Consider the following 120,207-nt stretch of genomic DNA (forward strand, 5'->3'; position numbering starts at 1 on the left):
AGGACAAGCCTGCAATCGATGGTCCAATTCATTTCAAAAATCTTCAGTGGGGTTGAGCTCAGGGCTCTGTGCAGGCCACTGGAGTTCCTACACACCAAAATCATCATACCATGTCTTTATGGACCTTGCTTTGTGCACAGGGCCATAGTCATGCTGGAACAGGAAAGGGTCTTCCCGAAACTATTCTCAGAAAGCCAGAAAATATATTTGTCATAAATATGTCTACATATGTTGTTGCATTAACATTACTCTTCAATGAAACTAAGGGGAGTCCAAACCCTGAAAAACAGCCCCAGACCATTATCCCTCCTCCACCAAACTTTACTGTTGGCACTAAGCATTCCTGTAGGTAGTCTTCTCCTGGCATCCACCAGCCCAAATTAATCCATCAGACTTCCAGATAGTGAAACATAATTCATCACTCCAGAGAACACGTTTCCACTGCTCCAGAGTCCAGTGGCAGCGTGCTTTATGACACTGCAGCCAACGCTTGGCATTGCGCCTATTGATGTAAGGCTTGTGTGCAGCTGCTCAGCCATCATAACCCATTTCATGAAGCTCACGATGCCCAGTTTTTGTGCTGATGTTGCTTCCACAGGCAGTTTGGAACTCTGTAGTGAGTTACGCAACAGAGGACAAGCAATTTTTACGTGTTAGGTGCTTCAGCAGTCGGCGGCCCTGCTCTGTGAGTTTGCGTGGTCTACTGCTCACGGCTGAGCTGGTGTTGGCCCTAGATGCTTCCATTTCATAATAATAATGCTCACAGTTGACAGAGCAGATCTAGCAGGACATAAATTTCACAAACTGGCAAAGGTGGCTCGCATCCTATAACAGTGGCATGTTTAAAGTAATTGAGCTCTTTGGTATGACTCATTTTACTGTCTTTGCCTGTGGAGATGTTTGGACATATAGTGTACGTGCAAGCACTTTATACGTATACATATATATATATATATACACGTATAAAGTGCTTGCACGTACACTATATATATATATATATATGTAGACCCTTAGAAGTGATTTAGTGGTTCCTGTGTGGCTGTATCTGTTTACTTTTTCTTTCTCTTATTTACACTATATTATGATGTAGCTATAACTTTAACCTGCTTAAGTGTCGTCTTTTTTTTATGGTTGATGTCTGCTGAAGTCTTGAACTAATGTTGGTTGTATATTTGTGAGTGTCTCATTTTTCAGTTATATATACACCATACACATTTGGTGCTCAGTGGCTTTTCAGCTTTTATCTACAAACTTCTTGGGAAACCAAATAAATGCTGTTTTGAAACAAAACTAAGTAAATCTTTACACATGCTTAATGCAGCATGCTGATGAATAGACCCTCTCCACACACCATGACTTCATTCCAAAGCAATCTACTAAGCAGGTGCTGACTGCAACATCATCAGCCACTTCACTGATCTGCCCCCCCTTCCACCACCTGCCCCCAGGGTAAAACTGACTCTCTGGCTATCTAACCATTTCACTCTCTCTGCAGTCTCTCGCTCTTTTTCTTCCCCGCATTGACTTTGTGTCTGCCGTGAGAGGTCGACGTAATTGAGGGCTCTCTCTGTGTGAAACAAAACCATCGTGCTCCACTTTTGGGAGGCGACATGGGACGGAGAAGACGAGGACAAGAGACGGAGTGAGTCAGCCATGAAACAAACCGGATATGAACTTCCAAAATAAAGAAAATGAAAGATCGCTCTGGGAAATGGTGTCTGAAAAGGGACCAAAAATGGACCTTTCTTCAAGATTGAGGAATACACTTAAAGACATGGCAGATAAAACCTTATACGGCTTGTTTTCTCAACCAAGCTTTTATTAGCATCTAAAATGTGCATCTAAATGAAGATACAATTTTAAATGCATGCCTAGCTTGTTGAAGTTATTCCATGACAGCCGTGGTTTGACATGTGAATAGAAACCAGCTATCAGCCATGCCACTGCTGGGCCCAAACACAACTCAACTTTGTGACATGTTGTGGCAGTTAACATACACCCTCAAGCTGCCACAACAAAGAACGATGGCAGATATCACTTTGATGGGCAACATACATAATTATATCTTCAGACATCCTCAGACTGATGCTGCCAAATCCAAATGATCATCGTGCCATTCAACGATCAAACACACGATGAGTCAGAATTTTAGTCTTACCATTATTTACAGAGGCCTACCTGAAATCTGTGGTGACAATTTTCATACAAGAATGAGCTCCATGCCATGAAAAAGGCTTTAATCAGTGAAACTAAACACTTATATAGGGCTTTAACTAGGAACTTCTGGACACTTTTCAGTCCATTTTATTTTCTCAGCTATGTACGATGGTATTTCAGCTCAATCCATGAACTATTTTTATGCCTGAATTCTGGACAGAGAAAGCAAGACTCCTATTCTTTGGTAAAAACATCTCTGGCACCCACGCAGGACCTGGAATCCATGAATGTGTTCCGACTTACAGTCATTAGTCGGTAAGCCAACTGTTTGGTGTTTGCATCAAAGGAGAACTATCGTGTAATTTGACTGGCTATGAAAAATGACCTTCAGCAACATGACATTAGGTTAAGTTCAGAGATTTTCAGCAAGATGCTTCACAGTAATGTTGATTTTTAGAAATCTAATCTTTTTAGAAGAGGTTAAGTAAAACACAGTTCACCCTCAAGGCAAACAACACCAATAGAAGTAATATTTCCTCTCATCTCCTGCCTGTCAGCGATGAGCCTAACACCTCCCTGTACCCAGAAACTGTTACTGCACACTGAGTCATCTCTTTCTCTCAAAAACAACAGATGACACTGGCGGGCTATTAGAACACTCTGCAAAAGTACAGCGTGATGTTTTCAAACACGGGGGCAGCTAAGAATGACGGGTCGGAATGTCTTGTTCTAAGGCACAAGTTCGTGAGATCTGGAGGTCTATGAGATGACCATCTCCAAAGACAGAGGTGTGACTAAGATCTTTTGGACCACTGAAGTTGCATGATGCTTCTGTTGGTTTAGAGAGTGAGTTTGCTACAGATGAGTGGCACAGCCTTCTCCAGGTAAGCACCAGTTCTTGTTTTACTGATGTGAGCATCATCCAGACCCAGGAAATAAATAAAATTCTCAGTTTTAGTCCCTTGACTAATTTCCAGCAGTCACAAAAAACCAGCATGGGCATTTTAGTCAATGAGACAACAAAGCCAAACAGACAACACACGCTTGCATTCAACTAAAATGAAAAGAACTCCCAACACACTCTATCGCAGTGCTTCACTAGATATCTAACTATTCAGCATATTGTAGTTTAACTCCACGCATTCATTTTGAAGTCGGAAGGATGGAGTGTTTTAGTCTAGAATGCTTTTTGAAATCATTATTACCCATGAGATATGGGTGTAAAATTGAACATGTGAATATATAGATAATAGGTTAATAATATACCTCAAACATTAGTTTACACTCTTAAAAATAAAGGTTTCAAATTAGTTCTTGGCTTGGATGTATAGCTAGAGCTGGTACAGCACCTTTAGATTATGTAGAGGTTCTTTAAACTTTCTTCCTGCTCACACATCTCGTTTACAACAATGGTTTGTTACAAGGAAAACTGATTTTTTCTTACTGTTTTGAAATAAAAGGCCTGGATGTAGTATGTGAGCGCCCATTTTGGTTCACCATAGCCAAAACACTTACATATATTCACCTATTGAGCCTACAGCAGTTTAGCCCTGCCCATTCACTCTGAAATTAGAAGCAACGTTTCGGCCCAGTCTGCTTTTTGAATGAGGCCCACCACAGGACAATCATTTACAAATATCAGCCTAAAAGGCACAGTAAGACAAACAGCCTGTTTAATTATGAGGGATAAAGCAAGGATGAGAAATGGTCATGTAAAAGTGAAACTATGGCTGTTTTTGATAAATAAAACCACACAAACATTATATGTGGACCTCAGGAGAAATAAATAAAATACAAGAAAAATGTAGGTTGTGGGCGCTGTGGGCGCTACAGGCCCCAGTGCAATTGCCCTGCATGCGCTGCCAGCAGCCGTGCCACTGTCTGAAACAGATTTGAGGTCCTTGACGGTGCAGAGCCCATTATTCAGTTTCTAGTAATTTTGTCAGTCCAGTTGCAGTGCCATATGGCCCTGGTTCTGTGTTCCAGAGACCTGTTCCCTTCCTCTGTGGAACCAGAGTGGAGCAGGACCCAGTGGGGGCTGGGGACTCCAGCCACACACCGGAGGTCATTTCAGGGCAGGGTCCACATCGTACAAAACAAAAGGCCGGCTGGCCAGACAAACGTGCAAAGACACACACTGAGAGAAGACAAAAGCTTCCCAGTGATTTGTTATTGCCTGGCACAAGAGCAATAACTTCTCTGTGACAGAACAGAAGTGGGGGCGTCACGCCCAAGTGTAAAATCTGATGTGGGGATGATTTTCAGGGGAGGGGAAAGGGTGGGAGTATGAGGGAGCAGGCTGCACACCTGCTTGGAAACATCAATAAAGCCACACCATTTGACCTCCATTAGCCGCAGTCATTGTCTCAACACTGTGCATGTATGCAGTCACACTATAAAAACTCCTCCATGGCTCAGCACCACAATGAGTTCAATTAATTGGGAAACAGTGGTAACCTGATATCATGGTTGAGGCAAAGACATCAGCATGCTTTCAGGACCGCAAACCTTTCTAAATTATTTAGTGATAGACTTTAGAACTAAGCCAGAACCAGGAAGACCTACAGAGCACTGCCATCTAGTGGATTTAGCAGAACACAAAAGGAAAGCTGTGATTTAGAAAATACTACAACAGCATCACAATTTGGTAAACTGAGGAAAATTCTTTTGCACACTTGAAATAGCATTTATTTGTTAAACATCTATGACAATATAATGCATTTCAAGAACACCATTTCTGTGCAAACAATGTTCCAAAGCAATATTAACCTGCAGACTGAAAATTGAATAGCTAGTGAAGTCGCCCTTTGAAAGCAAGCCAGCCTTACAACCTGCTGAAAAAAACAACTTGACCAGCTCAAGCTGGTTCAGCTGGTAGACCACTTTATGTGGTTGACCAGCATAAGTTATGCTTTTGTTACAGTTTGATGGTTCAGCTGTTCAACCAGCTTGACCTGTTTTATCAAACAGCGTGACCAGCATGACCTGCTTGATCAAGCTGGTCAACCAGCATGACCATAACCAAGTTGGACCAGCATGACCAAGCTAGTTGACCAGGATCACTAGTATCACCAAGCTGGCTGATCAGCATAAACAGCTTGACCAAGCAGACCAGCTGAACCATAAAATCAAACCAAAACATACCCTATGCTAGCTCTGGGTATGTTTTCATCTAGTCCAGCTCAATGTCCAGCTTGTTAACCACCTTGACCACTGAAAACCAGATTAGACCATCTGAAACCAGGTCCTGGGCAAAAGCTGGTCTTGCTGTATTTTTCAGCAGGAAGATTGTGATGCAAAACAGCTAGCTAGTTTCACTAGGCTGAAATATAGAACATCATGGAAACGAAGAAACCATCTGAAGAGTGAATTCAGACGTCTTAGAAGTTGGACCATTTGATTATAGATGATTAGCATGCTGCAGTTACTTCAGTAGGAGAAAGTGTGTGAGGATCAAAGTGGATAGCAGTTGCTGTAAATCTTTTTCCAGACTGGTGCAGTACGTCAGTTTATCAGCTATTCAGTGAACCATATAGGAGTCAGTCAATTTTATCCATCATCACTCCATTTCACAGGATGGAAAGTATTTGGACAGCTAGCTCAGTTCTGTCAAAATCAACTATTTGGAACATTGCTAAGTTTCAACTGTGAGCTTGGACCAGAGCGATGGGATGTAAAAAAATGTGGAATAAAAGGATTTTTACATTTCATCGCTCTGGTCCAAGCGATCCAGAACATGTTACTTCACTTGTGATACATGGCTGCCAGTAGAACTGACTCTCTCGTTCTTACTGATGATGTGACTGCTGACGGCAGCATCAGAGCGAAGTCTGAACTGTACAAAAACATCTTACTAAAACCAAATGCTTCAAAATTCATTGGACGGTGCTCTCACCTTGCAGCAGGACAGTGACCCAGAACAAATTACTAGAAACTGTGAGGTGTTTGTTTGGGCCAAAAAGTGTAATAATCTTGACTGGCCAAGTCAATCACATAATCTAAACCCACTGAGCATGCATTTCACTTACTGAAGATGAGACTGAAGGCAAAAGCCCAGAAAAACAAGCAGGCACTGAAACAGGCTGCATTACAGAGCGTGAAGAACATCACCAAAAAAGATACCCAACACCTGGATATGTCTGAGAATTTGTACTTAACATGACAATTTTACTTAAGATTATGCTAATTTGTCCATGTTTATTTCCAAGTAATGCTAATTTAGTCTCCTGAAATGGGGGAAGTATGCACAAAATAAGCACCCAGTAATCTCAAATTAAAGCTACACTTTAACGTCACAGTAATCATTCTATTGTGTGAAAAAAAGAAAGTCTCTCCAAACTTGAAATATTTCTTGCAATGAATGTTCTGGAGAGCAGAGCCAAAACAACAAAACCCTCACTGTCCAATTACTTACACACCGCACTATGACATTATTCCAAGCCCCGAAGCTGCTCCACACAAGCATTCATGCAGCCCAACTCTCAGTGATCCAGACTACCTACACGTAACATATTGTTTCCATTTTTTTGTCTCCTCTATAAGTGGACCTCTGACAGATTGGGGTCAGCGCTATACACTGGGTAGGGAGAGAGATGGCAGGCTGGTCTAGGTGAAGATATAACCAGGTAAGACAAAGTCACATCCCCATGCTCTTACTCCTTACAAATGGCCCAGAGGTATTTCCTCTCACGTACAAGCCTCTCTGGCTACTCCTCTACTGCTGTCATGGCAACGGCACGGCCTGTCCTCAGGTTGCGATGGTGTCCGTCTAATCAAAATGGCCATTAAGTTGTAATAGCTCCTGGTGGTGAACGTTTACAGCAATCCTAGACATGCCCATTACGTTAGACAGCAACAGGATTTAGTACAAGCTCTTTCTCGCAACACCACACGCGCATGCAACCATTTGAACGTCAGTCAAACAATTTGTTCTCTTTGTTGGGCCTCTAGAAAACATCAACAGATGAAAATGCAAAAAATACCCAAAAAATGTTCATTTAACTGATCATTGACCCCTCAAAACCAGATTTACATATCAGAATATATTTTCATATGTAATGTATGAGATTGATCTAAAAATATAGTGTCCATTTTTCATGTGCATGGCCCACTGAAAGTTTGGGGACACCCCAAAAAAAGTTTGAATGCCCCTGGTCAAATGATGTCTTGCTGATTTTCTACAGTAAAATGCACCCTCTATAGAAGTGGACATCAACCCTGCTGCTGGAGATCTACCTTCCTGCGCAGTCAAGTTCCAACTGCAATCTGCCACACCTGCTCCAGCTCATTAACTTCACCAGAAATTCATAACTTCAGAACATCATTGGTGACTATGTTAGATACCTCTAACATAACCTCTGCAGGAAAATAGATCTCTGCAGGAAGACTGTTGATGACCACTGCTCTAAAGGGAACAAACTCGTATGGCACTCTTCTACAAATTTTAGAACACAGTTTCAATTTATTTGCTGAGTTTAACATATTAAAAAAAAACATAAAATATAAAATGTGCCATGCCTTTTGCACAGGCCTCATTTTTTATTTTTTTCAATATGTTAAATTCAGCAAATAAACAGTAACTGTGCATTAAATGTGCAGAAGAGAGGATGTCTTCACTTATTTTCACTTAGAAAAACAATAAAACATGTAATTTGACCAGAGGCACCCAAACTTTTGTACATGACTGTATATATTGCAACTTCCAGATTCATGTTCATCAAAGCGTCTGCCTTGGGAAGAGCAGATTTAGTTTTCTTTTCCAAGCTGTTGTTAAAATAAGATTTTTAAATTCTTTTAGGTTTAAAAACTGAAAGTAGAGACGGCTTCAGATTTTGCGCACCTTTTAAATGAGTAAATTGAAGAGTGCTTTTTAGCTTTCCAGGTAATATGTTATGTCACTGCGCACAAACAAAGAAAACATGCTAATTTATAAAAAAAAATAGAAAAACATAGAAACAGGGCGTCCATCAAAAACGGTGAATCACACCGCATCTCTCTGGTGTAGACAGCTTCATTGTTTATAATGGGAGCATTTTGGTTTTGTCATCATCACTCGCTCGTGTCGCGGTAGGTGTTTTTGACAGGAAGTACACATTATTATATCCATTTAAGGTCAAATGATCCTGACCTCACAGTGCGTAGTGTGTATATTTCTAATGCTGGTGCTAAGACAACACATATATAAAGAAATTACACATATGTTTTGAATTTGCGGCAATACATGTGCATGTACATTACTGGTCAAAAGTAAATCATATTAATTCATGTCATAATTAATGTCATATTAATTGTTATTTTATTTAACAGTAACATATACTATAAGCTATTTAAAGATGTTTTATTTAATGTTTACGTATTTTCTTTCGGGGGGGCAGCAAGAACTTATAAGTTATCTGCTTCAATATTAATGAAGTTATTTTATTATTAACATCATTATTATAACATCATTCTCAATGTTATACAGCTTTATCAGTTATTAGGAATAATCTACAGCTCTGTTCATCATTCTGGAGTGGACACATCTACAATACCTTCATTTTTTACAACTTGCTAATTAGTGGAAATCTATAATTTGTGGAAATTCATATCAGAATAATTTTATATGTTGTCACTGTCCAAAGAAACATCTATCTTCAAAATAGCAAGAAGGCAAAAACATTATTTATTCATCATTAAAGTTTTCACACAATGTGAAAGACAGCCGCCGTGTTCTAGTGATGTAGAAAAATAAATTGAGATACATGTTTTACTTTTTTCTGGACAGTGACAATATGTGTATAATTGCAACAAAATTAATTGTAAATGGATCCCTCCAGTCACAAATGTAACTTGCCTTTACAGTGTTTGCAAGAATTTGCAATTTTGCAGTCACTGCATTATTACTGCATTTAAAGTCATATCAAGCAGAAATAATGCAATTACTAGTAAAAACTCCAAGACTTTGGAAGTGTGAGGGTTGCATTTGCGTGAGTTTGTAATTGCAAATTACTTGACTAACAAAAACAAACTTTTGAATGATGCATCCAGACTCATGAACAGTATATATCTTTCTTTGGCATGTGCAGTGCCAAATAAACTTGTTTTGGTTTGGTGCCATTCAGAATGAATAGGTTTTTAGAAACTTACCACTGAAGCCGCTGGCATCCTCAAAATCTAAAAGCGCCATCCTGAGTGGAGAGAAGGAGCTATTGAAGGTGGCATCTGTGTGGATGAGGTCAGTGCCTCCTGGGTTTGCATAGACGTTCAGCTGGAGAAGTGCTTTAATAAGATGGAGCAACATCTTTCTCTTCTCTGTGTTCTCTGTGGAGATCCCCTCTGCCCTCTTCTCTTCACTTCAGTGGAAGCAGACAAGGCTTCCAAACAACAAGAGGCATGTGAGGCCAGGTCCAGTTAATAAATGCTAGCAAGTCTTTGACAGTGTCTAGGAAAGAGTTACATGTGCTTGTCCTGAAGTGTTCTCCCATATGATGGTCTCCCAAATGAATAAAAACGCTTCAGCAAAACTCACTGCTTCAGACCTTGGAGAATGAACCTTTGAAATGACCTTACTCCCCTTTGTGTTCTCTCTCTCTCTGTATCTCTCTCTCTCTCTCTCTCTCTCTCTGTATCTCTCTCTCTCTCTCTCTCTCTCTCTCTGTCTCTCTCTCTCTCTCTCTTTCTCTCCCTTCTGTTACATAAGGAGTCCCCAGAGGTGGAGAAGCATCACCACCATTAAATATGACTTACTGCTATTCCCAAGGGACCTTCAAGGAACATTCGCCATGACTCTTTTGCATCGCACTCATCTTCACCTTCATATGAAATAAACATACACTTAACTGAATCTCTTCTGACTTAAAAAGTTCGATATCTCAGCAAACCAAGATGTGAGAAGACAGTCAAAGTCCAAGCCAGAGCTGAGGCTTCTTACTCAGTAACTAAAATCCCCACATCCTACCATCTGGTAGAGGAGTGGAACATCTGACCAGCTTAAACAAAAAGAGGGGAAGAGGGATCTGTGATGGGAACATGAATCTCTACAACAAAAGCACTTCTTTTGTCCCGATGATGAGGTGCCTTCTCACAGCTGAGGTGTGGCTTTGTTTCTTGCAATGTCTTTTGTTTGTCATGGTCGGCCCTGAGGCTCAAGAAGCAATAAACAAGAACGGATTTATTGATTTCTTTATAAAATGAGTGGAACTCAGTGGTGCCTCAACTAAAACAGTTTTCATCTCCAGAAAATGCCTCTCTCAACATCAGATCTTGCTTTAAACATCGGCTTCAGCCTAGTGGTTTGTCTGCACGGTGACAGAAAGTGATTGAGCAAATGTTGGCTCAGGCATTCAGGCACCAAGTGAGCAAGACTTGATTGAGATGTTTTAGGAAAGAAACAGATCTGCAACTTGGAACAGTCTAACAGTGTTTTCTCACATTGTGCGACACAGAAGACAAACTACTACTAGAAGACATGGTCACTCTACTCAATCACTCCTAATGTGAAATATCATTTACCATACATCACTTTATTAATCATGTACATTAACATATAAACTCTTAAAAGAAAAAAAAATATATATATATATATATATATATATATATATATATATATATCGCCACAGTCAAAACAAAGCCCTGTATCTCCATTTTTTGTTTTTTGAATTTGTAACCGACAGCTGCTCTTTACAATGTGTTAAAATTTCAAGGACCAATAGAAATGACTTGGTCCATTTGTTTCCATTCAAAGTTCAACTTTTGCTTCTCCTCTAAAAAGACCATTTTGGAGATACATTGTTTTGTCACAGCAGTGATGAAACAAAGGTTCCAAAAAGAGCTTTTCTACTGTTAATAATAATAATAGAAGAACACTTTTTGGTGCTATATAGAACCCTTTTCAAAAGGTTCTATGTAGGACCATATACAACATATTTTCCATCAATATCAAGAACTATATTGGCAGAAAAAAAATCTTATAAAGACATCATGACTTCACATCCAAAAATATTAAATAGCACGATACAGGTACCTCTTAGATACAATTTAGTGGTTAAAAGATTCTATTCTCCTTTTATAGTTAAATAATGTTTTATTGTGTTGTGATGAGGAAAGAGATCTGTCTGAGTACTGAGCACCACACGCTTTGAACTAAAACAGGAACTTCTGCATTAAAAATGTGAATGATGTGTATACTCACATCAGTGAATGGGGGGCACAAATGGGTGCATCTTGTTCTATGAGCTGAAAGGATCCTAGAATCCTGGGTGGAGGAGCATAATAAAATCTCTAATATGAGAAAGATTGTCAAATAATATTTTATGAATACATCAATATGCTTACTGGGAACTGTAGCTGAAAGTAAACCATGGTATTAAAAGAAGGAATGTCTAAAATATTCTTTAAATTTTAGTAAATATCCTTACAGTGGTATGATCCAGACCGTAATAGAAGGCTTCTTGTGTATAAGCACCAGGATCTAAATGAGAATTGTTCTTTCATCCATTTCCTGAGACTGTAAGTAGTGTATTTGTTCATTGTGGATGCTGATCACACTAAAAAGAACACAGGAGCTTACCTGGAGAAAAAGAACGTATATCTGTGTTGAACCCACTCTTTGAATCCACACGAGCATCATGCAACATTATGAGTTTACTTTTGAATATGTTTAACTTTATTTCAGATAAAAAATAAAGAACATAAAAAGTAACTCATTCACATCCTTGCATATAAAATAATATGGTGCAGGTGATGGACCCCAAGTAAAATGTTGCTTAGGGCCTCCAAATGTTCCGAACGGCTCTGCCTAAAGAGCATTTTAATGAATAGTTATTTTTTAAAAAAATCATTTGTAAATGAGATGTGTGAGTTTAAGGTTAAAGAACCTTTCTTTAACATTTAAAGAACCTCCACATAATGTGAAAGCTCTACACCAATTAAAGGTTTTTCCTAGAACCAAATGTCCACGCCAAGAACCATTAAGGAACACAGGATTTTTCACATCATCCACTAAACTATTAATAATTAGAAATAAAAAAGTTTGGCACTTGGCATTAACTCCTTAAAGTTCTGTTTGTAGGCTCACATTTCAGTTTCTCACTCTCACAACAGCATAATTTACATATTAGTTTCTTAGTACTTTCTGAATAACAAGTCTTAAGATTAATATCTCAATAATAGCCTAGAGTTCAAGGGGTTAATGAACTCTGCTTATTTCATGACAGAAATCAAAAGAATAAATGTTAAAGCAGAATGATAAAGGAGAAGAATAAGAAACAGAAAAAAAATAAAAAGATGAGTTACATATTTTAAAGTGTGCCTGTAATAATACACACACTGACAGACAAGCAGGCCTGGATCACCACGTTATAGGATGCTGGGCACAAATATTTGGTGGGACTCATTCTGGCTAAATTAAAAACCGAAACTGTCAAGCATCCTAAACTAAAGCCTGCTTCCACAGTTGGTGTGGAATTTTTTTATCATTTATATCTTACCTTTGAGAAAGATCACTGCTGACAAAAATGCAGTAACTTTTATTCAACTTAGCCTGACATGTCTATTTGTGTTTAGCTTTGAAAGTGGGCATCCTCTACTCTCTTGAAGTTTCAGGTCTTGCTTTTACAAGACTTACACTGTCGTGGGGTATGTTTTCTGCTTGGACTACTTTTTAAAGCAATTACAGTTGTGGGAAAAGGTTTGAAAATGAAAACGAATCGTTTTGTGAATGTATATTGATCCTAGCTCTGAATAGCTGGCAATTTGTTGTTTCTGAAAGCAGCAGAGCAGCAAGAAAGTAAACACAGCTGCACACAGTGACCCCAGCAGCGATGCTGAAACATACTTCACACAAGGGCACAAACGCTTCAACAGGGTTTCATAACACAACACAAGCGCAAGCTGCATACTGAGCGTTACAGCAGTGGGCGCTACAACAACAGCCAAGCCTGACCAAGCTGTCTTGTACCGCCAACGTACTTTCTCAACTGCCATAGCAGGTAAAGCAACTCACTCTCCTCAACTTGTTTACATTTATCTGTTGAGGCTGTTGGAATAAGAGTAGACCCCTATCTGATTTGTCCTCTGTCACCCCCTTCAGTACTGAGTGTTTTAACTGCCAAAGTAACATAAGAAGATACAGTGAGTTTGTACAGAAGGACCGAGCGTCTGCAATGCACTGACCGAGTGCTGACATTTGCATTCGCGTACTTGCGTTGAGTATGTTTCTGGCCTTATTGTGTATTTGTATGGAACTTGCAGATATTAGGGTAACAACACAATGTCTCTGTTTTATAACTAGTCAAGCCTTTTCTTGTCAGTGTGGTGAGTTGGGGCACTAATGTTTCTCAAGTTTTAAGATTTGGTGGTTGAGTTGGTGGTGTTTGGTGTGCTGGGAGTAGTGAGGCCTCTAACATCTAGCTAGCCTAATCTCTGTGCAAATGAAATATCAATATTAGTACATCAAATTGCCAATTAAAATGGTAAAAGCAATTTTGAATTTTAATTTTGAGTCTAAAATTGCATGTGCAAAATGTAAATGTAAACATACAAATACACTGCCATTTCACATGTTTTCATTTTGCCACTGATACGCTTTTAAATGGGACACAATGGGTCATAAAACAATAACAAGTAATCACATTTTCTTTGATTTCGTTATAAACAGTAATCAACAATGCTTCCATTCCCAGCTGGATATTTCAGCCATAATCTAGAATATAGAGGTTAAATAAAAGGTAGACAAACGTTAATAATTTACAATTCTTTAACAAACTATGGAAGACACTTTCCGTATAACTTACAAAAAAGTTCACTCACAATCCACACAAGTAATATAAAAACAAATAATACAGAAATATATGAATTACATATATTTATAACAGGTTGGAAGCTGAAGAAGACAAGAAGGCAGGATGTAAGTGCGAGCCAGCAGTTTTATTATTGTCCATGGAGAAAGCAGCAAAAAAGGATGAGAAACAAAAGAAAAGCAAAGAGAGGAAAGTACTAAAGAACTGAAAAAGAAACACCAAGAGGAAAGAGCATAGAACAAAATAGCAAGAAACCGACCAAACCAAGGGGAATAAATAGACAAAGAACACATGAGAAACACCTGGAGCTAACAAGAGGATGGGGCTACAGACAACAGACAGGTGGGACAGATGACCAGGGGGCAGGACCAGGAAGGAAACACAGACCAAAACAACAGCAAAAGCACATGGCAAGACACACTAGGGAAGATAAACAAAGGCAGACACAGACGGAAACAAGGAAAGACAAAGACAGGGCAAGACAGGATGTTACAATATTATTAAATTGAAATATGGAGTTAGGTAAAACCTCATTAACATTTCATTTATTTTTTGTCTCCCCAGAAGGGAACCTAAAAGATCCCAGTCATACTCACTGTCTCTAGTGCACACAATGTACTGTGTGACAATGCACACTGCAGAGCGTGCAAGCAAATATGACTTTTTTGACCAAAATCTTTCTTCATAAGATGAACCGATTTTTAAACTACAGAAGAGGGAGAGTTACATTGTAAGAAAATGCCACAGTGAAGCAGGACCAGCCATTCCCCAAAATGTTCCTGGGATGTGGAACAGGAGTGGATTAAAATTTAATTTGTCTCGCGAAAGAGTCCTTCGGATCCTTCTTCGGAGAGAGCTGTTCTGAAGGAACCAGGATTCATTGATTTTCACAGGAGCCCCTCAACCACTAGAAGCAATACAGTCCCAAAGCATCAGTGATCCACTACTATATTTGACATGAGCTTTTCATCATATGTAGTCCCTTTTTTGTCAAACTTGATAGCATATATGACCAAAAAGTTACATTTTTGTCTCATTAGATCACACCTCACGATTCCATTGGCTGTCCACATGCTGCATTTTGTGGCTTGCTCTTAGGAAAGGCTGTTTTGTGGAACTCTTTCAGAAAGGCTTCTGGTCATGGAGGTGGTGTCAGAGAGTGGATTTTGAAACGTGAAAACCCCAAAATTCAGCTAAACTGTGCTGTTCTTGAACTGTGACCTTTGGGTTCCTCTTTGCCTCCTGGCTGTACTCAGGGGCAAAGTGCTCATGTGTCCTCTACCTGGCAGATTCATGATGTTCAAAAACTTTTTGTTAAATTATTGTCCTGATGGTGTTCCACAGTGATTTCAACTGCTATTTATGTTTTTATAACCATTTCTTAATCTGTGCAGGTCCACAACCGTCTATCTAATTGGAAGGGACAGCTCCTTAGTTGGGCCATGTTGATGGATGACAAATGAATTTTATATGTGTGTAGCCCACTTTTGTACCTCAGGGAAACAGGGAATTGTCATATACAACAGTTCCTAGAGAATAGGAGCAATATAAAGAAAGTTTTTTCCCCTAATGATGCAAATTTGTCTGGTTTTATTAAAAATATTCTTTAGGGGTGGCAATAATTTTGCCCCATATGTTTATGAAAGAATACACAAGTCTTAACGTAAATGTACAATCTTGTAGGAGTGATTTGTATTAGATAATATCAGTGATGATAATGACGGTAAGCAATTTATATAAACATTTTTGGATAACAATTGAATCATAATATGTGTTGTTTAATCTATATGATTATTTTGGCCCAGTTTCTTTAGGGTTGCTGATAATTCTAGAGTTGACTGCACATGTAACGCGTGTCCAATACACAGCTGCTATGCACACATGTAATTTTTTAACTTTTTTAATATAATATACTGCAGGAAAGCACAGATGAGCCTGAAAGAAGCCATAAAGGTTGTGGGAATTAGTACCTCAGATAACGGTAATTTAGTTCTTCTGACAGAGGATCTGGAGGAGCTTAGTGTCCCCCTGGGCTCTAGCCTGGAGAGGCTGACCAGCTGCTACAAAAACTGCCAACAGACCTGTCAGTAAGTAGAAAGGGCTGTAAGGTTATTGTACTGAAAAGGCCTAATTCTGAAATGTAAATTTATTGTAAACTGCTCATGTTGAGCATTCTTTTTTTAATGCTTTACCAGCTTCTAACCAATCTTACACTTGTTCTTCCAACATTAAGATGTTACTGTTTCCTTTATTTTATATCCATGTTAAACAATTAAGAATTTTAAATATTTTGCTAAAAATAAATTAGTAAATGATGATTAATGAATATGAATTAAACATTTTAGACTAAAAGATAAAAAAAAAACAGTCAGAAAAGAATATCAATGTGAAAAGAGAAGATAAGAGTACTTTTTTACAGTATTTAAGGATTTTCAGTAGGGTCAGTTTTTATATACACTCATTATGGACATGAATGTAATGGCAGTTTGGGCTTTCAATGATTTATTTGAACTGTTCTTTTTCTAGGGCACAATGATTGTACAAAATGCACCTTTAATAGGAAAAAACTTACAAAGAAATTTGTGCCCACCTTTTAATTTTTTGGTTTTCTGAATACATAGAATACCTTTAGAATACATATTGTAAAGTATATGGGGAAACAAACTGCTGTAATGTTTATATATTAATGCTGTTCCTGGCATTTGCTGGTTGGCAGTTTTTGGTAATGTAATATTTCTGATGATGTGTTTCATGAAAAATTCAATTATACAAATTACACAAAAATGAACTCAGAATTCTCAACATTAGTTTGTCTCTTCGCCTGATTCAATCCACTGCTGCTCCCATAATCCCACCGCTGTGCAAAATCTTAAAATACTTGTCAGCCATAAAACATTGTTTATAATGATTTACCTTGACATTAAGTTTTTTTTTTTACCTTAGAACATTAGAAAAAAAATATTAGATAATAACAATTACGGAATAAAAAATAAACATAAGTACAGTAAAAGTAAGAAATATCGCTATTACTGTCTTGATTAGATAAACAGAGGTTTGGTTCCTGATTCTCAGTGCACTCCATTGCATGGATTTGTTAAATTTCTTCAGCAGCACCTGGTTTATTTTAGTGAATGTATGATTGTAAATAATGGATCTCCTCAAGGAGAGCACTGTAAATGATTAAGCTACCATACTGACATACATCAAATCACAATGTATTATTATTTGTTTATTTGTATTTATTTAAATGTCAATGTTGTTGCTATTTTTCAGGTGACTAAGTCTTCTGCACTGTGTATATAAAGTCGTATGCCAAAGTTTGGGCGCCCCTGGTCAAATGACATTTTTGTTGCTTTTCTAAGTGACAATAAGTTACACATTCTCTACTGAGAACACACTTCTGCACATTTTTATGCACAATTACTGTTAATTTGCTAAATTTAACATATTGTAAAAATGTTGCCTGTGCAAAAGTTGTGGCAATTTTATATTGTATATTTAATTTTTTTCCAATATGTTAAACTTACAAAATCAACAGAACATGTAAATTGGCCAGTGGTGTTCAGATTTTGTATATATATTTTGCTTGTTGGACGGTCATCACCGTTGGCTGTGCTGGTACATAAGGTGAGATTAGTTTCACTGAGTTTGTACTTTTTATGTATGTAGTTGTAATTATAAGTAGATAGAATTAGAAATCTTTGGGTGTTTATAAGTGATTGTGCTCCATATTGGAACTGTCCATGATCTTATACTAAAAGGCCTCTTTTCCACTGCAGTTTCAAACAGTTCTAAGCACAGAGGGTAATCATTCCAGTGGCTTTTCCAAACAGACATGGTTTGACACGGAACGCTTAAAAACCAGACTCGTGTTTTTTTTTCTAGTACGGTTAGCTTACTGTGCTCGGGGCCACAGAACAGAGAACTTGTAGAGAGGAGAATTACCACTCTGTAATGTCTTCTAGGTTTCACAAACACTAGAGGGCGCTCCCGAGCGAGTCCAAAATGAGACATAGCTTATTAATGCTTACATATTTTTAATATAAAATAATACATTCATTTCCTGAACACAGAACAGCATAAAGCATTTTAACACGACTGTTATATTTTTGAGCACTTTTGAACTCAAGTTATAGGAGTTTAAAATGACGCCTCCTATATGTTCATGACGTAGTGCTTCAACTGTGCTGAACTGACTGGCCGCCACCACAATCCACCTGTAAGTGTAAGATCCAGTACTTTGAAATTGGCATAAACTGTTTATATATGTGAATGACACTAACAGTCCCACTAACCTCATACTTCCCTCTTCATCCTTCACTGTTAACCTGTACACGCCTAAATGAGGAGCACCAACACTGCACTTGACAGTGAGACGTGAGGAAGGTGTTACTGACAAGCTTCCACAAGGATTGGTAACATAGAATTATTAGCTAAAGCTAAACTCTCCATGTCGGTGGAGTCCAGTGACCATGAGAGAACGTATTGTTAGTTTGGTGTATGTTGTTAGTTTCTGTTGCTCTTTTCTCACCTCTGTTTTGGTAATATACGTTATGCAGAGAAACAGTCTTCATTGTCTGTGATTATCTATTTTCCTTCTTCAGTGAAAGCTTATCACCCATTTAAGGATCCAGATTTTCCATATTTTTGTTTATGCAAATGTCATGAACACCACATTTTATGTCTCTCTTTCTTTCTAACTACAAACATCTCCAAGAAGGAGTAAATGTGTAGAAACTGCTGTATGTAGGTCTGTGTGTTGAGCTCAGGGCTCTGTGCAGGTCACTGGAGGTCCTCCACACTGAACTTTTCATACCATGTCTTTATGGACCTCCCTTGGTGCACATGGATACAGTCATGCTGGAACAGGAAAGGGTCTTCCCCAAACTGTTGCCACAAAGTTGGAAGCATACGATAGTCTGAAATGTCTTTCTGTGCTGTAGCATTAACATTACACTTCACTGGAACTAAGAGGCCCAGACCCTGAAAACAGCCCCAGACCATTATCCCTCCTCCACCAAACTTTACTGTTTCTAGGCAGAAATTCCATGAACTGACTTGAGCCAATGGTGGCATCCTATGACAGTGCCAAAGTCATTGAGCTCTTCAGTATGACCCACTCTCCTGCCAGTGCTTGACTATGGAGATTACATTCCTATGTGCTTGATTTTAAACACCTGTTGGCCAGCAGTAGGTGTGGCTGAAATACCAGAATTCAGTCATTAGGAGAGGCGTCCACATACTCTTGGCCAAAAAGTGTAAATAAGCAAATGAGTAAATAACAAAACTAGGTATAGAACACTTTACCTTTGGGCCTATGTTGGCAATTAGCACAACAAAGTCCTTAGGCAGTGTTATCTCAATATGAGCCAGTCCAATGAAAGTAAAAAAGTACAAAAAATACAAAGTAAGAGACAAATAACCAATGATTCAGGTTGCATCATCATCCTTGTCATCCTCATCTTTAACAGCTTGCTAATGTTTATGTGTAATATAAAGAATAAGAAGGGATTCCATACCTTTTTAAATTTAGTCTGGCTTTAACATACATGTTACTTTTTCCATCAACATGCAAAAGGACATATTCTTTACCCACTGCATGATGGAGAGCCTTTCTGTCCTTTTCTAAAATAGAGCTATCGGGCATTTCATCTGCAGAACATTCGAACATGTATCACATTACATTGAACATTTACTGCATATATCAGGAATACTTCCAGTTAAATTAATTCAGTTTTAATGGAGTATGTTCTCATAATCCAGTTGTGTTGTAATAGCTTTAGCTAGCTATTGATGATTTGTGTCTGAGCATCTATACATACATTCTTCCAGGCCGCTAATGAAATGTCAACTTGTAGATCTTTTTTCCAAAGTGTTGCCTCTTTTTAGGACCATGGACAGCACCACTCTCTCCTGTTTACAGCATTCTGCTGATAACAGCTTTTAACAGTAGGTGGCACTATAACATAACAACAAAAACAATTACATTCAGTGACGATCAGGAAAAAATGCACTGTTTTCTTTATATTTTGCCTTGATGCAGAACTTGAAATGCAGTGCCATATTCATTACTTTCACTGCTACTTTATAATGTTATGTACATCACGTCTTTAAGTACACTTCCTTGTTTCGACACTGTTTGTCCATTTTATTAGCTGCACAAATGCACCACATTTTCACCTCTCTCTTTATATCTACATCTGTCTTCAGGAAGGAGAAAATTAGTAGAAACTGCTGTAGGTAAGTTGTTATGCGCGGGATGTATTGTCTGACAACTGTCTCTGACAGCCAGCCTAGTCAAGCCCCTCCCCTTTTACTTTAAATAAGCTGCAACTAGGGCTGCAACAACTAATGGACATTATTGATAACACTGATGAAAAATAGTTGGTAACAAATCATCAGTTAGTTCACTCATTTAAAAAACGTTTTTTTCAAGGGTTCTTTAGTAAAGACAGTGGTTCTATATGGAACTATAAACACTCAAAGAACCTTCTGCATGCTTAAATGGTCCTTCACATCGTAAAATGGTTTTTCAGATTGATGCAGAATGTGTTGCATACGGTTCTGTATGGCACCAAAAAGGTATTTCAAATATATAAAAATATATGCCCATTTATTTATTCATTTATTATTCATAAGGATATGGACAGAGGTTAGAATGGTACATTTTAAAACATTAACAGTGTATACATACTAAGGGGAAACTGATTATAAATTCTTTCAAGTTTTTGTGCTAAAGCCTGCTTCTCTGATGCTAGTTGTCCTCTAAACTTACTGAAAGTTTTCTGGTGTCAGGAGACTCTAAAATTGATTTTATAAGTGCATGTATAACGGGATACATAAGACCTATATTATGCTCTATGTGGCCAAAAGTGTGTGGACACCCCTTTTAAATGTTGGGATCAGGTGTTTTAACCACAATCATTGCTAATAGGTGTATAAAATCAAAAATGGAGGCATGCAAGTGCTGAAGCATGTAAAAATTGTTCCAAACTGCCCATGGAAACAATCTCAGAAGAAGAACTTGCGTTAGGAGTTGGCCAAGCAGTTGCACACAGGACTAAGATCACTATGCGCAAAGCCACATATCGGCTAAAGTGGTGTCAAGCATGCCACCTCTGGGCCCTGGAGCAGTGGAAACACATTCTCTGTAGTGATGATTCATGCTTCTATCTGGCAGTCTGATGGACAAATCTGAATTTGGTGGATGCCAGGAGAAACACCATCTACCAGAATGCATAGTGCCAAGAGTAAAAGTGACAGTAAAAAAAGGAAATGTTAATAATAATGCAGCATATAAAGACATTTTTGACAATTACATGTTTCCAACTTTGTGTCAGCAATTTGGGGAAGGCCCTTTCCTGTTCCAGCATAACCAACAAGCTCATATAGCTGTGATGGTCAGGTGATTTTTGGTCATATAGTGTTTACAGCACTGTATACACATAACTCATTATGTTATATAGACAGACAACAAAGCGAATCTCTCTCTCTCTCTCTCTCTCTCTCTCTGTCTCTGTCTCTCTCTCTCTCTCTCTCTGTCAGCTGCAGGTGTTCTGGCAATGTGTGTGTGCAAGGCCTAGATGAAGTCATGATCTATTCAAGATAAATAACAGTTGATTTTAATTGAATGACATTGAATATGATGTTTCAAATTTCATCAAATTATAATTTTAATTCTCCTTTAACTAAGAAAAGAAATACAAAAAAACACCGCTAGGTGGCGATAAAGACTCATAGCCCAGAGGAGGACTCAGGCAAAGCGCACCTGTAATTGATACATCAAGTTTCATTGCTAGCGTAAAAAAGAATGTATGTATTTTGGAGTAAATTATACAGGACATGATATTTTCTGGAGCTCTCCTATATTAGATAAAGTAGCAAAACACAAAAGCTTAGTTGCTGAACTAAAACAGGGTTCATATTTGAGTCTGTGCTAAAAAAGTTGCTGTGTTGGAATATGCCAGCCCTGCAGTTTGGGGAAGCTCTTCTGCTCTGGATCGAGCAATCAAAGATGAATAATTCAAACTGGCCAAGGGCGCCACATTTCCTTATCACTGAGGGACAGAAATGTCTGGAAGAAAATGTAAAAACCTACTCCAGCTTGATCACATCATAAAAAGTGGTAGTGGTTAAAATTAAACCAGTTAAATTGACCATGGCAAGTAGTCTGTGATGGTCTGGTCCTCCTTAAAGGAAAATTACACTGTTTTTTTAATATCTCCATTATTAAATGGTTAAGGTGCAAAATCATTTAGAGTGGTCTGATGCAAAATGCTCTGTTGCTGGACCAAAACTTGCTAAGTCAGAACTGTTCACAGTGGTGTTAGGAACCAGATGTCTGTAGAGTTTAATCCCTCTAAAAGACACTTTCTCCCTCACAGAAAGTTATTAGCTGAAGAGGTTATGAATACATTAGCTGATGTCTCAGACATTGTTTCACAAGAAGATTTTGCATGATTTTGCTTTTTAAAAACTATAGCAGAGAGGTACAGGTTGGGTGTTCTAAAACACCCAAAGTAGAACCCAAAGAAAACTTTTCTTTTCTGGATTTACCACTATTTCATCATTATCAGCATTACATACAAACACCTAGGCTATAACGCTTTGAAAAATAAATAAAATGGCAGTATTTTTGCTGCGGCTATATTGTGAGTTGGTTCCCCGATTTCTGTCACCACCATTGTAAAGAAATTTGAGCTGGTTAATTTCTCTACAATCAAAATTTCAAGAATGAACATTCTAAACATGCAGAATGACTTTGTTTATGTCTCTTGAATGTTGGAGAGGTGTATTATACCTGTGTGTGATTTTTGGGATTCACCATAATGTTTTCTGCTGTTCTATAAATATTGCTCTCCACTGGTGTTGGTCTCATCAGCTCCAAAATTAGACCAATTTTGACTTTAATTGCAAAAAACCCCAAACAGACACTGAACAGACCCCCAAAACTGTGGCCCATGAAAAATTCATACAATTCATCTTACAAGTTAATTATTGAGTTTCAACTTATCTCTCTTAGTCATTCTAAAGTCACCATGAATATGCATTACTGCTGAGTAGACTCTATGCAGACACTGTGGACAATCTCTGTTCATCTTCCAGGATGTAATTTATAAGAGCACTGTCCAATTTCAAGTGAGAGTGTAATTTTTTAAAAATATTTATTTTTATTTATTTTTTAAACCATTCAAAGGCATGAAGAGACACCATCACTTAACTGGAAAGTTGGAATATCAGCATGAATTTATATTCAATGTTGGTCTATGAAGAGATACACATCACATTTCATGACAGTGCAGAAATAAGTAATGAGCAGCTCTAAAGGTGAGGTCATGTAGCTCGGTGAATATGCTCCATGTAACACGCTGCAAGAATTCAATTACATCTCACAAGCTGAACTGAGAGCTTTTAACATTTATGAAGCAGGCAGGTGGCCCAAGTTGCATTACATGTTAACAACTTGGCTGTACAATGTGTTCAATGATGTGTAAAGTTGTTGGTTAGAAAATAGATTCAGAGAGTGAGAAAATGAGAATACAAAGTGTTGAATGCAGTATTCTAATAGGCCTCTGCAAAGCTAGGCAGGTCAGAATGGCTGCTGCTTCATAAAGTTAAGCAGAATGACACTTTTGCTTTAGTTAGACTTTTTGCTCCTTTTCGTTTGGGTCTCTTTAAGAACAAATGTACTCTCAGACATGTAGTCTATCAACTGACCATTGCTAATGCCCCAACTTCTGATTGGCTGTGCGTTTCTATAGCAACAGGGTAGGCAGAAAGGGTTGAAATAAGCCATGACTGGGGTCACTGTGTGCTTTAGTCCTGCACTCATTAGTCTGTCACACATCAACTAATATCATTAAGGTAATATCACACACTGACTCATGTTACCGTACATGCTAAGAGAGCTCCTAATTGAACGAGTCGACTTGATGGAAGATTAGTTTCACTGGCGGTATTAGCAGTTTTCACATCATGAGAGCATGAAATTAGATTATTTTGCAACACACAGATCACTACGGACTCATTATGTTCAAAAGAAATATCGGGGATCACCCCAAAAACAAAACTAAAACTTGTTTTTTGATGAACTGTGTGGATCCAGACTCTGAAGAATACACCATATTATGGGTATCATTTTCCCCCATACATTAAAAAAATTATATTTATTAACGTAATTCAATTATAGCACACATTTCCATTCAATCAAACAGAGTCAGTACACAAGGACTTTGTTACCTCAACATAAAATTCAACGGTTGATGGAACAAAATTGAAATATTTCAGTCCGATTTATTTCATTTTGGTATTCTGTTTGGCTCAACATGAACCGTTTTCATGTATTGAAATGCACTTTCACGCATTTTTCTTCATTTACATAAAAAATACTTAAATACAACACGATTAATGTATTTAATGTCAACATATTTCCAGTTTGTAAGTCCAACAACCCTGTTGGTTCATTTTTGAATGTATCATGGCAAACCAAAATTTCCTGACTTTTTTAAATGGAAGAGTTTGATGTAGTATGTAAACTTTGTTGGAGTTTCAAAACATACCATTCACTCTCCAGTTCACAGTTCATATACAGAAACCAAGCTACAAAAACATCCTGTTTATGTCACAAAACAGCATTTCAGTATATCTGCCTATTCAGCCTACAGTAGTTAATCCTCACCCACTCACACTGAAGTTATAAAGTGCGTCACTTTTTGAACAGCGCAATACAGGTCAGCCAATCAGATTAGAGATCATTACATATATCAGCTTAAAGATACAGTAACAAAAACGGCTTGTTTAATTGTGAGGAATAAAGAGAAGGTCGAATGTAACCCGTGTGTGGTATTCGGGGGTCCCGTGTTGTGTGGCTTCTCCAGCGAATCCTGGAAGGATCCAGAGATCCAAGAAGTTAATTATGAGGTCCTGGTTCATCTCAGACCCCTTTGTACTTCACGCCTTGAATCTAACCATAAATTATGACCGGTTTTGGTGCTTAAAACAACACAAGTCGATCTCAGGGAAAAATAAATTATATGCCAAAGAAGGGGAGGATATGGGCTCTTTAAGATCAACTGTGGAGAAATCCAATCACTCCACCCAAACAATGATTTTTTGATGAACTGGTGGCACTTTGAGGCTTCTTTCTCTGTAGAAAGAAAAATGAAAATTGATCTTGGAGGGAATAAACAACTCAAAATAAACAAAAAAAACTCATTTTTCATGTAAGAGTGTGTTGTGGGGGGGCAAATAGACAAAAAACCCGTTAAACACAGATTTTCTCTGAGCCTCGTGAGTAGTTCACCTGTAGTAAGAGATGGGCGTGGCCTTCCGCTCTCTGAGAGAGAGAGAGAGAGAGAGATAGGAGGTTCGCAGAGGAAGATGCTGGAACAGCAGCTACGGCTGTGAGTGAAAGCCCACGGCGACGCTACTCAGGAAGATGTAGAAGAGAAGTAACTGACTGTTCTTCTGCGTCTTAAAAGCAGGTCTCGTGCAGCCGCCGTCCTGACAGACAAGAGGAAAACTGTCCGTGTCCGGTCTTCGTCGCTGACTACGGCAGGTGAAAACGGCGGGAAAGCTGAGGAGAAGCGCTGCCGACCCCGAGCATTCACTCCCCCCTCTGAATGAATTTTCCCGCGGGCTGTCTGTTCATGTGGGGCAATGGAGAAGGTGGTGTCCTGGAGACTCGGAGCCCTGCTGTCTCTGACTCTGCTGTGGGTTTTCCCAGGTAAGTCGAAGCTGCAGTTAAAGCCTCCGTTCAGGGCTTGGAGACTCTCCAACTCTGCTGGCTCGTTTCCTCGCTGTTGTCTTGACTAGTCTGGGAGGAAAGTTTAGAAATGTTGGCCCCCAGAGGGACTAAAGCTGCTCACTGGTTTGTTTTACTCTCACAAGGAAGGTTCACCAGAATTATGACTTGTAAAAGTAGGTTTGCTGCTCAACAGCTGAACATTCTGAAGAATATCTGTGATTTCTGAGGAAATATGGCGGTGAATTTAGAAGAGAAGCAGTAATTCAAGTAAACAGCTGCAGAATGTTTCTCTCGTGTTACATTCCTACTCGGCTTACTTCTACTTCAGTCAGCTCAGTAATACCATGAAGACTTAACAAGCAGACCTATTGTAATGTAGTCTGTTGGTGTTTGGTGGTTGAATGTGCTGTTTGAGACTCATATGATCTCGTGAAAAAACTGCTTCACTCATTCGAGACCCACTGACGTGTTTCTGTAGGCTTAATAAGCTCACTAGAGGTTACACTAGAAGGACAACCCCCCCAAAATTAGTTTTATGTCATTTAAATAATGTCATTTAAATAAACACTTTTTAATAGGGATACACTGATATGGGAATGTTGGGCCAAAGCCAATATTCAGTATTTTTCATGTGCATATTTGCTGATGCTGATACATAAACGTGTATACAGTGTAGAAACTAGGGGTACATCTACCTGGATTAGCATTACACAGAAATGTATTTCTGTAAAGTTGCAAGAACAATAACTTGAGTGAAATGTTGACATTTTAGCACAGAAGCACAGTGTAACAAGTACCTGCCAATACTGATAATATACAGATATCATTGTGCATCCCATGACTTTTATCACTGTTTTAATTCAAAGAAACAAAAATGCTAATATGCAAATTTTGAATATAGTAGGCGGCAGTTAGCATAACACCAAGAAATCTTCTGATTTTCTTTCCTATTTAGGGTGAAATATTCCTTGAACTAGGCTAATTCAAAAATAAAGTCAATTAGCTGTTATAGATTGTATTATAAAAAAACAGGATGTGGAAAATGTACTGCTAAACGACTGTAGTGTATAACTGTGACTCCATTCTCTTCACCCAATACGGTGACACATTTCCCTGTGCTACATCATTTCTATTTTGTTTTTGTCTTGACAATGTCCTATTTTTCTTTTTATTTAAGGAGGTTATGCTGTTTTATGTGCTGTCCAAAAGGAGTGAAAGAGACAACCGAGTCTAGATGACTGATTTCTAGTGCCAGTGTGAGCACTGTCCAGATTAATCTCTAGCACGGCTGAAGTCAAAGGAGGTTATAATCCCAGGAATTGCCTTGACATTTTTACATGCAATGGCAAGGTACAAATTCACTCTCAGACCAGGCTGACGAGATTAAACTGTGAGTCATGTGCTGCAGTGTTTTCTTTGGTCTTTAGGTGCTGAAGGACGAGAGAATGAGATGTGTTATATGTGCTGTTTGCAGGGGGAGATCCCAGACGAGGGATTATGGGACATTTCCCTGTTCCTGCTGGGGATCTCCCTTCCTACCTGCTGAATTTGTGAGGCCAGTCTTATCTGCTGTGGTGTACGACTCCGTGTGGTTGTCTCTGTAGTGGGCAGATGAACGGACACTACAGAGAATCCAGTATTACCATGGAGCAGGCGTGGATAGAAAGAAGCTGATTTTTATAAAAGCATAATGAAATTATTTAAATTGATGCATTGATTCAACAAGAGTGAAAAGGTCATTGCAATGTTGGTGGATTGTATTTAAATGATGTATTATAATAGGATAAATTCAAATCTGTATGTAAAGGATATAGTTTCATCTTACTGTAGTGCCAATGTTTAGAATGTCTGCATAATTCAATTGTTGAGATGTAAACAAAGTTATTCAGAGCGGTTTGATGTGAAATGATTCATGGTAAAGAACATGCTGGGCCAGATTCATAAAATGCAGAGGCAGATTTACACTGACATTAAGAGCAAATAAGGTAGCACATTTGCTCATTCATAAGCGAGGATTACCGATGTGTGATTGCATGATGTGAGACGTGGCCATGCATTTTCTTTATTCAAATGTGCTGGTAGTGATTCATAGCACAACACAATTGCGCAAAAATAACCTAAATCACTTTGGCGGTAAGTTTCCTGGTAAGAAGACACTGTGGCTTAAATTGTATTTTCTACAGTGTTTACAAACATATGCATGTAAGTAATCAACAAATTATGTATGTTCAACCCACTCAGCTGATTAACCAATATATTTAAAAGACACGATTTGGTCTGTTTGGACTGAGCAGCGTGGCAAACCTTCTAACTGCTTGCTTGAGTGGGATTTCAGACTGGCAGATTTAGCTGCCGCTGTACTTAAAACAGCCTCTTCTTCCTGCATCAAGTTCTGTGTTTGGCGAATACCCCTCCTGTGTGGAAAGGAGGTTCAGCTTTGAATCCAAATAATTGAAGAGGAATTTGATTCTAACTATGTTCAAATTGATTTTATTGCAAGTAGTTGTAGTTTGAATCCAATTTTTCAATTTACAATGGATTTTACAGTGGAATTCAGTTTACACATATGAAAATGACTGAAATGAAATGATTTAATAGTAAAAATTCATTTCTTAGAAGTAAAAACTGAATTTTTACTACTCTATATTTAACATTTACTTGCAGAATTTTAATTCTCAAATGTTCAGATATTACTGGGTAATATAACTATATACATTATATTAATGAATGATGTCACCATATAATACAATATGCGTTTCTGAGCATATCTTGGATATTATCAGTACTTGTAGGGATTGTAGGGACTGTCCCCCTCCAAGTCCCCCTTTTCATGGGAAATCATGATATAAAGGTGCTGCAAAAGGTCCTTGCATGATGCTATAGAATAACCATTTTTGGTTTCCTTAAAAAAACGTTCAAAAGATGGTTCTTTAGAGAAGTATTTTTGTACAGAAGATCTCCATAATGAACAATTGTGACTCATTGTTTTTGTCTAGAACGGTGCATTCCAGCAAAGCATGCTGAAGTCTTTGTTTACAACAAGACAGTTTCTGAACTTGGCACTGTAGCGTAAGTGGCATGTACTCTGTTGTGCTGAATATTTTCAGAGGCCTACCATAAGGCACCACCCCTTAACCCAAGCTATAATTGAAATAATCTCTTAGGAGAGTCCTGCCTAAGTACTGTTTAAAGTCTTCAATTCTGACACGACATGAGCGCCATGATTTACAGATTTATATCTTCCAGACATTTAAATATGCCACCGTTCGCTCAACACAGCTGCTGAATTAGCACTGTTATTCTCAAGTTTATGAGATACCGCACAGTGTGGAAAGCAATTATTGCAAGCAATTATGTCATTCAGTAGAGTGACGTTAATTGTCGTTACATTAATTGCTTTCTGAACACCACCTTGGTTTGGTTCTTTTGTAAGGGCTGCGTATTACTCATATCAGGTTGCTGATGCTTAGCTTCTTTCAGTGATTTCATAGAAAGAATTGTATTTCTGTTATAATGCTGTTTGGAGCAGTGTGGATAGCAAGGGAATTTACTGACACTCTTGGCAGGTCTAGTGTACAAATCTGTCATTTCAATGACCCGAGTCAGCAGGAATAGCTTACAGTAAGCAGGGCTGCTGCCTCTAATGTAACCAGTGTGTTTCACGTCAGTTTATCCTTTTTGTGCATTAACTTTTTGACGCTAAAGTGAAACATCACACACTGTAGAAACAAACATCGGGTATATAAATGATATCAGAAACAGTTGTGGTCAGCACCACTTGCCTGGCCTACTCAGCTCATGTAGGTTAAAGTGTCATTTGTTGTTTATGCTGATGTAGGACCAGCTTGGGTCAAAATCATAGGGTACACAAACCAACCCGACATTATCCAGAAAACACATCACAACCAAACATTACGATGGTGTGTAATGTCTGTTTTGTGATTTCTGGGAAATTGTTGCCCCCAACATGCCTCTTGAGACTGCACACAGTGTTATGGTTTTATTTTATGTTTTCTCCAATATAAACTATGTCGAAACTGAGATTTAAAGCTGATTATTTGGCAAAAACATTATCAATTAAATACCAATGCATATACCAATAGTAGGTTAGTATTATATTTACAGGTTAAACATTTTTTGTAAATCTATGCTATTTAAAGTGTGCTTCTCTAACTGAAATTATGTTTCTGAAGTATAAAAATTAAAACATTTCTGAAATATTTACATTCTTCAAATATGTGTATATTAAAATTAGTTGAAGATTACAAATAAATAGTATATTTCAAACAAAAATGATCTTTTCCTCCCTTAAAACTAAAATATTATCAATCCTTAAATATAAAGATTAAAACAGTAAGTGTCTTTGATAATATACAGATATATAAGCAACATTTAAACTGATTAGGCACACTCATCAGTGATTATAGACTACTTTGTGAGTATAGGGAAAAATTTTCTTCACACAAGTACTACTTTAAGAGCATTTAAGTATCAGTTAGTTCACTAAAACAGTTAAAAATACTATTGTATATGTCTATTAGGCAGATGTTAGTGAAGTAAAGTCTGCTCAGTAATATGTAACAAGGCTGTAGGTGCATGGCCTGTCACTGAAAGCCAGTGTCCTCAACCGCAAAGAAGTGCTGATCATCCACCGTTAGCATTAGCTTTTGCCAATGAAACTTAAGCCTTTTCGGTTTGTCTTTGAGAAGCTCTTCGCGTTTCTTAAAGTGTCAAACTAATTTTCTTGTAATTCTGAAGAAAGAATTTTCTGGGAAGAAAAATCTTGCTAAGTTACCTTGTAAAAATGGTGAAGGCACCTATTAGTAGTATATAGTATTAGAGTTGGCAAAAAGTTTGGAAAATGCAAAATATACTTTTGTACAAAACAAAATGACTAAATGGGTCTGATATGATGGCTTATGCACAAATATATTGTTTTTCTATGCTAATAATATATGTTTCACTGACACAGCCACTGAGTACAAATGTTATTTGAAAGTGTCATTATAATCTTTCACAAGTGGGAGCATCACAAGCCATGAGTGGTAGTGCCTGTGTTTAAATGTTCATAAGGCATTGCAGTGTTGTCACAGTGAATTTTATTTTGTTCTGATTGGCACCAGTATATGCATCTGCGGCAGGTGTGCACAACTCCAGTCCTGGAGGGCCAGTGTCCAGTACAGTTTAGTACTTTCCCCAACCAAAGTATTTTGGTTGGATCAAGAACCAGATATCCAGGTATTTGAGAGAACACGGGTCCGTAGGAACTAAAACTGTCCTACACCCTTAGGCAAGTGTTGGGAACTGGCAGTGGGTCACAATGTGAAGGTAACTGGTTTAAAAAAGAAAAGAATGAGTTTGTTGAGTCTTGGGCTTCATTAAAGAAGGCTTTAGCTCCAGTCTTTCAGTAGATCCAGTGATCTTTGATGACTGACCGTATTGTAAAAACTATTTAATTACAAAAATACCAGAACTGTCTTTTAAAATTTCTTCAAAACATTTATTATGTTTGGTCTTTTGAAGGCCTGTTGGACCCAGAGACATAATTCACATATTTCACTCAAATCTACCATTCTGGCTCATATTTGGGTCAGAGTTGAACAAATGTAGCCAGCCAGCGGCGGTCAGTTTGACCTGACAATTCCACTTTATTCTCTGACATGGGATTGCAACAATCCTCCATGTTGTTAATCATCCCGTTCAGTATTCCTGTTTAGCGTAGCTTTAATAAAGTTTGCATTTTCATCTCATGTGAACAAACAGCTGTAACAGTTTCCAGGATCTCACATGTTATTTATGAAATCAGTATGTTCCTGGAGCTTAGAAATAGATTATAGATTAACTGTTTAGGCCCTGACTCTCTATACATTGACAGTAATGTATGTAAACCATTAAAATTTAAATAGGCCTGTAATGGTATTAGGCTAAAGGTTAATTACGTTGCTGCATACCTGCAGTGGTTTGACTCATTGCCTATTCAGTGATTTTTCATTAGCTTGGTGTTATTGCTGAAGTCTTTGTTTGGTCCACCATGCCCGAAAAAGGCACATCATTGTTAATTGTTTTCTCCAAATAGCCTTGTGCTTTTAATCCACTTGACAGAAATGTGGGGAATGCGGCTAAATCTTGGGGATAAACACAATACTGTTTACACAACATTCACGGTTACGCTGATATTTTCCTACCTACATTTGTGTAATTAGGTACTCAGATTCATTTTGTTCTTTCAGAGCATTGTACTGCCTAGTGCTGTCGAGTTTTTCTGTGAAGACAGGCAGGGAGAAGCTGATGGTTGATGATCGGTGCCTGTAATTGTGGACGGATCACTGGCTCTTCACAGCAGAGATCATTATAAAGGCTGCTGCTCAGCTACTAGCAGCAATTAGGTTTGCCCCCTGCACAGCACTGAAAATTACACACCAGAAAAAAATCCATGTTTCAATTCATTAGGTTTGCTGTTTTCCCGCTGGAGTCGATCTTTGACTTTCTGTTACATCGCTGGTTCGTGTTTCTTATTGAATCTCATAGTGTGGTTAATAATTAGCATGTTTTGTTTAGCCAAAAGGAATCTTACAACAAAGACAACTTTAAGAATTCTGCACAAAATATGGGTACATATTCATTCTCACAAGATGAAATCACTTCCATAATTAGAAGCCTTCTTTTTCCTTATTTTTTGAATGTCATTAAAACAGCATTAAGGTTCAAGAAAACAAGACAGACAGAAAAGCTTCTATTTAGGACCATCATAATGCATAGTTTTGTATCTTTTTCTCTGTGATGATTTAGATACAATAAAAGAGGATGGATTGTTTACTCTTTTATTTATTTATCTATTTATTTATTTGCAGTGCTCCAGATTAAGTGCTGCTGATCTGCTGAGTGGTACTTACACTTTCCTGAAACATTCAGTTGTTAACATTAGGCCTGTGCCCAGTGACAGATAATTGAGTTGCTGTGTTAACAGCCTCCAGTGGTGGTGATGTGATATACTACATTATTAGCACATTTATTGTGCCAAACACATAGGCATGTTCGAGAAACACAGCTGCGCTGGTTAGGCAGGCTCTGCGCTACAGGCAGATATCATGCCTGTATAAAAAGTCTATGGTACAGAGAACATTTTAGGACATCACACCACAGCATCAGGTTTCAGACTGAAAAACGACTTTGGTCTCAGCTCTTGTACATCATGCGAGATGGGCTGTTTCTAACGACTCAGACAGTAAAGTTTGTGTGACATTGGCAATTCCTTTTTTTCCTCCTACATAAATTGCAGTTTCATGGCCAAATTATAGGTGGCATTACACAACAACAACAACGTTTACTGAACTGCACTTAATTATGTTCATTTATTTAACAAAGATTAAGACTCAACTCATGCGCTATCACTGTATTTCCTTCTGCGTCCACTTCAGCGTGAGGGATCACTGGAAAATTGACAGTAAAGCAAAGGAAAAGAGAATAAACCCCAATCCTGGTTTAACCATGTACTGTGGTTATTTTCCACATGGTTACCCAAAGAAGATGACTCTGGTATAGTTAACAGAAAATTCAAGAATTGCAGTTCTCCTGTCACTATTAATTACATTAGTACTTTATTTCAATGTACTTTATTGGACTAAAATGTATATTAGGGCTGTAAAAGTAATAGTTGCTTGTGTGATTTATGTTGCTATGTTAGATTCTTCTATTCTAGCCCAATTGTACATAAACAGCTTTAAAATGTTTTTTTAAAGCCCTTGGCCAGACTGCGCTGGGCTGTGAGACCTGTGGATTAATTAATGAGCAGCAAACTAACAAAAGCATTAGCAAAGTGGAAAGCTCCATTTCCCTCAAGAGCATCCGCTGTATCTGCACCAGCTGCATGAATGAGAATGAGACACTAGAATCTGAGGGGTTATGATATTTGTGATATACCCTCATAGGTTTAAACATGCAGCTATTGTTTTCCTCATTGGATGTCAGTGATGACTGTTAGAAAATGAATCTGTGCTGATTTGTTAAATTAATCATTTGTACTCATTATGATCCTTTAAGTAGTTGAGAATAACATTAAAATCCCACAAACCAAGGCTTATTATTGATTAACTACAGGGACTTGTGAACTGGCTGAGCTATTCTTAGGTTATAGAAGATTGTAAAAAACTTTGGGGTTAACTGAGTAATCAGGACTACATTGCAGGAAGTTCAGTATCTGAACCAGTGATGTTTTTTTGCATGTGCTAAAACCCTGAGTAATTTAAGGCCAAAGTTACAACAGAGACCTTGTTATTTAGCATGCTCTAATCAGTGAGAGGAAGCCCAGACACAGTAGTTACCTAGCACACATGCACACGCTTATGCACACACCCACCCACAGGTGCTGCCACATCTGCAGCCCTGAAGCCCCCATCTCTCTACTGCCTGCTGCGAGTAATGATGTAGTCAGGGCAAAGGTCTCACTCAGAAAGAGCTCCTCTGTGCGTATGAACAGTGGTTTTGTTAGATACATGTTAGGAGTCATAATGTAATAATTTGATTTGCAACAAAAACAGCATCAGTGTGCATAGTCAGACTTCCCCCTACAGCTCTGTACACGTTTACGACTTAAAAAATAGAGAAATGAGACACATACATTTTCCTGGTCTCTGTCCTCAGAGCTCCCTGCTGTGTACACCACAAGGGTGATGGATTTCAAAGATGGCTCGCTGTCATTTTGCGAGGCGTGGGCAAGGACAGTGCTGATTTACAGCAGGTGAGACTGGGAAAAGTGGCCATGATAATGAGACTCTCACCAGCTAAATGAGGCCACAGCTCCTCCGGGCTCAATGCTGTGGTGTGTGATGGGGGTTGCAGATTACATATTCCTTCGGCTGACCATAAAGAGCATGTTTGTAGAACAGAAGGCAGAACCTTACTATGGAGACTGTAATGCTTAGGTTCTTAACTCAGTCCTCGGGGGTCTTCATCCAGCCTGCAATTTTTGTTCTACACCTGTGCCATGTAATCCACGGCTAAAGAAGGGTAATTGCCTGGCTTAAATTAGGGATACACAATATCTCACTAATTATTGGTCCCAAAATATAATCACAGCCAATAATTAGTTCATTAGTTTAGATCATTTAGCACACATGTATTCCCTACTGTCACTAGTGCAGAGCATTTCCTTCTATTTCACCTGCTCAGATTTATAGCATAATGGAAAACACTGTTATCCCACGCACTGAACATTGGAGGTTCAGTTCCTGTTCAAGGAGGAATGCCGCTGTTATACTAATAAGAGAAAGATTCCTACCATAAGTGCCTCTGGTCAAGACAGTCTGCTAAATAATATAAATATATATAAAATTAAACAATGTCCCAACTTAAGAGTTAGTGATAAACCTAGTGATGAACCAAAATGAAAATCTTTGGCTAAAACCCAGAGTCAGGACACACTGGGCCAAAAAAAAAAAATCTGGAATAAATTTTCAGAGAATGGTTAGTCATGCAAGATAATACATTCTTTTATTATTTTATTTTGTAGTTATACTTCGGCGCATGTTACATTTTTTCATCATTTTAAAAACCGTGGCTACAGATGGCATCGGTACGCTAGCTTGGATGGACTTTTCCGCTTTCCTTTTTTTTAATCGAGTGGGATGTTATGATATCAAACCTGTACTGGGAAGTTCTTGATTGTACCTTCTCTTGATGCCTGGCATAAACTGTGACTACAAATCTGTTGTCTAGTGTCCCTTGTAGAAACCGGGTGCTGGTTTCACACAGCCAACATTTTAGCTGTTTATCTTCTGCTGTACAAACTGTTTTAACATGTCCATGTTCGCTTGCACAGGAAAGTGAAGAGAACAAACAGTGTTTTAATTACTGTTTCTCATTTTCATTACCATAAAACAATGAAGTAATTTGAAAATTAGAATCCCTCGTTTTAACCAGTCTTAAGCTCACTGTACTTCATAGATGGGTTATAGTGTGCACTTGTTTTAAAATGCAAGGAGAAAAAAAATTAAATTCTCATCAAGATTGGTTTTGGCCACAAAAAGGTGTTTGTTACTGGTTGCTGTGGTGGCGTAGAAATTCGTCCCTGCAATGTATCAGGAGCTGAAATAAATCACAGTTGTGAACTGGCTGAGGACTAGGTTGCAGAACAGGACCTGGGCACTAGGTTGAGCGCCTGCCGTAATGAATCAATTGAATTGTCAAAACAGTGCAGATTTATTGATCACTCAGGATCAATAACAAAGTGTTTAATGAAGCATCAGAAAAAGACTAGTTGTAAATGTGTCAGGAAGTACATTACTTGACAAAGGCTGAATTAATTTGGGGGCTGTAATTGATTCAGCTGATTTTCTAGTTTTGAAATGTTGCTTTAAACCCTTAAACTGCAAGGGCTTGGCTTTGGGCCCACACTTCAGTTTCTCTTATACTCTTATAACCACTCAACTTCCATATTAGCTTTATAATAGTTAGTAAATAAGTTATACTAGTTAGTGAATAGTAAATATTAAGACTAATTAACCTGTAATTTAAGGGTTATTATTTCAATGTGTTATTAACATTAAGATCTGTTTTCATGGAACAGAGCATCGTTCTAGGTTTTTACATGGTATTTTACATGGCCTACTTCCCAGTGATGTTCCATTTATTTCCAATCTGACTAATCAGTGATTTGAACAGTATATTTCTTATTTTTACTTAGAGATGTTCACAAGGGTGGCAAGGGCTTGGCTCTGCTCTGATGGACGGTAATCTGTGTTACTCTGGATGCGTCTACTGACCAGGTGGAGTCCGTGACCTGGATTTAGATGTGTCAGACCTGGTCGAGTAAGGCTAATAAAGTCTAAAGAAGCCGATCCGGCCAGGCACCTAGGGACACACCGGGAGCAGCTTTTGGGCCTGCCAGATTAACACGCATGTTTGTTGTTAAGCTTCTGTCCGCCTTACTCTCTGCTCCGCTACACCTGCTGAGGTACAGCAGCAGCCATCGTAAACGTGAGACACTGTTCTGGCCAGCGTATCCAGTGGCCTTATTAAATCTTTCACCCCTCCCTCCATCCTTCCCTAGCTGACCCTCTTCAGTGCAGCTGCTCATCATCATCATTATCCTTCGTCTCATTTGCTCCATGTCGCAGACCTCTTACGAGAGCTTGTCACATCAGAATCTTGAGCTCAGGCCCTTATCTTTAAATGAATTTTTATTATACTGTCGCCCTAAGCAGTAGCACCAATTACTTTGATGTTCCTGAGGTTGAGAGATGGCAATGTAAATGATAACATCACCACTGGAGGAGGCAAGGCAGTGGTGCAGTGCCCATCACCTGCAAATGTAATTAAATGGAATAATCAACCATGATGGAATTGACCTCAGAGTCACTCTGCGTGGTACAAAACAACTTCCCCTAGTTAGTCATCAATAACAGCGATAGTCTCAGCCTTTTTAAAAAAAGTATTGCTTATAATTCAGTTTCGTAAGCAAAAGTAGTTTACTCCCCTTATCATATTGTCAAACATTATGCTGTTTATTTATATATTTGTATTTATATTTTTATAATATAAATACAAATAAAAACTGTTAATAGAAAGTGACGTTAGCAAAGCTGTTTCTTTCCCAGACAGAGAGTTAGCAAGACTTTGACTCCAAAATAGTTTCATTTGATGTGGAGTTGAAAGCTAGAAATGTATTCTGGCAGCCCAACTTGTTACCTTTCCTGTTACTATTTCAGGTTGCGATTTTGCCCACTTCACTTGCTAAATTGATCCAGTCCCAGTTCCATGCGCTGTGCCTGCATCTGTGAAACCTGCCTGGAGCTGATAAGCATAGTGTGCTGCTCTGTGGAGGGTCAGGCTGCTCCACATTTTCATTTGGGAATCTTGCTGCATACATTAGGCTCAGCCCTGTCCTGACCTTGATATTTTGTTCGGATGGACTTGAAGGTCATGTAGGCCATTATTGGATTAAATAGTGAATTTGCAGTTCTGTAGCGCTGGTGTCCTGTTTACTTCTGTACTTGGGGAAATTATTTTTGGTTTTATAAAAAAAACAAGTGTTTTGGGGTTTAGCACAGGTTAACTGTATTTAAAATATGAACTGTGTTTCAGGATTTGTGTTAAGGCAACTAGGAAAATGAATATGCTAGCCATCATGAGTTATTTTACTGGAGCTTCTAAATTCATTTGTATCCTGAAGTTGTTTTTTTCTCTTTGCTCATTCCATAAAGACTTCCATTTCTGCTCCTGCCAAAATAGTATTTGTATATTCTGTATAATTACCCATTTAATGGAGGATTAGAGGATCTGAGGCATCCCTGAATCTGTGCTCATTTCAGGATTGAATGGTTTAGTACTTTAAACAGACTGGAATGGATGACAACATGTGGAATAAATCCAGCTATAAAAAATAGATTTTTTTAACATTTCCTCGGTTTCTCTGAAGCCATGCGTGAATATAACTGTCTGTTAAAGTCAGTGGCATTTAGAGACCGCAGTGCCCTTCTCTGTGGTTCTGTGAGCTTCATCCAAGGACTTTGCATTAGCATTAACTTTCTTGCAATGAATAGGAAAGTGTTTTAGGGTGCATGCATTATTTCTGAGGAGCAGCCCATTCCAATTCAGCAGAAGAGACCAATCAGGTGTAAGAGTGTGTCAGCAGAACCGTGGCACATCCATGACCTCGACGAGTTCGTTCATTCACAGTGCATGAGGACAAAAGCAAATAGCTGTACTCTCTGAAGTACTCTGTGAAACTTCCCAAACCAGGATACAGTGTCTTACACTGTAGTGAGTTTACCTGAGGTTATTAAAGTTATGTAGGACCTTCGAGGTGACTGTGTTATGGCGCTCTTAATGCTGTACTGCTTTGGGGACCTCAGGGTAAATACAAGCTGCTGATGTAGAACAAAAGATGAGAATTTGATCTGGAATAATATACCAATTCCTGATCCATTAAAATGTGCTTGGATCAGCTCTGACATTGATCATTGGTATTGGACTGGGACAGCTCTATTTTAGATATAAGTAAAAAACTAAACCACATGTTGTCTGGCTCATTTTGGGAATCAGATGGGCAAAATCTCCCGAGCAGTTTCGTTGTTTTCTGTCTTAGTAGTCACTTCCCACAGATGATTATAAGAGGGTAAAAGGCTGTAAAAATTCCAATTCCAGTACAAATAAAAATGAATGTTCAAAACAGTGCATCAATTTTAAATGTTTATATGTACACACACACACTTACACACTTCACATGAGCAGCACTGGAGTGATGTAATTATGTTGTCTGTTGACTGGAACACAGAGTTTGATGCCAAGCAATTGCTTCTCTGCACTGGGCTCAAACTGTACTCACATGAATTACAACAACATAACAATTCAGCTAAATGTTAAATTACAAAACATATACATGCACAGCTCAAAAACAACTCTGCCCCAAACCACTACCCTCTAAAAATACTTCCGACATGATTATTGTTCTTATTTTCAGTGCTGTGTGTAAAATGTATGAAGCAGTAATGGCTACTGTCACAACAAACCTGCATCACCATAAGGAGCTTTCGATTTATTTGTTTTTGGAGGCCTACACACACACACACACACACACACACCCACACATTATGCTTATCCTCCTGGGTGTTCCATATAAAAAATAAAAATACATTTATTCCTTTTTGTAATCTTTGTAGAAAAAGCTGTTCAGGGAATGCTGACTGTCTTCAGTGCACAAAAAATGAGCTTGCAGTTCTGATGTGAGTAGCTATTGGAATTTAATTAAGCCCTTTGTATCACTTCCACTGGTCTCTTTTTCCATCTTTTGTACAAACTGTGGAACATGGATTTTGTAAGACACGCAAGACATTTTAACACATAAAATATTAAAAATTTAAATTGCACCATCATTGGAAATTGAATTGAATCTTTAGCTCAGAATCAAAAATCACACTGAACCTGACATTATTGCACACATATCTTACACAGGCTCTTACGTACATCATCCTGGATCATTTTTCTTAATTCCGTTTCAGAGGGAAGAGAGACGATGCACACTAGGTCCCCTGTAAAATCATTCTCCTGAAAGATTAAAGCAGTCAGATCAGCATCCTCCTGAAAGATGCACGGCAGGACCATTCAAATTTCTGAAAGCATCCTCAGTGTGACAGTTCAGCTTAGTTGGGAGGCAGAATTCTGAACTACATGCTGGTCTGAGATGCAGCAGATGTCTGCAAACTTACATTTTTAATCAGCATGATTTTCAGTTACAATGGTTGTAATAAAAATGATTCGAAAGCGTTATGCTATGTGAAAAAGTAATCAGAACAAAGTGGCTAAGTACAGTTTTGTGTTTATTTCCATTCAGTAGAAGCCGGTGGGGAACCCTCTGTATTGCCTACAATGCTGTGCATGTGAAAAGAGGTCCATACTTTGTCAAGGTGAGATATACATAGAAATGAAACGTTTAGCTCTTTGTAAGAGCTGGCATTTTCTTCTGAAATATGCTTTTCATAAACTGAAAGAGCGCTGAAGGATTTAGAACAAGCCAGTGCAAGGAATGAATAATTGAAGAGAGCATATTGCTTTGTCAGATGAATAGAGACATGTGACTGTATGAGAAACACTGCTGTGGAGAGTGATATGCAAACGGTTTCTGAGAAATTGAAATTCTTTTATTTGCTTTTCTCAGGTGGCATGTTTGTAGAAATAAGACGTTGGATCTTAGGGAGCCTCCTTGTAGCAAGTGTTTTCCTCCAGGCAAGGCTGAACTAACCTATCCATCATAGGTGGTGCAACCAATTCCCATTAACCTCAGTGGAGCTGGCTAAACTGACAGACTTGCTTTACAGGCACCATGACTCACTAACAGACTGTTTATTTATCTGACAAATATCAGGCTGCATTTCTTCTTTTCCTCATTCTTTCATACATCCTCCTCTTCATATATCTCGCAAGTCATGACGGTTTAGATGATATTAACAATGTGTATTTTGTTGTGATAATCCGAGTTTCATAATTGGATGGATGGTTAAGTCAGTATTGGCCAATGATTAAACTGGCAAAACCCTCTTTGCATCAACTCTCTCAGCATCTCTGCATTAACTAAACAATCTCAATACCCAATTCAGCTGTATTTGCAGCAAAGAGTTGCAGATTAAGAGGTATTTCTGGTATGGCTCGGACTCTGCCTGTCCCCAGCTCTTTCCCCTGAAAGACAGCTTGGGCTGATAATAAGATTAAAGCATGAGGAGACAGCTTAGTGAACCTGGCCTGAGAAACATCGTCCAATCCCTTTTTTAAAGTGCCACAGTGTATGGAAAGCGTCCAGAGATTTAAAGGACCCAGTGTATGGAAAGGGTCCAGAGATCAGTAGTGACACGTAGCCCCCACTTCACAAAGACACACATGCACATACTTCTACGCACACATTGGCTGTATTCTTACTGGGGCTTTCACACATCATCATTCATACTGACAGAAGGACCTCTACCTTCTGCTAGTATCAAAGTTCAGCATCCACAGTTTGGTTAAGTCTTCTGCTATGTATCCTATGTAGTTTCTGTTAAACTTTTACATATGCCCTGTAGGGCTGCAGCAAATGATTGTTTCAGTAGATTAGATTTTCAAAAGATATTTTCCAAGCGAAAAAAATCCTTCACGTCCCTGGCCAAGTCTGTTTATTCGTATTTTCTTTTCATATGTAGTATTAGAGACGAGCGATATGACAAAGATATTATCACAAAACATAAAGACATTTTCACTATCAGAAAAGCAAAAGAAAAATGATACTTTGAGTGAATGTTATGAATAAGAGGCCTTGTTTGATGGTTCAGTGAGTACAGCAGTGTTGCTTGAATTTTACTGCGCCTTTTCAAGACCATAGGAGAAAGTAGGGACATGGACCACATATTTTACTAGTAATAACTTTCTAGTTTATACCTAATCCAGGGTAAAATTGCATACGGCTGCAGTAACCATGCTTTTAAGGAAACCTCGTACAGTACTGTGCAGAAGTAAGAGAACATCCTTTACTTGTTTAATTTTCAGTCAAAGCGGCCATTAAGTGCAGTTTACATATTTTTCAGTGTCAAGACAAAAAAGCAGAACATTTATATTTAACAGCCTCAATAATTACTTATAATATGATTTTTTTTAGTATTTAATGTCCAACTTTATTACTGCTTCCGTTCTTTTTGGGAGACTTGCTTTCAGTTCTTTAGAGAAATCTGCAGGGGTATTTTTCATATATCTAAAGTTCAGCCTTAGAAGTTGGTTGCATTTTATGCTTCTCACAATCCAAGTAATCCCAAACACATTCAGTGATATTGATGCCTGATGTTTTGAGAACACCAGCAGCTTCTTTGTTTGATTTGCAAATTTTTATCAGTTTCCTTTTCTCAGTAGCAGCATATTTTTTAGACCTTTATTTTATTGCATTTTCAGTGTTTAACATTATATGTTGTATATTTAACACACGTGTGTGTGTGTGTGTGTGTGTGTGTATACAAACTGCAACAATAACTGCACATTACTCATCATACTCCTTACATATAGTCAAAAAAAATAAAAAAAGGAATAGATAGCTCCCTATTTGCCTTAAACCTCTGTATGTTTTTCTCTATTTCTGATTGTACTTAGCGATTTTTCCCATATCCTAAAGGACATCCTTTCATATGCTGCAAATTTTGCCAGTCCACTGAGCCATTCCTGTACAGAGGGTGCCAATAATTACTTCCACCCCTAAGCTTGTTGTCCTGTCATGATACTATTATGAATACAATCAGTTATGGACTTATGACAGTGAGCTAAGACTGCAGCGTCTCCAAGAATGTAAAGTCTGGGACAAAATGAACATGAATTTTTGTTATTTCCCATATATGCTCATATATTCTCAACCAGAATTGCTGGACTTCAGAATAGGACCACAGAGCATGTACAAAACAACCTTCCCCATCTTAACACCACTAACATTCTGATGATTTAAGGCCAAGCTTATATAATCTGCAAGATATCTCAGACAGCCCTTCTGCCTGTTGCTGACTATTTTGACCTCGCCCAAAAATTCCCTTTAGCAAATGTTTTAATTGCAAATATCTTCAAGACTGTGATCTGGGCAAACTAAATTCCTGCACCAGTTGGTCGAAAGATGTCTTAGATATCACAATCAATCCACTCTTTCTATATAATAGGAGATTTTGCAATACATAGCTTTGGATTTAGCCAAATGCTAGGAGATCTATTCAGAAAAGCACCACATTGTTTAAAACATATCAGAGGGACCTCGAGTGTAAGTGATGGTAGTAAATAATGAATTTTTGATATGCGATTCATTTTAAGAATACCAACCTTCCTCCAAATTATGATTATTCCTTTTGACCTTATGTTTAATAAATGAAGGGCAGTCTCTGACTTTTGCGGAGCACTGTTAATCCCATTTACAAAGGTCCTGTAAAGAGCCATCAGAGAGTGGCATCTAAGTGTCATCTAATCCCCAACCTAAAGGGGGGAGCTTTTGTCAAGCTTTTTGTAATTTTTTTTTTACATTTTTGACATAACCATTATCAAATGTTTTGGGCACCACTTTTTGGTGATTTTTATGTGAAAATAAGTTAACACATGCTTTACAGAGAACACACTCCTGCACATTTTAATGTAAATTAAATTAAATGTAAATACATTTGTTAAATTGAACTGCTGTTTGTCTGCTGAATTTGACAAGAAAAGTAAATATGGTCTATACAAAAGTTCTAAAACATTTTATATTGTATATTTCCTCGTATATTTTTCATTTATATTTTTTCAAGATGATAATCTCAGCAAATAAATAAAATGCACAAACTTGCCATATTCAAATGTGTTCTTTGTAGAGGATGTGTTAACTGATTTCCGCTTAGAAAATCTACAAAATATGTAATTTGAGGTATTCAAACTTTTGCATATGACTGTGTCTTGGCAATAGTGCAATAACAAATACATAGTAAAGGCACAGATATTAGAACATTGACATTTAATCTAACTTCTTTTATATATCATGAAAGGATTTGAACTGGTGACCCTGTGCTTATGGATTTGAGAGGCTTTATCATGGCACCTGTCGAAGCTTAATCGGGTCGGGTAAGAATTCTTTATTGTTCTCATTGGGATACTAGTAACCTTCTTTATTTCAAAGAAGTGTCCAGGAACTACTCAGGTAGACTGGTGCTGGCTCAGCCTTTCTTCTGACAGATTAAACAAAGATAAGAATTGACACTGTCTTGCTGAGTTTTTGTAAATGCAGATATATTCATTTTAATTTGCACGTTCTGCTCTCCTGCCAGTGCTGAACAGCAGATGCAAAGATCAGTGTGATATGTGGTCAAGAACATGTATAAATATAATGTAGGAGATAAGCATAGTGATGAACCCAAACAAATTATGGATTAGATTATTGTGACCTGCATAATTTTGCAATATCAGTATTGAATTAACCATCCAGCTGTGAACAGAGCTCTTGATTTAAACCCCCTATGTTGTGATGCCCCCCCCACACACACACACACATAGTCTCGCTGTCACACAAAGAGGATTAAATATAGGATCCTTATAATCACACCCAAAGCCAGCGATGCCGTCTGCTTCCACAGACCATCACTGTAAGAACACTGTAATTACACCGCTATAATACTCACCAACTCAGGTGCCGGTCCCTACAGATTGGTAAAAGCCAGTTGGTCTGCTGACTGTCAGATCAGATTCTGTTGTCTGAAAGTTTCATGCTCCGCTGTGGGACACAGAATGCAGAATTGTGACTGGCTAGTCCACACATCTGGCCATGCCTTTTCAAAGGGATCTTGTTTTGGTCTGTTACAAGTTTAACAAGTTTATCATTATGTTGTGTAATATGTAATGCTAACAGAAAAAAACAATCTGTTTTGAGCAGAACCAAACTTTTAATGTTTACATACTGTTCCTACACTGCTGAGAACAAAATTAAAAATCAACGAGAACAGTTGGTTTTACTTAGGCTGTATGTAATTTATTAGGGTAGGTTTGAAAAAATATAAACAAGCAGGACTGTGGAATTTTACAGTTTTTGAATCAGTCATTTGCTCCACAGTGTAACTTACAGATAGACCACAGGATGGTGTGATAGCATGGATAATGAGTGCAACAAACAACAGACCTGGTTTAATGCACAGGGATGTTGGCCCACTCTTGTTTGCAGAATTCCTTAAATTCAGCCACACTGGAGGCTTTTGAGCATGAACTGCCCATTTAAGGTCCTTCTACAGCGTCTCAATGAGGTTAAAGTCAGAACTTTGACTAGTCCACTCCAAAGCCTTCAATATGTTTTTGCTTGACTAGCGGTGAACTTGTTCCATGGTTCCATCGATTGTGGCAGGTCACCACCATGTTTGACTGTTGGTGTGACGTTCTCATTGTGGAATGTTATGTAAGCTTTACGCCAGATGTAATGGGACCCCTGTCTGCCAAAAAGTTCCACTTTCGCCTCATCAGTCCACAGAGCACTATTCATGTAGGCTTTTGGCAAATGTGAGACGAGCATTTATGTTCCTCCTGGTTAGCATTGGTTTTTGCCATGTAGCACTTCCGTAGATACCATTTTTCCCAGTCTCCTTACGTAAGGTGAGTGAGGGCTGCAGTGTCTTAGGCGATTCTTTTGTGACTTCCTCGGTGAGTTGCTGTGCTCTTGGAGGAATCTTGGTTTCCTAGGCTACTTCTAGGAAGATTAACTGTTGTTCCAAGTTTTCTCCATTTGGAGATAATGGCTGGTACCCTGGTTCACTGAACCAAGAGCCTTAGAAATGGCTTTGTAACCCTTTCCAAGCGGATATAGTACTTTCTTTCTTATGTCTTCTAGAATTTCTTTTGATTGCAGGATGGTGTGCTGCTTGTTGAGACCTTTTAGCCTACTTCACATTGTTGGAAACATTCTAAGGGGGCAGTTACTTTTTCACACACAGCCAGTTGGTGTTGGATAACTTTTTCTTTCAATGAAATAAATGATTGTTTAAAACTGTATTGTGTTGTCTCAGGTTGTATTTGTGTTATATTAAATTTAGTTTGAAGCAATCAGGTGAGACAAACAGGCAAAAATAGGAGGAATCAGGAGGGGGCAAACACTTTTTCACGGCACTGTACATGCAAGAAATGATGCTTATCCAAAGACAACTGAAAGTTTGGAAGTAAGACATAAATAATGAGCTATTTTAAATCCTTGTAAAATTGTGGGCAACACAGAATGAAAAAATAACACTAATAACCTGTAATAGAGATTTCAAATAAACGCTGGTGTTCCAGTTAAGAACCATGATATTCTCTGTTTTGATTTGTGTCTCTGTTTCTGTCTTACATCAACAACAGCTTATCATTTGTTTTAAATCTATTGATTCAGTAATGATTTCACAACACACAATCAAATCAAGGCTGGGTTTATAAGGCTGCAGATCATTTCCTCTGAATTTTTGGTACATACATCAACTACAACTGCAAACAATCTGTAATAGCACTGTTATCTTTACTGATTCGTCTTCTGTGTAGTATGAAATGTAAGATTTCTTTTCAGTAGTTTAATTACTGGTTGTAAACGCATTCTGAGAGCAATGTGATAACCAGTGTTATAGTGTCAGGCCCATCTCATTTCCGTTTGATTCATGCTGACCTGCAAAGCTGTTGCTGTGACAAGATTAGACCTCTTTCTGTGAGCCAGACACAGCTACTCGTGTTAATCCTGGTTCGTATTTCCAGGACGTGATTCATAGAAAATCTAGAGAATGCAAATAAGATTTAGTCATAAGTCGGTTTATTTCATAGAACTATACATGAGATTCAAGTAGCATGTATTTGTTTGATCTGTGAACCAAAACATGAACTATATTGTGGAAATCTTTTTACATGAGCCCTTCAGCCTAAGACGAGCACTTAAGCTGTGCTTTTTTAGGCTGTGTTTAGATTGAGTTTGTTTGCTTTTTAGAGTTTCCTGTTTTTTAGAGTTCAGCTGATCTTTTTCTGTATCATCATTTGAAGTGAAAAGTAAAACTGATGTAGACTTACTGACGTGATTTACAGGACATAATAATCATTGTTTAGTTTGGACTGACTGAGGCTGAAAGAAGTTATGGGGAATTATGCTAGACATTCAATTTTTCCAAAAACGTATTATTCCCATGTACATATGGACAAAAGTATTGGGACACCTATACATGACACCTTACACTATAACAGTTATAACAGCTTCCACTTTTTTGGGAAGACTTTCTACAAGATTTTGCTGCGTGTCTGTGGGAATTTTTGCCCATTCATCCAGAAGAGCATTTGTGAGGTCAGACACTGATGTTAGACGAGAGGGCCTGGCTTGCAGTCTCTGTTCTAGTTAATCCTAAAGGTGTTTGACGGGGTTGAGGTCAGGGCTCTGTGAGGGCCAGTCAAGTTCTTCCACACCAAACTCACTCAACCATGACTTTATGGACATTGCTTCGTGCACTGGGACACAGCCATGCTATAACAGAAAAGGGTCTTCCCCATGCTGTTTCCACAAAGTTGGAAGCGTACAATTGTCCAAAATGTCTTGGTCTGCTGAAGCGTTAAGATTTCCCTTCACTGGAACTAAGGGGTCTGTGTTTACTTAGTAGTCAAACCCTGGTTGTATTGTTGAATAAATACATTACACTGTTGTGCACTGTTGTGTGTGTTGTACACTCACATAAATGTCTACAGTTCCACAGAATCATGTGTGAAGTTCAGCAAAACGACATGTTCTTTACCAGAGTGACAGTATAAGCAAACACACACGCTAACAATTAGCAACATAGCTAACATATTTTATTTGTTATGTAGGAGCATCAAGTTAGATATTAGAACTATTTTGTTTTCATACAACAACTGTGGAAAATGACTGTGGTTAGTTTAATTATAATAATTGCGTTTATGTGGTTATGTAATAATTATGACAGACCTATCTCCATCTGCATTTTCCCTCTTTCTGTCAAATGACGTAAACAGGAAGTGCAACTGTCATCAAGCCACTGATTGATAAAAGATTTGTTGCCAGTTTTTAATTATCAACATTATGAATAATGTCAGTTACTTGTTGCAGCTTTACCAAATATCTGGGTGATTGATGATAACCTGTGTTTTATTAGGCCCTAATTATTATATATAATGAATGCTGCATAAGACTGATCGCCAGAGGCTGACAAGGAGTGTTAAATGCAAGGTACCGTATTGCTTCTAAAATGTGTACAAGGGCTGGGCAATAAGACAGTATTGATCATTATTGCAGTGAATTACATCACAGTATGTCACAGTATTATCGCCGTTGGAACAAAACCTCAAACCTCCAAACAGCAACTTTACAGAAAAAGGAAAAAAAACTTAAATTTCTTAAATTTTAGTGGAAGTTAATGTGAAAAGATTTTATTTCAGGTCATTGAGCATTTCTTTTGGTCCATTCATCATGAAGTTTTTGCACAATGTGTCCAGCTAGCATTTTTTAATTATGTGAAAAAAACATTTTGAGGTTTTATTCCAACAGCGATGATATGCCTTTCTGTATGTATCTGGATATTGTCAGTACTTAAAGAACATTGAACAACTGCTTGCTTGTTTGATTGGATTTAATCCAAGGCAGCGTGACAAACATTGAATAAAAATAATTTGTACCAGTTGTTTCTGGTAGTATTTTTAAATGTGGCACTATTGATCATTTTTATTTGTTTCAACGTATCAGTTGTCAGAAAAAATAAATACTGTGATATATCATGCATCGTGAAATTTTCTTTAAATATTTATTTTTGGATGTATCGCCCACCACTTATGAGTACCCCACTACAGTTTATTGTAGTCTGTGGTTGCGAGAATCAGAAATCTATGTTGCATAGAACTATAGTTGGAGGAGACATGATGATGATGATAGAGAGGTCAACTCAGGAGGTTTATCATCCTCATCTGAGTGGACGTGTCAGGACAGTGGCCTGCTGGGGCAGACAGCAAGCCTCAGATGGGGTCCATATTCATATAATGTGACTTAGGTCTCCCCCTCTGGAATGCTGGGACGAGACAGTCCACATCTTTTGTGTGCTGGCTTTGAGTTCTTTGGCCCCGGCCTGGCAGAAGCACACAGCACCTGAGTTCTCTGGCAGAGGCCCACTCTGTCCCACAGCTGCGCGGAGCGTTCTCAGGGATTTCATCACATGCCCGGCCACTCTCGAACATGAACTTTGTCTGCTGAGAAATAAACTCAGGCTGCCAATAACTGTTAGATGTCAAATTTCTCCAGATGTCAATTTCTCTGTGTTGTTTTCCAGATAATTCTTATCAACAAATGTCCGTCTACCATATGGTTGCACCTTCTTCTGTTCCAGTTCCCATTCTTAGAAAAAAAGGTACTGAACTGTCACTGGGGCAGTACGCCTGTTGTCACTGGTTTGGTACCCTCAACGGTACATCTCAATACCTTTAGTCAGGGAACATAATTGTACCATAATCCATTGAAATTATATTTAAGTTGTATTGACTCCACACACCCCGTCTCGTCTCCAGGCTTTTTATTTTATTATTCTGTTTTAAAACATCAGGTTAAAAAAAGGTACAAATATGTACTTTTCACCTGGGAAAAACTTATGTAGGTACACAATTGGACCTTAAAACCACTGCTGTTCCTTTGAGGGAACATTTACATTGTTTGCACCTTGATGAACAAACATGTACCAGCACAGAACCTTTATTTCTGACAGTGTACCTTACCATGTGGTATTTGTGTTGCAGTCGTGTTGTTTGATTCTTTGTGCATTTAACTTGACAGATGGCATCAGTACTGATGCAAACAAATATAAATGGTGTAAAAGAAATGATTGATGGAATTTGACTGATTGAGTGTTGAGGAATGCAGTGCTGTAATCCAATCAATAAAAAATCTCACAGAGAAACTGTACAGTGCAAAGGGCTTACTTTTCCATCATCCACAGTATGAAGGACTTGTCACTCAGTATCCTTATTTAATGGTGAGATTCCACATTTTCATGTTTATTTGGAAAACTATTTATTTGAATGAAATTCTGTGCTTGTGCTTTGTACTTGTTTGTACCCAAAAGCCTTCTTTTAATAGATTTGTCACTGCAATATCTGAAGATATTTTGAATGGACTTACAGTAAATAGTGAAGAATGTCCTAGTTAACCTCCCAGCTAAACTTAGGAGGTTATGATGGTATTCGCTACAAGGTTGCCATAGCAGCTCTCTCTCTCTCATCTCCCTGGAAATGACAGAGCCCAGAGATGAAAAGGCTGTCCTTGCATTCCCACTGCTGACTTCTAAACATTTACCCCAAAGCCAAAGATGGCTGGAGGGTCTGGAGAGGAATGCTTGGGCCATTTTAAGGCCAGAGTATTTTTTCTCAATCTGCTCCAGATAGAACTGCCTGGAGCTGGCATCAGATTGGTTGGATATTATGAGACGATAAGAGGCTGCTAGGTGCTTGTGGTGGTTTGAGGTCCATCTCTGCAGGAGTCAATTATGAACTTTTTCACCCTTGTGAATGTCATTCGTGCTGGGTCATAGTCCCAGAAACTAATTCATACAAGCAATTTGAGCAAATCGCAAGCAAAATGGACCTTAGCAGAAACTTTCCTCCTGATTTACATACACCAAGAAGATTTTTGTGGAATGTGCATATTAAAAAATACCCACAACTTGTAAATTGAGCATGTAAGTATGGTTCTTTACACTTAGCATATCATTACCATAATACAAACCCATGAATTACAAAATACTGTCATTTAAGGAAGGCATCAGACTTGCTGACAAGGCATTATAACTCAGAGGACAATTAATCATTTGAAACCTCTTTTACAATGTGATATGTCTCCTATGCTCTGTAAAAAAGAGTTGGTGTTTTAACTTACAGACTGCTGCTTTAAAAATAATCAAATAATGCATTAATAGAATGTAAGACACAGATTATTGTTCTGTTAACCTACTAATTGAGGTTCAACGGTCTCAAAATTTGAAGGCAGCCAGTTTACTTACTTTTAGAAAATAAAACCAATTTTTCAAGTGCAAAAGAGGAATCTTCAACAAATCAAATGATGAATTCATTTTATTGTGCCATTTTAGGGCTATAAATAAACATGGCAATTAAAATGTATTGGTTGTGTATGTAAGGTAGAAACAAAAAGAATTTTCAGATGTATGCTCACCTGCTTTATTAGCAACTTTGAATACTGGACAGGATCCCTTTTTGCTCTCAGAAAAGCCTGAATTATTTGTGGCATGGATTCAATAAGGTGCTGGAAACATTCGTTACAGATTCTAGTTCATGTTGACATGATGTAGATTTTCCAGCTGCACATTCATGTTTTGAATCTCACATTCTACCACATCCCAAATCATCATTAAATTCAGATCTGGTTACTTGAGAGGCCATTGAAGTACACTGAACTTACTGTTGTGTCCATAGAATCAGTTTAAGATTGCTGCTTTGTGACAAGGCGCATTATCATGCTAGAAGTATTTGAAAATGGGTAAATTACAATCATATAGGGATGCACATATGCTAAACTATACTCAGATAGGCCAAGAGAGAAAATGCCCAGAAAGAATTCCCCACATTGTGATACAACCACCAGCAGCTTAAATTGTTGACAGGTACGTTTGGTCTATTTATTTGTGCTGTTTATGCCAAAGCCTGACCCCACTATCGTTCTTTTGAAACAGAAATTGAGATTCATTAGACTGATTTTTTTCCAGTCTTTAACTATCCAGTTTCAGTGAGCTTGTGCCCACTGTAGCCTCAGATTGCTGTTCTTTGCTGACAGGAATGGAGCCTGATGTGGTTTTTGCTATTGTAGCCCATCCACCTCAAAGTTTTGAGATGTGCATTCGAAGATGCTTTTCTGTTCACCCCTGTTGTAAAGAGTGGGAATTCATGTTACTGTGTCCTTCCTGTCAGCTTGAACAAGTCTGGCCATTCTCCCCTGACCTCTTTTGTCAACAGGGCATTTCTGACCACAGAACTGCCACCCACTGGATGTTTTTTAGTTTTTTGCATCAATCTGTGTAAACTCAAGAGACTGCTGCGCATGCAAATGCATTGCTGTTAATTGAATGTCCACATTGCGGATTGACAACAGTCAAAGCAGAATGGCACAGTGAGGTGGAAAGGGACCCTCTGGAACCCTCTGGGTTTGACAGATCCTCTTCCATGGCAATGTGCAGGAAATCTCAACTTATGTTTCAGTTTTCCACAATGAACAGAAGACATTTTGATTTCTTTTAGAATGACCATGCTTCACAAGTGGTCAGAAGCAGGTGTATGTTTTGTTCATATTTATGAATAGGGATGGGTATCGAGAACTGGTGCTAAATTGGTACCAGTTTCTGACTGGTCAGTACCGAAATATTGACCATCAAGTTTTTTTCCTTCTCCCAAACTCCACCAGAGCCTGTTTAAGGGGAGTCTGGCCTTTTCCTGTTTCTTCCATTATATCAGAAACATGACTGCAAAATGCCAGAGGGAGTCCTCAATAAATGGGGGGTGAATTTAGTAGTGAAAAGTAGTTTTACTTGCTCAAGTCCTTCCTTTAAGTTTAGAAAATGGAATGATATTTTTCACTAAAAAAGCAAATTTACCTGTACATTTTTTTTTTCTACAGCAAAAGGGTTTTTGAGCTGTAGAATGCAAGCATTACTGCTACTGAGTGCTGATTTGTTGGCAAGCGGAGCAGCTCATTGCCTGTTTGCACTTACTGACGTCATGAATGTACATGAGGTGCCGTTAAAAAGTCCTATAACTGGAGTTCTCAAGATTAAAAACATAACAGCGGTGTTAAAATGCTTTATGCTAGTCTGTGGAATGCTGTTCAGGAAATGAATGCATTCATTTATATGAAAGCATTTATAAACTATGATTTTACTCAAATGTTCCATCTTCATGCATTTATTCTGGACTCTCTCAGGAGCACCCTCTAGCTTTTGACAAACCTGGAAGACATTACAGAGTTCTCTGACTTCACCACCCCACTCAGGTATTCAGGCTCTTCACCCCAAGACCTTATGAAAGCGAAACTAAGACAGCCAAAATTAAACATTTATTTTCTTTTCTGACTGAACTACTTACAACATGGTGTGGCTATGCCACAATATGTAAAGCAGTAGCTGCGTGTAAAGGGAGTAACACCAGCAACCTCAGGAACCAGTGACAAGTATAACATTCTGTAAATCTGAAGCAGTGCAGCGTATTCACTTTAGCAAAGCGGCTGCTGCACCGTCTTCAGTGGAGCCTTGCGGCGTTGTGACAAATTGTGCTACCAGTGACTAATAAAATACTACCTACAATTTGCAAATTGATTGCATTACCTGAGATGAAATAGGAACATATCTCACCTGAATTTTAGAGTCACAACTGTCTTTTCCATGCACTGCCCAGAAACGTGTTCTTTTGGTGCTGCTGTTGCAAGATCAGACAAGCTTTACAAAATGTTGGCAAATCTGTCATTCAATCTAATTAGAAACTGCAGCACACAACTCAGTTTTTGTCAAAATACCTTAAAAAGTGCACTTTAATAATTTAAGTAATATGTTGTATGAATGTGAAAGGTCACACTGTTGGGAAATGTCAAAATGCTTTGGGCTATATAAATTAAATAAATAAATCTAATTATTTTAGTATAATTTAATTGAAGTTAGTGTTGACAATATATTTACTATTAAAACAGCATTCCTAAAGATAAAAATAGTAGTCTTGTATAGCTCCTGTATTTTACTACCTATAGGAAGACAAGAACCAAGGCTAATTTCTTGGAACAAAATTCCTTTCTGAAAATGAGGCAGTTTGAATTCAGTAATAGGTCTGCTGTGAGGCAGGAGTGATGAGAACGCATTTCATTTGATGTTTGTTCAGATTACTAGCAGAATTATATTGACCTTGTTTTAGGCTGTCTGGAACCTTTAGTTGTACATGACCAAGTGCCTGAGCAAAAATCAAAATGGCAAAGGAGCAGTGCTTGAGCAACTACCTAATTAAGTTAATTAAGTAGTTAAGTCATTTCAGCATTTAGTCTGTGTCTTTCCCCTGTCCTTCTCGTGTGCTGTGATAAGCATTCAACCCATGACGTTTTCGCCTGCTTACTTACCTGCTGGGCCAGCTTTCCTTGCACAGCACTTTCATCCAGGGTTGGGCTTAATCTGCATCTGGAACACTACTCCTTAGTCATGGAAGTATCAGAATTTTCCTCCACCTCCTGAGACACTCTTCCATTTACAGGCAGTGCTGTAGGCCTGGGCGATAGGGTGAAGTAATCAGATATCATCAATGATTGACAGGTAACTTGTTCCAAAAGAGATAATAGCCATGTTGGTAGAGAGAACTAGAAAAGACTAATTTAATTTAAAAAACACTGTTAAATAATATGCAATAATACATACATAAAATGTTTTATTTACTTTTACTTTTAAAATAATGTATTGGTATGGTTTCCCACAGGGCAACAATGTAATATGTAGGAGCTCTCTCAGCTTTTAGCAGTTCATCGAAATCAGCATGTCCTATGAGTTTAAAAGGCATCCATTTCACACCAAAACCAAGAGCTGAGTCATATGCTACCAATAATATAATGTATACACATATTAAGATGTTTACATGAAATCATTTCTGCATAACTGATACTAACTTTAAACCTTAGAGGCTCTTTTCACATTTCATTATTCTTTTGTTCTACGTTATTCGTCTTAGGTAATGTTAATGTTAGCTCACTTCAGCACATTAGCAAAAGTTTAAATTAATTAAACTAAAATTAAAGTTTAAAATGATCAAATTGTAGAATTGGAAAATGCTGCAGATCTTAAGACTGCCAAAGAAGTTGAAATACTTGCTAAAATATTTAGAGATGGCCCAAATGAAAGTATGTGAACAGCACATACTGCTGTGGGGGATTCTTCTTTAGAATGCTTTGCTAGTAGCCCCCCTCATCAGATTTACACAACTCATGACATATTTATCATTAAAATGGCGAATTTCGACATAACGTGTGTGTGTGGAAGCATATTAATGTCAAAATTAAAGTAAAAATGTAATATGTAAAATGGCAGTGTATTTGTATGTTTACATTTAAATATGCTGTTCATATATACAATGTTGAGCTCAAAATTAAAATTGAAATTCAGTATTTCGATTTTAATTCGCTATTTGGTGCACTAGACATTTCATTTACATAAAGTGCTTTCTGAGTAGCTTTATTTATATTAAAATGTATTACCAGATCAGCATATTTAATTATGTCAAAATGATGATAATTAAAAAGTAATTTATGCATTTTCACTCTCTAATAATGTTTTTGAAATTGCATTATCAAAGAGAACTTCAAGCTAGAAAGAAGGCAAAATTCTAATGTAAATGGGAAGCAGCGCTTCTCCTCTTTGCAATTACATATTCTCATGTACTGGGCTGATTCTGTGTCAAAATGGCTTTTAAAATAATTTGACCAGATTGCATTTTCATTTTCATGATCTTCCCAACGTGTCAGTCATCCCATCAGGGCGGGGCCAACAGTACACTCAGCAGAAAAGCCTTTATCTAAAAACATGGCTTTCTTTAGAAGATGGAGCGATGCAGAGCAATAAATTCATTTGTGATGATTACTTTGAATTCATACACAACCCACAAAGAATCTTTAATAGAACATGAGACAGATGTTTCTGTTTTAATCAGCTGGTTAAAATTATTGTTCTCTTTGATAAAGCAATTTCAAAAACATGATTAGAGAGTGAAAATGCTTATAAGATAAATTACATTTTAATTATCATTTGTTACAGTTCTTGCATAATCACATTAAGCACAAATATACAGTTCTGGAAATACATTTTAATTTAAATAAAGCTACTCATATAGCATCTAAATCTATTTGTAAATGAAATGTCATGTATTAGTATACCAAAATTTGAATACTCCTTTAGAGCTCAACATTGCATATCTGAGCAGGAATTTTAAATGCAAACACAAATACATTGCCATTTTACATATTACATATTTTCATTTTAATTTTGATACTGATATGCTTCCATGCTACGTGTGTATGGGCACAAGAAAGAGAAATAGAAAAAGAAAAAGAAATATATAGTACTTCACTGCAGTCATCAAGCCTTTGGTCAAGTCGTTTTGCTGCCAGATTCCTCTCTTCAGCTTCACTTAGCCTCCACCTCTGCAAAGGAGGTAGTTAATATCCGTCTTTCCTTATCTGAAAGCTTAAGGCTACATGTGCAGTCCCACTTCCTCTTCATTGCTTTTCAGTAACCATCCCCCTTTTCACACTGGACTCTTTGTACCTGTGTAAACGACTTCACCAGTTTGCTGTTGGAGCACAAATCTTTGGTCAGAGATGATGGACAGAATCATATTTATCACTCTCTTAATGATGGTTTGATGATTTTGAGGTCAAAGTTATCAGCTGTAAGGAAGAAACATGTTTCTTCTTCCACACTGGAAGAAATGGCTTCTCTTTTTTCTCCAGGATCATTCGCTATACATAATTCAAGCCCAGACCATCTGCCTGTTGCATGGATTAATATTTCCTGCACAGATTTTGTAGGAGGAGATTGTGTCCATATGCCAGGGGCAGTGGAGAGAGTGGCTTTGTGAAACCGTATCATTTTCCTCCCTAATACTTGCATGGCAGAGATTGAGAACCTCTCAGAGCTGTCATATTCCGCATGATTGATACGCTGTCTCCTGTAGGCATGCTCCTATGGATTTATGGCGCTCCCCCTGAACACCACGCTAATCAAAATAGAGCGTTAAGGCTAAGCAAGACGAGGGAGCCATATAAGAATGATCCCCCTGCAGTCATGGTTGTTAAAAACAAACAAGACTATTATGAAGTTCTCCAAAGCTACCGTGTATTTCATACTTTTGTCAGCAACTGTTTTCAACTAAGTATTGATGGCTTGCCTTTATTAACATTTAGGTGAAGCATCTATCCTTGCGCAGTCTCTGAGAGGATGGTTGATGGAGGTCGAGATCAATATCGCTGAAGGCACATTGATTTAAGGCCAGATTCGTCAGTGATCTGTTTTTTTACGTCCCCTGTAACGTCACAGTGTGCAGACGCAATATTCCACTATAGCACTACAAGATACGTATTTTTATTAGTAGTGGTGTGTGTATGTACATGCTTCTCTGTGTTCATGTATGGATTTGTGGCGGCAGTGGGCCGTAGTCTCAGAAAGAGAGACAGAGGTGACAGTCCGTGCGCATTTGTGCATGAAGAATCAATCTAAACACCATCAAAACTTAAGAGGGGATTTAGAGGCCCTGTGATGAGATAGCACACTCGAAATTGCTTAAAATAGCTGTGGAGATTAAGCTAATGTAATCCCATTTAAAGGAGCCTCCTTCAAATGTTTATTATTGATGCACCATCTGGGAGAAAGCTCCTCAAACACCATTGTCCAGAAACAAACTAAACACTCTATGCCGCTCTATAGCCACGCTCTGACCGGCCGCTTTCCCTGACCAGCTCCGGCTGTATTCCTTCAGTGGCCCCACTCGTTCCTCAGCTCTATCGCTCCCCGAGAGCTAAGAGACGTGCAGCAGAAAGCCCTGCGATAATTAAACTCAGCGTTCTCCCAACAATGGAGGCCACTGAGTCTGAAATGAGGTAGGAAGTCGTCGGTCATGCCCGGCAGGCCCCTGACGGCCCTCCTCTGTAAAGTGCTTTCTGATGTGCGGCTGCTGCTTTCGCTCACTCGAGATTAGCAGTTATTTTAAGGCCTGGCTCAGAGCAAGGCCGATTGTCTGCACGGAGGCTTTATCTCTAGGACCCTTGTGAGCTGAAGACAAGCGAGCTAGGAGATTATTTTAGAAGACAGTGGGTCTCTGGTTAATGAGAGTGGACTCCTGTTGATTCTCAGGTCTCAGAGTTTTTTTCTTCTCAGGGCTTTCAACCAGACATTCAGTAAAAGCCTCTTGGATCCCTCAAGCACCTGGGATGGAATTTCCAATCAGTATCTTTGTAAGTGTTCATAGTTGAACCATTGCATGCTAGTCCTGAAATATAGTAAGGACAGTGGGAAGCTTAGGGGCAAACGTAGTTGTTGGAAACTCTTAACAACCTTATAATGATAAACAAGCTGAATACAGAATCCACAATTAAATATTAACACACAATATTATGAAGTACCTATACTGAATAAAGGTTAGGAAGGGTGTCTTGAAAACATTTTGGTCGCATTAAAAATAAGTGAAACAAATATAGGCCGATAGGGGGCGGCACGGTGGCGTAGTGGGTAGCGCTGTCGCCTCACAGCAAGAATGGCCTGGGTTTGATTCCCGGCCAGGTGACCAGGGTCATTTCTGTGTGGAGTTTACATGTTCTCCCCGTGTCTGCGTGGGTTTCCTCCGGGTACTCCGGTTTCCTCCCACAGTCCAAAGACATGCAGTCAGGCCGATTGGACGTGCTAAAATTGCCCCTAGGTGTGATGTGAGTGTGACTGTGTATGTCTGTCTGTCTGCCCTGCAATGGACTGGCGACCTGTCCAGGGTGTATCCTGCCTTCCGCCCAATGACAGCTGGGATAGGCTCCAGCACCCCACTGTGACCCAGAAGGATAAGCGGTTTAGATGATGTATGTATGTATGTATAGGCCAATAGGTATTTTGTTTATAATGACTACGGCTGCATGATATATACATTATATTTTTGCTACATGTTGCAGTTGGATGATATAAGGGCATGTTCACACTTGCGAAAGTGAAAGTAAACTATTGTTAGCTTGGCGCTGCATGGGTAAAAAGGCTACTTAAAAGAATTTTAATTTTAATTTATACATGAAACAGTAAAATAAGATGTTAATAGTTTATGACAAAAAGATGAACAAAGTCCAACAAATAAGGGAGTGTTTTATTTATGTTAGTGTCTTAGTTAAAATGCCCATTTTTAGATGATAAAAATAAAATAATAAATGAGGAAACTCTTTCTGTGCGTTGTCTTGAGAGTGCTGGTTTCTTTCTTTTCTCTTTTCTTACTCTCCTTATATGCTCATTCTCAGCTCTCTCTCACAGCTGATGGCCGATTTAACACGCTCAATCCAAATAGCACTGACAGGAGCAGGCTAGAGCCAACAGTGCAGGGCACGCTGCACAAACTACGGGCAACAGTAGGCCACCGACATTCACCGACGGCCAGCAGTCAGCTTGGTGTGTCAGGGCCCTTACAGTGATTTTACTCCAGTTCACATTGTGGGAAAACCCCACTTATTGCCTTAGAGCAGCATTTCTTAATCCTGCTCCTAGTGACCCACAGCACTGCACAGTTTCAGCTGTTCCCCAGCCGACCACAGCAAATCCAGCTCTGGAAGGACTTGAAACCATGCAGTGCTGTGTGTCACCAGGAGCAAGATTATTAACATTCTTTTAAAATGTGACAAGAAAAAGATAAAATAAGATATACATAAAATCTGCAAGCTCAGTTAAGCCGGAGTACAGACTAGATTTGAAAGTTCAGCAAATGTATATCTCAAAAAGCCTAGTCAGCTGTAACATTTTCTGTGCATAACTTATGTTTACGTATTTTGGTTCAACGTCAGAAATGTCAGTATGAATGCTAAGTGAACCAAAGCTAAAATTCATTAATGTATCATTTTCTGATTTGGCCCAGACCAAGAGCACCAAACTGCAGATGTAAATGCACCCTAAAACAGATAGCAGTGGCTGTATGATTCAGATTGACACTACGGTATGGATACTACAGTGAAGTTTTAGACCTACTTTTGAGTTTGCTAGAAGTTTCATGGTCATAAAAAAGGTCCATTTACACAGGAAAATGTTGTTAAGTTGTTCAGCTTATTTACCAGGTTTACTGGCTCTTCTGGAAAAAAACACCTTAATGGGGCTTGGTCATTTGTCAATATGTTGCTGCCCTCACTAGGCTGCCAGCTATAAGTGCAGCACTTGACATCTCTCAGACTTTGAGAATTCCTTTTTTAATTGCAGCAATATTTTGTAGTAATAATATTCGTCAGCGATTTTATTATTGTAATTAATATCTTTATTCAACTCCTTAAATGGCCAGGGCCCCTTGACAGGCTCAAAGGTTTATTACACACTTCTGTAACCTAATGATAACTCAACCAGTTTGTATTGAAGTCCCTGTAATTACTGAGTAAGAAGCCTGGGATTTTAAGGGGGTAATTTAATCCATTTCTGTGCCATGTCTGTAGTAGTTGCATCTTTGATAATTTGAAGTCCAAGATAAGACATTTTGAGAAGAAAGAATGGCTAAATAGTAGTATTTGACAAAATTGACCAGCTCAGCACTAGCCAAAAGTGTCTTGTCTGGTCAGCCTTATGCCAGTCGTGAAAATTAGGCTGAGTAAGTGTGCTAAAATCTTTTAATGTGTCAGACACCTTGAATCCTCCCATGTGTTTTTTGGCTTCTTTGATTAGACACGGGCGTCCGTGACACACTCCACACCTTCCGACTCCTCTCCACGTCTGCCGGCAGCGGCACAGATGGAGCTGGAGCCAGGGATTAGGGAAGATTTTCCTTGATTTAATAAAGTGCTACGATGACACAATGATGCTGCGGGGAGATAAACCTGGACGCAGAGTCGAGAGACAAGCTTCAAACCTCGGCAAGGAGCCATGCAGGCTTGCAGTGCTCTGAACAGCTCCAGGCAACACAGTCCCACAGCTGCAGCTTCACCAACGCATGCCCTACTTTCTACCCCCAAACCAGCCCCCAAGCAAAGATCAGATGCAGGGCAAAATTGTGGTCTTAGATTAAGATTAAGACAAAGCGCAAAACAAATCCCAGCCAAAAGAAAACAGATCCAATAATTTGTTTAGTAGTATCATGATTGACATCAACCTTTAAGCCAACAAAAGGTCACTGATGTATGGGCAAGTGTAAAATGTCCATATTGTTTGTGTTTGGGTTTTGCCATTACAGGAACTGTAATCAAGTGTGGAATGCAATGTAGTACTATGTGAGAGCTGTTATTTTTGTGGTGCTCAAATTGATGCCTCTACAGATGATTCTGCAGTATGAAATTTATTGCAAGATGACCTTCTGTCATACTGGATCTGGAGTCAATAAAAACTTAAATGAAAAAAATATACTTTCTCAAAAAACAACTTTTTTTAGACTTACTAATACTTAAAACACTGATGAATAAGGTGGCTGTGTTTCCTGTGTACTTTACATGAGACAGTTCTTGCAGAACGCTAAATCTTTATCAAGTTTGTCCCATCAGTGTTGTGATTTTTAAAGTGGGCAAAGATTTTCACTTTGAAAGATACAGATATCTTCACATTTTTCCTGCTGATCTGCCTTCTTAACTGTGAGTTTATTTTATTTTTATTTTCACTTCACAGTTAGCTAACTTTTATTCACCCCACACTCGTTGCAGTTTGATTTGCGGGGAGTTATGAAGCAGTGACATTCTGGTAAATCAAAGTGGTAACAGATTTAATGCGGAGAAATCCATTTAGAGCGTCTGTACATTTGATAAAAACATCAATACTTGGCGCCAGTTTATTGCTAACGTCATGCCCCACCGCCCACCGTGTGATTCACTCAAAAACTCCCAGTCTTTTCTAAATGTCTAGCCACTTTATTCCTATTCTTGTATTTGGTTGGTTTACATTTAGATCCTTTAATAAGAGTGATTTAAACCTTTCCCTGCATTGAGAATGTGAATGAAGGCAATCCAGCTGTGGAGACAGTCATCAAAGCGCCCACGTGTTACATCATCTTTAAGTCCAATGTACTTGATTCACGTGAGGCTTGAGAATGGCTTGAAAGATTGAGCCAGGGGATTGTTTAGGGATTAGAGGGATGGACATAGCAGATTCACGGCCAAAATGAAAGAGAGAGAGACAGTGTGGGGTCACAGGCTCTCATGGGCAGTAAGAAAGCAAAGTCGGCGGAACTTTAAGCTTAAAACAAGATGCCATCGTCCTGACATCACTCCTCGGCGCTAATGCTCCCAGCTGAATTCGGTTTAATTCCAAAAGTGAAGGGACGTTGCTGTGTAGTTCAGTTCAGCAGAGATCCACCACTGCTTCTGCCTGCCTGTCTGTGTGGACCCACCGCCAAGCTGGCTGATCTGGACAATAACGGCTGCTGGGATCAGTTGATCCATCTTCAACTGACCAGCACAGGAGACTATATGCCCTGTAAGTGAGCTTTGCCATCCCTTTTTTCACATTTCTAGTCAGTATTAAGGTTTACAGCAAAGAAGTTTCTGCTGTTCTGACAGTTTCTTTGCTCTCTTCTTTTAAGTTTCTTGCTGCTTCTTCCTGTTTCCCTGTGATTTTTCTCTCAGCTCTGAAGATTAATACTGTGAAACTTCAGATTGAAAGCAGGTTTATCATTTATAAAAAAGGAATCTGGGTTTTGGTTTGCCTGTGTAAATTATTTATTGCACTGTACTTGAGAAGAATGTTTTCCTCAGAAAAGTGCTGGGTAGAACCCACAGTGGAGCGCTCGTCAGTTTTTTTCCTCCTTTCTTTCCTGGTGACATATGAGGCAATCCTTAAACCATAAGCTTAAATCATTTTCTGGGAAGTGGAGACTGAATTTACCAAATCATAAAAAGCTCTGCTGCAGTGTCACTTCATCCATCACACTCCTTCATATTTCATCGTTCATGTTATGTTCTGTACAGTATTATTGAATACGATTTGTTTGACATTGTCCTCTGATTAATGTTTCAGTGTCTGGTCTTGCTCTGTTGGACCTGAACCTTTTTTCGTTTTTTAATCTCCGTGCTGAGTGCACTAATGCATAGGTTGGAGCCTGAAGCCTTGTTGCTCATCATATATGTCCTTCTCACAAGAGGCACCTATAAACATGCTCTGAATCACCTCCATTGCAGGTGATTTGCAGAAAGTCGAGATGCCAAGAAAAGACATGGAAGTAATCAAGGGCCAAATGGTGGTTCTGGAGGCCTGGTACACCCCTACATCCGTCATAGAGAAGAATACAGTCATTTGGAACTTCATGGCCAGCGACTCCAAACAAGTGAGTGTCATGTAAAAGAGTTCTTCATATATAATTAGTTCTTCACAAATTAACACTATTTCCAAATTCCTCAAATGTAATTGATCAGCCAAGAGCTTGCTGTCTAGGGCTTGCTTTCTCAGTTTTGCACCAGAGCTAAAGTTTGTGACACTGTGTTGACACTGTTATCTATCAAAAAGGACAAAAGAACAGACAAATTACAGGCTTTAAGGTGGCTGCTACCACTGCTTTAAGCTATGTGACATACTTTTGGCATGTTTTGTCATCAGTATGCCATACATTGTCAGAAACCACATAAAAAGTCTCTTTGAGATTATTTAACAACTTGCAGTTTAATCATTTAGACAGTTTGCAGAGTGGCAGTTTGAACGAAGAAAACTTCAGAAATTAAACACGTCTCAGCTGATCAGGCAAAAGTAAAACAGAAAATATGACTTTTGGTTGAAGCATTGCTCCAATGTTCAGTAGCAAATCATTCCCTTAGCAGCACAGAGGCAAAAGATGCTTAGTTTTTAGCCTGATTTGGCTGGCCTCTACACTGGAGTACAAATTATGAATGGGAACAGTCTGTTCTTTTACATGTTACATGAAGGGCTAACAAGCAAGCTTCTTTTACATGTAATCCTTGTTATGGTCAGTCACTTTCTGTATTCCATACAATGTTAAAATAGCATCTAATGCTTAAAGGGCAAACGGTGCTGCTGAAAATGTAAGTGATGAGCTGGATAATTGGGCAAGAAACAAATTATGTCCTGCCGTTAACACCAAAGGCTTCTGATTGATCTTACAACGGCAGTAGATGCATCGTGAAGCTGGGTTAACGCTAGGTTTTTGGTATATACGTAACCATTAGATCTCTGCTGCATGTTATACATACATGTGTTAGCATGCACTTGTAATCTTTGTGGTGATTATGATAATCTGAGTAGTTTCACTTGTCACTGCTTTCAAGATTATCTCAAATAAAGGGAAAATCAGCCTAAAACTCTAACTAGACCATCTGTAGCCTACATGCATCTGGGGATTATCGTTACGATGAAGATTTGCCTGTCATTAAGTCTGTTTACCAGTATTTGTAGGAACTGTTTGTCATTCCCTTTAATGATTTGAAGGGATTGCATTCATCGGTCATTAGTGCTTAAAAATGTAATTCTACACTCAAAAAATGCTGGGTTGAAAACAACCTTGTCTGGATAGTTTTAGCAAACACAATACTATTAGACAGAACACACACTGGGTTAATCTAACCCAGCTAGATGGGTTGATCATTTGACCCAGCAGGCTGAGTTGACCATTCAGGCCATAATTGGGTTCATATTGATTAAAATGCTGGGTTAATTGTTCCCCATAACTGTATTATTATAATTTAATGCCTACTTACAGCACATTGTGTCTAATTCTGGTACAAATATTATTTAAATAAGCAGTTTATGTTTAGGCTAACACAAATAACTATAGACACACCCACTTGTGCAATAACAAAACCATATAATTTATAAAATTGTATGTTTAAATTCATCTCAGGATGCAGAAATATGGCCTTGACAGCTCAGCCTGTCAAGAAAAAAAAGAAGGGAGAAAGTTATAGTTAATGAAATAATGGAAGCCATGTTTGGACTATTGCATTACTATAGCTTACAACATAACAGGTTCAAAGAGTATCCAAGAATTTAAAAGTCACATTGTTAATTGTTATTACATGGTAAATATGGTATCTTGACAAATACAGCACAGTCTTAGTGGGGTCAGACAGGCCCTGTTAAACCTGGCAGGATAACTCTGGATTTTTACCAGCTATGCAAAACTGGTTTGGGGCTGGACATTAAAACAAAGCATGCACACAGCTAGAGCTTAGAACTGAACTGAAAATGTAGCATTAATTAACCTTTTAACTAAAAACTTAGCAGGGTTTTAGTTTTGTTTGTGCTTGCTATTTTGAGCTAATGTCACTAAGCTCAGTGTAAAAACTAGCATGGGTGGCACTATGTGGCAGTATGTCAATCTTAAAGCTGCACTGTGTGAGACAGAAGTAGCATTACGTAGTCAGGAGGAAAAAAACAAGCTAAAATATGGTGTGTGTGCTGCTGCAAGTCACTCTGTAAAGCCTGAAATAATATATAATCATTTGAAAGTCAGAGGTGTTGAATCGGATTTTGCAGGAATTTTTCGGACCATGTCATACATCTTTATGTATTAACGTCACACAGGCTCAAAAACAAGGTTCGACTTGATGTATAGCTCTGAAATGCAAAATCAGCGTTATACTGATATATGATGACAATGGTAGATAATTTACTTACATCCTTCACCAAGGGGAGGGTATGGTCAGAACAAAATCAAAAACCATGCCTGGCCACTTCATTTCTCTTATTTCAAAAAACATGATTGCAAAGCACTAGAGGGTGCTCGCGAGCAGGTCCTCAATAAATGGGGTGAACGGAGCTGAACAGCTAAAAACAAAAAATAAACATTCTCCTAGCCATTTATATGTGAACTTTCTTTTCATTTTGGAAAGTAGAAGGATATATTCCATTACAAAATCAAAGACTTACCAGCATCTTTGCTTTTTTGGACACAAAACAGGTTATAAGTAGTAGAATGCTGGCATTACTGCAATTGCTACATTATTGAGTGCTGATCATGGGCGAGCTGATTAGCTCATGGGCTGGGTAAAGAAGTTTGCACTCACTGAGCTTTTAACCCAGTAGCTGGCCTACACAAAACTACCAGCACCATGGAACCCAGCACAATGATCCAATAGGATCAACCCAGTGTTTGCGTGGAAAAAATAACCCAGCATTTTTTAGAGTGTAGGAAATTATGCTTGTTAAATAAACGGTTTAAGAACTGCAGTATTACCTTCAGATCACATTTGAGCCAACTTTGGAGTGCATTTTGTTTTGCTGTTGCACACTTCATGCTAGCATGGTGATTTCGAGTTGAGAGTTGGTCAGTAGCCCAACCTAACCAGCCATGAGTGAAATATAGGGTAGTTGAAACATTAAAATGCAGTTCCCTGCCCAGTGGCTAACGACTGATGATGCCATGATTATGTGGTGTGGTGGAGCAGATCATCTCCTACACCTCAGGCCAGATCGGGATGGGGAGTCCTGAGTTCAGGAAGCGTGTCGGATTTGCCATGTCCATGCCCTCCTCCAATCTGTCCATCTACATCAACAACACGCAGGAGTCAGACTCAGGCCGCTACCTCTGTAACGTCATCATTCCCGGAGCTCCAGGCTTGTCTGGGGAGCTGACACTCAATGTGAAGGGTATGTACACTGTGCCACAGAACAGGATAGCAGATTAGTATTGACCGATTTACTGTTTGCAGGTTTATAATATGGCCTAACTGATATATTGTATCTGTCGTATATAAAAACTAGGGATGCACCAATATGGGAATCGTGGACTGATGCACAATCCACAAACATTTCTAAAATGTAGAAATTAGGGCTTCATCTACCTGGATTAACATCATACAGAAATGTAAAATTTATTTCTGCAGGGTCACATATGCAATAAAATGAACAAAATACAGACATTTTAGTGCAGTAACTCTGTGTCACATCAACATTCTTCCCTTCCAGAGAACAATAAATAGCTCATCAGATATCGATTTGGAATTTATCAGCGTCAAATCCTATTAGTAAAGCATTGATAATATCAGGGAATAGCAACATTTTATTATGTCATAAAAATGTTAGGATAGAAAGCGATGTTTTTGTGCGACTACAGTTCATTTTTAAGTTGCTTTTGTTAAGTAGAACAGACAGTGTATTTTAAAAAGCCCATATCATTGAAAACTGAATTTTCCTCACTTTTTTGCAATTAACTCCTTAAACTCCCAGGCTAAATACATACTAAGGTTTATTATTCAGTACTACAGGGACTTCAGTGCACACTGGGTAAGCTATTCTTAGGTTCTAGAAGTGTGTAATAGAACTTTAGGGGTTAAAGAGTTTGGTGTAGTGTCTAAACACTGCTGAAGCTTCAAAATGTACCGTTCACTCCCCAGTTCATACAGTCCATATCTGGAAACTAAGCATCATATGGACACTAATCAACCTTGTTTTTCTCTCATTGAAAAAACACATTTACACATATCCACACATTCAGCCTACAGCATTTAGTCACACCCATTCATGTTGAAGTTATGAGGAGTGTTTCAGCCTGTACTGCTTTTTAAGTAAGACACAATGAAGGGCAGCCAATCAGAACAGAGCTCATTTACATATATATGTCTTAAGCACACAGGCTGTTTAATTCTAAGGGGTAAAGAGAGTTTGGAAAATGGTTATGTAAAAATTAGTCATGACCGTTTTGTTACATAAACCCCACACAAATATAATCAGGGTAAAAAGATAAAATGCAAGACCATTGAAGAATATGGGCCCTGTAAATTTGCTTTTTTGTGAATTTATGTGTATTTATAAGACTAATATATAAGTAGTTTTGTGTTTTATATGTTGAAGTTTCTGCTGTTTATTTATTGAAAGTTTTCGGCTGAGAATTGACAATCATATCAGTTAGTAAAGCACTAGTTAAGTAAAACTATAGCAGCCTGTTTAATTCTGGACCATGTTAACAGCTGACATTATTTTAAAATTTTTATCTTCTTAGAACTGAGCTTGGCGTTATTGGTCAGGTCCTGGTTTATAAATATTGCTTCTCTTCCTATGAAGTTTAATACTGATAGTAATAATAAGGCTTACACTTCTATAAAATATCATACTTGCTAGTTTGTAGATCAACAATATGCTAAATAAGCTCATAATGATTTCACTGCAGAAATGGACACTCTGGCTTCTCTCTACTTTTTCAGTTCCTCCCTCCACCCCAGTGTGCTCTATGACTGGAGACCCTGTGCTGAGGGGGAATGTGACGCTCAGCTGCAAGTCCAGCCACGGCAAACCTGTCCCTCAGTACAAATGGACCAAAGCTGCTCCTCTCTCAGAGGTCTTCTTCTCTCCAATGCAGAGTGAGTCTGCTTTATCTGTCATTCCTCCCTCTCTCTCTCTCTCTCTCTCTCTCTCTCTCTTCTCTCTCTCTCTCTCTGTCTACCACTCTATCACCATCCTTTTACCTGCTATCTCTACCCACATTACATTATACCATACTGCATCATATTCATTTTATTAATATACATTGTCATCTCAGTACTTTGGTTCAAAATAGCTTAATGCATCCAAATCTATCTAAATGAGAACAGCTACTGCAGATTAGCTAAAAACAGAGAACTGTATACTAACTGCAGTGGTTTACAGCTAATAATGATTTATACTTAATCAAGAAATCTCTCTAGCCTCTAAAAGAGATTATGAACTAAATATAAACAAGAAACTGTTCTTTTCACTTCCATTTAAAGCAGGAGAATAGGTACCTTTTTATCAGCCACATATAGGGTTACTATACTCTTTCCGATAGACTTGCTCCCCACGGCTACTCATTAATTTTCTGAGATTGGGTAGATCCTGAAGATATAATAAGGTGCTATCTTCATTTTTCTCTTTCTGATTGTTTCGCTGGTCTGTTGTGCACTCATTCCTGTCTTTTCTGGCCTGAAGAGAAATGGAAAGTGTTTTTTTTAATCAGTGTGAGAGCTCTTCAGTCCTGTTTTGTACAGTGGAGTTTTGCTTTGGGAGTTGAAATTGCCATGAGAAGGGCATGTTTTTTGCTTGTGCCCAGGATTAAGATGTTTTCTGAATTCGACTCTCAGCACATCCAAATTAAGTCCTATTGCAACACATAATCCACATGTCACCAAAAGAGAAAATGTGCATTAATATCGGCAGCATTTTCTGCCTTTATGTTTGGTGTAAGTTTTTCAAAATTTACATGTCAGCTTATAATCAGCGCAAGTCTTCGGTAAAAAAATAAACGTCAGTGCCAGCTGTTCACAAAAGCTGGCTTATGCTTATCAACCATGTGGTGAAATTTCCCCCCTGATCCCAGGCACGTGGGATTCATATTAAACTTGCATCCTTTTGAACTGAAGTCCGAAGGAAAAAGGACCCGACACACACACGTTTAGGTGTCCTTCTTATGAGTAATGTGTTGGTGTTCTTCTTCTCATCTCTCTATTCCTACCCTTTCTCTTTCTATCTTGTCACTCTTTCCATCTGCTTCTTTCTTTCCTTCTCTCTCTCTCTGTTGCCCTCTCTCTCTCTAACACACCTTCTCTGCCGCTTGTCTTCGTTCTCTCACTTTCTCTCTCCCGCTGTCAGTCATTCACATTCACACATGCTTGCACCAACACTCTCATCACTGTTTCTCTCCACTGCTCTACCAGAGTGGAGGTCGTGTCCTCAGCCTGTGCTTGTGCTGGGTTACCTGGGTAAGGACTCTGGCCGTGCTCCCCAACCCCAGTCCCTGTCCAGCGTTTAGCCTAGTGGAAAACTCTCTAGGTTCCGCTTGAGCTAGAAATTAGATAGATATGTTAGTTTTCTCTGTAATTGCTTAACTCGGTATTAAAGGCTTAAAATCTCCCTTCTAGTACCCAGGCATTTCTCCAAATAACAATATTTAAAGGAATGTTTCAGCGGTTTTCAACCTAATTTCTATCTGCCACATTTGTATCGTACTGTTGTTTACCACGGACAGCAACTTTGGATGTGTTTCCCTGTACTTGGAAAAGAACAGAGAAACATGTCCAAAGTTACCATCCATGGTAATCAACAGTATGAAGAAATGATAGTAAAGAAAAAGGAGAGAAAATCTGTACCCTCAAAAACACTTATAATTAAAGTCAGTGGGAAGCTGCTGAATTCTGTGAATAAACACTGACGTATGATGACACATACTTGAAACTACAACCTATACACTCATAAAACAACAGTAGTACAGTACAACAGTACAGGTCTTACAGTGGGACAGACATGAGTGTCTTAAATGTCTTGCAAAACTCGTTTGAAGTTTAATGCAACTTTTAAACACTGCGGCAAAACAGAAAAGGGTAGTCATTTTTCATTTTTCATTTTTCTGGTTTCCGTTTTCTGGCCATTCGCCTTCTCATGAAGTTGCACATTATTATGAAGTGTTACGTGTTCGTGTAATGACAGGAGCGGCTGGCACGTGTTTGCTTGGAAGGCAAAAAGCCATTGAATTTGCTTAACGTGTCACTTTTATTTATCGGATTATGATGTGTTACAGTAATGCAGTCATTTCTGCTAGTGCCCCTGTAGGCCTGTTATGTTAGTGCCAAGCTTGTGGTGACATATATTCACATTCACCATTAGAAACTTGTAACAGATGTTTAAGTAACATATTTTGCATTATATGTTGCAGTTACAGGGGCTCCATCGGTAAAGACTTGGATTTAAAATCTGGTTTAACACGACAGTATAGTTACCCCCTGCCTGTGCCTAAAGAATTCATGTGTATGTTTTGCATAAACATTTTCTCATGGAATTCAGCCTCCCTCCCATTGGCTTCTATTTGTGTCTTATGAAACCGGGAAATGCAACAAAATTATTGTTTGTGGTAATGAACTATACAAAAGAGCAGATTGAGTTTAGTCTGAAAACGTTTGAATAGTCCTTTAAAGTGAAAAATCAAATTCATACAAGTGACATTTCATGTTTAAAGTTTTCATTTTGCACTGTTGCTATGAAGCTAATGTCGCTAATAAGTAATGGAAGCCTACAGCCACAGGTACAGCATCATCCAAACTACATCATCACAAACTTGACTTTGCGTATTAAGTTCTTAAATAATCTTAAATAAAGACATTTGCTTATGTCGTTACTTACGTGAGTGCAGTTTTGTCCCTTTTCATATCTTTCATTACCTGTTAGCTACATTAGCCTTGTAGCTCCAGTGCAAAACTAAAGAAACAAACCAAACCAAACATGCATTGGTTAACCAACTATTTGGGGTAAGAGGAAGCTGTGTACTTTTGATTTTTCACAAAACTGTTCCTTTAAGCAGGGCGGCACGGTGACATGGTGAGCCCAAATAAGACAAAACAATGAACTGGCCTAACATGTAATATAATGGAGCTTGGCTAGTCCAGTAGTGGTTCTGATTTGTCACTTCTGTGCGTAGAGATTCATTTTCCACTGTTAGCTCCTTGAGAGTGTGTCAGAGGGACAAAATGTAGTCAAGCTTATATTGTAGCTTTTGCACAGATAAAAAAAAATATGTCTTGATTTGTAGATTGTAGATTCAGATTTGTAGAGGGTGTTTTTTCCCCGCATCAATAGTTTGGCCTCCACTACATTTACAACGCAGCACTGTGTAAAATGTTTGAATAGCATTTAAAGGCTTTTCATCCACTGATCTGGCATCTGGTAATTCCATGCTCATGTTTATTTAAAGGCTGTTCTGGAGTTTAATGTGTTATTTGTTGTGTTATGGAGTATTCTGCAGCATGGATTTTATATCAGTTTCTTGTTCTCGTTCATCAGTGTTCTCTCTCTACAATATCCAGAATGCATTACACAAATATGTCCTACAACTATTGGGAATCTGTGTGGTGTCAACCAATCCTGACCGCTATCCTCGGCTCGGATCTATCGGCTAATTAATATAACCAAGCTAGCATTGGTGTGACTCTTGCCTCAGTCATTGAACAAAATCACAAAAAATGTAAATCTATCTTTATTTAGCAAATATGGATGAGAGAGACAAGGTTTTACCCATTCAGCCACCGAAAAAAGGGCCAAAATGATGTACGGTATTTAGTTAGCCAGGTAAGCTGCCTTACCCTAACAGCTAGCTGTTAGCTGGTTGTCCTCTACATCTGACAAATCATTTGAGCAATACACTGGAGCAATCCGGTAATGTTAGCTATCTAGCTTTCTTTTGCATTTACCAGATCAAGAAAAACAACAACAAAAAAAAAACATTTTGAACAGCCCGCCCCAAAAAAACACCCACCAAAGCAGCTGTGGCCTTCAAATGTTCCTCCCACCTTTGTGATACATCATGAGGAGGCCGTTTTTCTAGTCTTTAAACCAGAAAATCTAGACTCCTATGGCAGCACTGTATGAGATGAGTAGGCATGTGTACCTCAGATGCAGTGATGGTGTTAAAATGTTCATTTTGGCCAGAATATCCATTTAAGGCAAGCAGTCAGGCCTCAGCTGTGAGCCATTTTTGCATGTGAACTAACTTGGCAAACTACGTTGTTTGTCTTGATTTTTAAAAAGGTTAAAGTAGGTGAATCTGCCAAGTGTTTAAACTGTTGGTTACAAACATGAGCCTAACACGTCCAAGTTCAGGGTCTTTCCAGCTGCTTTGCTGTTTAAAGCTTAGATTGTAATAATGGAGCTATTATGAGTGGCTGATGCTCGTAGAGTGTCGAGAGTTAAATCTCAGGCTCTTTGAACATTCCGTTCCCTGTGACCCGCTGGGCCAGTCCGTGAGGGCCATAACTTATGGTAGCAGATGGCATGCAGTAAGTGCAATCCCAGAGCAATCCCTGTTTGCCCAGTAATAACAGCAAAACTGCTACTGTAGATTGTATTTTTAATTTTAATGCATGTCTTTTCATCTTCTTAGACTTATTGGTGCTATGACCCAGCAAACATATGTGGAATGATGTGTCAACATGTTGTACCTGGAATGTGTTGCGTATGTTCCACATGTGCTGTGGTTCCCTGTAGTTCCTGAAAGAGATCTTTTATTTTTTCAGTGGAAGAATTTTCAAAGGATCCTTTTGACTGGAATGAATGTCAAGATCTTGAGAGATCGCAAAGTTTCATATTAGTTATTAATATTACCATTAATGACTTACAGCTTGTAAGGATTTGCAGCAAGGTCATTGGTAACAGAAAGATGAATTGTGATGTCTGGCTTTCAGATGAGAGGCAAGGCACCCTCAGGTTGAGCAACCTGACCAAAAACATGTCCGGCAAATACGTCTGCAGGGCGAGCAACACGGCCGGGAGTGATAGCTGCCACATCAACTTGGAGGTTTCTACTCGTAAGTACCGCTTGCAGGCATGACGCAGCATCTCCTGTGTGTTAATGTGCTGGCTGGCACATCTCTGCTGTAACTGAAGTGAATTTTGTTTGAACTTCGCTGCAGCCAACAACGCCTGGCTGATAGCAGGAGCCACAGTGGGCTCAGTGGTGGGACTGCTGGCTCTTGTGCTGTTCCTGATTTTCGTCCTGAGGAGGAGCCGTGACACAGAGGAGGAAATGGCCAATGATATCAAGTGAGCCCCAAGCTTCTCCTTTCACTGCATGTATCTGTTTAAGTGACATGTAGGGTTCAAAGGATAGACATTATGAAATTAACTGCTTTTGGATGTCTGATGCTTTTAACAAATTTACACTTAAATATAGTCAGTCATTCAAGACATGTAAGAATCAATGTAAGAAATTTCTTGGCACTGAAGCTAGAATGCTAATATGGCTAATAGGTAATGGTAGCTTTTAGTGAATTAGCATCATGCAAAGTGCAGGCCTAAATCATCACACACTTACCTCCAACTCGCATCTCAAACAGACTTTATGTGGATTCTGACATTATATGACATTTTTATAATTAACATGGACAAAAGTGTATCACATAGCTAAAAACAGCCTTAAAACTTAAATAGCACAAAAATAGCAGCCTTAAAACTTGAATTTTGTCCATACTTGTATACATTTTGATGAGCTATTCCTTTGAAAAAAATACTTTTGCACTGGCGTCAGTGTGTATGTGATATAATTTATTTCTCGCAGAGAAAAAGAAGGAGACTTGTCTGGTGTTGAAGTGTTCCCTCTTAATTTATTCGGCAACTACACCATTGTCCACTACATACCTTAGATTACATGTTTGGATATTAGCAGGTGTTAAAGAGCAATAGTGGCAACCTTTTCACACATTGCCTTTCTCCACTTTCCTTCAAGGTTCTGGGTTAATGGCTGCTGGTTACTAGAACAAAACTGACACCTAACCAGTCTTAGCAAGTTAGCAACTGTTACCATACTGATATCAGTATTAATTATATCAAAAAAAGAAGCTGCTGGTGTTCACAGAACAATGAACCGACCACTCCAGAGTCCAGACTTTGACATCACTGAATGTGTTTGGGATTACTTGAATTGTGAGAAGCAGAAAATGCAACCCAGTTTTTTAGTTTCTTTGGAGGTGTGGAGAAAAAAATGCATTTTATTTTTAAAAACTGAAAGCAAGTCTCCTGAAAAGAATGGAAGCTGTCAGAAAGGCAAATGGGCACATTAAATACTGAACAGTTTAATATAATGTTTCATTGTTGAAGTAATTTTCTGTTAAATATATGTTTTCTGCTTTTTTCCTGATACGGAAACATGAATAACTTGTAGTTAATGGTCATTTAGACGTGAAATTAAATAAATCAATAATGGTCTCTGACTTGTGCACAATACTGTACCTTAAATCTAACCTTATCTCAAAACTCTGTTCATAAATGATCTGAGAAACACAATACCATATATCCAGTTTTCTTTGGCTGGCTCTTTAATGCTTGCTATAAGGTCCGCTGTGTGCTGCCTCACTATATCAGTATTTGGCTTCTATTTGCTCTCTTCTAACCGATGGTCTCATTGCAGGGAGGATGCTCAGGCTCCTAAAAGGGTCTCTTGGGCTAAGAGCACTACTGGATCTGACATCATCTCCAAGAATGGAACTCTGTCTTCTATAGCAACCAGCCCTCCGCCACGCGACCCTCACCACACGCCTAACAACCACTACTCGTACCCGCCTGGAGCCTGCAACACTGCCTCTGTCCTCACAGCGTCCGGCAGCACAACCGCCTACCGCCTGCGTCCAGGAGATCCCAACCCACTCCACGGGCTGCCAGGATACAACGGCAACAGAACACCCACCCACACCCTGCATTACCACCATCAACACCACCACCAAGCTCATCCACACACACGGCCCCCCAGCTCTGACAGCAGCTCCACACACAGGACTGAAGGAGCTCAGCCACAGGCCCCCCGTCCTGCTCCCACACCCATCAACTCTGCCACACTGTCCCGCATGGGGGCCGTCCCTGTCCTCGTGCCCAGCCAGAACCAAGCCGGCTCACTCGTGTAGCTCAGGCAACTCTGACAACAGTGTGACTCAACCGCAGCAGATACGCTCATTGATGCTCAGTGACTCTGCAAGTGACGTCTAAGAGATGAACTGCAGGAAGCAAAGAGTTGGGCCTCTTCTCACATCAAACAGATGGCTAAAACTTACTTAAGTTGGTGCATAGATCAAGAGTTACTTTTTATATTGAAGATTTAAGACAAAATAGAGTTATGTAGCAGTTTGTTTTATAAAGTATATTGTATGGGTGTTTTTTTATTTATAATTTGTGTAATCAGCAGGCCAAGATGCCTAAAACACATGTTGAATTAGATCTTTACAATTTGAAACTATGACTTTCAACAAAAGTGTTTTTTTTCATTTAGTTGGGGAATTTGACACATGTAACCATCCATTTGATTCCATGGATTCCATTTCTGTTTTGTTAGCATTCAGAACATTTTCTCTTCAGAGAATGAAGAAAGTGAAGAAAGTCTTTTACTGATATTTGAACAGACACTGAAGTTGATGGTTTACTGGATTCAGTTACAGGTCTTGTTTGAGTGATTTGATCAGAGTAAACAATGCTGTATTAAGTGTGTTCTGTAACTTTAAATGTTACATTGTGCCTCCTTTTTTCTCAGGAGTTTCTACCTTTGGCAACTATTCTCTGAACCAACCTTGGACAGATTTTTCAGTCTGAACAGTAGTTTTCCTCTGAAAAGTGTTAGTTTGGTAGAAGTTATTTTTTACAGTTATGGGAAATACAGACCACATATGATACAATGCTTTATCCACTTTGAGAATGTAAAAGAATACCCTCCCACGATTGTGGTCATTTCATTTCAAAGGACCAAAAAATTTTTCAAATTTTCATCATGTTCTGTGGAAAGAGACTGTCAGTCAACGATGGCTATGTTCATGTTTACCTAGGCTGTTAGAAGATCTAGCCTTGTAGTGGTCAGTGCTTTAATTCTATTAAGCTTTGTGCAGGTAGTTTGGATTTGAGGTTTGCTCTTACCATAAAGAATGTTGTTGTGAAGTGAGTAACACAATAAGTAAATAAGTAACACAATCTCTTTTCATTTCTTAGACTTTTTTCCAGCAGACACGTTCATGCATTTCTGATTTGCAACTGAATCCTTTTATCCTCTAGCCTTTATTTCCTATTTGTCCACGTGGTGGGGGCAAGGTGACGAGAGAAATGTCTGCCTGTTTAATGACAGGGAAAAAGAATGCCCAAATCTCTGATGTTCATTTTAATTACAGGACATTACTCTGCTTGTTCAATAAATGCAACAATTAAGCTTGTTGGTTTTTGTTGATTTTTCGATATGCAGTTCAGCTCTGATGAAAAACTGATGTAAAGATTTGCACTTGTTCTACTGTATTTGTTCTATATTCCCACACATAAAAGATATTACCTGAAAGTGGTCTGAAGAGCTTCACAGAGTTCACCACTGCTCTTATTTGTATTTACATGTGGCCACACCTGCCTGCCTAACCACCGAGCACCACCTGGGGAGTGTTGCGTCCACTGTTAATCAGCGCCACCCAGTCAGGAGCAGGACGCTATCTCTGTAAACGGAAAGGAAACGAAAGCTCCATGTAAGAAACATAAAGCAACATGGTTCACAGTCAGGCTGTGCTCATTTCTTGGATCTTTCTCCTGTGCTTTGGTAAGTAAGAATTATTTTCCCATCTACTCAGTGCCTGAAAACATAACGGGAGAAACTGAACCTAACCTGTTACAAGCGCATCTGTTTGGAAAACTGTAAATTCTATAAGATTTTATTCTTGAAAGTTGCTCCGCAGTACTTTTGTGTCCTTTTCACAAAGATCAGAGCATAACAACTCCATGTTCTATAGTTTCTCCTTTAAACACCCTCATTGGAATAATAAGGCTGAAAATGGTTCCTGATATACTTCCTGGTATAACGCTAGATGACTGTTATCTTCATTAAGAGCCCTGACTGGCATGAACATTTTGTCACCATGATTTTGAGTTATAAATTCTGATAATATTGGCCTAATTCTGATCATTATGTGGTCAACAATCAAACAAAGTGCAATAGATTTTGTTAAGCCGTTCTTTAATGACTCGCATGATTGAATTCTCAGCTGTTACATTTCTTAAACTCAAATAAACAACAGAAGCTCTCAAAGTCTTAAACCCTTTAAATACTGTAGCACAGGTGGTGGAGATTCCCATAATTTTTTTAATTAGCTTTTATGTTTCTTACTTTTTCATTATTTTTTTCCACATAAACTTTATTGTGTTATCCTCATGCTAAAGGTTTGCATTTTATATGCTTTTTGTTATATTAATCATTTTCTGTTTAAGTGTAGATCTCCTATTTAATATAAATTAAAAACAAATGACTAAATCAGTGCTGTTATCATAGATTATATTAATTTTCCTCTATATTAATATACCCGTGGAACCTTGATGTCAACTGTTCATTATCTACCATCCAGTCTGTCTGGGAGTGCTTTTCAGCCTACTGTACTCACTGAATCTCGTTTGTGTTTAAATGAAAAACACGGTGAGTGCAGCACCAAGTCTGATAGCGGATTACTGTGAACATGAAAAAGTCTGAGAATCAAGTGGAAACTCAGGAATGAGTGCGTATTAGGACCTATGATGCACAATTACAAAGGAAAAAGCCGCCAATAAGCCCACCTAAATGTAAGTAAATGTATTTACGTATATATTGTAGACTTTTTATTTTTTAGTGATATAAAAACTAAATTCAATCGTTTTTAGCTTAATCAAGCAACTTTTATATCATTTATTTAACAATGTAATAAAAAAAAGAACAGAAGGGATAGAAAATCTGCACTTTGTAGCTTTTAAGCCCACTGAAATTCCTAATAAGTCCACCCACTGTTTTATGTCAGAATATTTATTAATATGTTTTGTAATTTTAAAAACAGAAAGACTCTTTTAGGAAGATTAATAACAAATATTTAAACCAGGAACCATTTATAATAGAACAATTCAACTAATTATGATTCATGAGTTTGGGTTGTTCCCTCTGAATAATCATTTCTATTTGACTAAGATTCTGTTGGTCTGCTAATTGTAATTTTGTATTAATTATACATATTTGCTCATGTGTTCACATGTTTATTTGTACAAAACTCCAGATATTTGTCTATATACATATTCAGGTCATGTGGAAAAAAAAGTGTGAGAGTGAGATGCTGTCATGCTAAACTGTAAAAAAATAATAAAAACATATGCAGATTTCTGTTCATGGATTTCAGATTTTATATTTCACCCCAGCTCATACTGTATCCCCTGTGTTTTTATAGAGGTCAGGCTTCCATTCAGAATCTGTTAACAGAAATGAGTTTGTGGGCTTATTAGTGTCTGCAGGGCAAATAAAAATTAAAGCATTTTCAGTAATTACACACAAAAATGAAAACATTCAGAAATGCCTACATTAAGAATAAAATAACACCAATTTCCCTGAACAACTCATCAGCATGTCCACCATGTAAATAATTGTGAATATTATATAAATATACACAAAACTGTTCATTGTAATTGATGTATGGGCCGTTCTACTGAATGGCTTCGATTTGGTTAGAAAAATGTTAAAAATGTTTTCTATTCCCTTTAAAATTCATTTAACTTTGTGTTGCAGACTAACTGAAGTTTAGAAATTCACTCAGCGTACAGTGAAATCTATTTTGTTCTGTATTTTGTTCATCAGAAACAACACAAAATCAGTATAAAAAAATCTTGCTTTTTTCGTTTTGTTGACTGAGCAATAAAGAATATTTTCTGCTATTGTTGAGGTCTGTTTTAGTCACATTTTTATCATCTTCTCAATGTCTACTTATCTAACATAAATATTGATCTGGATTTACTTTGTTCGATGTCAAATGTTAAAGTCCTCTACATATATTCATGTAGTCTGTTGTACACTTGGGCATATTTGCGTCTCTCTGAATGCCTTTTTCAGTAAAGAATGTAAAATTATGGCATACAGTGTACAGTATATAATGCATCATGTTTATAAAAGAAATCATGAATTGACAACTCAATTGTCAATAATAAACAGATAAAATCCAAGTTATTACAATCCAAGCTAATTTAGCTAATCATCTCTAAATGTGTATAGAGCATAAGACTTATTTTTTCTGTGAAAAAACAAAACAGAAATTATGAACAATTCATTTCTTTTTTTTTCAGACCTCAAATCTTAAATTTTGTAAAAGTATTAAAGTGTTTCAATAGTGCCCTTTTTTTGCAAAAATGTATGTTATTCTGAATTTGTAACACTTCTGTTTTTAAAATGTTAAAAGATTCTACTTAATTCACCATGAGGTCAAGATAAAATAGCAGGTTTATTATTTCTTCCTGGTCACATATTTAATCACATGCTGATTCAGCCAGAGAGATTATTTGTGTGTGATTTGATAGTGGAACAGAACTGAGGAGAGCACATGTAGTTTTTAATTTTTTAGTTTTTTTAGAGATTGGAGCAACACATTTTCACTTAATTGTAAGAAATTGAAATGACACATTAGAGAAAATTAATAAATGAAGCCAAAAAATTAAGTGTTTAATTTTTAATGTAATTTTATGCTGGAGGACATGCAATGATCAATATAGAATGGCATATTTATCAATTAATTATTTAACATTGTTTAGTTGTGTTGCTAAGTGATAAACGTGACGTATGTAATGTTTTTTACATTTCATGTAGAGACCATTCTACTGAAAATCAGAATTCAAACTTTGACCTGGACTTTAGGCTGAAATCCTTTTGCTTATTAAATTATGTTTATTTTATTAAAATAAATGATTGAACATTCACAACACTACAGACACTTTATCAAATGTTTCAGTAGTGATTTGTTGTGATAGTGACCATTTTAGCTCATTTTGAGCAGAACTGAAAAATGCTAGCCAGTACATGACCAGCAAACATAGCTTTGAACAGTTGTTCACACGTAAATGAATAATATTCTTCATTAAAAAACAACAAAAACAAATGGTTTAACTGCAGAAAATATGTGTTTCAGTAGTGACAGTTCTTAATGTCACACACCGAATTTCAGACTTTGGCACACATTTACTTCAAAACAGTGAGATCTAACTGCTCACCATGTGGCCATGAGGGACACAGATGCAGTCTCACTTCCTGCTCTAAAGATCACGGGTGTGGCTAAAATACGGCTCCGCCTATGGACTAAAACTGTATTTCGGTACGGACGTGAAAATGTTTTTATTCAAAAATTACACTTATAAAATCTAAATCATCAAATCTTAAAAAATAAAAACAATTGGACAAAAAAAAAATACAAAAATGTAAGTATTTTTTTCTGAAGTTGAAATTTAGTAGACAGCCTCATCCCAATAGAAAGAACCCTATAAATGATGATTTTATATATATTTCACTTATTACTATCTCAATTAATGCTTTAGGTGTAAATAGATCGTTCTTGTAAATGTCTAAGGTCTGAATATTCAGTTTTTCTTTTAGATTGTTTTTACTGTGGGACTGCATTGAACTAATTATTTTAGTTTTTTTTTTAACATTTGTTCATTAGAGAGAGACAGTATTTTGAACCACCTCTGTAGAATGACCCACATAATGATTCAGTAAATATAGAGCTGAAACCACTGATGGTTTTTGAGTATTTATTTTTAGTAAAGGCCCGAACTGCTGTTGGTCACGTGACATCTGACTTCAGCCGCTAGTTCAGGGATGCCGTCTTTATGAACGGAAAGTGACGTATTTAAATCTTGTTCACGTTTTCGCTGTGATTAGACAAACGAGATTTTTCAAACAGGCTTACAAAAACAAGAACACTGCAGTTCCTCATCAAGTCCTTTAGGCTGGACACAGTCACAGATACATGTAATTAATGTACAGTAAATTCATGTTGCCTCACACTGTAATGACCTTTTATTATTAGACTTCGTAAGTTGGCCATCTTTGACGAATATTTAGGCCAGGTGGGTTAGACATTATCACATTTTGAGGTAGGTCCACTGTATTTCTACACTGCTGATGCCTGAGCTGACTGTGCTTCTACACTGTTGATGTCTGAGCTGACTGTATTTTTATCTGGGAAGTCATTTTTGCAAGATAATTGGGCGTCTTTGCCCTGAGAATTGCAGTAAGTGGTGGTTTTACCTGACTCGATCATGTGATTTATCACATGACATGCATGAGTCTATAAAACCACCATGTTGTATTTCGCTTTCTTGTAGGAATGTTTGTCCTGTTACTCTGTATTGTTTCTTTTTCAGGATGTCAATTAAATTCTTTTATTTTAGTTTGTTTTATTACTGTGCAGACCCCGAACAAAAATCTGTTTTATTTTCTATGGCCCAAGCACCAAAAATAGCTACTGTTTGGACAGTTTTTTCTTAAATGTCTTGAGTTCACTCCGGGTTATTAGAGCTCGACACCAACGGCGCCATTTTAGTTTAACGACACAGATTAATATGACTCGGCACTGATTTCCAATGACCTTGTTTTGTTATCTCAACTTCAGGAAGTTTTGATTGAGCAGGAATGTAAGGCTCACCAAACAAAAGAAGCAAAGTTGGTACAGCTTTGCTCCAGAAGAGTACTTGCTAGAACTGAATATTTATTTTAGTGCTAACCAAATGTCCGTCATTACAATTGGTTATTTACAGAAGCTGAGTAAACAAGAAAAAGCTAGTGGAAAATGGTGCCAGTATTTTTTGTTTGTTGTAGAAGCAAAAAGTTCTGCAATTGTTAATTATTTCCAATTAAAGTGAAAGTGGTCTTGGGTGATATATGGGCTTATTAGGGACTTTTCCCCTTAACTGCTTAGTCACATCCCTGAATTGTCCCCCTGCTCAGGTGAAGCGTGGTCATGGGAGGCAGTTGTGGTGAAGAGCTCCGTGTTCGCCCGCTCTGGAGCCTCTGCTGAGCTCTCCTGCAGCTACAGCACACATGCGTCTCAGGGATTTACTCTGGAGTGGCGCTACGCTGCCCCCGGAACTCCTGCCATCCAGGCACAGAGGGTGAGTGCCGAGGATCTGGGCCTCGTTGCATAAAAAACATCCCCAAGGGACACTTGGGGTTGGTTTCTTGGTCAAGCCTAGATCTGGGCTACAATTTCCGTTCAATAGAGAATCTCCAGCCAGAATTCTGTGTAATATGAGATTAGGCTTAATCCCTGTCCACGACACCAACCCTTAAAGTTATGTGTTCTCTTTATGCCTGTTTGTGCTTTATTAAAATCCTAAAAACAATTAGGATTTTTGCACCGGATGATGATGATGAACGCACCGTCTACCCTGAGGAATTAAAGAATTAAAATGAAAATATTACTTGTGTGTTTTTTAGTTTTGTTTATCGCATCTTAACTGCAATCACACATCTTGTAGCCCGCAAGCCAGCTGTCTCCATAGTAACAATCAAATTTTTATTAATCAGAAACCATTTTGTGCTGTATATATTTAATTCCCTTAGGAGTATACCCTTAGGTTGGGGAAATTTAGCTCTTAAACATGGGTAGTTTAATGCAACCAGCACTGGTCTCTACTGCTCACAAACGGCTGTGGAGGTTCTAGGCTAATGGTAAAACAATAACACCTTGTTATGGCTGATACTGAAACAGATAATAACTGATTAAATTACTTTTGTGCTCTTTAAAACAAGTTCACACTATAATCCATATATAAAGAAGACTTTCTGCAATTTGAGAAAAATTGAGCCAAAAACTAGGTCATAATTTTAATATCTTAACATCTCATAAGGCAAAAGTTTATGAGAAGTAGTTATCTCAGTTGTGAAACTGTGAAATTGTATGTTGAGAAATACTTATCATTGAGAAAGTTTCTTATTATGAGGTATTAAGCCACAATTATGAGGTACTTACTAATTATTGAGATACAAGATATAAAGGTATAAGATATAAAGTTATATAGAGATATAAAGTCAATGAGATAGTAAGTCTGTTATGTCAGTTGTATCAGTTACAACACAGTACAGTGTCATACTTTTCTATTTCTTAAATTAATCAAATATAAAGTAATTGTGTTTTATCATTTGCAGAAAAATGTTGTACTCCCCCCCCCCAAGTGGCAGAGACATTTGAGAAATTTGGTGCCTCCTGCTGATGCTTGCTGCCTCATATTCTTTTGATCACTAGAATGATGAGTTTTTAAATGACTAACTAGATTAATATTACTGAAACTCTTGTAGCTCGCTGTACTTTGGCTGAACATTTGCTGCAACCTTGTCATCTGCTGAAACTGAAAAATTCACATAAGAGCATAACTTTACATATACATCGTTATACCTTCAAATGATTAATAATAATTTCCTATTTTCAGTGAATAATATATTGGCCACCAATATGTCGTGCACCCTGTTTTGCACTGAATTAAAAGGCTTTTTTGTGTAGGTGATGTACTACAATGGGCATCTGTACTGGGTGAACTCTTGGGAGGGGAGAGTGGCTTTAGTGCAGAACCCACCGGTGTCGGGTGTTGCCTCTATGAAGATCCTCAGTGTCCAGCCCTCCGACGCTGGCCTTTACATCTGTGATGTCACCAATCCAAAGGACTGGTCTGGCAGTGGACAGGGTCTGATTAACCTGACTGTGCTAGGTATTGGAAAATCAATGAGAATCTCCACTAACACATTATAATACTGGAAACTGATGTTGTGGCCCAGCAATAGGGAACATTCTTTTTAGTCAGTCTTACCACTCAATACTAATTCCAGTGTTTCTAATGCAGTCAATGGGTATTTGTGCAGAAGCCCAGTATGTGGATCAATTAAGTGGTAATCAATAGAGTATTGATTAAACGTCCCTCTTTACACAGTTGGATGATGTGGACTTAATATAACATCATGGTGTGGCACCAGTATTGGGCATGCTGATAGGATTACTGATGCTGCTATTGATGTTGGAGCGTCTTTAATTTCAAGCATATACTTTTACTATTTATACGCACTTCCTCCTTCAGTGCCTCCATCTGTGCCTGTGTGTCAGCTGAGCGGCAGCACCTACGTGGGGAATGATGTCACTCTTACGTGTGCGAGCTCCCATGGCGTTCCTACACCCATCTACTCCTGGAGCCGAGAGAAGAATGCAGCCCCTCTGCCCCCCAACAGCATGGTGGAAGGTATATAATGAGTGCTGCTTCCTTTAAGACAAGCTTTTCTTGGAGGCCTTCAGGTGATTAATACTGTGACACATAAACACTGTGCAGCTGAGCCCAACCCTCAAGCTTATCTAAAACACCTGAAACCAATGCATGTTTGCCGAACAAACATGAAACAGCTCTGCTGATATCCAAGACCTGATATTTCAAAGTCCTCAAGGTTTGCCTCAGACCTACAGGGTTCTTTTTGAATCTCTTGTTGAATTGAAATTCAATATACTGTTTTGTGATCAAGAAAAAATCAGAATAGAATAGAAATAGACAAAGGTATGGACATAATTCAGGCTTCAAAGTGGCTGCTGTTAGATATGCAGGGTGCTTTTATATATTTATATATATATTTTTTTATAGATAACAGTATGTCAAACAGTGCTAGAAACCACGTGCTAGTTTGTTTGAGATTAATCAACAATTTGATGTGGTCAGCGTGTCATGATTTTGGCATGCAGCTTACATAATGCTAATTGGTGTTATTTTTAGCTTTAGTACTTGATCGATACATTAGCCTCATAACTCCAGTGCAAAATTAAAGACGTAAACTCCTGACAACAAACAGTCTGAATGCCTACATTTAAGCAAATTAGACAATTCTGAAAAATTGTCACTTTAACTGACTTGCTGATTTGTTAGATCATCTGCTGAAGGAATACATACATACTGTCTTCCAGATCAGCGTACTGGTTCTCTTATGCTGACTAACCTGTCTGCTGCCTTTGCTGGGACATACACTTGCAGAGCATCAAATGATTTGGGCGAAGCAGGGTGCAGCATATCTGTGAAAGTGGCACGTGAGTTTGATATAATAACCTAAATTAAGTAAAGCACTATTCGATCTGGATTCGTTTTACCAGAGGTTGTGTAATGTGATTGCATGTAATATATTTTTTGCATGTAATATATATTTTTTTATACAGATGGTGGCACTGCAGCAGTGGTTGGTGGGGTGCTGATGGGCATTTTCCTCTTCGCCCTGCTGATCGCAGCAGTGGTGGCCTACCTCGTCTGCTACAGGAAGAGAGCTCACCAACGCACTGACAAGAATGAGATGAGGTAGATATAGACGTTCAGGTGTTAATGAACAGAACTGGTCTCTTCAGTATCTCATTTCGATTTTCTTTCCTCAGAGGGATGAATGTAGATCCTGCAGAGTGGCGGAAGTCGTCAAAGGGCCCACTGCTTTCTGGTCATTCTGACGATCACCCTTCACTCAGAGTCTCTCACTTCAGCCCACTGGTGTAAGACCACCCCTTCCCTTCATGACTAAATGATTCATTCATCAGTAAACTGTTTACTTTAGCTAACAGGATATTGGACAAGAGATTTTTTTGTCATGACATTTTTTGTAAATTTGTTTGTTGTACATTTGTTGTAACTGTACATTTTCTAAAAATATAAACAACCATAATTTCTTTTGTTTGTATCTGAGGTGTGTAAAACTGCTAAATAATTAGTCCAGTGGTGTTTAACAGTGGTCGACTCTTAAATAGAACAGGAGTAATGTAAAGTAAAAAATATTCAGTATTAGTTTCATTCAGTGTACCAAATCACATAAATGACTTTCTGATCTTCATGGCATCACATTTTGCCTGCAAAGAAAAAAATTATGAAGGCTTCTTCAGCAGTATGTCTTTTTCAAGTATGTTACTGTACTTGTTTTCTACCTAATATCCTGAATGATAAACAAACAAAAATGGTACATTTTTGTGCTTTATTTTCAAAGTTGTGTTTAATTATGAAATGCATGATAGGAGACTTGAATGACTTTTTTGACTTTCTTCCGTATGCACTATTGTACTTTTACTTTTCCAAAAATAAATATGTAACCTGCCCAATAACCCCATACACACAAAATATTTCGTCGATGGAAATTTGGTGGTGGTTCTTGGAAATCAAAGCTGTAGTAACACTGAAGAAACAGAGCTGGTGAACAATCCAACTTTGTTTTGTTGAAACTCAACAGGTCCAAAGCTGAGTTTAAGATTATTAGCTAGAGGGTACATAAAATTAAGAGGTTGGAATTGAACAAATCAAACCTTTCCCTTCCCATAGAGTACACACACTCAGCGAGAGTAGCTCTACACAGAATTATGCTGGATCTTCAGTGAGCAAATAACAAGTGCTTCCATGCAAGTATTTCACTACTGTGTTGCAGTGCTTGGACCCCTTAATTGCAGTCAGCCACATGTACTGCAAATCTTAAAGCTAGCACATTCTGAACAGTCTATATACTTTCACATGTGCATCAAAAAAGCAGTGTCTATCCTTACCTTTGACAAAGTACAACTGAAGGGTTTTTCTTTTGTTAACAGGCGCAGTATACTCAAAGGAAAATGTAGCTTATTCATATCTCTGCTATGAAAACACATGAATGCTGATAAGTCTGTTCATGTTTCTCATATCCTTACAGGTCAATACTACCCATAACTATATGCACATTATTCTCTTCTCCTCTCTTCCCATGCATATGTACAGGACAAAAAGGCATCCAAGGTCTTACAATGAAACTACATTATGAAACAAAAGGAAAGATACCAGATTGAAATCAAACATATAATCTCTATGCCAAACCGTATTCATCAGGGATTTCTTATTAGACCAGTTCATGGAATATACGATAAAAGCACAATTTAGAGACGTCTATGACTACAGTCTGTAAAATCCCATCAATCTCTTCATTCAGAGACTGAATACTGATGAAGATGTGGTTAGTGTTGTACACAAGAGCCCAGCACCAGTGTGAGAGAGTCCGTTCTGTGCTTGGAGTCCTAAGATGATCAAGACTCTGTCAATAAATTCCTGGCAATGATCATCCTCATCACTTCATTGGTACCTAAATGAGAGAGTCAGGTGTTTAATTCACATACACGCTCTCGTCATTGCCAGTTAACTAGTAGTACAATACAAAGTGTTTTCAATGAAGAATCACCAGAAAATACCAGCTGACTTTGGAACTATGACCTTTCGGTCTCCAGAAATAAGAAATATTTTCTTAGTACCAGTAAAATATTTCAGGATGGATGTTTAACAGCATTAAAGCGCCCATATCTTATATTTTCCTTCTATTTCATTGTTTTTTCCCCCTCCAAGCTTCACTTTAATGTAAGTGTGGTTTTATGCATTAAAAATAATTCATTTTACCCGAAACAATTTCTAACCTCACTTTATCCCTTTATTTAAACAGGAAGTTTTTGTTACTGCTGTATGTGATTGAGCTCTGTTCTGATTGGTCCCTGCATTGTGCCTCATTCAAAAAGCAGTCCTGTCTGAAACAGTCCTTAGAACTTGAGCATAGATTGTTGGAGCTAAAGTGCTTTAGGCTTAATAGCCAGTTATATGTAAACACATTGGTTTTTGTGACATTAGGACAAATGTGAATTCAAAATGGGCAGTTCTTGCAGCTTTGTTTCAGTATGAGAAGAGAGTCAATGGTATGTTTGAAACTTTAACAATGTTTACACACTACATCAAACTTTTATTTAAGTTTCCCATTATATGAGCCCTTTAAAAACACAAAGACACCTTCTATTATGGGCTTACCTTCCAATATCTGATGTACTCTTATATCTCTAACAAACTGCTGCACTGCATAGTCCTTAAGGTAGCCATAGCCCCCATGCATCTGTAGAGCCTGGTTACATATCTGCAAGAACAAGAGAAAAGAAAAGAAAACTGTTCAGAAAATGTCAGTACCTTCACTATTAACTAGAATAGCATTTCTGGTGACCCACAGCACTGCATTTTCAGCTGTTCCCTGGCCCAACACACCTGATACTCATGATGGAGTCAAAAATCAGTAAATAAGTTGGTCCATGTGTGTTGAGTCATGGAATACTTGAAACCATATGGTAGTGTGGGTTGCGAAGAGACAGACAGTTAGGAACTTTTTTAAATTGCAGTACAGCAGCAACAAATCAGCTGTCAAATCACATACAAGACACACGACTGTTCGAATGCAAATGAATATTGACATATGATGATAAACTTAAGGTATTCATTAAAGTGGAATTCCACTAGTTTTTCAAACTTTCTGCATAATTCAACTGCTGAGATGTAAACAAAGCCATTCAGGTTGTTTTAATGTAAAATGCAGCAGTCTAGAGAAACGTACTCACTCAAATTTCTTTACAGTGGTGGTGATAGGAGCCAGAGGTTGCGATGTCTACAAAGCAAATAGCCATTTTATTTACCATCCAGTGAACCTACACACGTGTTCTTTACATGTAACACTGATAATGGGAAATTTGAAAAGAAAGAAAGGGAAAAAAAGTTTCTTTGCATTACTATATTTTGTTACAATACCCTGTATGTATCTATCTGGGTTTTCAACAGTAAACAGTAAACAGTCGGCCAAAATCTTACCTCAAAGTTATCATAAAACAATGACTCAGGCAGCGTATGCATATCCATTTCCTGTAATAACTTTCAGTAAGAGGCAGTAAATTCTTCAGAGATCTGGTTCCTGTCACCACCACTGTGAACAATTCTGACTCAGTACATTTCTCTAGAACGGAGCATCTCACACCAAACCAACATAAATGACTGTTTACATCTCAACAATTAAATTATGCAGAATTTAAGTGGATATCATACACATTTAAGTACTGTTTAATTTAAATAAAGATAATGTAATAATAATGAGAATGTAATAACACTACAACTATATTTTTACAATTATAATGTATTAACCTTTCTGCAATACTGTTCAAGTTCTCAATGGTACATTTTTCAGTCCATCCATGGTCATTCTCCATGTTGTAAACAGTAAACAGGATAATGAGTGAACGATTCTGAACACAGCAACAGTTTAACTGCAGATGAACTAAGATAACTGCAAACCTAAATGACAACTAATCTACAAAGCACCAGCACTCACTGAAAAGCACTCATCAGTGGCAAAGAGCTTGGCCATAGAGCAGAGCGAGACAGCGTCCGGCCTGTCCTCCTGCAGAGCCACAGCCGCCTGCCGGACCAGCAACCGTGACGCTACCAGCCTGGTGGCCATCTCAGCCAACTTAAACTGCAGGAACTGAAGAGAACCCCAGATAATAACATTATTAGCAATAACAACAATAATAATATGATAATATAATAATAATGAAGAATGATTGTTTTAAGTTACCATCATGCCAGAAAAGTAATAAAAGGTCATTAACAAAGACTCCTTACCTGGCTATTTGAAAGAGTTTCTCCAAACTGTTTGCGTACACTTATATGATCTCGAGCCAACAGAACAGATGCATGAGCCGCTCCAAGAGAGCAGGATGCTGTGGATTCAACAGAAGACTTTAATTACAATTAGATATCAGTTTAATTACATGTAGATGTTGAGGCAAAGAACATTTTATGTCATTTTCAAGAACTCAAGATCAAAGAAATATCTCAGAAAATGTGTTAGTGGAATAAAAGGTAGAACATTTTACCATGAAATGTAGTGGAGCGAGCGTTAGTACAGATATTTGAAATAGGTACAGTACATGTTCACCACTGTGAATGGACCAACAGAAATAGAGCAATGGTATGCAAAAAATCTAAAACACAATTAAGTAAATTCTTATTTAAAGTCCACAAATACCGTCATAAAAATACAACTGTCTGCCTAAACATTTCTAGATTAATATGGAATGGCATAAATGGCATGTAAGCAAACGTGTATGTGTTGGAACGCAAAATTAATAGACTAATAAATCCCACAGTTCAGGAGTGACCTTACAAAAGTCAGCCAAAACTAAGATCAATGTAAAATGGTGGTGAGAATATTATTTTTTGTATCTTAAATACTACAGTGCTTCGGGGAAACTCCAGATAAACTGATTCCAATGCACTCTTTTTCATCTGATAACTCACCAATGTTAATTCTGCCCCCATTAAGGCCTTTCATGGCAATATTAAAGCCCTGTCCTTCTGATCCCAGCCGGTTAGTCACCGGAACTGCACAGTCTTCAAATATAACAGCTCTCGTCGGCTGGGAGTTCCAACCCACCTGTAAGTGAAGCAGCAGATATATAGATGGAGGTTATTTGGCTGGACAGAACGGTTGTCATTACTGCCCCCTAGTGTCCATGCTACAGAACCTTTGGAGCATCTTCAATGTGCTTTAGGGGTATAACAGTGCATATACGCTATTGCTTAACACTATGGCATATTTTTGGTCATATTCAGCCAATATTTAGGCATAGAGAAACAAACAAGACCCATCCTTCTTGCTTTAACCACAGAAAGATTCACTGGTCTTTTCACTTAATCTATAATAATTGTGAAACAGTGAAAAAGGATTTTATTCTGGTGTATATAACTATGCAAAAGTTTGAACACCACCTGTTTAAATGACATTTCTCTGCTAATTTTAGTGCACAATTTTAACACTGCAAAAAAGAAAACATAAAATATAAAATGTGCCATTACTTCTGCACAGACCATTTTGTGTTTTATTGTTTCTATGTTAAATTCAGCAAATAAACAGTAATTCTACATTATGTGCAAATGTGCAGAACTGTGTTCTCTGCAGAGGATCTGTTAACGTATTTTCACTTAGAAAAATCAACAAAACATGTAATTTGACCAGGGGAGCCCAAACTTTTGCATACAGCTATATAACCTATACCCTTATTATTTCTGTGATACAAGGCTTTGCTCTGCCAGTGATATGTACATCTAATGTTATTAACAAATACGAGAAGCGTAGACTGACTGACCAGCAAAGCAACTCAGTTTTAGAAGAATTCCAGTGAAAGTCCAAAAGGACCTTCATTCATTTTCCATTAAATAATGAAATTATTTCTTGGTTCTCATCACATACAAGCTCACCTTCTTCTCCTTTTTGCCAAAACTGAGTCCTGGAGTTCCTTTCTCCACCACCACACAGGAGATCCCTTTAGGACCCTTCCCACCAGTACGACACATCACTACATACACATCTGTGTCCCCTCCTCCACTGATGAAAGCCTAAAGAAGATACACATACAACAGTAAGAGCCCTGCCTTTAATATTCACTTCATTAAAGACTGTATGATGAAGAACTCAGTACCTTAGAGCCGTTCAGGACGTAATGGTCTCCTTGTAGCTTTGCGCTGGTTAACAGTGATGCAGCATCACTGCCACTGCCTTGAAGAAGAAGTAAAATTTTAGTATGTTTCAAGCAGAGATCTGCTGTTCTGAATATGGGGAGAAATTGAGTTATATCATTGTTTATGTTGGGTGGCTCAGTTGTAACACTGTGTTAAAACTAACCCCGCCACGCAGAGACCTGTATTCAGCCTGAATAATTCTCACAGAGAAGTGTTAATATGCTAACAAGAGGGTTATTAAAATAATACAGGTGTTTTATACGTGAATATTTTGCACACTTCTACACGAACAACTCAGTAATCAGAAACAAAGACAGTCAAGGTGAATACTGAGAAATATGTGTCTGTCTGATTGCTGTGAAAATCTACAGAAAACAGTGCCACTGAAATCCATGAGCATGATAAAAGCATGTTCTGCTTCAATGTCTTTAACTACATAAAGTCCATGTTACAGTTTACACTGCATCAGGTTGAGCCTCGCGCTCCTCTACTTCAAACAGTCAGTCAGTCAGGCAACTAAGTCTGGGCAATATGACAAGATATATCATTACCATGATAAACTGTCACAATACTTGTAGAACACTGACCAACTGCATGTTTCATTATTAACACAGCAAAATTAGTCCCATTTAACTGGACTTAGTGTAACACGGTGTAGCACTACTGGTTCTTGCTTCTCAGTTCCAACTGATCAGATGTCTGAAAAAATAAATACTGTGGCACAGTGTACTGTAAAAATATCTTGAAGTATTGCGATATCATATTGCTGGCATATCGTCCATCTCTACAGCCAAGATTGGTTTTGTGTCTCAACTTTGCATCTTTATTTTTGCACTGGATCTACAAGGCTGCTACTAAAGTAGTGGAATTTTACATATTTGAGTGTGACGCATAAATCAACAGCATCTCTTTTACTCACCAGGCTCTGTCAGACAGTAGGAGGCGAACTTCTCCATGGAGCAGAGATCAGGACAGAACTTCTCTCTCAGCTCGTTACTACCAAACGTGTCAATCATCCAGGCACACATACTGTAACGCAAGCAGCAAAGATCCACTCAGGTGAAACAGTTGTAAGAAAGCAAGAACACCTGCCATTTTGAGCAGCCACGCAAAAAAAAACATATACTGTGTATTAAAGCATTCTTATAGGCAGACTGACTTGTGAATGCTGATGTAGGCGGTGGTACTGGTGCAACCTGTGGACAAGGCTTCAAAGATGATCGAGGTGTCAAGCCGAGATAGCCCGGAGCCCCCCACCTCTGGATGCACATAAATCCCCCCAAATCCCAACTGGGCAGCTTTTCGCATGGTTTCCACTGGGAAGATTTCCTTCAGGAATATATGTATAAACACAATACTGTTAAAGTTTGGAATCAGACATGCCCACTGCAGACCACTAGGATCACCAACAGCTCAGTGTTGGATCCTTTTCTCATAAAGCTCCTAAAGTCTGGAACAGCATTCCAGAGTATATTAGGAATGCAAGCTTGACAGGTGTTTTAAAATCCAGATTAAAAACATTAATCTAGGCTAGCATATTCATAGAGCATTGTTCCTAGAGCAGAGTTTACGTTTGCTTGTGGTCCGTAATTATACTGTTATTTCTCATTTAGATCGTAGCAATTTTATCTTTCCATTGTTCAGAGGTGGGTAGGTCAGGTCCAGAAAACAAAAATCCTCTCCAGGTTTTTTTTCCAACTGCCAGGACACCTCAGCTTGCTGGTGTAAGCCAAATACAGAAACCAGGGGGTTGGAACAAAATCATGGGGAGGATTTTTACTGTCTGGACCTGAACTGCCCACCTTTGCCAATGTTTTACTCACATTCCTGTGCACTTTGTGATTTTGTAAAATGAAAGTGCTATATAAAGGAAGACATGTAACTAATACAGATCAAAAAATGAATCAGAAAAGCCTCTCCTTACATTTTGGTCCCATTCTGCCATATGTGGTGCCATTTCATTGGCGGCAAAATCGAATGCCACCTTCTGAAATTCTTTCTGCTCATCCGTCAGACCTATAGAAGCTGTAACAAGACAAAGAAGAGACTTTTAAAGAAAATAACTTCAAATTGCAATATGACTTCATTGATACTACTCAAAGCTGCTGACAAGGAAAAATATACATGAAATGATAGCTATAATATCAACTTTCTGGAAACTGCACATCATTATGAGCAATTATCACCCGTGTTTCGTTGCACAACCTCGTAATTCTACAACAAATTTCTGATTTACACTTCAGCGGCGCTGCAGTGCCTCTTAAAGGCAGCACGGTCAGTTACACACCCCCAAACCGGAGTGGTGGAGCTCATCGAGCAAGTGCTGACCAATAGAAAAGCTCTGACCCTTGAGGAGCATTCACTTTCCTCACCATAAAGAGATGCAGGCGCTTTGTACAGTTTCTTTACACCTTCTTTGTACTGTACGTACTGACCACAGTTTTTCTTTTTCACTTGTATGCTGTCAAAGTCGAAATTAAGTCAATGTCAAAGGTTTTGCTGAATGTAAGGGATTCCAGCGCACTCCCTGCGCACAGCCAATCAGGTTCTCTTGAATCTTCACCCCGAATTAAGGATACTCTGTAAACAGATTAATATTCACCCAGTGAAATCCGACATGATGATGTTGATGATTACAAAACCAAAGCTAGGAGAAAGAACACAGCTGGAGTCTTCGACACCGCTTATGATACAACTCGTACAACTGCTCCATTCGGCCTTTAGCGCTGCTACATTCACCCAGAATATCTCTAAATGTTGGTATAAACTTACGGTCAATGCAGGCTGCGATTCCCCTCCTCTGTATCCTGTTAAATATTAAACCTCTGCTTCTGCTAATGCCGTATGAGCCCAGCCGGGCCAGTCTAGATAGAGCCGCGGCTGCTGCCATGTTGATTCACATTCACTGATGTGTGGTGACATAACCGTGCTCATGGGTAATGTAGTTCTGACGGCTGCCTCAAGCACATCAAGTACGCGGAATATTTACGCACACAAATAAACGCATACGTAACATATTTTTAAAGAATTAAAGCTTTTCAAACTACGTGATTTTCTGGATGAAGTAATGGTAAGTTTAGTATTTAGTGCTCGCCAAAACTGGCAAGTTTTCACATACTAGGCGTGTCTGTGCGCCTGTTATTAACCACTATAGTTTTAACTGAATGCGCGTAAGCTTCAAAATGCAACTAGCACTGCTCGTGACTCTTTAGCATGACTGCCCCTTTAGCTTTTGCTAATGATAGATCTAGCTATTGATATTAGCTAGTGATGGCAAACCGAAGCTTTCTGGAGCTCTGAATCTGTCCTCCTGTGTCGAAAAAGGTTCATTACTCGAAGCTTCATGACACAGTTCACATTAGTGCCATCTGGTGGCCAAAAGCTCAAAGTGCTTCGTGTATCTGGCGAACATCCGTTTTACAGCTTTTAAAACTGTGTTCGAGTGCATTACAACCACGGTATCTGTTGTTTAAATAAAATAAACTAATAAAACTAAATTGTTGTGCGCGTCTTCAACATCTCATTGCACACATCCAGGGCTTGGCAGAAAACTTTGATGGGTGAATAATGTATTCTGTTACAATACATAAAACAGTAATGTATTAAAAATAAATTTATTTTCTCTCTCTCTCTCTCTCTCTCTCTCTCTTTCTCTCTCTCTCTCCGGACGACCCTCGAAGCGCGCCCCGAGCTTCGGACGTCATTGGTCACATGATCATTGTAGAACGAATCAAGCACCGACACAGTGATTCGAAGCAATGGGTTTCATTTTTTTGACACACCCCTCGAAGCTTCAGACTCAAGGGTCCCATCACTCATATTAGCCCCTGCTGAACTTGTGGCTCTATCTGTGTGGAAAAATGGCACCCAAGCAGACACCGCGAGGAGCAGCCAAAACTAATACAGAAAGTAAGTGGTTGGAATTAACGTTAGTTGAATAAAGCGCAGGTAGACAGGTTGCATTATATTAACGAAGTCAGCTTCTTATTCGAATTTTCCCGTTCCATCTTAAATGGCGCAGCGGTACATTCTGGCGCCTCAGGCTCAGAATGCAACTGCTGCGCCATTTAAGGTGGAACGGGAAAATTCGAATAAGAAGCCAGCTTCAGTCTTGTCTTACATGTGAACGTTTGATCTGTGGTGCAGGTGAAGCCTGTCCTGAGGGAGATGCTGTTCAGATGGAACCTCGGAAAAGAAAGAGAGCAGCACCTGCAGAAAAGCCCCAGGACCAGAAAAAACAGAAAAGTGGCAGGTCATCAGGCACGACCTTCAGTCACTGGCTGATGAAGTCCGAACCTGAGAGTCGAATTGAGAACGGAGTGGACGTGAAGGTAAACCTGGGTGCTGACCATGTTACCATCTACAGTCATTTAAAGATGTTTGTCACTGAAAAATCAGATGTACAGATATTTCACCTTAACTCAAATATAGCTAAGCAATTAAGACGTGTTTGGAAGTCTTTTTTAGTTTTGTACCTGCAATATGGGGCTAATGTAACAACTAATGGAAGTCTATGTGACCCAACTTCTGTTATGTCAGCCTCGTAGGTCCACTGCACAACTAAACATGTCCAAACTACTAGAGTACTCAGCTCTGTAAAATTACTGGACAGTCAGTCAATGGCCATTTTTTTTACTGAATTCAGAGGATGGATGGGTGCTCACAGTGCAATCTAAGGTAGAAAGATGTCAGTTCAGCTACAGAACCTAATTTTCAGTTATCCTGTTGCTGTGCTGCCTAAACATCTGACATCTAACAGTGCACCTTTCCAAAATAATTGTCCTTACATTAAGGGCAATCTGAACCAATCAAAGTCATTCTTTGTATACAAATGATTTGACTGAATGAAACAAGCAGTTTAAACTTTATAAGACATCCAAACATATGAAAATGCTACAGTTCCAGGACATTCTGTGTCCAGAAGTGGAGTTATTTTTTTCCTGGACAGACAACCAATGAAAACATGCTGTAATTTTGCTTTTTCTATTAATCGTTCATATAATGATCATGGTGTTTTACACTGGTGTCTCATAAATGAATGCATGTTGCAGTTTGGAATCGAGGACCTTAAAGCTCTCCCCAATCAAACCAGCTGCTGGGATGGAGTGAGGAATTATCAGGTAAACATGTACAAATGTATGTCCTTTTCTGGAGACTTGTGGTCACCAACCTTGATCCTGTAGATCTACTCTACTTTGGAGTCTAGCTCCAGCCACCATGTGCCACAACGTCTTCAGAAGTCTTTGATCTTGGCTGGATCAGATGCTTTAGCATCCAGTAAAAGAGAGGGGCTTCGTGTTAGGTGCAGGTCAGAACTAAACTCTGCAGGAAAGTAGATCTCCAAGGCTAGAGTTGGTGACCATTGCACAGTCACTGACTAGGGGTCAGTAAGTGTTCTGCAAGTTCTGCTAATCATCATACATCCAAGTTGCTTTATCTACAAACACCATGTTCAGTTTTTTAGAGGTTCTGTTTTTTGCTTTCAGGCTCGTAACTTCATGAGGGATATGAAAGTGGGCCAGCAGGCTTTCTTCTACCACAGTAACTGTAAAGAGCCTGGCATTGCTGGTATAATAAAGGTGAGTATGACACTTTGGTGATACTAATCCGAAAAGAAAGTCCTTCATATTTTTTTTTCAAAGAAGACAACAGTGTAATTGATGTTCCAGATTGTGAAGGAGGCCTATGTTGACCACACACAGTTTGACAAGAAAGGTCTATATTACGATCCCTCCAGCAAACCAGAAAATCCCAAGTGGAGTATGGTAGGTTCCAATCAGTCGGAATGGGATCCATCTGTATTATTTATACAGTGCCTCTGGATTTATACCATAGTACAGGGTGATTCAAAAATATTTATCCGATTTCAAAGCGTCACATTTTACAACCATGAGGCGCCTAGGAACCAATCACATACCAATTGAAAGAGGGGGTCATAGAGTTTCTGTCACCGGAAGATGGCTCCCCTCAGTCTGCGGGGAGATGACCAAAGAGCAGAAAGCGTTTTGCGTTCTCCACTTCAGTAAGAGTGAATTCGTCATAACTGTGCAACGTGATTTTCATCGGCAGTGAACCTCAAACAGCTCAGAGCATTCGTTGTTGGTTCCACAACACCGGGTGATCTCCGAAATCGCATTGAGAAAGCCGTGAGTACAGTGACACCCCACATGCTCATTCGAGTATGGGATGAATTTGACTATCACGTTGATGTTGTCTGTACAGCTAGAGGAGGTTCATATTGAGCACTTGTAAAATGACATAATAAGCTTTATGCTGAACTAAACCATTTACAATTTACTGCATTGTTCTGTAATGATTGACAAGTGAAATAAATCATTTTGAAATCGGATGAATCTTTTTGAATCACCCTGTATTTGCTGTCCTGATGTTTTTTCTACTATTAGTGAATAAGAATGCATGTCCTCCTCTGGTGTTGTGTTCTCCTGGCAACTCATGTTTGTGTGTATAGGTGGACGTCAAGTTTGAGAGGATGACCAAACGCTTCATTCCGCTGGCGGAGTTGAAGAAGTATCACTTGCAGCACAAGAGCAATGGTGGCCCACTCAGCAACATGGCCCAGTTCACCAGGGCTAGGCTTTCAGTTCAACCTTTAACAGCAGGTCAGTAACATCCTCAAATATATATATCAGACCTGATCCTGTCATACTAAAATCATACCTTAAATCAAACATGATAATGCAAGTGTAAAAGTTGTAGTATTTCTTTTACACGCAGTACTGGGCAAAAAGCAGAGACATTTATTCATTTATTTAATTTCTAGTCAAAACTGTGATGAATTATAATAAATATACCATTTTTCAGAATTTAGTGTAGCCACCCTTAACCTTTTACTAGTGTCCATTCTTTTCAGAGGACTTAAGAGGTTTCAGTTTTCAGAGAAATCTGCAGGGATATTTTTTCACCCTCCAAAGTTCAGTCTTAGAAGTTGGTTGCATTTTCTGCTTCATATGATCAGAGTAACCCCAAACACATTTAGTGATATTGAGGACTAGACTCTGCAGAGTCCAGAACCAAAGGGTTCTTCTATTTTGACAAGCTTGACATATAGAAGAGCCCTTTTTGGTTTTTTAAAAATGTTCTCTATAGAACCATCTACAGCACATTCTCCATCAGTCTGAAGAACACTTTCAGGATGGAAGGAACCATTAAATCATGCAAAGGATTCTTTCTGTTCATGATTCTATATGGAACTAAAGAATGCTTGAAGAATTATTTGAAGTGTGTGCTGTAGTCAGACCGTTGCTCTGAGGACACCAACAGCTCCTTTGTTTGAAGCGCAAATGTTTTTTCCTTTTTTGTCTATTTCCTTTTCTCAGTAACGGCTTCTTGACAGTTACACATCCTTTCAAACTCATAGTGGTGTTGTCTTCTCGCAGTGGAAGGATGGACAGAAACACGTTATTTTCAGATCTGAAGTGAAAGTGGAGCTTGATTATTTCCTCTCTCTCAAAGATGAAAGCTTTAAGCCCTGTTTATCTGGTATTGTTGACAGTGTTGGTGGTCAACCAGGTCTTGCACAGTTGTTAGGAGTCCTCTTTTCTCTGTATCTTTTATTCAGTTTTTAAAATCCAGTTTTGAAAACTAGTTTTTTTTCCCTTACACAACTGAAATATCTAATATCTAATCTCCTCAGAAATATTTGAAAAAATGTGCAACTTGTACTTAATGGTCGTCTTGACTGGAAACTAAATAAATGAAAGGTGGTCCCTGACTTTTGCACAGTATTGTAAGTGAAACATTAGTATCTACCCTTCAATTTATGATACTGATTAGTTTTTCTTGTTTGTGATTTTGTCCTGTTCTTTTCTGTTCTCAGAGGAATTCGACTTTGTCTTGAGTTTGGAAGATACTGATGCAATATGAAAAAGACTGGGAATCAATTTAAAATGCACTCTGTTCAGTTACAATACTGTTAATGCAAGTCTTCTAAGATTTTACATGCCTCTCTCTGGATATATAACCAGACACTGAACTAATCTCTCAATTGTTGGTACAGTCCATGGGCAAATGTAACCACTTAAGATTGTTAATAAAATAATTTTGGTATATTAAACTTTATAAAGGTTTATATGCTTGGCGTGTCATGTGTAAAATATAAAAATTCTCAGCAATGTATGAGGACAGCCTGTTGGAATCAGTCTTATGAGAGGAATTAAATTTTAATAACTAAAGACTCCTCTACTTTTTTGAGTTTTATGTAGTATGTATGCATCTTTAGTTTCAAACTGTACTGGTCACGCACCGGTGCCTGCAATACAGATACTGAAACTATCTGTATCTGACGCAAAAGGAGACAGTTTTGAATTTATTGCTTTGAGCACAAAACTGCCACACATTTACATATGGCTGCTATTCAGCTTTGAGCAGTTCAGCCTCACCCTTTAAAACTAAAGTTACAGATGTCCCAGTAACAAAAACAGTCTAATTCTAATGAATAAAGAGTCGGGAAATGTATGAAACGAACTATGACTGTTTTTGATACTTGAAAGAAAAAATGTAGGATACAGGTCCATTAATACAGCTGATCAGCTTGAGGGTTTGTGAGTAATCACACAGTAACTGACCCAGAAGTTAGCAAAGTTTATTTACAATATGGCTCATCAAGCTTCCATTGTGCAAAAGTGCTTTCCATTATGAGAGCATGAATGATCGCTCCACCTGAGCAATGTTAAAATGGCAAAATATAAGAAAGGTAGAGCTCAACATTCATCAAAAAAACTGACACTTTGTAATTATGCAGCATATAATAACACTCATACAGACTGCCTGTTTGGAACACAGTGGACTTGCTGAGAGCACTTTTAGCAGATATAAATTTACATATTAGACACAAACAATGCTTTCAATCAGAAATACAAATATTTGAAAACAAGGACAGCCTCTGCTCGTCATGTAATATGATTTGTTCCCTTTAGGAAAGTGTGTTGAGCATTTCTGTGCTGTCCTCCTTTCTTAGCTTCCATAATACTATGCAGAAATCTGTTTTTTTTTTTTATGAATAAAAGAATTGTAAATATACAAACATTTGACACCAATGCAGAACACAAAAAGCTCCCAGTGTTTACTTCAGGCTCATTTATCAGAAAATGAATGCTAAAAAAAGTACTAACTTGATCATAAAGATAGGAATGCTTCTGAATAGACAATGCGAAAGTCAATTTTGTACGTATGTTAGTTAAAAATCAGCAACAACTTGAATGTAAAGGAACTTGAATATATAGGAAACTAATATAGCATTGATTGTTTCCTCGATTCATGATCAAAAGGTTTGAAAGAGAAGCTTGAGAACTCAATTGACAAGAGCTAGTAAATGTACATGTTTATAAACTGAGCACCTGTGTGTTCTTTATGGACGATTTCCTTTCCCATCTACCCCTAAAGTCTTCAATATACTGCTGATCCCTCAACAGCTTGGATACATAATATAAAAGATGATACATTTCATTTGAGGCAATAGAGGATGTACTGTGCCTCCTACGAAGTCTGCCTAACTGCTGGCCTCTTTGGTTTGTGCTGAGGCATATGCAGAGTTCGATCCTTCAAATCTCTGAGAAGCAATAGTGGCCTGTTGGGACATACTCCTTCTTACAATGTCTCCTTTCCTCCAGAGGGTGATTTCCTTCAGCAGTGGGGAGAAAATGTAAAAGACTTTTGATTACTTGTGTTGAGTGAAATAGGGCTGCATGATATGAACAAATTTCTAGTCTTGCACTTATAGTGCTACATACTGCTACTACGTTATACCTTGCTATAATATTAAAACGCACTATAAATCCATAATGTGGTTCTCACAATGTGAAAAAGCGCTTTCTTTTTATTCAAATTGGAAAAATAAAAACTTTCACACAGGCCACATACACACATGTGCAGTCGTACCATGCATACACCTTATTAAACATGTAGCTTATAGAATACTATACCTGCTGTTTGAAGTATCGCCTCTCTTCCTCATCTATCAGGACTAGATTCAGGTAATATCGCACAGAGAACTTCTTATTAACATCTCTCATTGTGGGGGTCACTTCATAGCCGGCGAGAAATAATCGGATGGGGATTGATTCACCTAGGTAAACGATAATAATAGCTTTAAAATATGTAAAGGTTTCTCAAAGTGGACTGAAAACAGGAAAGTAACGATGTGCTTGCTTAGCATAATTTCAAATATAAGGCTACCACCGCTTAGCTGTACCTCGCACTGGTGCTCCATCCATGATCTCGTATTTGGCAATGGTGTCATTTTCATGGTATACGCTGGGTCCTGTGCCCGTCGTCTCGCGTTTTATTATGTCGATTTCCATGTGCTTTATTTTTATCCGCACAAGAAGGAAATAGATCTTCCCTACAATTACGTCCTTCAAGTGATACCTAAACAATGCAAGAACAATTACGTCAGACACAGTGTGAAACATGCTGACGTGTGTGAAATAGTATAGAATGGTACTTACTTGGATTTGTTGTACTCAAACTCAATATGCAGACAATCTTCAATTCCGACCTCCATCTTTATGGAGGAGTTTAATTCTGGATATGTGCACAGGGTGTGTACTACGATATCCATTTCTTTGGTGATGTCATTCAGTCTTCGGCTTATTGTCGCACGAAGGAAGTACCTACAGGCAACCCAAACAGATATTCAGATAACAATACAGGTCACAATGCTTGAAATAATTCAAAATGGCAGTCTGTACAGTGGAAGGCCTAATGTTGACCGTTTCTGGGATGAGACCAACGGCTGCAGTCACAGTCCTGATATATATCTGCCTCAGTTGAAGAAGGTACGTAACAGGGGTATAGCTATGAGGGGGCCTGTGGGGCCCAAAGCGATCTCATTTGGGCGCTGAGTTCTTACATCCTCATACTTTATTTTTTTTTAAATAAGATAAAAATGACGGCCAAAGCTCTCCTTTTACCATCATTAATTTTTGACTAACAGCAGTGGCAACCACGGTTTAAAACCAAATCTGCAATAAATCACAGTGCAATAGTTTAGGCTACTGTTTACTAACTTACTGGCTAGGTTTACACTGCTGAAAGAACTTTGAAAAAAATCGCACTCTTCAGCTAATCTGCCCCAGACATCTACTCCTAGTTCTGTAAAATGAAGTCTTGTGGTTAATAAGCCTGACCACCGTGGCATGCTGTCAGCTGAGCAGTTAAAGGCGAGGTCAGAAATAGTGTGCTGTGTTTATAATTCTACTGAAGCAGGTATATATGAGGGGTGTAGCTGGTTATGATAGCTACAGTGAAGCAGGCTAGCTGGCTAGTTGGTAGTGGCCAACCTCACTACAGCAATGTCTCCTGGATGTAGTACTTCCTAGCTGTCCCCCAACCTATAATCAGGCCCTGCCTAAAAGTAAATTTTGGCTATGCCACTGGTATATGCAAGAACTGTACACAGTGCAGTGAGAAAGTTTGGATGGGAGGAGTTCATCAGCAATCAAGCTTTATTTATTACGATATATGTCCAAATATATTTAGACATCTCTTTTAATCAGTGAATTTACCTACTTGAATGTGCCCTCATTACTGACATGAGTTCAACTGCGCACACATAGCTTGTATAATCTGCATAGAAAAGCACTGCTAATAGAATGTGATGCTCTGGAGCAGCCAGACATGAGCCTAAGGTCTCCATATCCAATGCCAAGCATAAGCTAGAAGGGTATAAAAGCCCCCACGCCTGGACTGTGGAGCAGTAAAACTGCATTCTCAGGAGTGAAGGAGTTCTACTAAATATCTCTGGAATGAGCTGGATAAAAACAACTTATCAAACATCAGTATGTGACCTCAAGAATGCTCTTGTGGCTGAATGCAATCAAATCCTCACAGTATTATTTCAACAGTGTAAAGCCTTCCCAGAAGAGTGGAGGCTGTTACTGTTGCAAAGGGACAAATTCCCTATTAATTCCCTTGATTTTGGAAGATATGCTGGATAAGCAGGTGTCTACAAACTCTTGGACATGTGAGTGTAGATAAATGGTGAGAACTCAACTGAAGCTATGTTGATAAAGTCGTTCTGAATGGTTGTACTTCATTAGCTCATCAAGCTCAGCTCTTCAATTTGTCTGCTGAAGTTCCACAGTTTGTGTTTATGTCAATTAACTGTTAATTAGTTTACCTCAGTTTCACATTCTGGCCTGTGTATGATTCATAAGGCTTTTCCACATGGGCAAACTCGAAGTCAAACGACTGAGAGCTGGAAAGTTCACCAGGTCGAGCCAGATCTTTCACAAGAGAGACAAACTCATGGTGGTTCCCTCTGTCGTAGTACAGCTCTGCACACAAGAGACACTGCAGTTACACACCTACACACTCAGCAAATGAACACTTCTGCATTTTAATGGGCCCATATAAAAAATTAAATCCTCACTTTTTTGTTTTATACAAGAGCTTAATGAAGTAATTATATGTTGTTTCAAAACACACAGTTTACCCATTCACGGTAAAGCTGTATGGAGTGTTTCAGCCTGAACTACTTTTTGAATGAAGGGCATATTAGTGGAGCCAATCAGAGCAGAGCTCATTTACATATATCAGTCTCAAAGGCACAGTAAAAAAAAAAAACCTGTTTAATTCTAAGGTTGGAAAATGGTCATATAAAATGCATAAAGTCTACCACACAGACTTCATTAGAGGACCTGGAAGGTGGAAACAAGTACATTAAACCTCTTAATTGTTGCACTGACAGTAGATACGGGCATTTATAAGAATGAAGCTTTTTTTATAGTCACTGCCAAGTCAACATGGGGAACTAGAGAATACACAAGTAATGATATAAAAGTGTGTTGACTTTCATTAAAGTACTATAAAAGGTATACTAAGGGCCCTTTAAGACACGGACTCCTGACTTACCGATCTGGCCTACGAACTCAATTTTGATCCCGTAATGTTCGAGCCTCTTTCCAGGATTTTTGAGTGTCACGTTAACTTTCCCGCTTACTGTTTCGCCGTCATAAAAAAGGAAATATTTGTCCTTTTTGCCATCCTCGGTCTTGTGTTCCGCTTTCTTCCTCGTCTCGCCGTCGTTCAGCACTATGTCGATGTCTGCGCTCTGGCCAAAACCGAAGAAGCTCATCGCTGCTGTGGCTCGGTGTGTCTGTCTGCGGGGTTATCTGTCGAAACACTTGTAGCAGCAGGTTGTATCAGATGGAGCTCTTGGTCTCGAGTAAAAGTCCAGTAAATTAATATCACCTCCAGAAATAATGTTACTACGGACGAAGAGATATATTTTAAACGGTCGCCGTCTGAGTCTCGGTGTTAGCGGGCTGGAAAGACTGAGGTTACGAAACTAACGTTACTACTAGTTCATTAGCAAGTTGGCTAATTGTGAGAGCTACCATGGAAAACGATCTCTAAGTGCATTATTAGATCCTTTAAGTGTCTGTCAGCAAATCTTTACAGGCTATTTTCATATCACTGTAGTTTCCTCAGTACCAGAAGACGGTTATTTTGATAAATACACTTCGACACACCACAAAATGTCACAGAAACGTTAACGCTAGTAATGTTATTGCCTCCGCTCACTTCCGACTAACAGAGCTGTGTGGATACAAAATACAGAATAAAAGTGCGGAGGCCTTTCAAAGTAAAAGTGCACAAGCGGAAACGGCAAAAATGGAAACGGCGAAATCTTCAAATACAATAATGTCTTTATTATTAAAATGAAAATAAAAGGAAAACTTAAGCTTTCACAACATACAGAAACGGCCACTTCTTTTAAACAGTTCCTGAGTAATATTAGAATTAGACTGTACAGAGACTGAATACATATTAGTTTTACAATGGTTTAATGCTATTCGTAGGCCTATATATTATGATACAACTGTTTTTTTCTTCTAACAGCACATGAAATAATACACATTACTGACAAAATTAACCAGACAACAGCTGAGCTTGTGATTTTGTTACACAGTTAAATGATGCACATTCAACATTTAATTGTACTGGAATGTCACACTATCTTTTGTTGTAGTGTTTATTGTTTCAAATCGATAAATGATTGAAATAACTGTGGAATGGATTTGGCCGATAATGCACCTTTTAGGCCAAATATGCAATATCAAGCAGCATATCCAACTTTACCAGTATGGTCCATAAAACTGGCACACAGTGGTTAAGAAGAGGGTGATAAATATTCTAATACTCTGGTAATACACACCAAAATCTTTTAGTATCAAACAGGCAGTTGTGGTGAGATTATATACTGTATATATAGATTTCTATGTTCTTAATAAATAACTGTAAGCATGTGTTTTAAGTAATTCATCTGGCATCATTCTACTTAGTCATGCATATTCAAGCTTATTCTCCAATAGAAACTCCAACATGAATAGATCAAACATACCATAGTTGTATGTTGTGGTATGAACAACACGGCGGATTTGGTTGAAGCTCGAAAAGTCCAATTTTAGAAATATCCACACTGCACTGACTGAACACAGGCCAAAATCCTTTTCTTGGTGCATATTTACAGTATTCATTTACCGTATTCATATCAAACAGTCTGTAGTGCTGCTTCTTAGACAGTGGTACGTGCCATGATGGAAGACTATTATTGGTTTTACCGTAACAATGTAAGACAACTTTAAAAGGTAACAGTCGATAATAGCTTCTTTTGAGTAGAAAAGCTAAGCTATACAACATTACAGTTGTTGGCAAAGTCTCAGGTGCACTGATCACAGTTAGAAAAAACAGCCTCCTGGGAAATAAGTAATACTGTGATGGAATATCTAGTCTGATACTTAACAATTAGAATGTACGGGGACAAAAATACCAAAAATCAACAAAAAATTGAAATTACTGAACCCTTACTATTATTTATTTGTCATGGCCCACAATCTTTCCAGCAAGTTCATCTGAGTGTACTTCAATGCAACCACATACCACAAAACAGATGAAAACAATAACACAGTCAAAAAACCTGGACAATATGTCCAAAAATATATGTATAAACAATTATAAAGTATAGAAGGTCACTTCAACAGAGAAAACACTCTGAACAAACCTTAAGTGCATCATCTGCATCTATAAGATTATTTCAAAAAATGAAGTGAAATAATGTTTGTGTCGTTTAGCACAACCAAGTCTATAGACTTTACAAAGACTTTTGATTCAACCTCAAACGAAATCTTAATTTACAACCTATACAACTAGCACTAAAACATCAACACATAACGTCCCACGACATCCGTAATATCAAAAAGTGACCCACGTCAAACAGTCATGGCATGGCATTGTATACGCACACAAACACACTGGCTTTGACTTGAGTCAAGATTCAGTGTGTCTGAACAGAGTGTGGTATTTAGCGTGCTAACTGATTGAACCATTCTCTGTGGTGCTCTGACAGTTTGGCCAGTTTTACGTAGCAGGATGCAGCAGAAGCTCAGTGTAATTTAGGCTTCACAAATCAGCACAATCTGTGCTTTAATTTAGTGTCGCAATAGTTTCTTGGCCTTTTGCTCTGCACATTCTTCAACCATACAGTCATCTCATCATTCATGCTCACTGTTCTTGAAAGACTGCTGGGTTGTAAACTTTGTCTGTGGCTGTATGGGTTTTGAACTACGGCTCCATGACTTTATCCATAAGAAAACATTCTTTTAAACCTTCTCGAACTTATGTCATCTTTCTTGGCAGGACATTTTTTTTATATCTACAAATACAAGTGTAATTCACAAGACAGTCTCATACAGGATCTTATAAAGTGTACAGACTGCGAGTTGCTGAGTAAATCTGGTTCAAAGTCCTTTATGAACTTTAAAATAAAGGGAGTAAAACTTCCCCAGAGGATTGTAACACTTTAATTGTCTGTTTCGATAATAACTTTGGCAAGCTAAGAAGTATATGTTTCCGCACCTCTGAAAAAAATGCACAATGTGGTAGCTCGTATGTGTGGCACAACGCTCACAAAGTCAAAGCTTGTGGCTCTCTTGTGTCTTCGGTTTCACTTCCCAATCATATGACAAAAGAGGACTTGTGGCGGAAATGCCCCTGCAAAAAAAAAAAATACGGCAAAGATAAAACACGTGATATTCAAAGACATTATTATTCTAAATACATGTACAAGGATAAAAAAAAAGTTTAGAATCTACATTACCGTTCAAAACTTTAATATGATAAGTGATTCTAAATACTACTTATTTTATTCTATAGTAATTTATACACTGTAGACTGAAATACTATAAGCTAGACACCAGAAGGTATTTTTGGTAACTCTAAGAAGTTATTAAATCATAAGTGAGCGATCATTAATGATCAATAACATACTGTAATCGTTTACAGCAATTCCTTGATAACTTATCTGCCTCAGATTTCACCACCACTTTTTTATAGCTTTATTCTCAATGTTTTAGAAGCTTTCTACAACTTAGTTGAGATCTATAAAGTTGTGTGATAGTAGGGTCACAACAGAATCATTTTACACATGTACTTACAACAAAAATGGTTTTATATTGTTGGAAGCAGTGATTCCAAACTTTTGAACTGTAGTATACAGTCATGTGCAAAAGTTTTAATGCCCTTGGTTAAAATGATAGTAGTAAAAATATGTTAACACATCTTCTACAGGGAACAAACTTAAATATGGCATTTTTCTGCCGATTTTAGTTCACAATTGTATTTTTAATATATTAGAAAAAATAAAGCATACAATATAAAATGCCAATAACTTTTGCCCAGGTCACATTTAATGGTTTACTTTTTGCCAATACGTTAAATTCGACAAATAAACAGTAACTGTGCATTTAATGTGCAGTGTGTTCTCTGTAGAGGATGTGTTCACTTATTTATTTACTTATGACAAGGGGTCCTTAAACGTTTGCGTACTACTGTACAAACCAACAACTAACTAAAGTAAAACTAAAAATGAGCCTTAAAGTATCAAACAAATTCTCACCTCATCTGCACTGACATAGTCCATTGGACTGCTGTGTTGAGGGACTTTATAACTGCAAGAAACAGTGTATTATTATGGGCTTTCACTACACACAACACTGCGACATTTCAGACTTCAAATGGGCAGTTAGCTATGTTGTGAGTATTAAGAACAGAGCAATATTGTATCTTGCTGGCCTTTTGAAGACACCCCACATATTTCGGGCAAAGGTCTTTACTCACTCGTTTTCTCTGTGGTCCTTGCAGGAACAGTAGCCGTGTTTCTGAGCGTGACAGAGCCCCACTGTAACAAAGATGAGCGCAGCCACTCCTGCCAAAACCTTTAAGGAAATCCCCATGATATCAGGATCATCTGGAGCAGACAAAAGCAAAGGCATTAACCCTGAGAATGACTTTAGCAGAGACGCGTAAACACCAATATTTACGTCTATTACTATTATCAATGCAAACTTTGTTCACTTAAATTATGCATAGAGACCATAACTTACAGACTTCCATAAGCTGTGGCTCGCATTTTGAGTAGCCAGCCTCATTTCTGGCCTGGCAGTGGTACTCGCCTGCATCCTCCTTCTTCACTATCCTAAATTTCTTAAAGACAAGAAAAACACAACACGGTTTAATATAAGAGTGAATAAAATGTATGTGAACAACTTATAAAGCAACACTTAGTAAAGACAACCCCACTAACAGTAGAATTTCTGCAAATTAATCCAAGAATCTCATCTAGGGTGGTACAAAAGAAGAAGATGTTAAGTTTCAGCTGACTGATGACGGAATCAGGAATCAATGGCTGTCAAGCTGGACTATTTAAGGCAGCACATTTTTTTACTGTGGACAGGCTGCTAAAGGGATAAAGCTGTGCTAGTCATCCATAAACAGAACATCTTCCCATGTCAAACATGAACATGAGCCTAAATGATTTTTAAGTTGAAGTTACATCAATGTTGTCACATACAAAGCATTTAGAAGACACAATTTAATATAGCCCACCTAATAATTCAATAACAATAGGGGAGACCAGGTATGGTTGTAACATGGGGCGAGTTGTAACACCACCAGTTTCACCAGTCAGGGATTAGACAGGATTCATATGATCATTTCAGTTTCTACCCACTTCCACCCTGATCCCACATGGTGGATGTCAAGGCTGGAAACAGGCACATGCAGATTCTATAGAGAAACAAATGGATTTTGAGGTAAAAAAGTATTTTTTTTTTTACCAACACTGTATTTTGTTTAGTATGTATACTATCACAGATAAAACCATATGACTTATAATAGATTCAACTGTAGTTTCTCTGGCAAAATATGATGCATTTTTCCCCTGCTAATTTCAAACCACTATGCTAATACAGCTAGCTAAACAATGGCTGACAGGGGTGGGGTGGGGTGTAACACATCTTTAAAAAATGTTACAACCATCCCCTTACATAGAATTTGGAACATTTTATTGATTTTAATAATTTTATAGAATGCCTAGTCAGAAAGACTGACAGAGGACAGAGTGATAGAGGTGTGCCTTCCAAAATGTTTTATAAAAGCAAATGATGGAGTCGCAAAGAAGGGCAAGTCAGTCAGATCAGTTGTAAAGCAGCAACAAACTTTTCTCTGAGATGCAGGAGGAAGTGTTGGCTGAAAGTTTGACTCAGTCAGCAGACCTGTATAATGGACGGACTCCACATGAGATAAGCATATGACAGGTTAGCCACTGGAGAGTGGAGTAAAATTGAATACTAGCACACTATGTACTCAGGTTTTCTGCTCCACTTTCTTTTAGATCAGAAAATTTGCATATTACGTGGCAGTAATATATAACATGAAACAACCACAAACATGGGATGAAAAGCATTGTTCTGGATTGTTATTTTATTTTGGCAAACCTCTTTTTGAAGCATATTGTATGGAGTGGTATCTTTTGTCTAATTGTTATAACTTACCCCAGCATGTGTTACAACCTTCCCTGGTAGTGGGGTAGGTTGTAACAAAGGAACACCATGTATTTGACATCAACTCATGAAGTCTGTGATATCCTTGCTGAGGACTGAATTGAAGCAATTGAACAACAAATTTGTAGTAAACTAATCTGGGCACTTTGTATAAAAGTTTGAGAACTCTAGCTCAAAAATTCAGTGAATTACAGGTGCCGCGGCCTCCCCTAATATGTTACTATAACAGTAGACTGTAGGTTAACTTAACACTTTAAACTTTGGCCTTAGGTATTATTTAAATAGGAAAAAATGTGTAGGCCGTTTTATTAAATCGACAGTAAATACCAAACCAAAATACCAAGCTGAACGTACCAGTGTGCCCGTGTCTGTATTCATGATATATGAAGAGTTGGAGAAGCGGGTGCTGCTTTTGGGGTCTTCAGGCAGCTCCTCACTGTTGCGGAACCACTGGTACTGAGATGGAGGGTATCCCTCATTCTCCACGCACCGCAGCTCTGTGGACGAGCCCACAGTGATGGACTCTGGCACACTGCATCTTGGCACCACTGGCTTCACTGGAACCCAAACGAAAGAGAGCCAAAGCTTACTACAATGAGCAATCACTTGCTACTTCAGCACAGCATACAGAACGAAGGAGGACAAACACTGTTGCTTGGCCTTTGTTGGATGCAGTGAACAGACATTCATCTACTCAAATTCTAATCAGATTACTTGTTTCTCACTCTTAAGTGGCACAACCATCAGCAATGACCTTGTCATCAGGAGATTCCCTGGTGTCAAAGCCATCCATGGCCAGGAGTCTAAGAGAGCATAAACTGGCCTCAGGTCCTCCATCTCCCCCATCACTCAGCGTAACGCTAGCTAACGCAGGCATCTGTTAGCTCATGTTATAGCATTGACAGTTGCCGCTCTTCTCCAAGCATATTGAGCTGTCCAATGATGTTGTTTTAGCCGTAGTTCAAAAAGATACTGACTTTGTGTGTCTTGGATGAAGCACATGCTACTCTTCATCCTCCCAGCTTAACACAGGGGGAGACCTAGCTAACAGGTATGAAGTGGCTACAACTAAACGGGACGGAAATAAAACCTGGATAAAAATACTTTTGGCTTACTTATAAATATTGCACATGGCCATCCCTAACATCTGTAATGCAAGGTCTTCTATGAATAACAGGTAAGTATGAATGTACCTCTCACAGCCAGGCTGATAAGTATTTCATCAAAGGGTTTCTGGTCATCGATGGCAGCCACCTCACAGCGATACAATGCACTGTCTGATCTGCTGGCATTCCGGATCAGCAGGTTTGCCGGCTCTCTCAATATCGCCCTGTTCTCTAAATCACCTAACAATAAGAAACCAATAATAGTCATTACAATGAATACAACATATTTGAAGGTCAACATTATCTGATTTATGTCTATCAAGCTCAGCTTGCAATTACATCATTAAGAAATATCAAGATTTTAATGAAATTGTTAGTGGCTGCACATAAAACAAATGTTACCTGATATTTTGTTTTGGAAGTACACATAACTGGGGACCCCGTTTTTAATCTTCTTCCATTCAATTCTAGGGTTGTTTGTAGATATGGACTCTATCAAGCAGGTCAATTCAATTGCTTTCAAGAAAAAAAAGGGTTTGTTAGTCCAACTTCCAAGAATAGTAAACAGACACATGACACAAATGCTGGTCAGTATATTTACAGTTAAAATTGAATTTTATAGCTTCAACTTACGCTCAAATTCATTGGCCCATACATCTTTATCTGTAGTTCTGAGTATGACAGCAAATGTTGTGATGCAACCTAGAAATTATTACAGAAAAATTGGCTAGACAACTGAATTCACAACAGCTGAATTGTAACAACAGAAACAGTAAAAACAGAACAATAGAAGAACCCTTTTCAGTGGTTTCTGATATTTTTCATTGACATATCTACCAATATCGATAAGTATACATTTTTAAAATGTAGTAATTGGGACAAAATCCACTTGGATTAGCATTACAGAGACATAAAACACTTCTTTCTATAAGGTTAAAACAAATAAAAATGAACATGAATAAAATGAATAAAATGCAGATGTTTTAGTGCAGTGGCTCAGGGTCTGCTAAACATTTTGCTCTTCTGGAGTACAACAAATACATCATCACATATTGGTCAAATCTAAATCTAAAATCTGTCCCATGTCGATATGTTTTAAGGAACAATTTGTCCACACCAATAATGATTTGCATCTCTAATATCATTTTTCGGTGTGTATTTTATTTATACGTTTACTTTAAAACCTTCAAGCTATAAAATATGAAGATCACTTCAGAAAAAACAACTGTGCTGGTGTGACATTGAGCCGTATTGATTTGAATATATTGATTTGACACTGCTGAAAATTGACACCGGAACAACTGGTCAGCAGAAGCAGTTTTTGCCCATTGGTTTAGTCCTTTTCTCAGCTCATTCTATAATATGTAAAGACAGGGCTGGGAAATTCATCAAAAATTCATCGAAACTGACATTCAGAACCTCTAACCGACGTAATCTTTCCCATGTCAGTTATTTAATATTAGTATTTGTTTTATTTAATTTTTAGTTTTGGACACATACTGCACCTGGAAATCGGTAAGCACACATTAACTTGACAGACACAATGCTACAATATTCAGTAATCTAAATGGGGATATCTGGGTGGTGACTGGCTGCTGTATTCCCTGTGTTTGTTTGCGTGTGTGTCAAAAATGATAACGTCTACATGTTTTTATATGCCTTGTGCTTTTTTATTATCCTTTTCTGTGCTGATGTTAATTGAGGTATGTTTTAATTGAGGTATGTTTTTTTTTCATTCTACATACTAAATAAATACTGTGACAACAATAAAAAAATCTGTTCATATAGCACATTAATGTTAAAATGCGCTTTCTACTTTTCAAATGGCATTATTTAAAACAATTTATTTTGTTTGTAAGAAATGCAAGTTATTATTTTCTACTTTTTAGGGAACTTGCCTGTTACATTACAACTAAAATGTGACCTTTTTCATAACATGTTTTCATTTTAAGCAATGTGTGCTTTTATTTCAGTTGTTCAAAATATTCAATAAATAACCATAAATTGTTAATCTCTGGTTGCAGTTATTTTAAAATCACAAAGATATGAATTCTTTCATTAGAAAAAATATCCCAGCTTTTTTAGTTGAACATATTTACAGTACAAACCTTGTAAGTGAACTATGAGGGCAAAAAACAAAACAAAAAAAAGACAAAAACAAAATAACTGTTCATTAGTCGCAATCGAGGTAAAATGTTTAATTAATCGTGATACTGATTTGAGATCATATCACCCAGCACTATGTAAAGACTTGCAGATTTGTTAATATTGTGTAGGGAAACGTTAGTATTTTGTTCTTACAGAGCTCAACAGAGATGCTGGTGTCTCAGCTCTGATTTAAGATGTTCACTGCAGGTTGTGCTTGTCTGATGTCTTTGTGAAACTGCATACCGTGTGAATGTCATACATGCAGATTTAGCTCAGCTTATGTGTTTACTTTCACTCTGTCTTTACCAATGGACTAAAAAATGGATCATCAAACAGGCTGCCATGGCCTGTTTCTTAAAACAGAACTAAAACAAACTACAGGGCTTGGCTGGTGTGAAACGAACAGCCAAGACTAAAAATACATACACCAAATCTTAGCCTGCTGACATTTACATTTTTTTTTGTTTTGGCTTTAAAAATATATTTTACTGTTTTACTGTTCAGTTCAGGGCCATAAGTGACCCACAGAGTCCTGTGTCTCTGCATTAAAGGTTTGAACTGAGAACAATGTACTAAAGCATATAACATTTCATACAACAGTCATAGTGAAACAGCCCTAAAATATACAACCTTATTAAAGCATTAAAGCATTAATCTAATATTTTTCCTCAAAAAGAAACAATTTTTCAAGTTTGCCAGAACACTAGTTATCAAAGTAACAGGTAGATAATGATTTTAACATGATAACTAACACAAAAAACAAAGCATGTGACAAACTGTTTTTTACTCTTGCAATCTTACAAAATCAACTTTTACATTAAACTGGACGTTGGAAGCCTACGATCATTTTAAAAGCATAAATAATTATTGATGTTTTTCGAGAAACCTGTTGTACTATAAATGAGGAACATCAAACTCATACCTCATTCTTTTACATCTTTGTGTAATCTGCAGTAATACCCAGCTAATCAACATACAGTGAACACTGTCTTTACATGTGAAGAAATGTCAAGCTCCAATGTTTAATCACAAGAAATTTGGACAGTAATCTAACAAAAGCAGAACAGATCAAAGCCAAGTAGGACCTTCAAAACAAAATCACCAAGATTCAACAAAGTGTAGGCCACAGCTTGGCCGCTGAGGATTTGCTCTCCTCGGGAAGTTTCCTCTGAGGCCTATGAAGAGACACCCCGCTGTTTTCTTATAAAAACATGCGAAACCCAAACAGTCATTTTATCACAGCGGTAACTGATGGGACACGGAAGCTGACATTCCCCAGATTTTCCCATCATTGGGTTATTTTTATATCTGCTGCTGACATTTGACCACTCTAAAGACTCTGCTTTTTTTTTCCTTTCCCGAAGCATGTACTGACTTTATGATGTGTGTCCTTCAGTAAAATGGAGTGGTATGATGGTTGTGTACTGTTTCACGTATGATAAAGAAGGCTCGAGAAAAACAGCATCCAGAAAAGGAAGACAAGAGGTCAGGCTGTAACTGGGAGCTGGGCCAAAGCGAAAGCGTTCACATTTTCATGCTGGTTCCCCAGCGATTCAGCCCTGAAACTTCTAAGTGAGTATATAAATGTTTAAACACACTCGTGTATAAAAAAAAAAATTGGCAATTTCTACAAAAAAGGCTAGCGTAAGGCTGGAAAATAAAAACAATCTGTCTATAGCTAAAGGGCATCACAGGCTAAGGCCATATGATGTCGATGAGGCAATGTAGAGTGCGTTCATAAACCCCAAAGGCTGTTTGTGTAGCATACTTCAATGTTAATTCAATTTTTTATTTATTTTTTGGCCAAACATTCCAGTGCATAATATGCAGACAAATCCCACTGGTACTTTATGTTGTGCAAGAGAGAACAGCCTGTGTAAAGAGAGGAGAGAAAGAGAGAACTAGCTGTGTTTTCCTTGAATGTGATCCACTGGTCAGTCACATTTTAAAATTCAGAGCACACAGCCTGGCCACCAAAACTGTCCCTTCATTACAGCTGAGCACTACAATGCGCTTTCTTCAGCACACGGCTTAAACTGCCTTAGTATTCGCCAGCTTCGTATTCGAATGTTCCGCTCCACCTTAAATTTAAGGTGGAACGCAAATGTGGAATACTCAGCTGGCGAATAATCATCGTTTCATCTGCTAGAGCTTTCATCGAGCCTACAGGATTTGGTGACAAAAATCGATAGCTAGCTAGATAGGCTTGACCGGACGACCTCCACCGGTCCGGTTCACGGTTCAGCACAACATTAATCCCTAAAAGCGTAGCGTTAGTTGGTCAGTGAAAACCTGTTCCAGACAGCTCAGCTCAGCTCTCACATGTTCTCGGCCCCTTCAGTGTCGAATCGCAGTCCTAATGCGACAGGAGTAGTGTACACCTCATATACGTCCCCTTCAGCTAGCTGAGCAGATGGAGCTATATTTGCAAATGCAAACACAATGGTATGAGAGAAGGACTGTGAAGAGCAGCAGGACAGCGTTACTCTTCCCTCCTGTCACGAGGCTGAAGTCAGCTTCTTCTTATTCTCTGGTTTCTTGTTCGAATATTCCCGTTCCACCTTAAATGGTGCAGCAGTTACATTCACCGGCGCCAGAATGTAACTGCTGCACCATTTAAGGTGGAACGGGAATATTCGAACAAGAAGCTGGTGGATAAAAAGAAGCTGACTTCAGCGTCGTCCTCCTGTGGTGAGCTGAGAGTCAAATTTCACTCAGGTTTTATGACATTCACATGTAGCCCAAGCACAAGCAGACACACTCGGTAAAAAACAGACCAGACCTGCTTTATGCTATGCTATATGCCATATATACCACACACACACAGCCATGGTAAATTCAGCCGTTAAGCTCTATGGTAACGGTAATGTAAAGCTGTTTGGTAACGTTTAGACTGAAAGCCAGCAGCCTACGCGGACCGGATTACTGCTATTCAGATACAAATACAGCTGTCGCAGCCCGGACACGACCGTTAATAATTTCTTAAATAAGCGTTCAGCCCGAAGCCCGGGTTACGGTCCGTTTAGAGCGCGTAACGTTACTCACAGAGCGAGCAGAGCAGCGGCAGCAGGAGGAGTGCTGGTCGTCCTATCGCCATTTTGAAGACGCTGAATTCCATGCGCGCTCTGAGCCGCTGATCAGCGCGAGGATGCTGCCAGTTTCCATGGCTACAAGGACATCAGGGCACGCGGAGACCACAGGACAGCAAATCGAAAACTGTAATTAGACCCGCTTAGAATTAAGTAAGAGTTTAAAAGAGTTATAATTATTATCAGCTAGGGGCGTGAAAATGTTTCTTTTTCTCAATAACAGTGCGACCTTAATCTACCATACGGCCATGTGCCTTAATTCGGTAGTTTAAACAGCGGGTGCAGGGCTACTGTTCCGTTTTCAACCACCAGATGGCGCTGCCTGACAACAAAACGGCACTTAGCAACTCCACTCAGACTCAGGTGAGGTTTTCTTAGATTCATAATTGACCAAAAACGATATAATGGCTTAGATGATAAATACATATCATGGGAGCTCTTTTCTAAAAGGATAAAATATGTTAAGCCCTAGCAGATCTTGAAGGGGAACTCCACTGATTTTTCAAAATTTCTGCATTTTGAAATGGCTAACATGTCAACAAAATCATTCATATTGGTTTGCTGTGAAACGCTGTCCTAGAAAAACGTGCAAAGTCAGAGTTGTTCACAGTGGTAGCAGACATCTGAAGAGTTTAACGCCTCCAAAAGCTCCATCACAGAAAGATATTACTCGAACTGGTTGTGAATACACTGCCTGATCTCTGAGACAGCGTTTATAGTAGTTTTGTGATAAAGATTGGTATAAAATGTATTTTAATCCATTAATGGTGGAGGGATACATGAAGGTTGTTCTAAGGCAAAATAGTCCCTAAAGGAAATTTATTTTTTCAGATTGACCATTATTTTACCATCATTAACATTACATATTAAAACGAAGAAGACGTGTAGATTCCCTGATGGTTTTAGATAGTAAATAAAATGGCTATATTTGTGCTGTAGACATGGCGACCCCTATAGTAACTAACCCCACCACTGTAAAGAAATCTGAGTCTGCAAGTTTCTCTACAACGAAGCACTTAACTTCAAAATACACTGAATGATTTTGTTTGTCTCTAACAGTGAATTATACAGAAATAATAATAAAAAAAAACAGGGGAATTCCCCTTTAAATAGGATATTTCAGCAGAAGTGAAGGTTTAAGGTCAAGATGGAAGTGGGTTAAGAAGAGAGAGAGCGTAATAAACAGATGTGGTGGGTTACTAATCATTTGTAGTAGATGAAAGGAATAGTTCACTGAAATTCTAATTTAAAATTCCCCCCTTTTACCCCAAGCATAGTTAATTGCCCAGTATATGTTTGCTTCTTTAGTTTTGCACTGGAACTACGAGGCTAACGGCTAACGAAATGGAAGTCACCCAAAATTGCCTGCAACATCCTGTCTTTCCCTGTCTTGTCTTGTCTGCCCTGTCCTTCTCTTTCCTTCTTACCTTCTTTCAGCCTTTGTTTTCTTGTTCCATGTTTACAAAGGCCATGTCCTTTTGTTGTTGTTCTGGTCTTTGTCTCCTCCCCGTTCTGCCTTCTTGTCATCTGTCTCACCTGTCTGTTGTCTGTAGCTCCACCCTCTCATTAGTCCCATGTGTTTCTGGTTTGGTCCATGTGTATTTATACCCCTAGTAGTGTGCTTTGTGTTTGCTTGGTGATTTGCTTTTCTCAGGTCCTGTTTTTGTTATTTCTCATTTGTTATCCAGTTTACTTCATGTCCCTTTGTCTTTTGTTTTCTTTCTGTCTATTTTATCATTAGTGTTCCTTATTTAAGTCACTTTTGTAGATTAATTTTCTTCAGTGTTTTCAATAAATCAAACGACTTGCACAGGCATCCTGCTTCTTCGTCTCTCCCAACGTTACATCGCCTTTGACACTTTGTAGGTCCTGTGCAAAACCAAAGAAGCAACCATTGACATGTTTTGGCTGATTGACTACATTTAAATTATGGAGAACATTGTGTAAATTTCATTTTTTCAGACAAGTCTTTTTTAAAAAAAGTAACATTTCTGAAGAAATAATCAAATTTTCTCTAGACTGCAAACTGGAGGCTATTTACTGTATATCTGAAGAGACATTAACATGAATGGTGTGAATGTCAATTAGTACAAAAGTTACTACAAAAACAACTGACAAAGGTAGATCAGTATACAGTATTCAAATACAATTTGTAGCAATCTGTAATTGCTAACATTTTAATATTTGGCTTATGTTGTCTTCCAGACCCAGCATATTCTTTAGTTTTTCCTATTAGATAATAAATCAGTTAAGAGTGCCAGTGGCTATTGTGTAATGAATTAAACCTGCTTCAGCACAATACAGCCTAGTGTAGTTTCCTGTAGGTTTCAAGGTTAATTTAAACTCCTTCTGTAGGGTTTCTGTATCACTTGGTGAAGCAGGAATGTGGTGTATAAGGGTGATTGACAAGTGTGCGTAAAACTTATTAAATGCTAAAATGATCTGAATGGAGAATGTACAGTGATAACTGTGGTTGGCCATCAGTACACGCAGTCTCATCATATATGGGACAGATATAAACTTAAATTGCAGAGTTAACTTGCTGGGAATGAAGGAATGGAGTTATTGAGATATCAAGTGTGAAGAGGCCTTAAACTTTCTTTTCTTTTTACACGTGTAGTCCTTTGTGTAACGTAACTGTCAAAGTCAAGCACACTGATTTACATTAAGTAAATCTCCTGTGACGCTTTGATGGAGCACAGTGTGGATCGTGGTTGTGCTGACGCTGCTACGTGTCAGCTGAAGCAGTAATACGTGTTGTAATCTAAGAGTCAGAGAGCACATTAACATTAGTGTTCTATATGCTAATGGCCGTGATGAATGCATGATTGCAGTCTTTAGAAAGTCAGCGTGAACTTGCTGAGTGGCACAGCCAGTAAAAGTTAAAGTAAAGGTGTATCCTGAGGCTGCAAGTTTGTTGAAACTCTACTAGTAAACAAAAAATGACAAAAACAGATGATCATGTTATCTGTACATAATCAGGAATTCTAAGCTGATTTGACAAAAGAGGAAAACTCAGCTTATTGTTTTTGGCATGATGTTGGTGGGGTGAGCTATGAATCAACCAAAGGATCATAATGTATGACAGAGACAACATGTTAAAAAAAAAAAAGAGTCTTAGTGAATTGTGAATGATTCTGACTGCATTCTGAGAAGAATATGGTAATAAAAAAAACAGAGAAAACAAGCATTATATTTGTACATTATTATATTTGGCTTCAGTAATCTATTTGGCTTTTCTCTTTTCTAAGGCTTTTAAAGAGACCCCCCACTAAAGCACAGCATCTGCCTTTAACCTTTTTGTTACTATGGCTCATGTACCATGAATTGCCTCTTCTTATATTTTGTTTAATTACTCCTGACTTGTAGTTCAGTGAAACAAACAGAGAAATTGTGCCAAAGGTGGAGATATTTTATCATGATTTAAATTGGATGAAAAGAAGCAATCAAAAAAACACACAATGATAGGAGAACCTGAATACCCATAAATAAATAAAGTATATAATTTAAGACAGTCTTGTTTTGCGGAAAGCATAAAACCAACCTCTACATTTTTTCCCAATGTTTTCAGTCAGTTTTTTTTTTTACATCAAAACAGAAGTCAGAAATGGAAACGTAAACTTGCCAGTATAGCATGTAAATCGCAAATACACTCATTATGTACTATGTGTATGTAAATTGTGTAATGTATGTAATGTATTGCAAAACAACAATAACTAGACTTTTAAGTGTTTACAGATCCATTAACAAAGTGGAGAAGTGGGTAAAATACCGTCTAAATCAGTAGATAGGAATGGTTGGGGTTTCATCTTTGGGTTACAGTCCCTCGTCCTCTTTTTCCTCATCATGCTTGTGGCCTCTGAGGCCTTCAGCTTGTGATGGTGAGGTAAGCGAGGGGGAAATAACAGGAATATATCCAGAAGGGTCCCTGGAGAGGAACAACATGTTACTAGCACTGGAGCATAACGACGAAGACACAGCTTCACTATCACGTCTTGTCTCTGCTCCAGTACTCTACATGCCATGACCAGACCGGCCTGCTCCTTTTACGGCCAGCAGGGTCTGTTCAGGTCATCTGAACAGCCTGAGGTAGCTTAGCCACTGAGAAGAA

General features: G+C 38.3%; 6 protein-coding genes across 10 annotated transcripts; 3 read left to right on the top strand and 3 right to left on the bottom strand.

Moving 5' to 3' along the window:
- The first annotated feature begins 25,573 nt into the window (after positions 1 to 25,573).
- Positions 25,574 to 74,751, top strand: esamb (endothelial cell adhesion molecule b). Its single transcript, XM_036598554.1, has 8 exons — positions 25,574 to 25,659; positions 62,513 to 62,658; positions 65,729 to 65,930; positions 67,484 to 67,639; positions 68,951 to 68,995; positions 72,464 to 72,586; positions 72,692 to 72,821; positions 74,185 to 74,751. The coding sequence occupies exons 1-8, from the start codon at positions 25,593 to 25,595 to the stop codon at positions 74,672 to 74,674; spliced, it is 1,359 nt and encodes a 452-aa protein (XP_036454447.1). The 5' UTR covers positions 25,574 to 25,592; the 3' UTR covers positions 74,675 to 74,751.
- Positions 74,752 to 76,199: 1,448 nt separating this feature from the next.
- LOC118800252 (V-set and immunoglobulin domain-containing protein 2-like) lies at positions 76,200 to 85,418 on the top strand. Its single transcript, XM_036560465.1, has 7 exons — positions 76,200 to 76,329; positions 81,508 to 81,671; positions 83,060 to 83,264; positions 83,628 to 83,786; positions 84,494 to 84,613; positions 84,740 to 84,875; positions 84,950 to 85,418. The coding sequence occupies exons 1-7, from the start codon at positions 76,278 to 76,280 to the stop codon at positions 85,062 to 85,064; spliced, it is 951 nt and encodes a 316-aa protein (XP_036416358.1). The 5' UTR covers positions 76,200 to 76,277; the 3' UTR covers positions 85,065 to 85,418.
- A 101-nt stretch (positions 85,419 to 85,519) lies between these two features.
- On the bottom strand, positions 85,520 to 94,211 carry acad8 (acyl-CoA dehydrogenase family, member 8). 4 transcript variants are annotated; one of them, XM_036560435.1, is made up of 11 exons: positions 93,663 to 94,211; positions 92,815 to 92,915; positions 92,050 to 92,219; positions 91,810 to 91,919; positions 90,851 to 90,927; positions 90,630 to 90,767; positions 89,670 to 89,805; positions 88,992 to 89,089; positions 88,699 to 88,851; positions 87,363 to 87,465; positions 85,520 to 86,655 (listed from the first exon to the last, which is right to left on the bottom strand). In XM_036560435.1, exons 1-11 carry the CDS (start codon positions 93,778 to 93,780, stop codon positions 86,600 to 86,602), a joined length of 1,260 nt encoding a protein of 419 aa, XP_036416328.1. In that variant the 5' UTR covers positions 93,781 to 94,211; the 3' UTR covers positions 85,520 to 86,599. The 4 variants fall into 4 exon arrangements, with proteins under 4 accessions (XP_036416328.1, XP_036416341.1, XP_036416348.1 ...); XM_036560448.1 differs by lacking the exon at positions 93,663 to 94,211 and adding an exon at positions 93,493 to 93,656; XM_036560455.1 differs by lacking the exon at positions 93,663 to 94,211 and adding an exon at positions 93,263 to 93,469.
- A 362-nt stretch (positions 94,212 to 94,573) lies between these two features.
- thyn1 (thymocyte nuclear protein 1) lies at positions 94,574 to 98,977 on the top strand. The gene is made up of 7 exons (XM_036560472.1): positions 94,574 to 94,799; positions 95,037 to 95,221; positions 95,942 to 96,010; positions 96,377 to 96,469; positions 96,560 to 96,655; positions 97,360 to 97,510; positions 98,728 to 98,977. Exons 1-7 carry the CDS (start codon positions 94,751 to 94,753, stop codon positions 98,772 to 98,774), a joined length of 690 nt encoding a protein of 229 aa, XP_036416365.1. The 5' UTR covers positions 94,574 to 94,750; the 3' UTR covers positions 98,775 to 98,977.
- Positions 98,978 to 99,471: 494 nt separating this feature from the next.
- Positions 99,472 to 104,451, bottom strand: vps26b (VPS26, retromer complex component B). Its single transcript, XM_036560484.1, has 6 exons — positions 103,764 to 104,451; positions 103,030 to 103,186; positions 101,357 to 101,521; positions 101,101 to 101,276; positions 100,832 to 100,974; positions 99,472 to 100,530 (listed from the first exon to the last, which is right to left on the bottom strand). The coding sequence occupies exons 1-6, from the start codon at positions 103,984 to 103,986 to the stop codon at positions 100,399 to 100,401; spliced, it is 996 nt and encodes a 331-aa protein (XP_036416377.1). The 5' UTR covers positions 103,987 to 104,451; the 3' UTR covers positions 99,472 to 100,398.
- Positions 104,452 to 104,542: 91 nt separating this feature from the next.
- jam3a (junctional adhesion molecule 3a) lies at positions 104,543 to 116,176 on the bottom strand. 2 transcript variants are annotated; one of them, XM_036560492.1, is made up of 9 exons: positions 116,053 to 116,176; positions 111,493 to 111,561; positions 111,262 to 111,375; positions 110,947 to 111,099; positions 110,108 to 110,310; positions 108,296 to 108,395; positions 108,030 to 108,159; positions 107,809 to 107,860; positions 104,543 to 106,904 (listed from the first exon to the last, which is right to left on the bottom strand). In XM_036560492.1, the coding sequence occupies exons 1-9, from the start codon at positions 116,123 to 116,125 to the stop codon at positions 106,869 to 106,871; spliced, it is 930 nt and encodes a 309-aa protein (XP_036416385.1). In that variant the 5' UTR covers positions 116,126 to 116,176; the 3' UTR covers positions 104,543 to 106,868. The 2 variants fall into 2 exon arrangements, with proteins under 2 accessions (XP_036416385.1, XP_036416391.1); XM_036560498.1 differs by lacking the exon at positions 107,809 to 107,860.
- Between the last annotated feature and the right edge of the window lie 4,031 nt (positions 116,177 to 120,207).

The sequence above is a fragment of the Colossoma macropomum genome, unplaced genomic scaffold (assembly GCF_904425465.1).
Source record: "Colossoma macropomum unplaced genomic scaffold, Colossoma_macropomum, whole genome shotgun sequence".
NCBI classification, from domain to species: Eukaryota; Metazoa; Chordata; class Actinopteri; order Characiformes; family Serrasalmidae; genus Colossoma; species Colossoma macropomum.

Excerpts from the sequence above, each read along its gene's own strand:
- esamb (XM_036598554.1), top strand. The coding sequence starts at position 25,593 with ATGGAGAAGGTGGTGTCCTGGAGACTCGGAGCCCTGCTGTCTCTGACT. Across the intron at positions 62,659-65,728 it reads TGGCCAGCGACTCCAAACAA|ATCATCTCCTACACCTCAGG; the intron begins GTGAGTGTCATG and ends GTGGTGGAGCAG. Across the intron at positions 67,640-68,950 it reads CTTCTTCTCTCCAATGCAGA|AGTGGAGGTCGTGTCCTCAG; the intron begins GTGAGTCTGCTT and ends CTGCTCTACCAG.
- LOC118800252 (XM_036560465.1), top strand. The coding sequence starts at position 76,278 with ATGGTTCACAGTCAGGCTGTGCTCATTTCTTGGATCTTTCTCCTGTGC. Across the intron at positions 76,330-81,507 it reads GATCTTTCTCCTGTGCTTTG|GTGAAGCGTGGTCATGGGAG; the intron begins GTAAGTAAGAAT and ends CCCCCTGCTCAG. Across the intron at positions 81,672-83,059 it reads CTGCCATCCAGGCACAGAGG|GTGATGTACTACAATGGGCA; the intron begins GTGAGTGCCGAG and ends TTTTTTGTGTAG.
- acad8 (XM_036560435.1), bottom strand. The coding sequence starts at position 93,780 with ATGGCAGCAGCCGCGGCTCTATCTAGACTGGCCCGGCTGGGCTCATAC. Across the intron at positions 88,852-88,991 it reads AAACTCTTTCAAATAGCCAG|TTCCTGCAGTTTAAGTTGGC; the intron begins GTAAGGAGTCTT and ends GGTTCTCTTCAG. Across the intron at positions 86,656-87,362 it reads AGTACATCAGATATTGGAAG|GTACCAATGAAGTGATGAGG; the intron begins GTAAGCCCATAA and ends TCTCTCATTTAG.
- thyn1 (XM_036560472.1), top strand. The coding sequence starts at position 94,751 with ATGGCACCCAAGCAGACACCGCGAGGAGCAGCCAAAACTAATACAGAA. Across the intron at positions 94,800-95,036 it reads AGCCAAAACTAATACAGAAA|GTGAAGCCTGTCCTGAGGGA; the intron begins GTAAGTGGTTGG and ends TCTGTGGTGCAG. Across the intron at positions 96,470-96,559 it reads GCATTGCTGGTATAATAAAG|ATTGTGAAGGAGGCCTATGT; the intron begins GTGAGTATGACA and ends TTGATGTTCCAG.
- vps26b (XM_036560484.1), bottom strand. The coding sequence starts at position 103,986 with ATGAGCTTCTTCGGTTTTGGCCAGAGCGCAGACATCGACATAGTGCTG. Across the intron at positions 101,277-101,356 it reads TTTGAGTACAACAAATCCAA|GTATCACTTGAAGGACGTAA; the intron begins GTAAGTACCATT and ends TGCATTGTTTAG. Across the intron at positions 100,531-100,831 it reads GGCGATACTTCAAACAGCAG|GAAATCACCCTCTGGAGGAA; the intron begins GTATAGTATTCT and ends CCACTGCTGAAG.
- jam3a (XM_036560492.1), bottom strand. The coding sequence starts at position 116,125 with ATGGAATTCAGCGTCTTCAAAATGGCGATAGGACGACCAGCACTCCTC. Across the intron at positions 111,376-111,492 it reads ATGGGCCAATGAATTTGAGC|CAATTGAATTGACCTGCTTG; the intron begins GTAAGTTGAAGC and ends TTTTCTTGAAAG. Across the intron at positions 107,861-108,029 it reads AAGGACCACAGAGAAAACGA|TTATAAAGTCCCTCAACACA; the intron begins GTGAGTAAAGAC and ends TGTTTCTTGCAG.